At 43.1% G+C, this 144179-nt stretch overlaps 2 protein-coding genes across 2 annotated transcripts in view; both read right to left on the bottom strand.

Moving 5' to 3' along the window:
* The window catches only part of BLOC1S4 (biogenesis of lysosomal organelles complex 1 subunit 4), a 26378-nt gene extending 24122 nt beyond the window's left edge, over positions 1-2256 (bottom strand). Inside the window, exon 1 of the mRNA XM_073678876.1 lies at positions 1948-2256. Within this exon, the coding sequence (XP_073534977.1) occupies positions 1948-2187 (240 nt within the window). The 5' untranslated portion in view covers positions 2188-2256. The remainder of the gene's footprint in view (positions 1-1947) is intronic.
* Positions 2257-35206: 32950 nt separating this feature from the next.
* Positions 35207-126953, bottom strand: PARD6G (par-6 family cell polarity regulator gamma). The gene is given in 5 exon segments (XM_073678875.1): positions 35207-37526; positions 99617-99839; positions 126553-126627; positions 126629-126895; positions 126897-126953. Coding segments are annotated over 5 exon segments (1470 nt in total). The 5' UTR covers positions 126939-126953; the 3' UTR covers positions 35207-36663.
* Positions 126954-144179: the final 17226 nt, after the last annotated feature.

Below are 144179 nucleotides of genomic sequence, written 5' to 3'. Positions count from 1 at the left end.
GTATACGGAGTGGAAAGGCATGGTGTACAGCACAATGTAACTGTGTATAGAGGGTCATAATTTAGTAATGTTCTGGGGGATAGGTTTGTGTACAGGCGGCTGAGAGGAGTGATGTACTGTTGGATGGGTCTGTATAAAGGGGGCTGAGAGGAGTGATATACTGCAGGATGAGGCTGTATAAAGGGGGCTGAGAAGTGATGTACTGAAGGATGGGGCTGTATAAAGGGGGCTGAGAGAAGTGATGTAATGCAGGATGGGTGTGTATAAAGAGGGCTGAGAGGAGTGATGTACTGCAGGATGGGTGTGTATAAAGAGGGCTGAGAGGAGTGATGTACTGCAGCATGAGGCTGTGTATACGGAGTGGAAAGGCATGGTGTACTGCAAAATGGAACTGTGTATAGGGGGTCATAATTTAATAATGTTCTGGGGGATAGGTTTGTGTACAGGCGGCTGAGAGGAGCGATGTACTGCAGGATGGGGCTGTATATAGAGGGGCTAAGAGAAGTGATGTATGTGTAACTACACATTATTACTTCATCCCTACACAAGAAAAAAAACAGACTTTAGTGTTATCCAGTGAAAACAAGTTCTGGATCCTGGATGTCTGACTACTGGAACCTGCACTGATCGGCAGATTGGGGAACTTCTTGTCCCTGTTAGGCTATGTGCCCACGATGCAGAAATGCTCTGGATTTTTTCCTGAGCGTTTCTGCATCTCCCGGGCAGAAAAAAACGCATGCGGATTGTACATGTATTTTTCCTGCCAGGGACATGCGGATGTGAAGCGTTCTTCACATGCATTTCCGCATGCGGGTTGTCAAGTGCTTTCCAAGCGATTTTAGCATCACTTGGAAAGTGCTTGTCAACTTGGTCACACTATATAAATCCATGCAACGGGCATGGATTTATATAGTGTGACCGAAAGAATGGTAAAAAAATAAATCTATACTTACCTTCCGATGGCCCCCGGAGTCTTTATTCCATCCGTCTTGGCTTGCCGGCAGCTCGCGGTACACTGAAGGACCTGCCGACGTCAGTGGTCGCGTGACCCGTCACATGACTAGATGACGTCACCGCAGGTCCTTGAGTCCACCGCGATCTGCCGGCAAGCCAAGACAAGCACACCGGGGGCCATCAGAAGGTAAGTATAATATATATATTTTTTTACAGGTTCTATGGTTCCCGGGTTCGGAGGAGAGTCTCCTCTCCTCTAGAATTGGGTACCATCCGCACATTGAAACGCATGGAATGCGCATGTACAGATGCAGTGATGCGGATGTCATGCATTCCAATGCAAGTCAATGGCGGCGAAAACACAGCGCTTCTGCAAAATAATTGGTAGTGCTGCGGATTTTTCTGCAATGATAATCCGCAGCGGAAATTTCCGCAGCATGTGCACAGCACATGCGGATTATCATTGGGGGACGTGGCAGACCTTCTACCATGCGTTTTTTAAGCGTTTGAGGCGGAATTGCCGCTGCGGAAATGCTTAAAAAAACGCATAGTGGGCACACAGCCTTAGAGTGGATTGGTAGTGTGCATGCTCGACCACCGCTCCATCATTTTCTATGGGGCTGGAGGAAAAACTCGAGAGCTGCACTGAGCAGCCCCATAGAAAATTAATGGAGCAGCAGTGGCGCAAGCACACGGCCACTCCCTTCTAATGGCCATTAAATTGCTCCGTTCTTCCAATTGGTGCAGATCTCAGCGGCCTACAAGTGATCACTGGAGACCCTCTGTAATAACATCATTGTGGGCACATGATCATCGCAGCCTATACTGTAGTGAGGAGGCTGCAGCTGCTATGAGCAACTCCTGTAACCTCCTTCACTGTAGTCCTGTCAGTAACCAGCTGTGCGCACACAGGAGCCGCACACCGTACAAGGCCCTGTGCACACGGAGAAGTAGACTAAACCATCACATGACCGCTCTAGGCCCCGCCCTCACCTCGGAGCTGTGCAGCGCAGGGAGGAGGTGGCTGGACAGCTGAGCCGCTGTGGCGGTGAGGACGTCGTCACATGACTCTGTAGCGACCAGTTCCTCATCGTTCAGGAGCCCCACGGAGGCGCCACTGCAGACGCTCTGACTCTGGGAGACGTGGCCGCTGTCCCCGGGACTCCCGCGGGAGGTGCCGCCTCCCGCCTCTTCTATCGGTTCCCACTGTCCCACAGCAGCCGCCAACTCCATGCGACCTGCCTACAAATCTGTCAGCCTGAAACACGTGACCCTCTTTACAGGCGCCGAGTCAGGCCAATCTTGTGCGGGAAGCGTTTATCTCACAGCATAGGTCTATGTGACCATTGGCCTGGTGACCGTCCTGTGACGTGACCGCAGCGTCCTACAATAGCTACTTACTGTACAGACCTTGTAGAAGGGTCAGGGCCAGAAATAAGACCACGCCTCACTGTCTCCCCCTAAAGGTGAATGGCGAACAGTGCAGTATAACTATACTTGCTGGTAGCATATGTGCTCTGCCTTTGTACATGAGGAACAGCAAAAGGCTTAGGCCACGGCCCCGCTATCAGTATTTGGTCAGTATTCGGTCAGTATTTTTTCTCAGGAGTGGGAGACAAAACCAGGTGAGGAACAATCAGAGAAAAGGTATAATAGAAACAAGTCACCAATTCTGCATTTATCACCCACTCCTGGTTTTGGCTCCCACTCCTGAGAAAAAATACTGACCGGATACTGACCAAATACTGATAGTGGGGCCGTTGCCTTAGGCATATTAACACCAGAAAACCCGACCTCTCCAGAGCTGCACTTCCAATCAGATACAGAATGGGAGTGATTGTGCTTCATGACCACCAGGTACAAGAACGTTTACTCTTCAGTGAGGCCCAGTCCTGCTCTTCTGGCCGGTTCTTCTGGCCTCTTTAAAGTCCACTCTATTGGTGTACAAGCACTGGTTATAGGAAGTTTCGCCCCCAGTAATTTGCCCCCATCAGTTCGCCCCCGCACATTTCGCCCCTATCATTTTGCCTCCAGGAAGATTCGCCCCCGCACATTTCGCCCCCGCACGAAATGTGGGGCGATATGTGCGGGGGCAAAACATCCTGGGGGCCAAATGCTGTGGGCGAAATGTACCCGGGGGCGAATTGCTGGGGGCGAAACATCCAATTCCCACAGGCACTAGCAGGCGCAGTTTCATCCCTTCACATCTGTTAGCACCTGCCTGATCATCACCTCAGGGGGCTTCTGCCTGAAGAACCAAACAATAGTATCCAGATATCCCCCAATATGTCCAGTTAGTACATACAATTTTGGTCTCAGATTGATATTCTTCCTGGCACTGCCCATCTTTCTAGACACAATATAATACCTAGTCCTTGTGTGTCCGCCAGGCCAGAAAAGAAGGAGTCCAAAGTTTTACATTTTAACCGAATAGCGACATCAGGGTAACATTTCCCTATTGGGTTTTTGCTATTAACCCCTTCATAACCAGGCAACTTTCCATTTTTGTGCTTTTCCCTCTCCTTCTTGGAGCCATAACTTTTTATTATTTTTGGGGTAACACAGCCACATGATGGCTTGTTTTTTTGTGGGACGAGTTGTACTTTTGCATACCTTCATTCATTTTACCATTCAATGTACCTAAAATGGGAAAAAAAAATATAAGTGGGAGGTCCTAAATTCCAAGGGCTGATCTTCACAGGAGTACCAAGTTGGCAGGGACGGGGCCTTCAGTAGATTCCCAGCTGCCATGGCAGTACATTGGCACCTCTCGATTGCGTCACAGGGTGTGTGGCGACGGGTGTGTGGAAAGGCCTGCCCTGTCACCACTGGACTGTGTGCTCGCCATGATGCTGTCAGAGATTGATAGTGGCATATAATGTGTATTTATCTTTCACAAGAAAACAATTATAGTGCAGAAATCTGCAGTATAGCCGTTTTTCTAAATTACTCTATTAGCAATTTTTGCAGTTAACTCTCAGTACGGACCACCCTGGGTAGCATCCTACTTCTGGCTCTTAGTTACTGTCTCTGGTTTGGGATGAGTACTAAGATCCTATTACTCTTGTTCCTGCACTGAAGACAGGAGCCCAGCAGCAGGAGAAGGCCATGTATAGTTAATGCAGGTGAGGAATGAGGGTCAGGTACACCTTGTCAGAATTAGGATCACCGCACAGAGACGTCCTGGTCCGGGACATTCAACCAATGAGGAAAAAAGGAAAGATTTTCCAGAGATGACTGTATGAATAAAACTTTACATTTATTAATCCTTTATAAACACTAACATACTGGCCTACCGCTGAGTGCCCATGGAACAAACCAATGCGTTTCAGCTCCGTTCCATGGGTACTCAGTGGTATGCCAGAATGTTAGTGTTTATAAAGGATTAATAAATGTAAAGTTTTATTCATACAGTCATCGCTGAAGAATCTCTTTCCTTTTTCCTAGTTTAGTGTAGCCCACAGCACAAACTTTTGGAGGTCTGTGTTGTTGGTGATCATCAAAAGGCACTTATAGAGTGATTAGAAAAACAATTATACTGCAGAGTCCTGTACTATAATCAGTTAGTGTGAAAGTGGAGTTATGCTTTAGGGAGATAGCAGCGGGCAGAGCTTGTTCAATGACTATTAGATGCAGATGATGGCTGTTTTCATCATTTTTAAGTTTGAAGGTAGACATTAGTCTATCAAGTTTAACCTATAGCCTAATATATTTGATCCAGAGGAAGGCAAAAACCCCATGTTGGTAGAAAAATTCCTTCCCGGCTCCACATATGGAAATCAGACTGGTCTCTGGATCAACATCCCATTACAGAATTTTAGCCTCCATAACCTGTAATATATTTATCATGAAAGGCTCCCAGGTCTTCTTGCTACTTGCTCAGTTCCATCCAAGTCGCATGTGACTTGGCTGCGATTTGGATGTTTTTTTTACAGCAAAATGGAGCTCCAAAATATTTGTGTGGCAGCAAGTTAAACGGATTGTCCACTACTAAGACTACCACTTCTCATCACCCACGCTGGGCCCCGATAAAATAAAAAGCTTATACTCTTCTCCTGTTCAATTCGACAGGAGGTGGGGACAGTGACATCAGCGCTGATTGGGCACCGGGGTTACGTGTCATGACATCGCATGAAAGCCCCGGGAAGAGCGAGTGCCAACAACGGGAACGGCGCCAGCACGGGTGGTGAGTATAAACCTTTTTATTTTATTGGGGTCAAGCTTGGGGGATGAGAAGGGGTTGTCCAAATAGTGGACAACCCCTTTAAAGACAAATGTTTCTGTTCACGCAACACATGACACCATGTAGCTCCATGCTTACTCACTGTTTTACTCACTTATATAGAGCCATTCATTTCCAGAGCTCTTTACAGATATCATCATGATGACTATGTCACACAGTTATAATGAAGCAGATGACAGATCGGCCTCCCTGACTGTATACATAAAATCTTATGTAGGAAAATATTGAGGTAAGGACAATTACATTGTCATCACAGCAGACCGAGATGGTGTTGGCTTTTGTTACCCATGTGATGCAGTACTGATACATCATGGAATTTAGAGCAAAGCGTACAGGCAAAAAATGCAGGATGAAATCTGGGAACCAAGATGGAGGTGGAAGAGTGGCAAAGAGGAGGCTGAGCTGCCTAAATGTAAGTACATAATTTATAAAAGAAATGCAAAGTGAGGGGCAATCAGGTGGGGGGTGCATGGATTGAAAAAAATATTTTGTTGGAACTGCTTCTTTAAAGGGAGTCTCAGCACAGAATGTTCAAACCAAGTACAGGCACTCGGTGCACACTTGGCATGGCCAGACATTTGAAGGGGTTGTCTACTGCTAGGACTACCCCTTCTTGATCTAAATGTTTGGCCCGATAAAATCAAAAAGCTTATACTCACCTCCCGTTCCTGAGCCATTTCAGAGGTGTCAGCACTCGCAGTCCCGGGGCTCTCGTGTGGTTGTTATGACACATGACCCCGACGCCCAATCAGCACTGGTGTCACTGTCTCCGCCTTCGTACAAATTGAACATGAAGAGGAAGTCAGATCAGCCGCAACCCAGACTTCCTCTTCATGTTCAATTCGTACGAAGGCGGGGCCAGTGACCAGTGCTGATTGGGCGTCGGGGTCATGTGTCATAACAACCGCACAAGAGCCCTGGGACTGCGAGTGCTGGCACCACTGGAACGGAGCCGCCACGGGAGGGGAGTATAAGCTTTTTGATTTTATCGGAGGCCACACATTTAGATCTAGAAGGGGTTGTCCTACTAGTGGACAACCCCTTTAAATGCATTTTGCTACAGTGCCGGCAAAAAAAATCTTTACAAGTTCAATGAAACCACAAAATCTTAATATTCAAGTGGATTCAAGTGTTTTATTGTGGATATTTTATTACAATTAGTATTTTGTCATGTCACCCTTACATTTTATCACCATCTGCAGTCGTTTAGGCATGGACTCAGCAAGGCTGGCTAAGTAGGTGGAGTCCATGTTTACCCACAGTGTCTTCAGCACCTCCTTTAGATTGTTGATGTTGCTGGGTCGTGTCTCTTGAACCTTGTTTTTCATTAAATTCCAGGCATTTTCTATGGGGTTAAGGTCAGGGGAATTACTTGGCCACTCTAAAATGTTAATGTTATGGTCACTGAGAAACTTTCTCACGGCCTTGGCTTTGTGGACAGGGGCTCCATCATGCATAAAGTAATCACACTGATGTATGACCCAAAAAGTAAGCATGTGTTCTTCCAAAACAGTAATATAATTGCTTGCTTTCATAGTTATAATCTTGGGAAGGAAGTACAAACCTGCCCTGCCCATGCTTCCACTAAATGCACCCCACACCATCACACTGTCAGGGTGTTTAACAGTCTTAACTGTATATTTTGGGTCATAACGTGACACTGTACTCGGACGACGCACAACCTTTGAGCCTCCCCTGACCAGCCTGAAAGTGCTCTCATCACTAAACATCACTTTCTTCCACTCTTCAGATGTCCAATCTTGATATTTCTTACAAAAGGCCAGCCTTTTCTTCTTCATTGCTGCTGTGAGCAGGGGCTTCTTTGCGGCACGGCAACTTGGTAGACCCAGGTCCTTTTGCAGGCGGTGACGAATTGTCCTAGTTGCGATGTTCTGGAGGAGTATAGGGTACTTTTTTTTTATTTCAACAGCAGTTATAGAAGGATGTGACATCACTTCATGCTTCAGAAGCTTATCAGTCCTTGGTGAAGTCTTCTTAGGTGCGCCAGAGCCTGACTTCCTCTGCGGTACCATCCCAGGACGCAATGATGCCGCCAACCGCTTCAGTTGAAAATTGCTTCTCTTGACACTCCCAGATCTCTAGCTTCAGCAATCACCGAATCCCCCTTCTCGAGCAGAGTCAAGGCACGGGATTGCTCTTCCATTTTAAGCTTCTTTCGACCCATTGTGGGAGATAATATAAAACTGAGGGAAATAATAAAAGACTGCCTAATAGCAAAACTGGCTGAGCTGCACATAACAACCAATCAGAGTGCAGCTTTCGCTTGAACAGAGAAGTGAAAACTGAGCATTGATTGGTTGATATTTGCAACAAAGCCAGCTTTAATATTAGACAGTTTTTTATTATCTCCCCCATTGTGTACACTTTTAAAAAGTGAAATTATGATGTGGATTTTATATGTAAAGTTTTTTTTTGCCTGGCAAGTGTAAAGATTTTTTTTGCCGGCACTGTACCTACTTGTTTTCACTCTCGGGTTGTCTCTGCCTTTCTCTGGCTCTATAAAGCCAGAACTGTCAATCAAAGAGGGAGGTAAGAGAGAGGAAAAACAAGTAGGTGGTATGTTTGGCCACTCCAATGGATCAACATAACGATAAGTCCCATGTATTCGTTTGCAAAAATGAACAGGAGGAATTTATTGATATAGTAGCATTACATTTGTGTTGTTAATTGAGCTTGTATCTGTGGCGCCCTGCTGCGTATTGGTGCCACAGAACCCAGAAGGGTGCATGGGTGGACTTCTCCACAAGAGGCCCTCACACATTCACACACCTCCACCCTACCATCTCAGACCAGCAGAGGGAGCCCGCTAGGGATATATATAGGGAGGCAGCTCAGTTTAGTGTTTAGTCTGAAGTGAGTGCATTTAGTGTCAGTGTTCAGAGACAGAGAGGAACACAGCTCAGAGTTGAGCAGAGAGCGTGCTGACGCTCAGAGAGCAGTGAAGAGGCAGCGAGCTGGCTGCTGTGCTTAGGCGAGCCAAGGCCTACAGCACGTGTGAAGGTCTAGTGAGGGCCTTGAGTGGGCCGAAGGCGAGAGGAGAAGGAAGAAGTAGCAAGGTGGCAGAGGAGCATACCAGGCTCACCCCGATATATATACCGGACACCGGGTCCGCGCCTACAGGGACATTTATACTCAGTAGGAACCACCGGAACCCCTGGAGGACTACAGGTCCCAGGTTCACCAAACGCTAGCTACAGTACCAGGGCTAGGAGTCACGGAGGTCCCAGCGTCCAGGCAGAGTGATCTCCAAAGAGAAAGCCCCACCACCAGGTCAGCAGGTGCTAAGAGAGACAGTAACCAAGCTAGGCTTAGCTCCAGGCAGGTCAGAAGCTTAGAGAAGAAAGCAACGGATCAGGAGGCCCTATACCCGCTCAAAGGGGAGAGTCCAAACGTGCGCCCTTCACCTGGAGTACCCTGGACCGTGCCTGCAGCATCACCAGTAAAGGTACTGAAGCTTACCCCCGTGTGAGTGTCCGTCTTTCCTCCGGGACCGTCCTGCCGTCTCTCCCCTGCACCACCATCCATTACACCCCACGCTGCCCTGGAGCTAAGCTCTACCTGTGGAGAGCCACACCATCCCTGCTGCCGTAACACCAGCTCCAGAGGACTGCTCCGCAGCGGCGGCACCCCTTAGCCGCATTCCACAGGTGGCGTCACGAACTATCCAAATCCCCCATATCTATCCCCCTTTTCACTGACCACCCTGGGTCACGGACCGGGCCAGCCACTGTGATATCCCCCAGCAACCAGAGGCCCGGCTGCCGAGTACCCCACAGCCCAGGGGGCGTGTCATATCTTTCACCCTATAGGTTCCACCACATTTCTGAAGCATTTTTGGGCATAAAAGTATTTACATTGCGTTACAAATAAAAACCCAAATCTGATGACTTGCAAAAAAAAGTCATCACACGGTTTAAGTTTTTTTTGCAGTTGGCGCTGTAAAAGAACATAAAGAACTGTAAACATTCTGCCAATGATAAATTACCACCGCTATTTTTGGGCTAACACTGCGCCTCCCTCCAAGTTTCACTCTTCAAGGCAAATGTATACCTAACATAGCTGTGGCCTCCTTGTCACCGATCCAGTCACCATTCCACCGTTCTGATTCCCCTTTTCTTTTTCACACAATGGATCTGTTGATTCAGTATTAACCCTGTTGGTCACTAAATTAAAGTTTTTACTCTATTTTTATTCTTGCGGCTCCCCTGAGTTTTTTTTTTTTTTTTAAATCTGCCATATGGTTCTAAAGATACTGGCCTTTTTATTTAGTGCTAATTATTATGGTCTTTACCATTGAGGCGTGTCTTTAGGCTGCTCTGCATAATTACATACCAGTTCTACGATAATTAAATCATAGCAAACTATTAACGTGCTTTAATATTAAAAATGAATTCTTTATTAAATAACAGGTTTTATAATAATTATCTACAAAACAAGGTATTAAAAAGGTGCCTCCAATCCAACAAACGGGGAAGCCAACACAGAGAAAAATTCAAGACTTATTTAGAAAATGACAATCTGGATTTATACAAGGTATATTTTAAAGAAGAAACCACAAATTGAGTTTTCCTCCAATGCAAATCAATGGTGTAGATAGTTAACTGAGTCATATAGTAATATAATAAAATAAAATAATTCACAATTCAAATAACACTACAATCTGACAATATTAATATAATTAGCATACAGCCAATATATAACTGCGAATGATCAGAGCATGCAATTGTAAACCCACTAGAGGGTATATTTATATCAATTCTATATATATATTTGATTGAGTCAAAGTTATCTAATATTTAGTAGGATGTTGGGTATAGAAAATAATATAAACTGTGCAGTACCATTAATCTTTACATAGTGCTGCAAGAGAAACAAAACCAATAAGGCCAAAGTTGCCCACTACATTAAACCAATTAGTAGCATAAATCTGTGAAACGGTTAATCAGGCAAATGCCTATAATGTAACTCAATGCAGTTAGACTGGCTCACTAAATAATCAAACCCGCCGCATGTACTACTAGAACAAATTAATCAGGCATATGCCTTAGTGTGCCATACAGCTAACCTGGCTGTAGTACCAGAGATAATGGATACATAAAGGAGTTTACCTGTATAAAGAGACATAGACTGCGTGTGGATACTCTGTGCTGCCTCCCCTCACCCCGACGCGCTTTTCGCCTTGCTTCTTCCTGGGATTGTAGATAATTATTTTCAAACATGTTATTTAATAAAGACTTAATTTTTAACATTACAGCACTTTAATAGTTTTCTATGATTTAATTATCGCAGAACTGGTATGTTATATGTGAACTAGAAGTGTTGCACTCTCCCGCAGAGAGAGATGCAATTTGGGTAATATGATTCTTATGTGTAACACTGCCTTGTAAAGACTATAAAAACTGGCACTAAAGAAAAATGTCCATCCATATGTCTGGAACTGTATGGTAGAGTGGAGCAACCGGAAACCAGCAAAACCTATCCAGTTTTGGTATGGTGATAGGTTCTTTTACATCAGAAGTCTGCTGTGAAACCTCTGATGCCATGTACTGAAATTACCTACGTGTTTGTGGAATTCCTCATGTGATTCATGAATTGAGTACTTGTCCCTTCCTTCCACTTTTTCTTTCCTCACTTCACCTCTGCAGGTGGAGAGCTAACCAGGGGGATTGGAGATTGGGATTACATGTGCCTGATATTGCACAGTCGTATATACCTTATTATTATTATTCTATACGGACTTGGTCGTACGCTCTCACTCTATGGAGCTACTTGTTGTATTTTTATTCCTTGTAGATACTCATTTTTTTGACTTGGCTTTTTGGATATTATTTGTATTACTGTTGAATGATTTCCAGAATGACATTTCTATAAAGTATCATTTAAGGGGTTGGCGGGGTCTTTGGTGGGGGGGGGGGCGCCCAATCTGCCGACCATGTGCAGTGCTGGCTCTGCTACATAGATGATGTGCTTATTATCTGGCAGGGCACCGAGGCTCGGTATTTGGAATTCATGGCACAACTCAATGTAAATAGGTTTAATATCAAGTTAACCTGTTCATATAGCAAGACCGAGGTGAACTTCCTGGACATCAGGATAAGTGATTGCTGCAGACTGATGTCCATCGCAAGTTCACCTCGGTCAACTCATTTTTCCATACAAATTCAGGCCATCCCAATACTACCATCAGAGGCATACCGGTAGGGCAGTTTATAAGAATTAGACGTATCTGTTCCTTCGACTTGAGCTTTGAGACTCAATCCGAGGATTTAAGAGAGAGATTCCGGGCCAGGGAATATAGTAACAGATGTATCAAGAGGGGTTACACTAGGGCCAGAAGGAGTGAGAGGGATGGTCTATTGTGCCCCCACCCCAGCAAAACATATAGGATAAGACAACACATCACGTGTTCCACCACACAGGTAATCTATTACGCCGTATGTAGTTGCCCCAAAAATATATATTGGTCTAACATCACTCCAACTTAATATCTGTACATGTGAACACATACGTGATAATATCGGAGCTGAAACAGTCACGGATTCCTCACTGTTAAAAACAATACCTCGCCATTATAAAAAATTTCACCAATGTAATCCTAAGTCCTTCATGGTTCGAAGTATTGAACATATACAATGTGGCATCAGGGAAGGGAATATAAAACGTCTATTAGCACAGAAGGAATGCCGGTGGATTACCATATTGGCAACAATGGTGCCATATGGTCTGAATGAATCCCTCGGATTTGCTTCATACCTATGAATTAGATATGTCTCAGCCTACCTGATTTTCCCCCTTCATTGTGGATTTTTTAACTTTTATGTTGGTCTCAGTTTCTTCGTGATTGATCATGTTTTTTAACATTTTTTTAATTTACTATACTGCAACATTCTAATTACATCTATTTTAATTTCAAGATTATTCTTCACAAAATGGATGCTTATAATTACCATATGCAAGGGTTTGGGATGCATCGCATGCAGGGTGCTCTGTTCCACATCACGGTGACAACATTACGGATCTGATTTAAACCTGAAAAAGATGAAGCGAGATCTATATCATATTGAACTTATATCTTGAACTAATGTTATATCTATTATTTTGATACAGTGTTCTATATGATATAATGATGTGATAAGATTGGTGGGCTACTTTTGAAATGTTATATGGGTAGATACTGCTGTAACCTATGGGATCAATAATTTACTAATGATGTGGGTATTGATTTATTATAGGACATACAAGGAATGATTTTATGATATAGCACACCTGCACCTTATATCAGGGCTGTGTGACTCTGATATGCGGCCAAACAGCTTGCACAGTACCATCTAACATATATGTATTGCATGGCTTTGTGTGCATGCTGCGGCTTACTGCGTTCAGCCACTTGTCTACCTTGCCCGCGGCGCTCGGGTGGTTGCGGCCAGGCGTCGGCCGTGCTGTGTGACTTCTGCGGAGACGGACGGGGGGTTGGACGCCAGCAGCTGCGGTGAACAGGTGCGCATGCGCCACACACAGCAATGCAATTGGACAATTCTGACCATGTGATCGGAAGGTCCTGACACATATAATGGGACCTATGACACACAATGGCTACGCCCCCTGAGGAAGCAGAGAAGCGAAAGCTGGCGTTTGAGGTTCAAGGCTGGACACCTGCCACAGCCCCTTACTTTCTGAATAATCTTAATGGGAATTATAAATGCTTATACCTACTATGTGATTGATAGCTAGTTTAAGCTAAGATCTCCCCTCACTGTGCTGCTGGGCACTGACTGTATGGAGGTAGGTTGTCTATGCTGGGATGTGTAGTGCTCACAGTGGGCTTGAATTACAATTAGGTGCATCTGTCTCTCTCCCCTGTTGGCATTGACACCCACTTAGTGACACATGTGAGACACACTAGGCAAATACTATACCCTGTATTTCACTCCACCTTAGGGTGGATATTAGCTTTATTGGTGCTCTTTTGGCCTGTTGTCCATGCCTGTACACTGGGTTTCCTTACTGTTTAGCTTCACACTTTTGATATTATATGTATGTGATTAAGTATGTAATATTTTTAATTACTATGACATAAAATATTTATTTTTATGAAATTCCTAACTCATAGTTCTCCGTTTTTCAAATGTATAAACTGAGTTTTTTTTCTGGGTAAAATAAGGGCACAAGCCATTTAAATATAAACTAGGGATGATATTCTCGTATATCATTTAAGGGGTGTGCATGTTTTAGTGTTTTTGTATACATTTCATTTTGGGGTGCAGTGATCATGTTTTACAGTGGCACTTAATGAATTATCTGCCAGGACCTTTGTATAATAATGCAGGACGGCGTACAGTCTTGCTCCTGCACTGACAGCGCCCCTGAGAATATATAAAAAAAATGTTCACAATGGTGTGGAAACTGACAAATGCTCATGATGTATTTTATCCTGTCCCTCTCCCCAATTATGGGGGTAAAAATAAAGCAGTAGGTGGGGAATCTCTGACCCATGGGCCATTTACAACCTGTGTAGTCACTTGCTCCGGCCCACAGGCAGCTTATCAGTATGCCGCTCTGCTGGGGAAGCTGTCCCTTTAATTTTTGAGTGTGTGCATGCAGCGTTCAGTACTGAATGCCGGCGTGGCACACAATGCTGGATTAGGTCTTCACTTGGGCTAGTGCCAGGATGATGTTTATGAACAGAGTTAGCGCACGTTGCTCTCTTGCCTGCGATGTAGTGTTGCGGATTCTGCTGAAAGCAGGACTAGCCACTTACAGATTTACATCCGCTCAATCTAAATAAGACGGCATCCACATTTGACAAATATTTAACACGTTGAAGAATTGAAATCTAAATTATGTTAGTGATTAAAGTTTTTACATGAACCAAAAAAAAACATCTTAAAGCTTTATTGAAGCAAGTGCTAAAAACTCTTAACGACATGCTATATATACACAAATCTGCTTCTCACTAAATTAGAATATCAAAAAGTTAATTTATTTCAGTTCTTCAATACAAAAAGTGAAACTCATATTATATAGAGTCATTACAAAGAGAGTGATCTATTTCAAGTGTTTATTTCTGTTAATGTTGATGATTTTGGCTTACAGCCAATGAAAATGCAAAAGTCATTATCTCAATAAATTAGAATAATTAACAAAAAACACCTGCAAAGGCTTCCGATGTGTTTAAAAAGGTCCCTTAGTCTGTTTCAGTAGGCTCCACAATCATGGGGAAGACTGCTGACTCGACAGATGTCCAGAAGTGCAGTCATTGACACACTCCACAAGGAGGGTAAGCCACAAAAGGTCATTGTATTGAAGAACTGAAATAAATTAAGTTTTTGATGATATTCTAATTTAGTGAGAAGCACTTGTATGTCACAGATCGGGTGTGGGTATATAACGGGAGCCCACTCCATACATGGTGGGTTATACAGCCAGCTCCTACCTCAAACAGGTGATCAGAGCCAGCACAAATCACTAACGTTTAACCATTTAGTTATAAGCTATTACCAATCACTAACAGCGCAATTTGAATGGTTTGAAACTGTATGGGCATACATTGGCCCTCTCGCAACACAACCACGGAGTGATTGTGGGTTATCATGCCAGATGGGCTCCTATTGAATGTCCCAGTGCTACCATCTTGGTACTCCTACGAAGCCCAGCCGTAGTTTTATACTTTTCAGCATTGCATAATATAGCACAAGCAATCATACCATGTCAGGATGAAGTCCCAAAGAAGGACTAAAAGGGATGTAAAAAGTGGTTTTACACACTTCTTGACTATACAGATAGACATATACACACACACTCACACAGTGAAGGAAATAATTATTTGATCCCTTGCTGTTTTTGTAAGTTTGCTCACTGACAAAAACATGAACAGTCTATAATTAAGGGTAAGTTAATTATAACATTGAGAGATAGAAAATGCAAAAAAAAATCAAGAAAATCACATTGTATAAATTAGATAAATTTATTTGCATTTTGCAGTGAGAAATAAGTATTTAATCCCCTACAAACCATTGAGTTCTGGTTCCTACAGACCAGTTAGACGCTCCTAATCAACTCGTTACCTGCATTAAAGACATCTGTCTTACATAGTCACCTGTATAAAAGACTCCTGTCCACAGATTCAATTAATCAGTCAGACTCTAACCTCTACAACATGGGCAAGACCAAAGAGCTTTCTAAGGATGTCATGGACAAGATCATAGACCTGCACAAAGCTGGAATGGGCTACAAAACCATAAGTAAGACGCTGGGTGAGAAGGAGACAACTGTTGGTGCAATAGTAAGAAAATGGAAGAAAGACAAAATGACTGTCAATCGACATCGATCTGGGGCACCATGTAAAATCTCTCCTTGTGGGGTATCCTTGATCATGAGGAAGGTGAGAGATCAGCCTAAAACAGGGGGAACTTGTTAATGATCTCCAGGCAGCTGGGACCACAATCCCCAAGAAAACTATTGGTAACACATTACGCCTTAAAGGTTTAAAATCCTGCAGTGCCCACAAGGTCCCCCTGCTCAAGAAGGCACATGTGCACGCCCGTCTGAAGTTTGCCAATGAACACCTGGGTGATTCTGTGAGTTATTGGGAGAAGGTACTGTGGTCAGATGAGACAAAAAATTGAGCTCTTTGGCATTAACTCAAATCGCCATGTTTAAAGTGTTATGCACACGCCCGGACTGACTGGCGTGTGCGTGTTTATGTAGTGATTCCACTGTGCCATGAACCGGAGAGTGCCTGGAGGGGCGTAACTAAGTATCTGCCCGATCCGACCAAGGTCGCACGACGGCATACGACGCCAGTGCACCAGGGAGGAACCGAGCAGAGGAACCAGGGTCTACTCCAGGTCAGACTCCGGACACGGCTGTTGACCCACACCGGGGAATACAGGAACAGGCAGACCAGAGCACAAGCTGGGTAGGGTCCAGTACAGACTGGGAGACAAATTCGAAACCGCACACGCGGTGGACAGAGCTGAGCAAAGCGAAAACCGCAGACGCGGTGGACAGAGCTGAGCAAAGCGAAAACCGCAGACGCGGTGGACAGAGCTGAGCAAAGCGAAAACCGCAGACGCGGTGGACAGAGCTGAGCAAAGCGAAAACCGCAGACGCGGTGGACAGAGCTGAGCAAAGCGAAAACCGCAGACGCGGTGGACAGAGCCGAGCAAAGCGAAAACCGCAGACGCGGTGGACAGAGCCGAGCAAAGCGAAAACCGCAGACGCGGCGGACAGAGCCGAGCAAAGCGAAAACCGCAGACGCGGCGGACAGAGCCGAGCAAAGCGAAAACCGCAGACGCGGCGGACAGAGCCGAGCAAAGCGAAAACCGCAGACGCGGCGGACAGAGCCGAGCAAAGCGAAAACCGCAGACGCGGCGGACAGAGCCGAGCAAAGCGAAAACCGCAGACGCGGCGGACAGAGCCGAGCAAAGCGAAAACCGCAGACGCGGCGGACAGAGCCGAGCAAAGCGAAAACCGCAGACGCGGCGGACAGAGCCGAGCAAAGCGAAAACCGCAGACGCGGCGGACAGAGCCGAGCAAAGCGAAAACCGCAGACGCGGCGGACAGAGCCGAGCAAAGCGAAAACCGCAGACGCGGCGGACAGAGCCGAGCAAAGCGAAAACCGCAGACGCGGAAGGAACAGGGCTCTGTTCACACGGAACAGACTAGAAGGGAAAGGCAGAACCAGATACCCACAGGGTACTTGCAGAGAAGTAGCGAGTGGACCACAAACTCACAAACGGAAGTACAGTGACAACGAGCAGAAGTAGGTACGAGTTCAGACTCTGCAGAAAAAGGAATGGAACGGACATAGAGAAAAAACAGGTAAAAGATAGGAGAGAGTTCAGACTGGAACTGAGTGTACGGAGGAGACCGACACTGCAGCGGGATACAGGAGCGGGTCTGGGAATACGGCCCCCAGAGAGGCAGGATGAACAGGCAAGGAGCGTGTTCAGACTGGCCTGGAAATACAGCCTCCAGGAGGGCGGAACGAACAGGCAAGGAACGAGTACAGACTGCAGGTTAAGGTACACAGATAGGACACAGTACAGACATGGGAACAGATACTGCAAGACAGGTAACATAAACAGGACCTGGCATGTCAGAGACAAAAGCCAACTGACAGGGCAAGATGCTCAGGCATCAGTTAATTGGGGCAGCTGATTTAAATACCAGGTGATAGACAGCAATAGGCTGAGGACGCACAAGGGGTGTGCCTGCAGCAGGTACAAAAAGCAGGAAGTGATCGGGCGCCGCCCTTAAGCAGCAGAAACAGACACAAACAGACAGCATGGAGGGAAGCCAGAGAGACACCCTGGACTGGAGATCAAGTGCGCGCTCCTGCACAGTGGGAGATGGACCACTATGCAAGGACGCCGCCAGGTATGTTACAGTACCCCCCCCCTTACGCCCCCTCTTCTTCAGGCCTGCCAGAATCTTCCGCAGGGAACTCGAGGGCCAATCCTTTACTTCAAGGAGATCACTTCCACTGTCCACTGGAGAAACTGGTCTCATCTGGGTAGCTAGGATGCTACCTCCTATCCAGCCATCCTCAGCAACAGACGAAACAGGTGGAGTACCAGGAACAGCACACAGGGAAGTCTCTCTCCACTTATTATCAGGTAGCACCCCAGAGGGTTCAGGAGACAACTGGAAGTCCTCCGCCGGGTTGAAGGAGTGCAGAGACTCGGGGGTAACCTCTGCTTCGGGGTACATCTTGTCAAACTCACAGGATGAAATAGGCGAGGTATCAGGTACAAGATGTAGAAAAGTCCCTGTTACCTTGTTATCTGGTGGTACCCAGGAGGATTCAGAAAACAACTGGGGGTCCTCCGCCGGGTCGGAGTAGTGCAGAGACTCGGGGGTAACCTCTGCTTCGGAGTACACTAGGTCGGACTCGCTGGATGAAGCGGGCGAGGTATCAGGTACCGAATATAGAAGAGTACCTGTCCATTCGTTATCAGGTAGCACCCCGAAGGGTTCAGGAGACAACTGGAGGTCCTCCGCCTGGTCGGAGGGGTGTAGAGACTCGGGGATAACCTCTGCTTCGAGGTACATCTTGTCAAATTCACAGGAATAAATAGACGGGTTATCAGGTACAGGGTGAGAAAAAGTCACTGTCTCTTTGTTATCTGGTGGTACCCCGGAGGAGTCAGGAAATAACTGGAGGTCCTCTGCCGGGTCAGAAGAGTGCAGAGGCTCGGGGAAAACATCTGCTTCAGAGTACACTAGGTCGGACTCACTGGACGAAGCAGGCGAGGTATCGGGTACAGAGTATTGGAAAGTCTCTGTCCATTCACCACCAGGTGGCACCCCGAAGGGTTCTGGAGACAACTGGAGGTCCTCCGCCTCGTCAGAGGGGTGTAGAGACTCATGGGTAACCTCTGCTTCAGAGTACACTAGGTCGGACTCACTGGACGAAGCAAGCGAGGTATCAGATCCAGGATATAGGAAAGTCTCTGTCCATTCACCACCAGGTGGCACCCCGAAGGGTTCTGGAGACAACTGGAGGTCCTCTGCCTGGTCGGAGGGGTGTAGAGACTCGGGAGTGACCTCTGCTTCGGAGTACATTAGGTTGGACTCACTAGACGAAGCGAGCGAGGAATCAGGTACAGAGTATAGGAGAGTCTCTGTCCTTTCGCTACCAGGTAGCACCCCGTAGGGTTCTGGAGACGACTGGAGGTCCTCCGCCTGGTCGGAGGGGTGTAGAGACTCGAGAGTAACCTCTGCTTCAGAGTACACTAGGTTGGACTCACTGGACGAAGCGAGCGAGGTATCAGGTACAAAGTGTAGAGAAGTCTCTCTCCATTTGTCATCGAGTGGTATCCCGGAGGATTCAGGAGGCAACAGGGGGTCCTCCGCCAGGTAGTAGAGGTGCACAGACTCTGAGGTAACCACAGCTTTGGAGCATCCTTGAACATGCACACCGGTTAAAGTGGGTGAAGCATCTGATGCCGGGTGCAGGAAGTTCTCCTGTGTGGAGTCTGGATGGGCAGAAGTCTCTTCGGGCAGGAGAACCGGTGCACTACCCACGCACATTACCCGTTGGGGCTTCTCCGGGATACAGGGAGATGAAGCTTCAGTAGGGACTTCAAGGTTGGGGTCAGGAGGTCTCAGGGAGGACAGACCCTGGCGTGACGGCTTGCCTCTACGTCTAGCACGTCTGGACTGCCTCTTGAGGTTGGGAGAAGTATTCCGGAAAGCGTAATCACCCTGTGAGGATTCTGGGTGGGCAGTAGTCTCATTGGGCTGGAGGACTATTGCGCTACCCACACACATTACCCATCGGGGTTGCTCCGGGATATTGGGAAGTGAAGCTTCAGCAGGAGCCTCCGGGTTAGGATCATCAAAGACCATTAGAAAGGCCACCAGGAAGGCCATTAGGTCCAGGAGGATCGGATCCTATGTTTCATATAGGGGGTTGATCCATTCCAAGGCATCACCCGCCAGGTAAGACATAATGAATGCCACCTTAACCCGATCGGTGGTAAAACATAGAGGGTAGAACTTGAAGTGTAGCATGCATTGCTCCACAAATGCACGACTTTGTCTTGGATCCCCATAGTAACGTAGCGGATCCGCAGGAACGAGAGCAGATAGATCCATCTGGACGGGTGCGTAATTCGCCTGGAACTCAGCTAAGAAAAAAAAAAAAAATTTTTTTTATTTATTTATTTTAATGCATGTATTCGCTGGAAAACTTCTCAGAGAGCGAAGGCCGTGGGGCTCAACGGGAACCATGGCCTGAGCATGCTGTTATGCACACGCCCGGACTGACTGGCGTGTGCGTGTTTATGTAGTGATTCCACTGTGCCATGAACCGGAGAGTGCCTGGAGGGGCGTAACTAAGTATCTGCCCGATCCGACCAAGGTCGCACGACGGCATACGACGCCAGTGCACCAGGGAGGAACCGAGCAGAGGAACCAGGGTCTACTCCAGGTCAGACTCCGGACACGGCTGTTGACCCACACCGGGGAATACAGGAACAGGCAGACCAGAGCACAAGCTGGGTAGGGTCCAGTACAGACTGGGAGACAAATTCGAAACTGCACACGCGGTGGACAGAGGTGAGCAAAGCGAAAACCGCAGACGCGGTGGACAGAGGTGAGCAAAGCGAAAACCGCAGACGCGGTGGACAGAGGTGAGCAAAGCGAAAACCGCAGACGCGGTGGACAGAGCTGAGCAAAGCGAAAACCGCAGACGCGGTGGACAGAGCTGAGCAAAGCGAAAACCGCAGACGCGGTGGACAGAGCCGAGCAAAGCGAAAACCGCAGACGCGGCGGACAGAGCCGAGCAAAGCGAAAACCGCAGACGCGGCGGACAGAGCCGAGCAAAGCGAAAACCGCAGACGCGGCGGACAGAGCCGAGCAAAGCGAAAACCGCAGACGCGGCGGACAGAGCCGAGCAAAGCGAAAACCGCAGACGCGGCGGACAGAGCCGAGCAAAGCGAAAACCGCAGACGCGGCGGACAGAGCCGAGCAAAGCGAAAACCGCAGACGCGGCGGACAGAGCCGAGCAAAGCGAAAACCGCAGACGCGGCGGACAGAGCCGAGCAAAGCGAAAACCGCAGACGCGGCGGACAGAGCCGAGCAAAGCGAAAACCGCAGACGCGGCGGACAGAGCCGAGCAAAGCGAAAACCGCAGACGCGGCGGACAGAGCCGAGCAAAGCGAAAACCGCAGACGCGGCGGACAGAGCCGAGCAAAGCGAAAACCGCAGACGCGGAAGGAACAGGGCTCTGTTCACACGGAACAGACTAGACGGGAAAGGCAGAACCAGATACCCACAGGGTACTTGCAGAGAAGTAGCGAGTGGACCACAAACTCACAAACGGAAGTACAGTGACAACGAGCAGGAGTAGGTACGAGTTCAGACTCTGCAGAAAAAGGAATGGAACGGACATAGAGAAAAAACAGGTAAAAGATAGGAGAGAGTTCAGACTGGAACTGAGTGTACGGAGGAGACCGACACTGCAGCGGGATACAGGAGCGGGTCTGGGAATACGGCCCCCAGAGAGGCAGGATGAACAGGCAAGGAGCGTGTTCAGACTGGCCTGGAAATACAGCCTCCAGGAGGGCGGAACGAACAGGCAAGGAACGAGTACAGACTGCAGGTTAAGGTACACAGATAGGACACAGTACAGACATGGGAACAGATACTGCAAGACAGGTAACATAAACAGGACCTGGCATGTCAGAGACAAAAGCCAACTGACAGGGCAAGATGCTCAGGCATCAGTTAATTGGGGCAGCTGATTTAAATACCAGGTGATAGACAGCAATAGGCTGAGGACGCACAAGGGGTGTGCCTGCAGCAGGTACAAAAAGCAGGAAGTGATCGGGCGCCGCCCTTAAGCAGCAGAAACAGACACAAACAGACAGCATGGAGGGAAGCCAGAGAGACACCCTGGACTGGAGATCAAGTGCGCGCTCCTGCACAGTGGGAGATGGACCACTATGCAAGGACGCCGCCAGGTATGTTACATAAAGGAAGAGAAATGCTGCCTATGACCCGAAGAACACAGTCCCCACTGTCAAGCATGAAGGTGGAAACATTATGTTTTGGGGGTGTTTCTCTGCTAAATGCACAGGACTACTTAATTGCATCAATGGAAGAATGGATGGAGCCATATACCGTAAAATCCTGAGTGACAACCTCCTTCCCTCAGCCAGGACATTAAAAATTGGTCGTGGCTGGGTCTTCCAGAAAGACTATGACCCAAAACATACAGCCAAGGCAACAAAGGAGTGGCTCAAAAAGAAGCACATTAAGATCATGGAGTGGCCTATCCAGTCTCCAGACCTTAATCCGATAGAAAACTTATGGAGGGAATTGAAGCTTCGAGTTGCCAAGCGACAGCCTCAAAATCTGAATGATTTAGAGATGATCTGCAAAGAGGAATGGACCAAAATTTCTCCTGACATGTGCGCAACCCTTATCATCAACTACAAAAAACGTCTGACTGCTGTGCTTACCAACAAGGGTTTTGCCACCAAGTATTAAGTGTTGTTTGCCAGAGGAATCAAATACTTATTTCTTACTGCAAAATGCAAATAAATTTATGCAACGTGATTTTCTTGATTTTTTTTTTTGGGGGGATATTCTCTAAATGTTAAAATTAATCTACCCTTAAAATTATAGACTGTTCATGTCTTTGATCCCTTGCTGTTTTTGTAAGTTTGCCCACTGACATACTTATTTCCTTCACTAAATGAATATATATTTATTAAATAGGTCAACAGTTAAAAATATTTTTATATAAAATTTTTATTGCCGAAAAAAGTATGAAGGTCAAGATACATCTACCAGTGAAGTTATAGAATAGGAGAGTTGTATAGGATATACACTTTGGCAAAAGTATCTACATATTTTACTGATAATTAAAAATGACCACACGGCATTATTGTAGCTAGATACAACACCACAAATTCTGGCCAGGAATCTATACTGCCCAAAAAATAAAGGGAACACTTAAACGACACAATGTAACTCCAAGTCAATAACACTTCTGTGAAATCTACCTGTCCAGTTATGAAGCAACGTTGATTGTGAATCAATTTCTCCTGCTGTTGTGCAAATGGAACAAACAACTGGTAGAAATGATAGGCAATTAGCAAGATACCCCCTATAAAGGAGTGGTTCTGCAGGTGGTGACCACAGACCATTTCTCTGTTCTCATCCTTTTTGGCTGTTGTTTTGGTCACTTTTTCATTTTGCCATTGCTCTCACCCCTAGAGGTACAGTAGCATGAGGCGGTGTCTACAGTACAACCCACAGAAGTTGCTCAGGTAGTGCAGTTCATCCAGGATGGCACATCAGTGCGAGCTGTGGCAAGAAGGGTAGCTGTGTCTGTCAGCACAGTGTCCAGAGCATGGAGCAGATACCAGGAGATGTGGAGGGAGCCACAGGAGGGCAACAACCCAGCAGCAGGACCGTTACCTCCTCCTTTGTGCAAGGAGGAACAGGAGGAGCACTGCCAGAGCCCTGCAAAATGACCTCCAGCAGGCCACAAATGTGCATGTGTCTGCACAAACTGTTAGAAACCGACTCCATGAGGGTGGTATGAGGGCCCGATGTCCACAGATGGGGGTGGTGCTTAAAGTCCAACACCGTGCAGGACACTTGACATTTGCCACAGAACACCAGGATTGGCAAAGTCGCCACTGGCGCCCTATGCTCTTCACAGATGAAAGCAGGTTCACACTGAGCACATGTGACAGACGTGAAAGAGTCTGGAGACGCCATGGAGAGCGATCTGCTGCCTGCAACATCCTTCAGCATGACCGGTTTGGCAGTGGGTCAGTAATGGTGTGGGGTGGCATTTCTTTGGAGGGCCGCACAGCCCTCCATGTGCTCGCCAGAGGTAGCCTGACTGCCATTAGGTACCGAGATGAGATCATATGCTGGTGCAGTGGGCCCTGGGTTCCTCCTAATGCAGGACAATGCCAGACCTCATGTGGCTGGAGTGTGTCAGCAGTTCCTACAAGATGAAGGCATTGAAACTATGGACTGGCCCGCCCGTTCCCCAGACCTGAATCTGATTGAGCACATCTGGGACATCATGTCTCGCTCCATCCACCAACGTCACATTGCACTACAGACTGTCCAGGAGTTGGCGGATGCTTTAGTCCAGGTATGGGAGGAGATCCCACAGGAGACCATCCGCAACCTCATCAGTAGCATGCCCAGGCATTGTAGGGAGGTCATACAGGCACTTGGAGGCCACACACAATACTGAGCCTCATTTTGACTTGTTTTAAGGATCAGCCTGTAGTGTGTTTTTTCACTTTAATTTTGGGGGTGACTCCAAATCCAGGCCTCCATTGGTTAATAAATTTGATTTCCATTGATGATTTTTGTGTGATTTTGTTGTCAGCACATTCAACTTTGTACAGAACAAAGTATTCAATGAGAATATTTCATTCATTCAGATCTAGGATGTGTTATTTGAGTGTTCCCTTTATTTTTTTGAGCAGTGTATATGGATATCGTACATGGTTCTGTACACAAAAAACTTTTATCTTATGGAAAATAGTGTAAGTCAGAACAAACAAAAATAGAAAGAATAGAAAAACACCAGTAGACAGTTATATTACTTGCTTAAGCTAATCTTTATTGTAACAATATACAAAAGAGATAAAAACATAAATCATAAAAAATAGCTAACCACTAGGTGGCACTACAGCCCACTGTGTACTATTTCATACTCAGTCATCAATAATGAATCACAGAGGTTCACAGGTAAATTGTCACTGTATTATGATAAAAAATTTTTATAAAAAAGGTAGAGCACTAGGATTATGTATCCCAGAGATGCAATGCTGAACAACAGCCTAAATATCTTGAACCATTGTTAAACCCACTGCATGAGAATAGCATCTAATCAAACCATGCTGCGTATAGAGACCAAGAACATTACCTGACAGGGAGCTGGGTGTTACCAAAGGACCCAACGCATGTTTTGGTTTCTTACAGCCATCTTCTTCAGCATGATCCTAGTGCTGTACCTTTAGGATTTTTTCATCATAACAGAGTGACAATTTACCTGTGAACCTCTGTGATTCATTATTGACGACGGAGTACGATATACTGTAGTTACACAGTGGGCTGTGGTGCCACCTAGTGGTTTCCCATTTTTTATGATTTGTTTTTATTTGTTACAATAAAGATTAGTTTAAGCAAGTAATATACTTGTCTCCTGGTGTTTTTCTATTCTTTCTATTTTTGCTTGTTCTGACATTTTTATCGTATGGAAAATAATGTTATAGATTACTGAAAAAGTATTTTTCAAGTCAGATAGAGGAATGGTGCATAGGTGAGAAGGGATTTCTAAGGAATAATACACTGCTTGGCAGAATGGGGGCGGTCTTGTGCACCCTTTTTCGCAGTACTCCAGTAACAAGCTCGACTTGATTAACTCGTTACTGGACTACTGCAAAAGAAGGTGCACAAGACCGCCCCCATTCTGCCAAGCAGTGTATTATTCCTTAGAAATCCCTTCTCACCTATGCACCATTCCTCTATCTGACTTGAAAAATACCCATCAGTAATCGCACACCAACACGTCTGTGACCTCAGGTTTAGGGGCCACAAGAATGGTATTTCAGGCCACATGTTGCCCCCTGGGGAGAGGGTTGAACACCCTTGATCTAAATAGTAGCAATTCTTTTCCTCAAACTTTAGTATACGCCATTTCTAGTAAAGAATCTTGATTTACTGAGCAGACTGACATTTCCTTAAGTCTTTGCCTCTATGTATATTCAAAGCCTTATTCTTCATAAATGTTGTTTTGGCCTTGCTCTTTTTTTTTTTTTAATCCACTCTAAATATGTTATCATATGTGTCCCCTAAAACGAGACTTACCCTAGTCGTGTCTCCTCCATGTAAAATTGAATATGTTTCTGGAAAATAGTTAGCCGAAAGAGGTTGACTGGTTTCCAGCCAAATAAAGTCGCTGTAGCAGGTGAGACCTAAAGAATCCAATGTAAACTATTAATCCTGTCCTGAAGGAACATCTGGAGGAATAATCAGGAACACACATATGACACTGTCTATCTATATAATTGTCTTATCCCATCTGTCTGTCTGTCTAGGAAATCCCGGGTCGCTGATTGGTCCGGCCGCGGCCAATCAGCGACGCGGCATTTCAGAAAAACATGGCGGCCATTAGCGGCTCATGTGCGGCACGGAGGTCAGCGGCGATGCAGCCGGCTGCTCGCAGCATAAGTCCCCCGACCGCAGGCGCCGCTGACCTACATGCAGCTATCGTCGGAAGATCGGCTATGGCCGCTTATCTCCTGAGGACAAGTGTGACGCCCCTCCCCTCTCCTCCCGTCCCTCCCCCCACTCGATCAGGACCCCGGCACCCGGCGTCATACTTACCCCTCCCCATGCCTGCGCAGCAGCTCCTGTGTCTTCCGCTGAAGCTCTGTCACGTCTCAGGTCAGAGGGCGCGGTGACGTCTTTACACCGCTCTCTCTCCTGAGCGGTCACAGCGCACAGCGGGAAGATGCCGGCTACGCTGGAGTCCAGAGAAGCAGTGAGGTGAGTATTGGATTTTTTTTTTTTTGTATGGGGCCATAGGGGACCTGCATGGGGCACTATGTGGGGATGTGACATCCTGCATGGGGTATTATATAGGGGGGGATGTGACAGCCTGCATGGGGCACTATGGAGAGATGTGACATCCTGCATGGGGTATTATATAGGGGGGATGTGACATCCTGCATGGGGCACTATGGAGAGATGTGACAGCCTGCATGGGGCACTATGGAGAGATGTGACAGCTTGCATGGGGCACTATGGAGAGATGTGACATCTTGCATGGGGTATTATATAGGGGGGATGTGACTTCCTGCATGGGGCACTATGGAGAGATGTGACATCTTGCATGGGGTATTATATAGGGGGGATGTGACTTCCTGCATGGGGCATTATATAGGGGGCATGTGACTTCCTGCATGGGGTATTATATACGGGGGATGTGACAGCCTGCATGGGGCACTATGGAGAGATGTGACATCCTGCATGGGGCACTATAGGGGGATGTGACATCCTGCATGGGGTATTATATAGGGGGGATGTGACTTCCTGCATGGGGCATTATATAGAGGGGATGTGACATCCTGCATGGGGTATAATATACGGGGGATGTGACATCCTGCATGGGGTATTATATACGGGGGATGTGACATCCTGCATGGGGTATTACAGTATATAGGGGGGATGTGACTTCCTGCATGGGGCATTATAAGGGAGGGGGGGTGTGACATCCTGCATGGGGCATTATAAAGGAGGGTCGGGAGACATATGCTAGAATACCCGATGCGTTAGAATCGGGCCACCATCTAGTTTATTTTATATTCATCCTTACTCTACGAGACACTGTATACATGTGTTACATCAGTTCATGTAATAGTCGGCACATGACATTTAAGAAGCGTAAAACATGTATTGTTATTATAAAATCTAATGGTTGACGCATCTCTTTCCGTGTTTGGCATCTGTGAAGGGTGTTGGTGACACAAAATGCCACTATGGGAAATTAAAGGGCTCTTTGCTGTGATGGGAAAAATTTTACCTTAACAGGTTCCTCTGGCATTTCGCATTTCCACATCAGGGAGGTGAGCATCACTAACGACATTATGGTAACAGGTAAATGCAAGAAAGCTATTCTCCATGCACCAGTCTTGGGATGCATGAAGAACAGGCAGGCACCAGTCATTGTGGCTCCGGACCAAGCCCCTAAAGGGGTTTGCCCAATACTTTAATGTTTATGACCTATCCTGCCGGCACTCATATGTAAATGATGTACAGCGCAGAACTGATCAGCTCCATACAAGTTTATCTGCAGCAACCACTAAACCGTTTTAAGAGCTGCGGAGTCCTGCTCTGTACACCGCTTACATCCGGCCTCCGAGGGAGGCGATGATGATAGTTGATCAGTTGGGGTGCAGGTTGTGGAATACCACAGGCTCTTATATTGCTGTAACCCTTGAATCTGCTCTGTCCTTCAATCCCCACATCCAAGCTCTCACCACCTCCAGCTCAAAAATATTTCCAGAATCCATCCTTTCCTCAACCCTCAATCTACTAAACTGCTTGTGCATGCCCTCATCAGCTCCTGCTTCAACTACTACAACACCCTCCTCTGTGGCCGACCTGCTAACACTCTCGCACCCTTCCAGTCCATCCTTAACTCTACTGCGCGACTAGTTCATCTCTCGCCTTGCTACTCCTCTGCTACCCACCTTTGCAAATCCCTTCACTGGCTACCAGTTGCCCAGCGTATCCAGTTCAAACTATTAACACTGACCTACAAAGCCATCCATAACCTTTCTCCTCCGTACATCTCTGAACTAATCGCCCGATATATTTCCGCACGTAATCTCAGGTCCTCCCAAGACCTCCTTCTCTCCTCCACACTTATTTGTTCCTCACCCAATCGCCTCCAAGACTTTTCCCGAACATCCCCCATCCTCAGGAATTCTGTGCCCCAACACGTCCGACTATCCACCCTCGGATCCTTCAGACAGAACATGAAAACCCATCTCTTCAAGAAAGTCTACAGCCTGCCATGACCCCACTGCCTCCTCAACAGCACTGGAGCTGTTGCCTTACCAACACCAGAGCAGCTGCAACCCTCCCCCCTCCCATCTACTGTCTCCTTCCCCCATCATCCTGTAGAATGTAAGCCCACAAGGTGAGGGTCCTCTACCCTCTGTACCAGTCTATCATTGTTTGTTGCTGTAAGGCTGTGTGCCCACAATGTTTTTTTAAGCATTTCCACAGTGGCAATTCCGCTTAAAAAACGCTTGGTAGAAGGTCTGTTGTGTTCCCCAATGATAATCCGCATGGGCTGTGCACATGCTACGGAAATTTCCGCTGCGAATTATCATTGCGGAAAAATCTGCAGCACTACAAATTATTTTGCGTAATCGCGGCGTTTTCGCCGCCACTGACTTGCATTGAATCGCTTAATATCCGCATGACTACATGTGCACATGCGGATATTAAGCAATTCAAAGTGCGGATGGTGCCCAGGTCTGGAGAAGAGGAGACTCTCCTCCAAACCCGGGTACCATAGTACCTGTTAAAAAAAAGAAAAGAATTTAAAATAAAAAAAATACATTATACTGGCCCCCGGTCTCCATAGTGATGCGTCCTGGCTTCCCAGCGGCTCGCGATGGTCTAAAAGGACCTTCCATGACATCATTTAGTCATGTGACAGGTCACGCGACCGTCGGCGGTAGTGTGACACGTCACATGACTAAATGACGTCATGGAAGGTCCTTTAAGACCACCACAAGCCGCCCAACATACCGGACAAGGAGACCATCGGAAGGTGAGTATAATGTTTATTTTTTACCATTCTTTTACTATAACTTGTCATGTGACTGGTCACGCGACGCTGACGTCGGCAGGTCCTTCAGTGTACTGCTGTGGACAGCCAGGACGGAGGGAAGCAGGACACCAGGGGGCATCAGAGGGTAAGTATATATTTATTTTTTTATTTTTTGACATTCTTTGGGGTCACACTATATAAATCCATGCCGTTTGCATGGATTTATATAGTGTGACCAAGTTGTCAAGCACTTTCCAAGTGATGCTAAAATCGCTTGGAAAGCACTTGTCAACCCACATGCGGAAATGCATGTGAAAAACGCTTCACTTGTCCCTGGCAGGAAAAATGCATGTAAAATTTGTTTTTTTTCTGCCAGGGAGATGCAGAAACGCTCATGAAAAATCCAGAGCATTTCTGCATCGTGGGCACTTAGCCTATGTGATATCTTTATTTTGTATGTAACGACTTCTCATGTACAGCACCATGGAATCAATGGCGCTATATAAATAAATAATAATAGATAACAGTCACCCAGAGACATCATATATGTATTGCTGTATGGTTATGGATATATGGTATAAGTTCAAGGTATATCAATGACCTACAAACAAGTGCTCCAGTATATTGCAATAGGTCCCAATGAGGCAGTCTAGCTGTGTGGGCACAATATGGGTACAGATCTATTCCCTAGTAATGATGGATACCATGCATATCACTTGCACTACCATATATACAGTACAGACCAAAAGTTTGGACACACGTTCTCATTTAAAGATTTTTTTCTGTATTTTCATGACTTTGAAAATTGTACATTCACACTGAAGGCATCAAAACTATGAATTAACACATGTGGAATTATATACTTAACAAAAAAGTGTGAAACAACTGAAAATATGTCTTATATTCTAGGTTCTTCAAAGTAGCCACCTTTTGCTTTGATGACTGCTTTGCACACTCTTGCCATTCTCTTGATGAGCTTCAAGAGGTAGTCACCGGAAATAATTTTCACTTCACAGGTGTGCCCTGTCAGGTTTAATAAGTGGGATTTCTTGCCTTATAAATGGGGCTGGGACCATCAGTTGTGTTGTGCAGAAGTCTGGTGGATACACAGCCGATAGTCCTACTGCATAGACTGTTAGAATTTGTATTATGGCAAGAAAAAAAGCAGCTAAGTAAAGAAAAACAAGTGGCCATCATTACTTTAAGAAATGAAGGGAAAACTTTGAAAGTGTCCCCAAGTGCAGTTTGCAAAAACCATCAAGCGCTACAAAGAAACTGGCTCACATGAGGACTGCCCCAGGAAAAGAAGACCAAGAGTCACCTCTGCTTCTGAGGATAAGTTTATCCGAGTCACCAGCCTCAGAAATCGCAGGTTAACAGCAGCTCAGATTAGAGACCAGGTCAATGCCACACAGAGTTCTAGCAGCAGATACATCTCTACAACAACTGTTAAGAGGAGACTTTGTGCAGCAGGCCTTCATGGCAAAATAGCTGCTAGGAAACCACTACTAAGGACAGGCAACAAGCAGAAGAGACTTATTTGGGCTAAAGAACACAAGGAATGGACATTAAGACCAGTGGAAATCTGTGCTTTGGCCTGATGAGTCCAAATTTGAGATCTTTGGTTCCAACCACCGTGTCTTTGTGCGACGCAGAAAAGGTGAACGGATGGACTCTACATGCCTGGTTCCCACCGTGAAGCATGGAGGAGGAGGTGTGATGGTGCATTGCTGGTGACACTGTTGGGGATTTATTCAAAATTGAAGGCATACTGAACCAGCATGGCTACCACAGCATCTTGCAGCGGCATGCTATTCCATCCGGTTTGTGTTTAGTTGGACCATCATTTATTTTTCAACAGGACAATGACCCCAAACACACCTCCAGGCTGTGTAAGGGCTATTTGATCAAGAGGGAGAATGATGGGGTGCTACGCCAGATAACCTGGCCTCCACAGTCACCAGACCTGAACCCAATCGAGATGGTTTGGGGTGATCTGGACCTCAGAGTGAAGGCAAAAGGGCCAACAAGTGCTAAGCATCTCTGGGAACTCCTTCAAGATTATTGGAAGACCATTTCCGGTGATTACCTCTTGAAGCTCATTAAGAGAATGCAAAGAGTGTGCAAAGCAGTCATCAAAGCAAAAGGTGGCTACTTTGAAGAATCTAGAATATAAGACATATTTTCAGTTGTTTCACACTTTTTTGTTAAGTATATAATTCCACATGTGTTAATTCATAGTTTTGATGCCTTCAGTGTGAATGTACAATTTTCATAGTCATGAAAATACAGAAAAATCTTTAAATGAGGTGGTGTGTCCAAACTTTTGGTCTGTACTGTATGTCTATCCCTATTTCCATCCATAGGCTGTTTATTTTTATCATTAGGAGCATCAGGAGACACTTATAATAATCTGTGATACTCTGGATTACTATATCCCTATATCTATCAATTCTAATATGCTACCATTCTCTATTTATAGATAATAAATATTTACTATTAAAATATACTGCAGCACTCCCACCTTATGTTTGTAGTTCATTGATATACAGTGGTATGAAAAAGTGATTTCCCCCTTCCTGAGACAGCACCAATATACCATATATCCATAACCACACAGCAATAGAAACGTTCAAGGTACAGTGGTGTATAAGAAAGGGGCAAACGCTTTTTCACTTTTGCATGTTTGTCACACTTAAATGTGTCAGATCACAAAACAAATTTAAATATTCCATTTGTGGATAATGACTCTCACTGTGGGTCACTGGAGTCCTACAGCTTTAGAAATGGCTTTATAACCTTTTCCAGACTGATGGATCTCAATTACTTGGTTTCTCATGCGTTCCTGAATTTATTTGGATAGCGGCATGATGTCTAGCTTTTGATGATCTTTTGGTCTTCTTCACTTTGTCAGGCACATCCCATTTAAAGAAGTTGCCCACTACTTTCACATTGATGCCCGCACCCGGCACCCCCACCGATCAGCTGTTATAGGTGCCGGCGACCACTGGAAGTGCTTACCCGCGGTGCTTGGCCGTCCATTTGTAGTGGCCGCCGCGGGGTACTGCATATCCGCCTCCTATTGAATTGGAGGCGGATGTGCAGGAACAAGCACGGGCCACTGCAACTTGACGGCCAAGCACCGCAGGTAAGCACTTCCAGCCGACTGCACCGATAACAGCTGATCCTACGGATAAGGCATCAATGTGAAAGTAGTGGACAACCCCCTTTAAGTGATTTCTTGATTGAAAAACAGGTGTGGCAATGGAAAATTAAACTCAGCTTCCCAAAGATGTGTTAACCACAGTTAAAAGATAAATTAAGCGGAGGTGGGGTGGCAATCACTTTCACACAGGGCCCTGTAGGTTTGGATTTCTTTTTCTCTTAATAAAGACCTTCATTTAAAAACTGCATTTTGTGTTTACTTGTGTTATCTTTGTCTAATATTTGTGTGAAGGCACACTGAGCGGTCATAAGAGCATACAGATAAATATGTAAGCAGAGCACCAGATAGAGCGCCCCCCACAGCACGAGCATATCATTATCTCCAAACTGAAAGTAAAGATTACACAAGAACCACAGGACGGATTTAATCAACAAATGTATCATTTTTATGAGTGTAATGTCACCCACCTGACAGTGTATGTAGTTTACTGAGCACAATCTTGCTGACAGGTGCGCTTTAAAACTCATACTTACTGTTCTTTCAGGTAGAGTTTTCAGCAATGGGTTCTTATCCCACCCTTTCTTCAAGAGCCATAACTTATTTTTCCGCCAACAGACATGGCATTCCTGTCATTGTACTAACCTGGAAAACCAAAGTGTCAAAAAAAAAAAAAAAAAAAGTGAAAACATCCGGTTTTCACTTTGAGAGGGGTGGTTTTTTTTTTTTTTTGTGGCCCGAGCTGACGTTTTTATGTATACCACTTTGGGGCAAAGGTGAAGCTTTGGTTGTTTTTTTGCATTTTTCTGGTGAAGTTGCAGCAACCGAAAAATTGCAATCATGCCGTTTCATTTTTTTTCTTTGCCGGTTAACACCAAAATGAAATTAATTAAAATTTTGATAATTCAGACTTTTATGGATGCAGCAATACCACATCATTTTTTTTTGTAAGGGGGTAAACAGGCTGGCATTTGTAGGCGTACCATCATGGCAGGTACAGGAGTTTTCAGAAGACCCCTGGCTCCCATAGAGACTCATCGGCACGCCAAAGTTGTGGTGGGGGATGGGCTTCAGCTCCACTCTATGCTGTTCGAGGCAGATGACTGTTGAATAACAGCCATCATTAGTCAGGAATGGGGCAGGCTCAGCTCCATACACTCACTCCTGATGAGTGCCGTACATGTATAGCGCTTGTCGCCAAGGGTTAACTAAGCAAAAAAGATAATGAATTCAGTACAATAAATTCCATGTATAAAGACGCAGTCTAGATTTTGTTTCCCACCATTGCTTCCCCCATATTCTGTACATTTAGATGGTGTACTTGCTTCCATGCAGTTCAGCTTCATGTTTGCTTCCCTTCAGACAAACATCTTGATTCCTAGATATCATACTGCGTTTTCGTCCTCTATGCTCGGCCATCAATCTCATGATGCAACAGCACAGCATCACATGTGTAGATAAGAAACACCATCATCTCCGCCTCCGGTGGTAACACATTTTTTTTTTAGTTTAAAGGAAATATAGAGGGATGTATAATCTGTGTATAGAGTCAGAGGCTGAAAAGGTAAGCCATTTAATAATCATCTATAACAGTGATAGAATGTTGACACCCCCCTGTGTAGAAATTCAGTAGTACAGTCCATAACGTCCGTCCGTCCAATCCTGCGTCGCTGATTGGTCCGGCCGCGGCCAATCAGCGACGCGGGATTTCAGAAAAAGATGGCGGCCGTTAGCGGCTCATCTGCCGGACGGCGGTCAGCGGCGATGCAGCAGGGAGATGACCGGCGCTAGCCGCTCATCTCCCCGCTGCTGGCAGCACAAGTACCCCGACACATCCATGCGGCGCCGCTCACCTCCATGCAGCCAACGTCAGGAGATCAGTGGCTTGGCCCGCTGATCTCCGGAGGGCAAGTGTGAACGGAGGACCGGGGAGCGGTGCCGCCGGTCGGGATGCTTCTGCTGAGAGTAGCCGCTCATCTCCTGGCTTCTCGCAGCAGAAGTAGCAGCACAAGCAGCGCCGCTCCCGGTCCTCACTAATACGACGCCCGCGACCAATCATCGATATGGGCGGAAAATTTAAACGCTGCTCTGCTGATTGGTTGCGGCCACCGCAACCAATCAGCATAGCGTTGTTTAAATTTGGCGCCAAGCTCGCTGATTGGTCGCTAATGGCGGCCGCGACCAATCAGCGATATTGGCGCCCAATTTAAACACCCCTCTGCTGATTGGTCGCGGCCGGCAACCGCGACCAATCAGCGATTTTGGAGGCAAATTTAAACAACGTTCTGCTGATTGCGCCTGGTCGGCCGCATACATATTCTAGAATACCCGATGCGTTAGAATCGGGCCACCATCTAGTAAAAAGCATAGTCTTTCCCAAAGAGTTACCATGGCCTAAATGAAGAATAGGCATTCATAAAATTTTCATATAGAAAGGACCATTCCAAAATTAATTCTAGCTGCATTATACACATTGCAAGACTAGCAACAGGATGAACAAAAACAAACCCTAGAGGGCTACTCCAAGACACTAGGCAGATGAAGAATAATCATAATATCCTGAATAGTTAACAAGTGACTTTAGAAATATCAGGATTAAATAATTATATAGTAAGTACACCATCCTTATCAGGTGTAAGATCTATTTCATGAATTTAGTTTGTATTGTGAGATCTGGTTACAGATGCACAAACATGACCAGATTACGAATGCAAGTCCCTAGACTGACCCCACTGAATAATGATGGGGACCTATGAAGCCATCAGTCCTGGTCCGGAATAGCATTGATCTGAAACTGGTCCATAAAGCTACTCTCACCAAAAAATCTCAGATCCTAAAACTAGAAGAAGAGGAGGACATTTCTATTTATAAAATGTACAACTTTTTTTTTTTTCAAGAAACCCGACAATTATGTAATTAACATTTATTTTAAAACAGACAGCACATGTAGATTTATATACATAGAAACACAAATCATGACCGATAAAAGTTAACGTTCTGACTTTATTTTACATCTTTTAAAATACAAAATGTATAAAAACACTGGTTGCTCTCCATTTATACATTTAAATTTGAGGCCTTAAATTAAAAGAAAAAAAAAACAAACCGGAATGTATTGTATATGTTTAGTCCTTGTTTTCTACCCACAGAATTTATTTATTTTTTAAAGGCAAAATTCTCCGGGTTATGGTAATGACACAGTGTAAAAAATAAAATGTAACTTTGTTATTTAGTGGTATATTAAATCTAACAACCAGAAAATAAAAAAAAACACATCTAAAAAGATGACTGTACCATTGCGGCTTGTTTCCTATAAAGTGAATCGCACACATTAATTTTTCATTAGAACTGAGAAAGAGAAATCATTTTACTAAATTGTAACATGGTTTAAAAATTTCATTTCTGGGAATCTTCGAGTTCAGTCTCTTTTTCAGACACAGATTTTGGCCTTTTTCTGAATCCCACAGTGTAACAATATGGCATGTATATTTATTGTATATGAAAACACATTGTAAAATAGTGGAAGCACAAGAGTCGATCCATCATTTCAGGAATGGTGTTAAGACTAAGACCAGATCTGATGTAGGCAGTACAACATGATGATTCGCAAACCACAATAGTCACAGAAAGAAAGGTAAAAAGGCATGAACACTCATGGTGCATGGAACAGTTTGTGTATTGTAGCTCAAACATGATTTTGTTTTCTAAGAGTTACCACGGTTGACCAGCAAGTGGCGCTGTTGAGCCAAGTAACCAGGATGCAGTTTGTACTTCTTCCTAATTGAAGACATCATAGACCAGGGATCAGAAATCTTTGGCACACTAGCTGCTCTGAAACTACATCTCCCAACATGCCCCGACAGCCTGTGGTTGTCAGGCAATGCTGGGAGTTGTAGTTTCCCCAACAGCTGGAGTTTAGAAGTTTAGGTTGCCGCTTTCTGTCCCAAGACTGAAAAAAATGTATTGTTAGAAACCTGAATCTGGAGGGAAACCTAAATGTTATATATTTTCTGTAACTCGAGCATTATAGGAAAGTTACAGACCACCACATGATGAACGTACCACAGAAACACGGAGTGGCTTCAGATTGGTAAAAGCTGATTCTTCTTTCTGTTTGACAGCACAAAGCCATGCCATTATTAAACATAGAATGAGCTGGGTCTTCTACTTGTGTAGATTCACTATGAAAAAAGAAGCTATGGTAATGTGCCCCGTGAAGACGCTGAGGCTGGCAGAAAGGTGGCTTCACACAGGTACAAAACAGCATCCAAGCAAATCACTTTCCAGTATTAGCATGAAACGCAAAAATATACCTAGGAAACAATGTACCATCGAGCTGCTCCACATCAGTCACAGGCAAAGTCAGCTCCAAACAGTTCTCCTTTAAGACATGTACCCTACTGCCAATGAGCACATTGACTGACTGATACCAGTCATTGTTTAAAGTGTAATCACAGTGCCATCCTCCTCGACACCACCCTTGGGTATCACTAAGCTATTCCTTGGGTCAGCCTTTAAACTGCTCAGAATTTTGTGGATGCTTCCATTACTCTCCCGGCCTGAATGGTTAAGAGCCAAGTCTCTTTCCAATCGGTGGCTAAGGCTGCTGCCATTGATTCGAGAAAGGCTGCCGGAAGGTAGGCTGTGAGATTTGGGAATGTTGCGAGGCTCAAGGCTACCTTCAATGACTATGTCAGCATCATCGTCACTCTCCATGTCATCAGGGTTAAAATTCTGTAATAGGTGAGCAGATGGTAAGCTGTGGTGGCTAGCTGTGCTGTCTGTCGATTGCCCAGAGCTGCCAGACATCCGGCTACTCCGGATTACATTGTTTCTTTGGTTTGCAGGTTTAACAGTAATAATTAGATTGTGACTATTGGCAATCATCATATCTGTCACCTGGTCAAGAGTTTTTCCAGCTACCTCGATGCCATTGACTTCTAGAACCTCATCATTCACAGCTAGTAGCCCGGTGCTCTCTGCCAATCCACCTGGAACCATCCTAGAAATGAATATCCCTGGCACCTTCTCCAAACCATGAGGAGTAACTCGGACACTAGTGCCGTCACGAATGTAGAATCCCAGAGGTTTTTCACATCCATGCCTGTATAATCTCACACGTCTATGTGTTTCCGGAAGTATGTCCACATCAATGATGGAGGAGACTGGCCTAAAGTCATGAGGCATGCTAATGTTGATATGTGGTTTCTTATGGCGAAGGCTGTCATTCCGTAATGCCACCAAAGCATTTTTCTTCTTTCTGTTCAATGTTGCAGACCCGAAGGTGTTGTAGTCAACTTCTTCTACAAAAGATGAGACAAAACAATAGAATGAATACACATTTGTAATATAGACTATCAATCAGGTCTTACTGCTAAGGGTCTCAAGATGGAATAGAATTAGGGGGTGATCCCAAGTGTGCTGTAAACCTAATATTCTTCCCAAATACAGGAGTGATACATGTACCATTTTTCACTTCTCACCCACTTATGAACCCCATGCCAGTTCTGAGTTTACCCTTCGTTGCTACTGGACACATCCTCTTGTAATTCATTGCTTACATCGCATATACAGAGTTTCTTCCCCTTTTATCTGTGCGGGCTAACCACGCACACAGGGTTTCCATGCTTAGTGCATAAATAACTGCATTAACCCATTGCAAGTAACTTGCAGAGAGACCTTTAGAGACTTTGCAGGCATTGGCCAGTCTGTGCCAAGCGCTGCCAACCTTTTAGTTATGGGAGATGCAGGGAACTTTGGGAGATCAATTTCCAGCTATAATGGGAGGTCACATTGTAGGAATAACCAGACTGCCCATTTTGCTCTCAAGAGGGAGAGGTGGGTTTCTCTACAGGGTGGCTACTATTCATAAGTCGATTGTCACACTTATCCCTTTTGCCAATTCCAAGTCGCCCCTCTGTACAATGGCCTGGTTTCTCGGCCAGACTTATCTCTTCCCACGGATCGTTGCACCAACACGTTGACTCCACAGGAAGAGAGAAGACAGGTAGGCAATGAAGACAGCATCACACTGTATTGTGTGTTTATTTTTACACCACCCCCTTAAAGGATTGCTGAGGTTCTGAGATGCACCATCATTTTAAAATCATTAATATACTTAGAGGACCTGTCTTTTCCTATAACCAGGGCTGTGGAATTGGAGTCTGTGTCCATTTTGGTGGAGTCGGAATCGGTATAAAATGGACCAACTCCAACTCCTAAAATATATAATAAATAAAAAAAAAAAACACAAGGTGCCCAATTCATCAAGACTGGTGTGAACAACATCTGTCATTATGAGGGGCATGTTGGGAGTCAGACGCTCCAGATTAATGAGGCGCACGGCTCTTAATGAATCTGGTGGATCTGAAAAGTGGCGCGTGCCTCGCCACAAATCTTACTCCAGTAATAGACTGGCATAATGCATGCCAAAGCTGCTCAGAAATTAAGCTGTGGTGACAAGCCCCTGTTCTGCTCTAGCTCAGTCTATTTTGGCAGAGCTAAGTGAAAATGACAGAAAAATGCCAAAAGTTGCTAAAATTTTTGAGCAACCTCAAGTTGCACAAAAAAATGAGACTTATCAAAAGTGTTTTACACCAGATTTTTGGGGAAACAGTGTTTCGATACCTAAATTTATATACAGGGAAGAAGAGGCCATGTTAGGACGGGAGCAGCACAGGGGCATAAGGAAAACAGCGACATTTACACCAGGGAAAAATTACACATTTATGAAGTGACAGGTTCTCTTTAAAAGTAAATAGACATAACCAGGAGACCATAATGATATTGTAAACCATTAAAAACAAAGTAAAACTCTAAAAAAAAAAACAAAACAAGAAACTTAAGAAAACACACCACAAGAGGTGGGAAAACAGTTTACAAAGGTTAATAGAACAGAGTAGAATGTCATTGTTAGGAGAGATTTTATCAGTTCATCTGTCAGGTCCAGTCATGTCACTAGTACAAAGAGACCACAGCACGGATTAGCAAATCCACACAGGCATGCCAGCACATTAATATAGGGAATGAAACAAGCATAGGAGCTGGAAAAGGGGACGTATATATAGAAGTTTGCCTCTTTTCTTCATGGGCTCCTTACCAATATTCAGGTCTTTAATAAACAGACACACCGCATTAAAAAAAAAAATAAAAGAAGATGCAAGGTCTCGTGAGGCAACTCGTACATGTTGGTGTATGAAACGTTTCATACACCATTATAAAACCAGCGGTCTGCAAGGTCTAACAGGGAACACATTCATATCAACTCTAAGGCCCCCGACTCCTCAAGGTGTTTATAACAGAAATCTGGCATAAAACACTGAACAATCTCAATATTTTACACAATGCGGTGTTGCACAGAAAATTAGCGACTTTTGGCGTGTATCAGTTTTGTCCAGCTCTGACAAATTGAGAGGAACTGGGGCAGGACAGGGTGTGGCGACGCCCGCTTGTCTAATTTGTGACGAGTTGTAGCATACCTTAAGCCATAAATCTGGAGGGGCAATAGACTTAAGTTGCGCCTGAGACAGTAAGAGGCATCTGCCTCTTAATAAGTCAGGTGTCACCGACTCCTGCCCATCTCCTAATCAAGACTGGCATGAAAAACACTAACCTGGACATCTAGCCCAGTATTTTTGCACAAAAAAAATGCTTCAAATCTGTACACAAAATACATAGAAAAAAGTTGGAAAACGCATACAAAGACAATTAGGCTGTGTGCCCACTATGCGTTTAAGCGTTTCCGCAGCAGCAATTCCGCCGCGAAAACGCTTAAAAAAAAACGCTTGGTAGAAGGCCTGCAATGTTCCCCAATGATAATCCGAATGTGCTGTGCACATGAAATTTCATCATTGCGGAAAAATCCGCAGCACCACCATTAATTTTGCGGAATCGCGGCATTTTTTTTTAGCCGACATTGATTTGCATTGAATCGCTTAATATCCGCATGACTACATGTGCACATGCGGATACTAAATCGCATGTGCAAAACGCATGACAAATGCTTGTCCCAGGCTGAAAAAAAAGCATGTAAAATAGCCTAAGGCTAAGTGCCCACAATGCAGAAATGCTCCGGAATTTTTCCTGAGCGTTTCTGCATCTCCCTGGCAGAAAAAACGCATGCGGATTGTACATGCGGATTGTACATGCGTTTTTCCTGCCAGGGACAAGCGGAAGGGAAGCGTTCTTCACATGCATTTCCGCATGCGGGTTGTCAAGCTCTTTCCAGGCGATTTTAGAATCATACACAACTGGTATCACCTCATCTGTCACAACCTAAACTATACATTATTTTATCCTACACAGTGAGTGCCATAAATATAAAGCCTAAGGCAGAGGCTACATTGCAACTTTTTCTAGCATTGATTAATTTTAAAGGGGGTGGTCAAAAGGCCAAAGTCATTTTCCTCTTCTACACCTATTTAGTGCCATAATCCAAACTATTTTCTAATATACTTGGATTAAAAAATCCCTATCCTTCCAGTTAACTACATTAACTGCTTTTCTATATATTCTACTTCATTTGAAAATCTCAGTGCATGCTGGGATACTCAAACAAAGCGTCATCAGGGGGCAAAGGCTTAGGTCAGTCATTGCTGCAGCTTATACTCCCACCTGAAATGATGAGTCAGTCATGCGAGTTTCAGGGGTGGGGCTAGTCCCTGCATGGTGTAGTGTGGACAGCACTCTGTTGCCAGCTCAGATCAGCAGTGTCAGAATACCCAGCATGCAGAGACCAGTGACGTCACTTGAAGGGGTGGCGCTGGTCGCAGTACGCGGGGTATTTTTACACCAGGCTATGTGGTCAGCTCGCTAATACTGATCTAAGAGGACAACAAAGAGTGCGCTGCATACAAGGACTAGCCCAGCCCGGAAATGAGCGTCCTTGACGCTTCGTTTCAGGGAGGGGGCAGGGCTGCTGCAGTGACCGCAGCCTCTGCCTATTTATATAGTGTCATTGATTCCATGGTGCTGTACATAAGGAGGGGTTGCATACCAAATACAGATATCACTTACAGTAAACTAACAGTGATCGACAGGTACAGAGGGAAGAGGACCCTGCCCTTGCAGGCTTACATTCTACAGCGTTTTGTTTGAGTATCCCAGCATGTATTGGGATTCAGTCACAAGCATAGAATAACCTCTGCCACCAGAATCAGGAGAGCACGTCGGCTCCCTCGCCTTGCTAACTTCTGTGGGTTCAATACAAACAGCATGACCCGACCAGCAGATTAAGCATCTCTCTGGCCGTGCACGGGCAGTTACACAGGGCACCATCATGAGTTTTAAAAAGCAGTTGCAGTGCCGACAAACAAGTCCAATTTTGAAAGTGCTTAATTTTAATGATTAAGCAGCGTCCCGATGTACATAAGGGAAAAATTTGTGCTACGCGCCGCTATCTGTTTTCCATCTACAGATGAGCACCTGTGTGTTACTTACATGACCTATCACATCATCTATCAAAAGTAATCATGTGACATGTCATGTGATGCATAAGGTACCTTGGGGGCCCACACCTTCTAAATGCCTGGGGCCCTGGCTACTCTTATTCGACCCCTCGTTTAGTACATCAAGTACCATGCACTAGAATCCTAATCATTTATTGACAACTTTAGTATATGATTTACGATATACAAGTAGAAGCACTGTTTAAATGCGAGAGCAGCTGGCATTTCACATGGCATACATAAATCACTGTTGTAAACATGAACCAGCTCCCATCAGCGCAAGCTAAGCGATTATCGTGAACCCATAAATTATGACAGTCTGGGGCCTGCTGAAGGTCGCCATAACTGCCATCTTGGTCCTCCTGTGAAGCCCAGCCTTGGATAGTAGATGCTAGTTGTTCCAGCGGGGTGGCTCTCCCCCTTCCGTCTACATAGAATCTCACCAGTAGCAACTCCCATCTCCCATCTCAGTAATGTAACAAACTATCTTCACTGAATACAGATTTTACACAGGAATTGAGAATTTTGAGAAGGATCAGTCCTGGTGGAAAAAGAATCAGATTTTTCTTATAAGAAACTTTGTAATGCATCATATTTTCACTAAATTAATTAAATGAGAATTAAAAACAATGGTGAAAAAAAAAAATTACCAAATTTTTTTTAAAGCATTTCACAATCTAGATTATAAATTAAAATGTGAAATCTGGTAATTTTCCCACTGGTCGCTGAGGCTTTTGTAGACTTTGTTCTTTCAGGAAATTCACATGTACATTAGCAGCAATAGACAGACTGACCTCATCTGAAACATTTAATAAGCATATCAGGGTCAGCAGTGACATCTCCTATAGTGAATGCTGGATTTAGTTGTCTAGAGAGGCGTTACATGTCATTGTAATACTGCCTCTGATGATAATGAGCCTGCTGAAAGGACAAGAAATGGGAGTCTAAAATAGCAAAGTGACTGGTATGAAAATGGAAAGATTATCAACTTTGTATTTTAATTACAGATCAGATTATATAAAAAAAAAAAAACTCCCAAAATTTGGAAAACAGACATGGAATATAAGAATCCGATTTAAACAATGGGTCATTTTTTGATGACACATTCCTTTAAAGGTAAAGTTGACATAGTAAATAGCAATGATCTGCTGGATTAGTTTCTATAAACATTCTTCCACAGAATGTCAGGTTCTTAGAATGACACCACACACTAGTTTTTATGGACTTTCCTTAGGGAACCAAAACACTAATTGACAGTTTTGGAATACACTTCAAAGACATGATTGCTTCCAAAGAAAATCTCTTCAGATAGCTTAGGAGTTAGGCCAATACAGATGTGTCATCCTTTTAAACTACAAATGACTGGGCAGTGTCAAGATTAGACAGAGCTTTTCCCCATAGTCATTTTAAACCATGTACGATTTAGACCATCAGGAACTATCAGCACCTTACACAGACAGTCTAACAGAAGCAATTAATAAGCCAAACCCTTTAATGTTTAAATCCTCATGTCAGATCTTTGATTTCTACAGTTCAGGGGAGGCATAATTATATACTGCATTTACCTAAAAGCTTATGACTTATCCTGTTCTGCTTGCATGATAAATTAAGCACGGGTATGTATGTATGTACAGTTAAATGAAAAAGTTTGGGCACCCCTATTAATCTTAAGCTTATTGTTTTATAAAAATTGGTGTTTTTGCAACAGCTATTTCAGTTTGATATATGTAATAACTGTTGGACACAGTAATGCTTCTGCCTTGAAATGAGGTTTATTGTACTAACAGAAAATGTGCAATCTGCATTCAAACAAAATTTGACAGGTGCATAAGTATGGGCACCCTTATCATTTTCTTGTTTTAAATTCTCCTACCTACTTTTTACTGACTTACTAAAGCACTTTTTTGGGTTTTGTAACCTCATTGAGCTTTGGACTTCATAGCCAGGTGTATGCAATCATGAGAAAAGCTACTTAAAGTGGCCACTTGCAAGTTGTTCTCCTGTTTGAATCTCCTCTGAAGAGTGGCATCATGGGCTCCTCAAAACAACTGTCAAATGATCTGAAAACAAAGGATTATTCAACATAGTTGTTCAGGGGAAGGATACAAAAAGCTGTCTCAGAGATTTAACCTGTCAGTTTCCACTGTGAGGAACATAGTAAGGAAATGGAAGAACACAGGGACAATTCTGGTTAAGGCCAGAAGTGGCAGGCCAAGAAAAACATCAGAAAGGCAGAGAAGAAGAATGGTGAGATCAGTCAAGGACAATCCTCAGACCACCTCCAGAGAGCTGCAGCATCAACTTGCTGCAGATGGTGTCACTGTGCATTGGTCAACTATACAACGCACTTTGCACAAGGAGAAGCTGTATGGGAGAGTGATGCGAAAGAAGCCGTTTCTGCAAGCACGCCACAAACAGAGTTGGCTGAGGTATGCAAAAGCACATTTGGAGAAGCCAATTTCTTTTTGGAAGAATGTCCTGTGGACTGATGAAACCAAGATTGAGTTATTTGGTCATACAAAAAGGCGTTATGCATGGCGGCAAAAAAACACAGCATTCCAAGAAAAACACTTGCTACCCACAGTAAAATTTGGTGGAGGTTCCATCATGCTTTGGGGCTGTGTGGTCAATGCCGGCACTGGGAATCTTGTTAAAGTTGAGGGACGCATGGATTCCACTGAGTATCAGCAGATTCTTGACAATAATGTTCAAGAATCAGTGATAAAGTTGAAGTTATGCAGGGGATGGATCTTTCAGCAAGACAATGATCCAAAACACCGCTCCAAATCTACTCAGGCATTCATGCAGAGGAACAATTACAATGTTCTGGAATGGCCATCCCAGTCCCCAGACCTGAATATCATTGAACATCTGTGGGATCATTTGAAGAGGGCTGTCCATGCTCAGCGACCATCAAACTTAACTGAACTGCAATTGTTTTGTAAAGAGGAATGGTCAAAAATACCTTCATCCAGGATCCAGGAACTCATTAAAAGCTACAGGAAGCGACTAGAGGCTGTTATTTTTGCAAAAGGAGGATCTACTAAATATTAATGTCACTTTTCTGGTGAGGTGCCCATACTTATGCACCTGTCAAATTTTGTTTGAATGCAGATTGCACATTTTCTGTTAGTACAATAAACCTCATTTCAAGGCAGAAACATTACTGTGTCCAACAGTTATTACATATATCAAACTGAAATAGCTGTTGCAAAAACACCAATTTTTATAAAACAATAAGCTTAAGATTAATAGGGGTGCCCAAACTTTTTCATATGTATGTATGCATGCATGCATGCATGCATGCATGCATGCATGTATGTATGTATGTATGCACACACAAATGTGGCGCCCCTGGGGGGGTTTGATCGCCACAGGGATGCTGCACCTCTTTAATGGGGTGTGGCATCTATCCTTCGAGGTAAGAATGGTGCAATTGTCAGGACTCCACCTCTACATCCAACACCACACTTCTCCCACCTTTAGGGGGGGGCTAATAGGCACCAGTGTGCTGCCCCAGCTGGGATAAAGGGAGATTGGGGAACCAAAGGCTTAGGGGAACCATGTAGTGGGTGAGGGTAGAGGACGCACATGTAGGTTACACTTAATTCATATTTAAGGGCTGTGAGCGTCACAATAATAATATATATATTAATTATTATTATTTCTTAAAAAACAGTCCTTTAATCCATTTTACAGGACATAAGTGCATGCGTTGTGCAGGGGGAGCAGGAAGAGTGAAGGACGTAGGCCAATTCGAGTTGGAACAACATTTCTACGGGTCCAGGTAGGCCTGGACACATAGAAGGACCTGTAGAAGTGTTGTTGAAAAGCGAAACTGCCTACGTCCTTCACGCTCCCTGCAAACCGCTTCTATGTTACATAAAAGGACTATTTTCAGAAAATGGCGAGTGCCGCTTTTCTTTCACGTGGTATGAATTATAAATTGCTCTAAAAAGACGAAGCACCACCAGGATCCCTTGTTTCACAGAGTATACTCACAGAAGGGTGTGATCTGCAAATTGCAAAGTTGATTGGTGCCGAACTAATTTTTACTATTATACACATGTCCCGTAAAATGGATTAAAAGGACCATTTCTTTGGAGGGCCGCACAGCCCTCCATGTGCTCGCCAGAGGTAGCCTGACTGCCATAAGGTACCGAGATGAGATCCTCAGACCCCTTGTGAGACGATATGCTGGTGCGGTTGGCCCTGGGTTCTTCCTAATGCAGGACAATGCCAAATGCCAGACCTCATGTGGCTGGAGTGTGTCAGCAGTTCCTGCAAGATGAAGGCACTTAAGGTATGGACTGACCCGCCCGTTCCCCAGACCTGAATCCGATTGAGCACATCTGGGACATCATGTCTCGCTCCATCCACCAACGTCACATTGCACCACAGACTGTCCAGGAGTTGGCGGATGCTTTAGTCCAGGTCTGGGAGGAGATCCCACAGGAGACCATCCGCAACCTCATCATCAGGAGCATGCCCAGGCGTTGTAGAGAGGTCATACAGGCACGTGGAGGCCACACACAATACTGAGCCTCATTTTGACTTGTTTTAAAGACATTACATCAAAGTTGGATCAGCCTGTAGTGTGTTTTTCCACTTTAATTTTGGGGGTGACTCCAAATCCAGGCCTCCATTGGTTAATAAATTTGATTTCCGTTGATGATTTTTGTGTGATTTTGTTGTCAGCACATTCAACTTTGTACAGAACAAAGTATTCAATGAGAATATTTCATTCATTCAGATCTAGGATGTGTTATTTGAGGAGTGTATATATCCCATACACATGGAAAAAAAAAAAAAAAAAAAACACCACATACTTCCCTCGCTCCCTTTCCCCTGACGCACTGCTCCTGTCTCCTATGCACAGTCTCAGCAGCAGCGCGATAACATCATTTTAACACATTGATTGGTGGAAGATGGGGCAAGTGGCCCCTCCTTCACCAATATATTCACCGCTGTCTGCACACTGAGGATGCAGATAGCAGTGACAGCAGGCGGTGGTAGATGGACATGGTGCGGCCCGTGAGCCACTGTTTCAGCCCTGGGTTCGTGGGCTGGACTGGAACATCCATAGTGCCAAATGTGGCTCGCGGGCCACACAGTTTGCCCAGGTTTGATCCAACTCATACATCTTTGGATTCAGGGTTGCTTTGCTACATCGTGCTGCTCTCAGGTGAGGTAGCAAAAACCTGCTGACAGATTCCCTTTAATAGTTTGAACTTTGTTAACTGGTGAAAAAGCGAATGAACAAAAGAAATTAAATCAAATGAATATTTGCTGTGATTTGCTTTATGTTCATTCTCTTTCTTTTCAAATTAAAGGGGTAGTCCGGTCTTCTAATGAAAAGCTGCAGTCACTTTGCGTGTGCACACCGTAACGATACAGAAGTCTGGAGTCAGTGTCAGGATACTCTGATGTTGCTGGCGGGCGCGGGCAGACACAGGACCTCAAGTATTTGATTTGTATACATGCAGTTATGTGCTGACTAGACATACAGGTGAATTGAGCGTGGCCAAATGCATCTAGTCAGCATGTGGCCAAAGTATGCAAATCGCGTACTTGTGGTTACGTTAGTGCCGACTCTTGCCGGTGACACCGGAGAATACAGACAGCATTTGGTATATACGCTGTAAGGATTCAGAAGTCTGTAGCCACATATGCTGATAGTCTGCAGATATCCATACACATTGATGTTCCATATACCTCAATACAACAGTATTGTGGAAATTCGTGAAAATAAGGATCTCCATATGAAGTCCAAGAATACCAAAATGATGGCCATAGCGGGACCTCCAGCAACTCAACGGCACTCTGAGATCATGTTGTGGGGATCCGATGAGCTATCAGTATGGCACAGCCCAGGGATCACATGGCTTAAAAGCACCACTCCAGCATTTTTTTTTATTGCACCACTGGAGAGGTGCTTTAAATGCAAGTACCATACACCCCGGAAGAAGGCACAGCGCAGAAACGCGCGTAGGGGGCGATTGCACCATAGACTGATACCTATAAGTGAGTATTGTGAGGTTACTTACATGTTGTTTAGATGCAGGATTGTTTCCTTTCTTATTACTATATGTATTATTGCACTGTGCATGTTATAATACCTCATATGGATCAGACAATTTAGCTATACAAGGTTTCCTTTTTTGAATAAGGTCCATTATTGGGTCTATTTTTGTCTGACCTGTATCATTGTAGTCTATGCTCATTTTGGTATCTGTTTTGGTGCTTTCCTATTTTCTTGGCTCATTATTGATACTTTTTGGATTTTTTAATAATGATTAATAAAATTTTGCACTTTTTGGATATTGTTCGGTTTACGTCTTTTTTCTTTTTGTTTGATATACCATACACCCTGTCTGATACTCACCTTCCGCTGTCTTCATCGGTTTCTCTGCCTCTTTGGCCCGTCTCCTGTGAAAAGTGACCCGTCGGTAGCTCCAGTGTTTCATGGAGATGCATGGAGGTCACTTTTCAATGCAAGTCTATGAGAACCTCGTTCTGGCCCTCAGACTTGTATTGAGAGCTTGTGAGCTGAGCTTCTCTGACTTCCGGTTGTCGGAAGCTACCGTCACAAGATGGCACGGAGGGACCGAAGCGGTGCTGAAAACCAGAGAAGACACTGGAGGGTGAGTATATCACTGGGGATAGGGGGCTTACACTTAAAAGCGCCACTCCAGTGCTGGAGTGGTTTAAATGCCACTGGCACAAATTGACAGGTGCATTTATGGTGTTGAAAAACAGCCAAAGACTGCTAACTACACCCATACCCCCATGCAAGGGATTAAAGCATGACCAGTCCTTGTAAGTTTACATGTGTTATATGGAACAATTATAATAAAGCTCTCAATGGGCAGCACGGTGGCTCAGTGGATAGCACTGTTGCTTTCAGCGCTGAGGTCCTGGGTTCAAAGCCCACCAAGGACAACATCTGCAAGGAGTTTCCTCCGGTTTCCCCCCACACTCCAAACACACACTGATAAGGAATCTAGATAGTCCCAATGGGGACAGTGATAATCATGTCTGTAAAAGCACTGTGGAATGTGATGGCGCCATATAAGAAACGCATAATAATGACAAGGCAGATGGGTGCAAATACTCTGATTGAAACGTGGACTCCCTCATGTATTTTACATGAGTTGTTGAATAGTGTTTGTATATATACACACATTTCTATTACAGTCACCGTATACTAACACCGGCGTATTAATTTACTACTATCGGTACTGCTGGCCAATTTCTAGACAGTTGTGCACTAGGGGGTGCGACTGTCTCCAAGATCCATGAACCCCATGACCCATCTTTTAAGTATAACTTGCAGCTGTTTATTCATTTAATGCTACAGGTAGTTCCGGACGTTTTCTAGTTGTTCCTGCATTGGTGGATTACAATCCCGCTGTGACAGGCGAGTATCCCACCTCTCTGCCCTTTATAGTGTGTCAGTATCAGGAGTGACGTGGGGCCATTATCAGATTGGAGAACATAGACTTCATGAATAATGCCCATCTTATACCTACCCGACTGGTTTCCCTAGCTACACAATAAAAGAGGATTAGCTGCTTCTCTCCCACGCACACTTTCATATTTCTTTACAAAAACTAACAACCCAGTGATAATGCAATTTTAAAGAAGCTCAGGTAAATAATTTATTGGCTTGCAATTCTGAGAGCTGACTAATAGAATGATCTGTCCATTATTCTATCTGCTGGGCATTCTAATTTAGGCAAAAGCCACTATAATTGCTTCTTCAGTTGTACAAAACGTTATTTAGATCAGGGACAATAAATTTCTACTATACAGTAAAAAGTGCGGCCAATTCTCTAGATTACTCAACAGGATTCTGAAACAAACTGACTAATCTCTTACAATGACGTGATGGGAGAAAAGAGGTCCCTTGTTAGTTTAATGTTCTGATATTGTTACTTATTATGCTTGCTTCTATAGCGCCATCCAGGGGCGGACACACAGAAGAGGGCCCCTGTGCAAGAACATGTGGCCCATCATAATGCCCCTGGTGTCAGACAGAAGCATCTTGCAGCTTTGTGACTGTACAGGATGGTGTCCGTTCTTAGCGCCATCATATTCCACAGCGCTTTACAGACCTCAATCACTGTCATTGCAGCTCAAACTAAATTCCCCATCAGTAGGTGTTGAGTGAGAGGAAAGTGGAGTACCCGGAAGAAAATCCATGCAAATATGGAGAGGGGTCCTAGGTTCAAATCCCAAGGACAACATCTGCAAGGAGTCTGTATGTTTTCCCCGGTGTCCCCCTACACTCCAAAGACAATGATAGGGAATTTAGATTCTGAGCCCCAATGGAGAAAGCAATGCTGATGTCAAAAGAGTTGTGGAATTAATGGTTATAAATGCTGTGAAGACCCACCATAGCTGCACATACATTTGTCACCAGGGCTGTGGAGGAGTCAGAGTCGTGGAGTTTGAGTCGGTGTCCATTTTGGTGGAATCAGAGTCGTCGGTATAAAATGGACCGACTCCAACTCCTAAAATATATAATAAATTCAATGCAGTTTGTGAGGAATATTTTTTTTCATAAGAATTTGGGAAAGTTATGAAATGTCCTATTCCTGATCTAAGGCTTTTAGCTGAGATGAATCTGTGCTACAGTAAATTTATCACTTAAACATGAGCCATGTATGAGGGAGTCGTGGAGTCGGTGTCATGGAAATTGAGGAGTCGGAGGTTTAGCTTACAGACTCCACAGCCCTGCTTGTCACTTTTCCAAAAATGTCCATTTCTATAAAAGAAAAAGTTAAATTCCTATTCTACGACATTACCTTTTTGTGCCATAAACATTAATCACAGGACAGATGATACATTTATGATTACTATGGTTATTGCTGCCGAGTCTCCCACCAGTCCCAATAAGAGGAGCCCCAAAGTCCCCCCGAGTAAATAGAGTGGTAAAGTCTATTTGCCACCAGTCCTATACACAGGGAACAGATGTAGTCGTACATTCTCCCTACTACTCCATTCATATAGGGGGAATTTGGCAATCTTGTTCTTGGTTTACAACGTACATGCCCCTGATTGAGCACATGATGTGAGGAATTGCATTTCTCTTACATCATGCCAGCCTTGGCATCCATGACCTTTTTGTCTTGACCAACTTGCACCCCCCCCCCCCATCCCCACTGTGCGGGAATGACAACATGTTTGTGGTTTATTATAAGCGGATTCTATGAAGAGCTGGATGGAGGATGGGAACGTCTACTGTAACAGTATTCCACTCCGGTTATTGGATGCACTATGGTTACTAGGTTGTAATTCTGGAAGATTCGGGAGGGGGAAGAGGGCTATCCTCGATGGCAGGAATTTGAAGAGAATTTACATAAGAAAGTTTTCTACCCAGAGAAAGAGGACTAGAACTCTAGCGCCATCTATTGGAAGCAGCAATCCTAAAACTCTATATTGACTCTTTAACGAGCCTTGCAATAGGACTTGGGATAAAAACCAAACCAGAATCTCAATTTGCAGACACTGTTTCAGGGTGTTGCCCCTCATCATTGCGAGGTATGCAATCTGATTTGGCTGGGTGAGAGGCTCTGGACTGGGGTTTAAGAGGTAACAGTTCTCCTTGTGGAGATATCCATTTAGGATTGATACTTCCAACAGGAGGTTCTAGAGTTTTAATCCTCTTCCTCTCTCTGAAGAGAAGTTATTCATAATCCTATGGGAAATTAAATACACTGCTCAAAAAAATAAAGGTAACACTCAAATAACACATCCTAGATCTGAATGAATGAAATATTCTCATTCAATACTTTGTTCTGTACATAGTTGAATGTGCGGACAACAAAAATCACACAAAAATCATCAATGGAAATCAAATTCATTAACCAATGGAGGCCTGGATTTGGAGTCACCCCCAAAGTTAAAAAGTGGAACACACTACAGGCTGATGTAACTTTGATGTAATGTCTTTAAAACAAGTCAAAATGAGGCTCAGTATTGGGTGTGGCCTTCATGTGCCTGGGCATGCTCCTGATGAGGTTGCGGATGGTCTCCTGTGGGATCTCCTCCCAGACCTGGACAAAAGCATCCGCCAACTCCTGGACAGTCTGTGGTGCAACGTGACGTTGGTGGATGGAGCAAGACATGAAGTCTCAGATGTGCTCAATCGGATTCAGGTCTGGGGAACGGGCAGGCCAGTCCATAGCTTCAATGCCTTCATCTTGCAGGAACTGCTGACACACTCCAGCCACATGAGGTCTGGCATTGTCCTGCATTAGGAAGAACCCAGGGCCAACCGCACAAGCATATGGTCTCACAAGGGGTCTGAGGATCTCATCTCGGTACCTAATGGCAGTCAGGCTCTCTCTGGCGAGCACATGGAGGGCTGTGCAGCCCTCCAAAGAAATGCCACCCCACACCATTACTGACCCACTGCATAACCGGTCATGCTGAAGGATGTTGCAGGCAGCAGATCGCTCTCCATGGCGTCTCCAGACTGTCACGTCTGTCACATGTGTTCAGTGTGAACCTGCTTTCATCTATGAGGAGCACAGAGCGCCAGTGGAGACTTTACCAATCCTGGTGTTCTGTGGCAAATGCCAAGCGTCCTGCACGGTGTTGGGCTGTGAGCAGAACCCTCATCTGTGGACGTCGGGCCCTCATACCACCCTCATGGAGTCGGCTTCTAGCCGTTTGTGCAGACACATGCACATTTGTGGCCTGCTGCAGGTCATTTTGCAGGGCTCTGGCAGTGCTCCTCCTGTTCCTCCTTGCACAAAGGCGGAGGTAGCGGTCCTGCTGCTGGGTTGCTGCCCTCCTACGGCCCCCTCCACGTCTCCTGGTGTACTGGCCTGTCTCCTGGTAGCGCCTCCAGCCTCTGGACACTACGCTGACAGACACAGCAAACCTTCTTGCCACAGCTCGCATTGATGTGCCCTCCAGGATGAGCTGCACTACCTGAGCAACTTCTGTGGGTTGTAGAGTCCATCTCATGCTACCATGAGTGTGAAAGCACAACCAACATTCAAAAGTGACCAAAACATCAGCCAGAAAGCATTGGTACTGAGATGTGGTCTGTGGCCCCACCTGCAGAACCACTCCTTTATTGAGGGTGTCTTTATAATTGCCAATAATTTCCATCTATTGTCTATTCCATTTGCACAACAGCATGTGAAATTGATTGTCAATCAGTGTTGCTTCCTAAGTGGACAGTTTGATTTCACAGAAGTTTGATCTACTTGGAGTTATATTCTGTTTAAGTGTTCCCTTTATTTTTTTGAGCAGTGTATATTAGGTCTCCTCACTCTGACATGCCAGGCTTGGCACTCTCCATAGGAGAGACATTACCCCTTAGAAACTTTCTTGGAATATATTGGTTTCTGATATGTGATGACATTTGGATATTTTATATCAATACGCAGTTAGTGACCCTTTTTTCCCAGATGGATATAACCAGTACCTTTTCCCTACCACCCACAGTAGTAAGATACCACAGATTTTCTATCTGCGACATAACCAAATGGTCAAGGACAAGCCCTGACGGGTTAGGTTAACAAATTTTTTCAGCATTTTTTCTGCATGAAAAATGCAAGCTATGGCCATAAAACTTCAGCAGAAATTACACGTGTATTGATTCATTTTTTAGGATTTTATTGGTGCTAAACCATTTTGATCTCAATGGGGGTAAAAATTGCAGTTAAAAAGCATCAGAAAGAGAAGATGCATCAGAAAAATTCTACTTCTGAAGCCTTATGAAGGGACCTTGCTTCATGTACTGTAAGGCTGTGTGCCCACGATGTGTTTTTGGTGCAGATTTGCAGCGCGTAAACGCTCCTGAAACGCATTGCATACCTTATCCCATGACATTCTGCAAGTTCTGTGCACATGGTCAGGATTTTTTCTGCGCGGATTTTACCAGCAGAAACCATACGGATATGACCAATTCTTGTGCGTTTCTGCATGCGTATTTGCCTGTACAATGCATTGGAAAAACGCATGGCAAATATGCATGCAAAAACCGCATGTGTTTTTCTGTCAAGGAGATGCAGAAACGCTCAGGAAAATTTCTGCTTCATTTCTGCATCGTCGGCACTAAGCCTAAGATGCAGTCCAAATTTTTTTTTTTTTTTTTTTTTTTTTTTTTTAGAACTGTAGATTTTTCAGCTTTGACCAAGCATCATATATGAAAAAAAAATATTTTAAAATTGTTTGAATCGTACGTGTGAACAAGTCCTATCACTTTTGTGCGGAAAAGGTAGCGTTTTACATTAACAGCAGAAGGAATGAAATTTCTAAAGTTAACTTTCTAAAGTGCATTTTTATGCTGCATGTCAATTCTTTTCACTGCATTTTTTCCCATTGAGATAAAAAGATCTCAGCACCAAAAATGCATAAAACAAAACAAACAACAACAAACCCCAAAAAAGGTGGGCAATTTCCAAAGTGGTTTTGTAGACATGGTTAGGTCTTTCATGTCGAAAAATCGACATAATAAAATCTGTGTGTGACACGATACACTAAACTCACGTTTGTGGAACAGATTACTGCAGACTGGTTAGAACCATCTAAAATAACAGAGTAGCTCAGATTTCCGGTTTTGCTTTTTTCTTTCCCTCCTTTTCTCTCATTTCGAAAAAAACAAAAGTCAGTGGAGAAAGCTTTGGAAAAACGACACAATGTTGTGAGCCAGAGCAGAAGGGTTCCCACACTCCGCAGCACAGCACCTGCCCAATGGAATGAGTTGCTTGAGGCAGGTTTCCAGCTGGCTTTCCGCACAACTGGAATTCCATGCAGCCTCCAGCAGCACAGGAGCCTGGTGACCAGCGGTCAGCAATGTATCACTGGTATGAGGAACCCATCAGGGACCCGCTAACGGTTATGCACAAAAGAAGCCATTCTACTGCTGGTCTACAAATACTATGAGAGGAAAAATAACAGACTTCCTAATGACCATCGGCAATAACCGTCAGATTCTAACCGCTATTCTAGCAATACAGCCGATAAGTCCTTGTACAAGAGTTCACTGGGCGATTGGATCTTTTAAGCAAGCATATAAATCATTATCGGTAGCACATTACCAGTATGAAGGTGGATGTGATGCTACATGATGCTGTATGGGGACAGAATGATGGAACTAACAATCTTCCCCATACTGTTTTTGTCAACCACTTGTATATAGTCAGTCATAAATGGGCTGAAAACAACCCGTGTAGATGGAATGATACCATAGGGTATCAAGGGATGATCAACCAGCGAAGCAGTGATTTGCGTCAGTAAGGAAAACTAGCTTACATTTAGATTTTGCATCGGAAGCAGAATAAATACTCGGAATCTGACAAACATATATGCGATCACTGAGTCTCCTTGCTGCATTCATACAGCAGCTTATCTGTCTGGCAGCAGCCAAAAGTTTTGAATTCATTTATATATTTTAGTACAAAAAAAAGGTTTTCAAAAATTCTCTAAAAATACAAAAGCAATTTAGTGATGATTTCCTTTAAACCTTACCCATAAAGTTACACTTTAGTGAAAACTGATGCACTGTACGATGTACATGTCCTAAGGCAGCGGAGCCTGATAACGGGATTCTCACGGTGAACCACAGCGCGCCCTCTCAGGCCCTGCACAATGTAGGATATACTGTTTAAGTTTTGCCAAGTATGTTCTTTTAAAGAAGTTTTACTCTGGTGGTCTTGGCAGTGAGACCTTCATGATCAGTAGGTGACAGCATATTCTAGCAATATACCATCCCTCTGCTCCCTTGATGGGAAATCCTCCTTAAAAAGGGGTTGTTATCCCATGGATATGGGCTGACTTCCAAACTTGCTACACCCTCTTTGAGAATGCTGTAAAATAAAAGTGTAATTACCTTACCATTACCCCCACCACTCTTTACACTATATAATTTTTCAGGCATTTTTTCAGTGCGGACCAGCTCCAAAAAAGACTCATCAAAAAACTGTGCACATAGCCTTACAATCCTTTGTGCAAAAAATGCAAGTCCTCTAATGCCCCCTATAGGTTGCTCTAGAAGTAGAGGAAAACCAATTAGCATTAAAGAAGCACTATTTTTTATTTTTTTTATTTATTATTAAAATGTGTGCATGTAGAATAGTGGGTATTAATATACTCTCCTACAGCTGCTCTCCTCTTCGGAGTGATGTGAATTGTATATAGCAGGCTCACTCTACGCCCTGCCGGAGCACAAGCTGGAAGTCCTTTACAATGATGGAGCCTTGTTCTGACACGCTGTAGCCTTCCATTGTAAAAGTCACTTCCGGGTCACGCAGAGCGCAGTAGGACCTCGACATTTTGCCTAGAGGTCATGTCACTGTAGAGAAGAACGGCGCTGTACACCAAAGTAAACAGCGGTAGGTGAGTATATTAAAGAAGTTGTCCACTACTTGGACAACCCCTTCTCATACTCCACACTTGGCCCCGATAAAATAATAAAAGCTTGTACTCCCCTCCCGTGCCGGCACCGTTTCAGCGGTGTCACACTCGCATTCCCGGGACTCTCGTGTGATTATTAGGACACATGAGCCAGGCACCCAAATCAGAGCTGGGGTCACTGTCTCCGTCTTTGGACAAATAGATCATCAAGAGGAAGTCAGGGCTGTGGCTGTTCTCACTTCCTCTTGATGTTAGATTTGTCCGAAGGCAGAGACAGTGACTCAAGCTCCGATTTGGGCGCAGGGCTCACATGTCATAATAATCACACGAGACTACCCGGGAACGTGGGTGCAAACACCGCTGGAAGGGCGCCAGCACAGGATGAGAGTATAAGATTTAATATATAGGCGCCAAACCTTTAAATCAAGAAGGGGTTGCCCTAGTAGTGGACAACCCTTTTATGTGCATGTAATGTGTGCATTACAGTGGCATGCAAAAGTTTGGGCACCCCTGGTCAAAATTACTGTTATTGTGAAAAGTTAAGCAAGTTGAAGATGAAATGATCTCGAAAAGGCTTAAAGTTAAAGATTACACATTTCCTTTGTATTTTAGGCACAAATATATATATATAAAATTTTCATGTTTTACATTTTAAAACCATACAAAAAAGGAAAGTTGAGACTATGCAAAAGTTTGGGCACCCGGCATGATTAGTTCCTAGTAGCACCCCCTTTTGAAAGAATCACAGCTTGTAAAACGCTTTTTGTAGCCATTATTCCTTGGAAAATTCTTCCAGTTCTGTGCGATTCCTGGGTCGTCTTGCATGCGCTGCCATTTTGAGGTCTAGCCACAGATTTTCAATGATGTTCAGATCAGGGGACTGAGTGCCATTGTAAAACCTTCAGCTTGCGCCTTTTGAAGTAATCTATTGTGGATATTGACATGTGCTTAGGATCATTATCCATCTGTAGAAGCCATCCTCTTTTCAGCTTTTTTATAGATTGTGTTATGTTTGCGTCAAGAATTTGTTGAAATGTCATTGAATCCATTCTTCCCTCTACCCATGAAATGTTCCCCAAGCCATTGGCTGCAACACAATCCCAAAGCATGATTGATCCACCTCCATGCTTAATGGTTGACTAGATGTTTTTCCTGAAATTCTGTGCCCTTTTTTTCTCCACACATACCTTTGATTATTGTGGCCAAAGAGTTCTATTTTAACCTCATCTGTCCACAGGACTCGTTTCCTAAAATGCATCAGGCTTGTTTAGATGTTCTTATGCATACTTCTTACGCTGAATTTTATGGTGAGGAAGCAGGAAAAGTTTTCTTCTGATGACTCTTCCATGAATCCATATTTGTGCAGGTGTCTCTGAACAGTAGAACAATGTACCGCAACTAAAGAGTCTGCTAAATCTTTCTGAAGGTCTTTTGCAGTCAAGCGGGGGTTCTGATTTGCCCCTCTAGCAATCCTACAAGCAGCTCTCACTGAAATTTCTCTTGGTCTTCCAGGCCTTATCTTGACCTCCACTGTTCCTGTTAACTGCTATTTCTTAATTACATTTCAAACTGGGGAAAGGGCAACTTAATGGCTTTCTATCTTCTTATAGCCTTCTCCCGCTTTATGGGCCTCCACCATTTTCAGAGTGCTAGGCAGCTGCTTAGAAGAACCGATGGCTGCTGTATCTTGGCACAAGGTTAGAGGAGGCTGGGTTTTTATAAAGCTGAGAAATCTGCATCACCTGGCCTTTCCTAACGATGATATGGCTTTTTCACTAACAGGCCAATTAAGGTCTGAAACCGTGGACAAAGTTATCTGAGCACACAAATCTCTAAGGGTATGTGCCCATGATCTGGAGCCGCCTGCAGCCCCGAAGCTGCGGGATAGCTGCACAGCTCCCGCCGTCACTTTATGCAAATGAGTGGCGCGATTTTTTTTTTTATTTTTATTTTTTTTAATTTTACATGCGGACTTTCCTTATTGATGTTAGTCTATGGGGAAAGCCTGCATGTGGAGCCGCAAGAGAAGTTTATATGCTGCGGGTCTAAAAGACGCACCGCATGTCAGTTCTGCGTGTGATCCGCAGGTGCCCAGAGACGCATAGTGGACATGGGATTTCTAGAAACCCATCCACTATGCTGTGAAATCTGGCCACTGCAGGTTTGCCGCTGCATAGACATGCAGCTTCAAACCCGTAGCGGCTTCTGTGTATGCACATGCAAAAGTTTGGGCACCCTTAGGGTATCGGCATATTTTCTTTTTTGTAATTTTTAAAATGTAAAAACAACTTCTTTTTTTTTTTTTTTTTTTTTTTACCTAAAATACGAAGAAAATGTGCCATCTTTAACTTTAAGCCTTTTAGAAATCATTTCATCTTCTACTTGCCTAACTTCACAATAACAGTAATTTTGACCAGGGGTGTCCAAACTTTCACATGCCACTGTAACCACACATTTAATGAATATAACACCTAGTGGGAGTGCTTCTTTAACAAAAACCGATCATCATATCAAAGAAATGTACAAGCCTTTCATATAGTATTTTACTGCCTGCAACTTCTATTTTTGTAAAACTCATGCCCCCATATAATTCACGAGGCACCAACAGGATTGTCATGTTTACAGCAGAGACTTAAAAATTTTCTGTTTTGGATGTGGATAGTTTTAATTGCAATGTATTTAACTCAACCCCACAGTGCTTGATGTACATACTTGTAGGACATAGGCAGCACGCTACAAGCCTATACAAGAAACACCTCTTCTTCAAGAGAAAAGTGCAGAGGCAGCCCACACAGCTGTAAACCTCACAGCCCTGCCCTCCAGACACAACCAGCCTGGCTGCAGATGAGATGCATCTAGGGCATGCTTAGCATAAAACTTACAACACAAAGCTTCATGGCCCCAGAGGTAGACATTGTTACCATGTTCAATTAGGTCAAGAACATCTTAAAAGTGTAGATTTTGATTCAAATACTTTGCAAATGCACCAAAGCGGTGTATGAGCTGAGGTGCAATCATAAACAAAGTGTAGCGCTGCAAGATGGAGACCTGTCCGTCTGTGGGTTTCTCTATTTAAGAACTACAAGTTTAATTTTTGAAAACAAGAATACCCTTAAGAGGGGTTCTCAGGCTTCCAATATTGCTCAACTATCCTTAGGTGAGGGTCTAACTCCTGGCATCCCCAACCGATCTGATATTGATGACCCATCAGCGGCTACCAGCTTGGCGACAGCCAGATGTAAACTGAACAGGCCAAACAGCACAGCTCCATTCACTGTGTAGTGGCCATTCCATTCACTACAATAGTAGCAGCGCAGACCTCTTTATGAATCAGGACCGTCAGACAGGTGTGTACTACACCACAAATCTTACTCCGGAAGGATTTATGGCAGGGCAAACGCCATCATTCGTCATGAATGTGACGAGCGGCAGCCACCACACACCTGTCCTGCCCCCAGCGACACCCATTTCAATCGGAGTTGGGCAAAACTGGAGTGAGAAAGCCAAAAGCTGAAAAATTTTTGGGCAGCGCCAACATTTTGCGACTTTTCAAAGCTTTTTACATCAAAATACTTGTGTAAAAGCTCTGAATCTGGCCCAGAGTCCTAAGGTTGTTACGAAAAAAATATGAATACCTTGAACAGAGTGGGGAAGAGCTACAAAAAGCATTTCTTCTGGAGGACCTATCCTGTTTTACACGGACAATCCAAGGATTAGAATGTGTAAAGCGCAATTACCCTATGGTGGGGCTCAAGAGAAATTGAACCATTTAGGTGACAACTTTTTCCACACAACTTTTTTTTTTTTTTTTTTTTTTCCAGCTTATCCCAATTTTGCAATCCCAATTCTTTTGATCTCCTCGAGAGTATCGGTTGCCAGAGATGTCTGGCAGCGGCTCTCAGCGAGCTCAGGAACACTTTGCTGAGCAAGCGCTTCTGTGTATGGGAGAAATGGCAGAACGATCATCTAAAACTGCATTCAACCAATAGAATAAAGGTGTATGGGGGGGCCTAAGGCTGGGGCTACCCAAATGCTCCGACTGCTTGACAGCAATTCTCAGAAAAGTCAGTGAAAAAACGTTTGCGCTACTTGCCTTACATGACTATTGAGAGCAGTGTCAGGAAGCATGCGAACAGTACTTCCATTAAAGCGTTTGAGGGCAAAGTGCAAACAGGGTTGGAACTTTTGCTATGGTCGTGTCACAGTTGAGGTTGCAGGGTGTCTGCACAGACAATCATATGCGACGTTACAATGTGATAATTATATTCATGTCGCTGTGTAACTCTAGTCAGAGAGTCACAATAGGGGGAAACTTTATGATAAGCTGATTTTCAGAGTGTCTGCCTTGGACAAAGAAACTAAGTCCCCTGCATTCTTGTGGAAGGTCAAGAGGAGGAAATGTGCATAGTGAAATATGCATGAGGGGCTTGTGCTAAAGGGGAACACTAGTACACATGTTCCCTATACTTTCATGACCGAGTCAGGCAAAACGATTGTCTAATGGTCAATACAGTCAGGACAACTCAAGTCTTTTGGAAATTACACAATCACCTTCTTTAAGATATTTCACCTGTGGAGTTCAATGTTTTAAGAACCTGGAGAACAGGATCAACTAAATGAAATCCAAGATGAGGGATGAGTCAGGGTGTGGTAAGCGTTTGTCGCCCTTAAAGCACATCCTCTAGAAGATATTAGTAAGAACTGTTTTGAAGACCAAGGCTAAGCTTTGAGTTTTTAGCTAGCCTTACACATTAGACAGCTGAGCAGCAAACAAAAGTCCCCTCCTGAATCCCAGATTGGTTTTATTTTTTGTTGTGTTCTTGAATGATCCTTCTTCTACACAATATCTCACTAGATAGGAGCAGCAGCTCTGGAGCACACACGGCTGGCCTATCATAACTAGGACGAGAACATTACAAGTGTATTCAGCCATTTTGGTGTTCTGTTGTGGAGCGGTTTGTCCCCCATCACCTCTCAGTACATATCTGCAGACAGATACTTGTTTTCTCCTCTCTTTCTTTGCCAGTCAGTCATAGCAGGTATGAAGTGACCATAACCACTGTGGCCCCTGGAAAAGACCACTCTGGGACTAAGGCACCATCAGTTTATATAAAAACTTAAATGGTGCTCAAAAAAACCTCTCTCCATGTTTTAGAGACATGCCATTTATAGGTATGCAACTGTTGGTATTAAGTACAGATTTATCCCCGTCATCTTAGCCCTCAAACACTCAGACTGGGCATATACATTTGGATTAACCCTAGTTTCTCTCACGATTGCCCCATACACATGCAGGCCCCTATACACATTAGACGTTCTTAACACCTTAGACCCTGTTAGCTATGCAATGGACTCAAGGATAAAAAGTGACTGCAGCTCACAATAGATATATTTCATTTATTATTAAAAGATACAATCATTAAAAAACAGGAATGAAAAGAAAGAAGGGGGAGACATATATTCACCTTTTCCCTGGTATATACAACAAGAGGTGCCAGCAATGTATAGAATCAGAGAATGCATCATGTCTATGCACTTCACATATACGGATATCTAAGAATTGCCAAGTCACGAATACATGCTATATATAGTATCAAGGAGAGCTCAATATTGCCTGAATGCCTCTGTATAAAGAAAATCTATTTATATTTCATATATTAGCAGGGTCCTGAGTCAATAAAGACCTCACCAAATTGATCCACTATAAGCCATCAGAATTCATTCAAAAAGTGCACAGTGCAAAAGACTACCGACGCCGTTTCCCTCCCAGAAGAAGCGACTGCAAATGGCGTCGGGGCAAGGGAGACGCGGTAACCTTACCACACGTCCCCAATTCAGTGGTTGTCCTGCATCAAGGTAATACATTTCCATGTCCGAAGCCAATCTTGGTATCATTGTTTGACCAAAATTCCCACATGCAAATCGGTGCTTTATGACCCATATACTTTGGTACAAAGTACATCTCCACTCTGGAGAATATCAAGCAGCTCTTTGGTGATGAGCACAGCTCAAGGTGGTCAGCCTGAATTTGTTCTGGACAACTTAATAAAAAGAAAAAACAAAACCACGCACAACAGCAACACACAGACAGCTAAAGATAACGCATGCATCGCTTTTATTCATCAACACAGGAAAAAAGGAATTTAAAAGCATACAAAAAAAAAAAAAGAGAAAGGCAGAAAATACTTGACAGGGTTAAAAAAAAAAAAAATAATGAGAAAAAGGTCAGATCATTCAAAAATGAAGGTATTTTTGCTGGGAGGCATAATTTGCTTTCTAGAACTATGGCTTTTCCCACCAAAATGTTTCATGAACTATTAGATCAAAGAGCTAGCTTATCAATAGATCCAAGAGGCTGGTTTTAATCCTATTTACTGGGGAAGAATAATACCACCCGGCTATCGGATTATGCATCACCAGTTATAAAAACCTGTTAGGCTATGTGCCCACAATGCAGAAATGCTCAGGATTTTTTCCTGAGCGTTTCGGCATCTCCCTGGCAGAAAAAAACGCATTTGGATTGTACATGCGGATTGTACATGCGTTTTTCCTGCCAGGGACAAGTGGATGTGAAGCGTTCTTCACATGCATTTCCGCATGCGGGTTGACAAGCGCTTTCCAAGAGATTTTAGCATCACTTGGAAAGTGATTGACAACTTGGTCACACTATATAAATCCATGCAAATGGCATGGATTTATATACTGTGACCGAAAGAATGGTAAAAATATATTTTATATATATATATATATATATATATATATATATATATATATATATATATATATATATATATATATATATATATATATATATATATATATATATATATATATATATATATATATATATATATATATATATATATATATATATATATATATATATATATATATATATATATATATATATATATATATATATATATATATATATATCCTCTGATGGCCCCCGGTGTCCTGCTTCCCTCCCTTCTCCCTTGCCAGCAGCGGTACACTGAAGGACCTGCCGACGTCAGCGTCGCGTGACCAGTCACATAACTATGACGTCAGCGCAGGTCCTTCAGTCCATCGCGAACTGCTGGCATGCGAGGAGGAACACACCGGGGGGCCGCCAGAAGGTAAGTATATATTTTTTTATTTAATTTTTTTTACAGTTTTCTATGGTACCCAGGTCCAGAGGAGAGTCTCCTCTCCTCTAGACCTGGGTACCATCCGCACATTGGAACGCATGGAATGCACATCTACAGATACAGTGATGCGTAATCCATGCGATCTAATGCAAGTCAATGGCGGCGAAAACGCAGCGCTTCCGCAAAATAATTGGTAGTGCTGCGTTTTTTTCCGCAATGATAATCCGCAGCGGAAATTTCCACAGCATGTGCGCAGCACATGCGGATTATCATTGGGGAACATGGCAGGCCTTCTACCATGCGTTTTTTTTTTTAAGCGTTTCTGTAGCGTTTTTGCCGCTGCGGAAACGCTTAAAAAACGCATCGAGGGCACACAGCCTTACAGTTTTTATATATTACTTAAAAGGAGTAATCACATTCAGATCAGACAAGTTATCTTATACTGAAAAAAATCTTCATTAATTCCCATTTTACATAATGCATCTAGTAGTGTCGGGGCTAGGTAAAATAGGAGGCAGGTCAGTAAAGGCACAATGAGCTGTCATAAGAGCATACAGACGAATATGTAATCAGAGCACCAGAGAGCGCCCCCACAGGCCGCCCAGAGCACGAGCATATCATCATCTCCAAACTGAAAGTAAAGATTACACAAGAACCACAGGACGGATTTCATCAACAAAGGTATAAAATTTTTATCAGTGTAATGTCACCCACCTGACAGTGTATGTGGTTTACTGAACACAATCTTGCTGACAGGTGCGCTTTAACTACAATGAAGATTTTTTTCAGTAGAAGATAACTTGTCTGATCTCAATGTGATGACTCCTTTTAAGCAATATATAAAAACTAACAGGTTTTTACAGGACGGACTTCATCAACCCAGGTATATTAAATCAGTGTAATGTCGCCCACCTGATGTGGTTTACTGAGCAAAATCCTGCTGACAGGTGTGCTTTGAAAAGGGGTGGTCAACGCCAAGGAGATTTTCGACCAGACCTGTAGATGGCATGACCTTAATTATATGTAATGTAGACACGACTAGAATTCAGCTACACTTGCCGGTTTAAGTGGTCATCACGTGCCTACTAGAGTCTCCACAGCGTCTCAATAAAAGAAAAAAGGTTGAGACTCTAATCTGCAAGTGACTGCAACTATCCAAAATCGCATTTCTGAGGTCACGTTACTGACCGCTGGAAAGTGGAGTAAACTCTTAACCGTGTACATTACACACTACTACGATTTGGCCAGCAGTCGTGCTTGCCATAAATCTTGTCAGGTGTGGATCACCCCTTTAACTGCAAAAATCAATTGAGAAATTTTAAATTCCAATATAAATCATCTGATTTGAGTGTGTCATCTAAATGGGACAACTAACCAAGACGTACATGTTCTGGTCACTACTGCCAAGCACTGATGCTAAAGCACAAAATGAAGATATCTTTTGGCTAGGTCCTGTACATAGAGAACTTGAGCAACTTGTAATAGTCTTGTAGCACATTGTACAGCAGCCCAATGCAGAAGACTGTCCAATTGGCCTCCGTCAGGATGAATACATTTGGTGCATTCACTAAGAGTTTTTCCCGGCTTATATGCCAAACATAAGCTCTTCACATGACGATAACCATGCCTAAAAGATTAATTTTTCACCCACAACCTCTCAACACAAAATACAGACTCCAAATGGGCAACTTGAGAGGTGGCAGTTTTATTATTGCATATTCTGATTTCACAATACATTTACCTTTACTTACAGTACTTGATCACTCGTTTTTTGGCAGGTTATTTTTTGTTCGTGCATCCTGCAGCAGCCGAGCGCTGATCAGTGACGCAAATCACTAATCAACATCTGTGCTCGCTGTTTTCCAGGACTTTAGCTCTTGTTTATCCTCCACCCCGCTTTGCACCACCTCCATACGCGAGTCCTACAGCTTCTGAGGCGCTCGCTTTTGGCCAGGTTTTTTTTCCCCCTGGTCTATTTTTTATCCCTTTTGCACCACATCAGTGTGTGCGTCCTACAGACGTCGAGCGCTGGTCGGTGACACAAATCAGGGACAGTAAAAATATACTCTAGTAAAATCGGCGACTACTACAGTATTTTTTACTGAATATAGTAAGTGTTAGTGTCAGATAGCGTCCGCAACTCCGTAATTATTTTTTACGGACGTCTGTTTAGTAAGTTTATTTTTTTATATTCTATTTTTTTTTATATATTTATCTTTCTAGATATATATATTTTTTTTATTTAGGGAAAAAAAAAAAAAAAAAAAAAGTTTTACACCAAAGACCTCACACAACCCTGAATAAAATTTGGCACACACACACACACACACACACACACACACACACACACACACACACACGTCCCAATCACGATATTCAACCAGTGGAGGGGGCATACGACTTCCTTGCCTCCGATAATCAGGGAGAGCATCCCACCTTTATCCCCCCCCCCGACTCCTCCTCTTCAAGTGATCCTGAACTGCCACGCAGGCATCCTAAGACAGAAAATTAACCAGCGCCTACCGTTAGTGAGCCCCTATGGACCTCTCAGCCCAAAAATTATGAGCCACAGATTCCTGATCTTGTGGCGCAATCAGGAATCAAATTTGACACTGCCAGCCTCACAGAAATTGACTTTTTCAAAGTCCCAGGTGTCCCAGATAAATTTGTACACAATTTTTATCCCAAAATCTCACTTCATCATTTGCCAACTGGACCCCTGTAGACGCCTTAGAAGTGATGTTTATGGCCTTGTTCTTCACATGGGGATAGTGAAGCAGCTAGAAGTTCAGCAATATTGGAGTGTTGACGTTTGGTATAACACTCCACTGTTCCGCATGGTTATGCTTTGAGGCCATCCACAAATTTTTGCATTACAGTGATAATGCACAATGTCCTCCCCGATATGGCCCCAACTTTGACCCACTTTTCTAAGTTCGGCCAGTCATTGATCACTTCTGCAACAAGTTTGCTGAGGTGTACGTTCCCCAAAGGGACAACTGCGTGGATGAGTCCCTAATACATTTCAAAGGGAGGCTCAAATTCTGGCAATACCCGCCCAGTAAGATGGCCAGGTACGGAAATAAGCTCTACAAACTGAGTACCTCAGCATACACCCACAGGTTTAGGGTTTATGAAGGGAAGATCACACAGATTCAACCCATTGAATGTCCCCTTGTCCTGGGAGTGAGTGGGAAAGTTATGTGGAAGTTGGTGCACCCACTGCTGGATCAAGGTTATCACCTCTAGTTTGTTGATCACTTTATACCAGCATCCCACTCCTCAAGTCCCTCTGTGTGAGCTACTGCAGCATGCGGTACTGTCCGCAAAAGTCAGAGAGGCCTCCCTAGGAGGCCAATTGGGCAGCTGTTCAGAAAGGGTGAGAGCAGAGCCCAATGTAGCAACAACATGCTGGTGGTCAAGTACAAGAGGGATGTCCTTTTCTTGACCACCATACATGGTGATGGCAGCACCCCAACCGCTGTACGAGGTACCTCTACATAGGTCCACAAACCACATTGTGTACTGAGGGAGTTGATCTCTCTGATCAAGTCCTCCAGCCATACAGTGCCATGAGGAAGGCCAAAGGTGTGGTTCAAGAAGCTGGCCGTGCATAGCATACAGATGTATGGACAACTTTTTCGTGCCATCACGATGTGCAGGCCAGACTGGAACCTTACTTCAGTTCCAGGAGATAGTGATCAAGGCCATAATATTTGGCAGTCAGGAAGGAGCGGGCCCCTGTACTTCCGGAACTGGTGGACGTGTTGTACCAGAGCAACGTTTCCCTGGGAGGTCCCTCAAACTGTAAAGAGTGGAAGGTTGCAAAAAAAAAGGTGAAAAGTGTGTTACAGAAGGGAGATACAAAAGGGACACCATTTATCAGTGGTGCCTTGACAAACCTGGTCTGTGTATGAAAGACTGTTTCAGAGTCTACCACACATCCATGGACTTCTACATTTATTTCTGACTTCCACAACTCACATTATGCCAATCTAATGCACTCTACACCACTCACGTATGCCACCACATTAAAAAGGTCACATACCAGGAAAACACTAGCTCAAATCCAGTATAGGGTTCACTAGTGGGGGGTTTCCACTTCTAAGGCACATCAGGGGCTCTACAAATGAGACATGATGCAGGCAGATCATTTCATCAAAGTCTGCATTCCAAATGTCACTCCTTCCTTTCCGAGCCCTGCCGTGTGCCCAAACAGTAGATTTCCCCCCACATATGGGATATCCGTGTACTCATGAGAAAATGAACCCCAAAATTTGTTGTACAATTTCCCCTGAGTACACAGATAAACACATAAGGGAAAACTGTTTGGGTGCACGGCAGGGATCGGAAGGGAAGGAGCACCATTTGACTTTTAAAACGTAAAATTGGCTGGAATAGAGAGTGGACGCCAAGTCGCGTTTTTGAAGATCCCCTGATGTACCTAAACAATGGAAACCTCTCACATGTGACCCCATTTTGAAAACTAGACCCCTCAAGGAATTCTACCTAGATTTGTGTTGAACACCTTGAACTCCCAGGTGCTTCACAGAAATGTATAAAATGAGCTGTGAACGTTTATATAAAAAAAAAAAAAAAAAAAAGTTTTGTAACTTTTGTTGAAAAAATGAGAAAATCATTGGCTTCAGCGCAATTTTTGAAACCAAATTTTTTTTTTTTGTTAAGATGTAAAGTAGACATGTGGGAAATGTTATTTATTAACCATTGTGTGACATAACTGATTTAAAGGGCATAAAAAGTAATAAAGTTTAAAAATTTTGAAAATTCTTGCCAAATTTCCGATTTTTTCCACAAATAAAACACAAGTCATATTGGACAAATTTTACCACCATAATCAAGTTCAATATGTCACGAGAAAACAATCTCGGACAGAATCCGTGGGATCCGTTGAAGTGTTCCAGAATTACCACCTCATACAGGGACGCTGGTCAGAATTGTAAAAGTTGGCCTGGTCGTGAAAGGTGAAAACAGGATTGGGGGTGAAGGGGTCAAACCATAAGATTCGTCATAGTGATTGTATAATGTTCAGTTTTTAAGCAACGATTAGTAACAAATACATTACAGACCAAAAGTTTGGATACACCTCACTTAAAGATTTTTCTGTATTTTCATGACTATGAAAATTGTACATTCACATTGAAGGCATCAAAACTATGAATTAACACATGTGGAATTATATACTTAACAAAAAAGTGTGAAACAACTGAAAATATGTCTTATATTCTAGGTTCTTCAAAGTAGCCACCTTTTGCTTTGATGACTGCTTTGCATACTCTTGGCATTCTCTTGATGAGCTTCAAGAGGTAGTCACCAGAAATGGTCTTCAAACAATCTTGAAGGAGTTCCCAGAGATGCTTAGCACTTGTTGGCCCTTTTGCCTTCACTCTGCGGTTCAGCTCACCCCAAACCATCTCGATTGGGTTCAGGTCTGGTGACTGTGGAGGCCAGGTCATCTGGCGTAGCACCCCATCACTCTCCCTCTTGGTCAAATAGCCCTTACACAGCCTGGTGGTGTGTTTGTGGTCATTGTCCTGTTGAAAAATAAATGACTGTCCAACTTAATGCAAACCGGATGGAATAGCTTGCCGCTGCAAGATGCTGTGGTAGCCATGCTGGTTCAGTATGCCTTCAATTTTGAATAAATCCCCAATAGTGTCAAAGCACCCCCACACCATCACACCTCCTCCTCCATGCTTCACGGTGGGAACCAGGCATGTAGAGTTCATCTGTTCACCTTTTCTGCGTCGCACAAAGACACGGTGGTTGGAACCAAAGATCTCAAATTTGGACTCATCAGGCCAAAGCACAGATTTCCACTGGTCTTAATGTCCATTCCTTGTGTTATTTAGCCCAAACTTGTTTCTTCTGCTTGTTGCCCGTCCTTAGCAGTGGTTTCCTAGCAGCTATTTTACCATGAAGGCCTGCTGCACAAAGTCTCCTCTTAACAGTTGTTGTAGAGATGTGTCTGCTGCTAGAACTCTGTGGCATTGACCTGGTCTCTAATCTGAGCTGCTGTTAACCTGCGATTTCTGAGGCTGGTGACTCGGATAAACTTATCCTCAGAAGCAGAGGTGACTCTTGGTCTTCCTTTCCTGGGGCGGTCCTCATGTGAGCCAGTTTCTTTGTAGAACTTGATGGTTTTTGCAACTGCACTTGGGGACACTTTCAAAGTTTTCACAATTTTTCGCACTGACTGACCTTCATTTCTTAAAGTAATGATGGCCACTCGTTTTTCTTTACTTAGCTGCTTTTTTCTTGCCATAATACAAATTACAACAGTCTATTCAGTAGGACTATCAGCTGTGTATCCACCTGATTTCTGCACAACACAACTGATGGTCCCAACCCCATTTATAAGGAAAGAAATCCCACTTATTAAACCTAACAGGGTACACCTGTGAAGTGAAAACCATTTCCGGTGACTACCTCTTGAAGCTCATCAAGGGAATGCCAAGAGTGTGCAAAGCAGTCATCAAAGCAAAAGGTGGCTACTTTGAAGAACCTAGAATATAAGACATATTTTCAGTTGTTTCACACTTTTTTGTTAAGTATATAATTCCACATGTGTTAATTCATAGTTTTGATGCCTTCAGTGTGAATGTACAATTTTCATAGTCATGAACATACAGAAAAATCTTTAAATGAGGTGTGTCCAAACTTTTGGTTTGTACTGTATATCTGAAATAGCCAAACCAAATAATTAGAAGGGCTACCAACCTTTCTAACATATACTCATGTAGTGGTGTATAGTCTAAGGCTGTGTGCCCACGATGCGGATTAGGCTATGTGCCCATGAGCATTTCTGAATCAGGATTTTTCCTGAGCGTTTCTGCATCTCCCTGGCAGAAAAAAACGCATGTGCATTGTACATGCGTTTTTCCTGCCAGGTACATGCGGATGTGAAGCATTCTTCATATGCATTTCTGCATGCGGGTTGACAAGCGCTTTCCAAGCGATTTTAGCATCACTTGGAAAGTGCTTGGGAACTTGGTCACACTATATAAATCCATGCAACCATGTGAACGTAAAGAATGGTAAAAAAAAAAAAAAAAAAAATCTATACTTACCTTCCGATGGCCCCCGATGTCTTTATTCGCTCCGTCCTGGCTGCCGACAAGCGCAGCGGTGGCCATCAGAAGGTAAATATAATATTTAGTTTTTTTTTTTTTTTTTTTTTTTTTTTTTTTTTTTTTACACAGGTTTTATGGTATCTGGGTCTGGTGGAGAGTCTCCTCTCCTCCACACCCGGGTACCATCCGCACATTGAAAATGCATGGATTCCGCATGTACAGATGCAGTGATGCGTAATCCATGCGTTCCAATGAAAGTCAATGGCGGCGAAAACACCGCGCTTCCGCAAAATAATTGGTAGTGCTGCGTTTTTTTTCCGCAATGATAACCCGCAGTGGAAATTCCCGCAGCATGAGCGCAGCACATGCAGATTACCATTGGGGAACATGGCAGGCCTTCTACCATGCGTTTAAGCATTTCTGCAGCGTTTTTGCCGCTGCGGAAACGCTTAAAAAAACGCATCGTGGGCACACAGCCTTAATGCTTTTCCGCAGCGCCATTTCCGCCACGAAAACGTATTAAAAATGCATATTAAGTTGTCTGCCATGTTTCCCAATGATTGCGGAAAAATCCGCAGCACAACCATTTTTTGTGTGTAAACGCGGCGACTTGCATTGAACCGCATAACATCCACATGTATACATGCGGATGTTATGCGGTTCAAGGCTCGGATGGTACCCGGGTCTGGAGAACAGGAGACTCTCCTCCAGACCCGGGTACCATTGGTAAAAAAAAAAAAAAAAAAAAAAGGAATTCAAACGTAAAATATATATAATACACTTACCTCTCCAGTGGCCCCCGGTCTCCTCCTCCGGTGGCATCCTCTGTCCTCGGCGTCCCGCGATGTTCTGAAAGGACCTGCACCGACATCATTTAGTCATGTCATGGTCAGGCGACCGCTGGCGTCAGCTATGTGCCCACGGTACAGAAACGCTGCATATTTTTTCCGCTTCTTCCTGGCAGGAATAACGCATGCAGATTTTACATGCGCTTTTCCTGCCAGGTAGAAGCGTTTGTCAAGCATTTCTGCATGCGGGTTATCAAACGCTTTTCCAAGCAATTTTAGCATCACTTGGAAAGTGCTTGACAACTTGTTCACACTATATAAATCCATGCAACCGGCATGGATTTATAGTAGTGTGACCAAGTTAGTTAAAAATAAATAAATAAAAAAAGATTATACTTACCTTCCAATGTCCTCCCGGTGTTTTCTCTGCTGCGTCCGATGTCGTGAAGGACCTGCCATGACGTCATTCAGTCATGTGACCGCGACCCATACACCAGACCAGACGGAGGGGAGAAAACACCGGGAGGACATCGGAAGGCAAATATAATCTTTTTTTATTTTAATTTTTTTTTTTTATTATTATTATTTTTCACAGTTTCTATGGTACCCAGGTCTGGATGAGAGTCTCCTCTCCTCCAGACCTGGATACCATCCGCACATTGAACCGTGCGATATCCGCTTGTGCAGATGCAGTGATGCGGATGTCACGCGGTCCAATGCAAGTCAATGGTGGCGATTACGCTAGGTGTCCGCAAAATTAATGGACATGCTGCATATTTCTCCGCAATTATAATCTGCAGCGGAAATTTCCACAGCATGTGCACAGCACATGCTGATTATCATTGGGGGCCATGAGGCACATATTACCAAGCATTTAAGCGTTTTTGCTGCGTAAATTCCGCGGCAAAAACGCTTGAAAAACGCATAGTGGGCACGCAGCCTTAATGCATGCCAGTTGCATGGATTTACACTGTGTGACCAACTTGTCAAGCACTTTTCCAAGTGATGCTCAAAATCACTTGGAAAAGAGCTTGAAAAAAACGCATGCGGAAATTCATGAAAAAACGCTTAAAAAAAAAAAAAAAAAAAAAAAAAAGAGTTCATACTTTCAAACGTTTCAATCCTAAAAAGTATGAAAGCATTTCTATTAACCATCAATGATCAGGAAAAACAAAAAAAAAAAAAGTCCTATACTGTAAAATATCTCAGCAGCATCACTTGTCAACAAACCCCGTCTTCGTGACCAGGTGTTCCCAAGCAAAGGAGGTATGACTGTCCCTGGAATGCCGAATGCTGCAAGGGATCAGACTAAAGTCTGAAATAACACACATTTAAAAACACATTTATTGCCAAACAAGATGAAAAGTAATAAAGTGAAAACAAGAATGTGATCTGAGGCCCCAAACCCTTACAAGAATGTGGAGGATTACATACAAGATGTACTTCAGTAGCCACAGCCCTACTCTCATAGGAAAATGGTTGTTTATGTAAGACTTCAATTATCCTAAAATAAACCAGCGTAGGAAAGCAGTTAGTGCTCAGGCATAATGATAAACCATAAAATCTTACATGGAATGCAACTGTCTTTATGAAACATTCCTGCAACCATACAGTATATTGTTGCAAATTTGGGCTTTAAAGCAGAATCATGGAAGATTAGAGCAACCATTATCTGCATCATCACAATAAGGAGGATTACAGGAAGAGAACTGACAAACTAAAGTACTCACACATTACAGTACTACTTCCGGACCGACTATACACAAACCATACAGGCTGTGCATACATACATGTGCATCTCACATCAAAAAGTTCATTTCAGTTCTTCAATACAAAAGTGAAACTTATTATATAGAGTCATTACAAACAGAGCAATCTATTTCAAGTGTTTATTTCTGTTAATGTTGATTATTATCGCTTACAGCCAATGAAAACACAAAAGTCATTATCTCAGTAAATTGGAATAATTAACAAAAAAACACCAAAGGCTTCCCAAGCGTTTAAAAAGATCCCTTAGTCTGTTTCAGTAGGCTCCACAATCATGAGGAAGACTGCTGACTTGACAGATGTCCAGAAGGCAGTCATTGACACTAGGTTAATGCAAAGTTAATTTTGCATTTCATTTGGAAATCAAGGTCCCAGAGTCTGGAGGAAGAGTGGAGAGGCCACAATCCAAGCTGCTTGAGGTCTAGTGTGAAGTTTCCACAATCAGTGATGGTTTGGGGAGCCATGTCATCTCCTGGTGTAGGTCCACTGTGATTCATCAAGACCAAAGTCAGAGCAGCCATTTACCAGGGAATTTAAGAGCACTTCATACTTCCCTCTGCTGACAAGCTTTTTGTAGATGGAAGTTTCATTCTCCAGCAGGACTTGGCACCTGTCCACACTGCCAACAGTACCAATAACTGGTTTACAAACAACAGTATCACTGTGCTTGATTGGCCAGAAAACTCGCCTGACCTTAACCCATAGAGAATCTATGGGGTATTGTCAAGAAGATGAGAGACACCAGACCCAACAATGCAGACGAGCTGATGGCTGCTATCAAAGCAACCTGGGCTTCCATAACACCTCAGCAGTGCCACAGGCTGATTGCCTCCATGCCACGCCGCATTGATGCAGTAATTGATGCAAAAGGAGCCCCGACCAAGTATTGAGTGCATTTACTGAACATACATTTCAGTAGACCAACATCTCGGATTTTAAAAACATTTTTTCAAGCTGTTATAAAGTATTCTAATTTACTGAGATAATGACTTTTGTGTTTTCATTGGCTGTAAGCCATAATCATCAACATTAACAGAAATAAACACCTGAAATAGATCACTCTGTTTGTAATGACTCTATATAATATATGAGTTTCACTTTTTGTATTGAAGAACTGAAATAAATTGACTTTTGATGATATTCTAATTTAGTGAGATGCGTGTGTGCGTACGTAAGTATCTCTGCGATGAGGTTCTAAAATATCATTGGAGCAGCTTCACAGGATCATACAGCTGCAGGAGCAGAGAGCCGGCTGTCATACACAGTCTCCCCACACAGAAGGCAGAGATGGCTTATTACCATATCAGTCTGTGCTTGCTGTGTACACAGCACTGAGCAAGCAGTGTATAAACAATATAGGAGATATCTTAGAAGACCTAAAATACAACCTGGGTCAACTTCTTATTAGTAATGGATGTTAAAAGGTGTAGATTTAACTGGTTAATGTGGGATCCTTCCCATCTTGTATCATATTTTTGGTGATTGCTTTTATGTTGCTTTATGGGGTTTTGGTTTTTTCTTCTGCCACACGTTCATTTACTGGATATTATTTGTTGATGTTATATATTTTCTAGTCAGTTTTCTTACTAGCTGTTGACTGTTTCTTTTGAGTATGTTGATTGTAATAGTTCGTAAAATTTCCAATAAAAAAGATTAAATAATATAGAAAGGGCTAACAGTGCTTCCTCCTCCAGACCCAGATCAGCTCTCAGGTGCGGCCATAAGGCTGAATTTGCCTTATACCTGGTGCAAATGTGTCAGCCCCAGTTGCAGGGGAAATCAGATATTTGCCTGCAATTGCATGATTATACTTACCTTCTGCCCTGCTATGGGCATTGGCTTCATTGTTCTCCTGCCCAGGCGAGTCACTGCAGATATAGGTCTTACAGGTATGAATTTAACCATTCTATTACCTGTATGCCCATATTAATAGATAAAAACATCCCAGAGGAGACAGATTCCCTTTAATAAGGTTGAAATGTGTCCCAAATCCTTTTATGACCTTATGAGGGGTGCACAATTAAAGAAAAAAAAAAAAAACACTGCCAGTCCGAATCACTATTTCTAAACCTGACGGAAAGAGAAAAAAAAAAAAAACGACTATGCGTTTGATATATAGAAAAATAATTGTTGTTACGGAAAGGGAGCAAAATGTTATCGCACTCAAAATACATTTTTAAAAATGTAAAGATTATTTGAATGAGTAAAGGTTGTTTTTTTTAGCGCCATAAAATGCACCTGGTCAGGAATGGGGTAAAATGCCCAGGTCTTGAACTGGTTAAACACCAACAGTTAAAGAGGTAGTCCCATGTCGAAGATCCTACCCAAATATGCAGTAGGTGTAATAATACTAATATTAGCAAATACTTCCAATTAGAAATGTGTGATGAAAGCCGGCCGGTGGGTGCAGCTCTCTGGCGCCCCCTTACCTCTCAGGTCAGTCAAGGTACTGCACCTAGAGAAAGTAGTGCCAGGAAGCTGCAACCAGCGCAGGGAACACGGTAGTGTGTTATCCCTTCAACGTCACTAAACCGTAACGTCACTACACAGCACAACTCGCTAGCGCCCTCTTAGCCTCAGGTCAGTCAAGGAACTGCACCTAGGATAAGCGGTCGCCAGGGAGACTGTCCTGTAACCTACTGGGTATCGGGGCCCTCTGTAGTGAGGGCGGTATATATATCTTCCTTGGCCGCGCCAGGAATATATATATCTGAACCTCCGACCGTCACTACCAGCCTTCCCCAATCCCCAGTTGGTATGCTGCCACCAGTCCCTATTTTAGATATACGCCCAGTCCGTGAATGGGCCTATATCGGGTCAGGAACCAACCCTGGGTAGCGTTTTTGGCTTGAGCCGAGCTCACACGGACGTGCGTTCGTTATGCAGAATAAAAGGCAGGCCCACAATTACTTGAGGTAATTGATTATAATAATACACTAGATACACGATATACAACTAAATATACACAGGTATAAGGTCAGGCTAAACTATACAACAATGGAATACAACACACAGAATCACCACAGCATATCAGTTACCGGTTTCTTGATTTTCTTGTGACGCAGGGAGAGGATTCTGCGGTCGCAGGCACGGTTCTTTGTTACAGGCTGAGGCCTACCACCGCATGGTCAAACTGCTCCTCCCCTTGGTGGCCTCAGCTGGTGCTCAGATGTTCAGCACACCACTCTTGGGTCAAAAACTGACTTGTCTCTTGTCTGTCCTGCTATCTTACCTGCCCCGTCCCGCCCACTGCTGGTGAGGTCAGCTGGCTCAGTCTCCACCCTCAGGTCTAACTTCGATCAGAAGCCCAAATTCTATGGAACCCAATAACTTCTTCTGGGATGGTCTCATGATACCCCCAGGGGTTCCCATGGATTCGGGCCGCCGTAACCGACCTTTTGATATCAATTATGATACCATACGGTCCTCAGGAATGGCTCCGCGCTATATCTTGGCTTCCAGAGCACGTACAAACGTCTACCGCGGAGGCTTGTGTGCGCAATGGCTCCGGGACGCCGTGATATTTTTTTATTGGCCCATCCCACGCAACATGCGTGTACTATTCATGTTTCTATATCTTATGCCTCCATGCTTGTGACAGACAAAGAAACTAGTCCTATGGGACAAATGGTCAGGTACAGATAGACGAAGCACCCCCCCCTGCTGGCTGTGTTTCCTCTCGAAGTCTTTGAAGCTCCTAGCATTCAAGTGTTAAGTAGGCTTCTTATCTTACAGGAGCCTGGATGGGGGGAAACTATCTAGTTGACGTTTTAACAGAAGGTCCCAAGGGTGGGGGCTGCTGAAGTGTGGCCATCCCTGGATATGATTTATCATTACCAAGATGGCGGCTACAGGTTCATCACAAAATGTAGCATAGTTTTTCTGATTCGCTATGTCTCTTTCCTCACGTGCAGGCATTGCAGGACCTTAGGAATCTATGGTTACGACCACTGATATAGTGACAGCTAGCTGAGAGTGGTCGTAACCATGGATACCTAAGGTATCCTGCACCTGAGGCAAGCGACATAGCGAATCAGAAGAAATATACTACATTTCTAATTGGAAGCATTTGCTAATATTATTACACCTACTACATATTGGGATAGGATCTGGGAGAAAAGAATACACCTTTAACATGGCACTAACTGCTGTCTGCTAAAAATAATCCCTCTACAACATAAACCTGCAGCTGTTGTATACTCCAACAATTATAACCTAGATGAAAAGACTAACCTCCAATGCTTCAAAATAGAACATAAGTCAGTCACCATTACATAAAGGTAAGCCTTTGGATCTATTTTGTAGTATACCAACCTAGCTACCAAGGATTTACAACATTTCCCATCCTGCAACCTAGCCATCATAGTATAATCACACAAAACAAATCTTCAGGTTTCTTTCCATCTTGATCTTATGTCTCCACACTATTATAAATCAAACATTTATGATCAGTCTATTCAATGTGTCATAGCTGTGCACACATCCTCAGTCGGAAGACCCTTTGTATGTGCAATTATTGTGGAAATTTCATGTTACTGTTACATGTAAGTAAACACGTTTTTTTCTGATAACTGGAAAAGTCACATCTCAAGAAATAGAGAAGAAAAATGAAAAGAATTCATAAATATTAGATTCTTTCTCAATATACTCCACTAAATAAGAGGGTATGGCTTCTCTGTCATTACATCTGATCTGCACAGTCTACACCAGGGGTCCCCAACCTGTGACTCCGGCTCATGTCTGTCTAGTAAACCGCTATAAAAAGAGAAGGTCTCCAGATGTGACTTGTTAGTGGCCCAGCACAGAAGAGCAAATCTGAGTGCGCATATACTGGCTGTGAGTGTGGACAGATAAATATGCTATGGTAGGAGGATACTGCCAGGTTTGCTTCAAGCTGCCTGCAATATTGTGGTGGGAGTGCTTGGGGAGAGAATACAGAAGGGAGGCAAGGTGGGAACAGCCAGATGTTAGTATACTGCCTAGAAGCGAAGGGGCAAAAGGTCTCCGATTTCTGTGGGTAAGCTTTGGCTGTCATCATACTGGTAATGAGGGGTTCTGGGTGTCACTTGTGGAGGGTATGGAAAGCCTGCATGTCACTACCCTGGGGTTAGAGAGTGGGGTTCTCTGGATTTGTATCACAATCATCTCAGAGCCAAATGTGGCTCTTAAAAAGGTAAGAATCGTTGGGGACCAGTGTTCTACACTAATCACTGTGCTAGATTGACATTTGGCCTTTTACACCTTTTGCCACCCTGTCTTTGAATCCAAGGGAATTATTAGGTTTCGAGTTCTACTAAGGACCTAAGTGACCTAGTCTGAGCGGCTGTTTGTCAACCATACATATTTATTTCAAGGCATACCTATATGGGCTCGTGCACATGGCTGAATTTTCAGTCCAAGTGCGATTCAACATAACATTGGATCGCACTTGGACCCATGTTATTTTATGGGGCCATGCACGTCACATTACCCCCCCCCCCCCAAACTGGTCTAAGGAGGGGATGGAATTGCTGCATGCCCCAGTTTGATCCGATATTAGGATTGCACTTGACCATGCAAGTCAATGAGTCCATGGAAACCACCGGACTGCACTTGGATGACATCTGAGTGCAGTCTGATTTCTATGGACTGACAGAATGGAGAAGATGGTTATTTTTTTTCTAGATCTCCTCATCAGAGGTAATCGGATCACACTAAGCAAATCACACTCTGATCAGAGTGAGCATAATCAACCCGATTCTCTTGTTTGGGATAATACAAGGTCGTCTGCACCTAGCCTATAACAGAATAATTACTCCATTGTCATTACACACAATTAGGCTACGTTCACACTTTTTTAGCCTCTAGTCAGAGGCTCTGACAAGGCTCAAGTCTGGAGACATGGAAAACGAGATCTGGACGTACACGCCGATGGGGCAATTAACTGTAATGATGCAGACTGAGGCACACTGTGCTGTCGGACATAATTTTCGGCAGTATCCCTCTATTTGAGGCAGGCACAAAAACAGTTAGTCAATGGCCCTGCTATGATATACAGCTGAATCAAGTTTTCCAGCGCTCCAGAAGTAAACCCCGACAGAGCCACTGAAAGTAGGATAAAATGCAAAGTGAACCTGGCCCAAGTTTCTCCTTTGGTATTCAGCAATGGTATATAGAACCATTTCATTCATTAAACTAATATTTTATGTATCCTGTTAAAACGAAGTTAAAAATCAGGATTAACATAGACCGGAAGAATGGGCATCACATAGAGAGGGGGAGATAAAATAGAGGAAAGTGGCTGTCTAGTTACAGTACAGAGAAAAGTAAAGTCCTGTATTCCTTTGTGATTGCATTGAAAGGAATATTTGTCCCCAATCTTCCTCCACCTACATTATCTGCCGTGGGGATGAATTGGGTGCCCTCATACAGAGTACAGACTTATTTCATGGTCGATGCAGTCTGTATTGTGCACTCTGATGACAGATCTGCTTTAAAATGGTAATTATAATTATCTTTTAAACACTTCCTGCTCCTCAGCCACAGTCTTTTACGCCTTCTAAATGGATTGTACCAAGATGGCAAGTCATCACCTATCCAGTGGTGATCCCACTGCCGAAACAGCATTCAGCCATCTACGGCAGTCCATAAACAATGAACGGAGGAGTGGTATGCATGCTCAGCCAGCACTCCAATCAAAGAGGCGGCTCCAGAGCCCCATTTTGGAATTGGTTGGGGTCCTAAGGCGGGTCCCCAACTTCTATAAAGGAAAAAGGGTAAAAAATAAAAATTTGGCAAGCGCAATCAGTTAATACAAAGACAGGAGCAGCTGCCTAAGGCGCCCGGTCAGAGATTCTCGCTCATTATACGAAGGCCTCGTTCAGATGGACGCATTTTAGGATAGTGTGCAGGGGTGTTACTGAGCAAGTGTACACAGGAAATTTTGCAAGTGAACTACTGGAAAAATTTGTAACATGCAGTCTGGTTCATGCAATAGACGCTAGCGCTAGAACCCATCCTAAATGCTGATACGCGCCCAGAGCCCCTCACATCCAACAACCCAAAAGCTTGGACCACTGTTGGAATTCAGCCTAAAGCAGAAAAGAAGATGAAAGGAATTTCATGACTGAATTGTGAAGGGCGCCCAGTCTTCTTTTTGACCCATTTTACATAAAAAAAAAAAAAAAAAAAAAAAAAAAAAAAAAAAAACTCTTATTGCATTCTGTGCAATTTAAGGGTGTGGCATCCCCTTTGTTGAGCTGACTGGTATATATGTAGCTTACCACGGGCCTGGGTGGTCTGGAGTTGGGACCCGGTCCTATTTGTCTACCCTTTTATATGCATTATTTCAACTTTGATATACAGTAAGGTTTTTAATATAGGCAGTATAGGTACCGTCCCAATTTAGGGTCACCTTGCCGCTGGTGGGACGGCTTGTATACTTTTTTTGATCAAAAATAGTTCACTAAGTACCCTATATTTATTATGCAACTTTGCTTTACATTTATATATAATGATGGTAGGGTATGAGATATATTTTTGTCTTTTGTCTTTTGTAGGTTTTGTTTCTTTTTGCTAGTGTGAACATGCTCCTATTTCTTGCATGTCTACCATCTTAGACCTCAGTTCACATTGCTTGGTCTCTTATTGCATTTAGTCTGTGCAATCTAAGTGAATTACGCGACATTAATTATTATGGTTCCTACTTAGTAGCCATTATCGCCATGAATTTGCACTTCACTTCATTGTTCCATACATGTTACATCCATTTTTAAAAGGACATTGTTAAGAGTCGATGGATGAAAAAAAAACAAAAACCACAGCTTACTTGGTTAGTAGAGAAAAAACAAAACCAAAACCATGGTGGGTATGCAATTGGGTAAGAAAGGTTGAACTTTATGGACCTAGGTCTTTATTCAATCTACGTTACTATGTCTCTTTTGCATGGTAAAGGCTCATACACATTAGATGGCTGACGGCAGTCCCTCCCATACACAAGAGGGCTTGTTCAGCTGAGCACTTCTTTGTGCTCTATGGGAAAGTTGATAGCCGACATGTTAGCAGGCAGCTTATTTCTGGAGCCCAATGAGATTGGTAGTCCTCGATCGGACATGCTCGATCAACATATCCCCTAACAGCCAGCCGGGATCCCCGACAAACACTAGGCTGTTGTCCGAACCCATCTATAAATCGGCGGCTTCGGCCAACATTAGTCTAATGTATATGGGGGCCTTAACACTCACAACAGATGTGAGAATCTAGCTTTATGCCATTTAACTTTGCCCTCGTAGGTGCCAGTTGTCTGGTGAAAAACGCTCATGTCCAAACCAAGCTCTCCTAATGTTCCACTGCAAAGATATCTAATCCATGCACGGTGGCTCAGTGGGTAGTACTGCAGCCTTGCAGTGCTGGGGTCCTGGGTTCAAATCCCACCAAGGACAACATCTGCAAGGAGTTTGTATGTTCTACCTGTGTTTGTGTGGATCTCCTCCGGGTTCTCCAGTTTCCTCCCACTCTCCGACGACATACTGATAGCGAATCTAGATTGTGAGCCCCAATGGGGACAGTGCCCATAATGTCTGTAAAGCCCTGTGGACTTAATGGCGCTATATAAGCAAGTAAAATAAATAAAAATACACTGCTGCTATTTAAATGAATACTCATAGAAAGGGGTCAGAGAGGTCATGACCAGGTGTAAGCAAAATGATTTATTTTTTTATTTTTTTCCTAAAACTACCCCCTTAAAGTTCCAACTCTATCCTGACAAATACATCCTGTAACTATAAGGAAAACATGCCACAGTTGAAAAGTTGGTTTCAACGCCAAGTATGCAGAATATCACTTATTCCATCCCCTCTAGAAAACAATTTCATGTGACCTGAACGCTATGAAACCTCATGCCATCCATTACTGAAACCATTAGAGTCACATGTACATTATTTCATACTGACCAGACAAGACCCCGAGCTATGCTACACTTATTCCTTCCCTACCAGATACCACATATAAAGAAAACAAGAAATAAATAACTACAGGAACATTGTTTCTCAGCCGCACTCAGAAGTGAGAGACGTCAGCACCCACCGTGGTTAGAAAACCAGCACCATCATCGAAACAACTCCAAGTTCACAGGTACCATAAGCAACAATACATCTGTTCTATAAAGGTCAGATCACATGGATAGTCACACAAGAAAACATTTATGCTTCCACCACCGTTTACAACATTTGCTATCAAGTTATGCAGTCCGTATGTCAAACCCTGGCTTCAAAGAATGTAACACAGCCGCAAATACAATATGTATGCAAAGAATGTGCACTCCAGCTGTTCTGCTGCCGCCGCCGTTATGTGTCATCAGCCCTACTAGTAGGACAAGGAAAGCACCGAGACATGGAAGACCCCGAGCACGTCACTGTGCGAGACTCGCTTTCTGATACATCTGGAGTGTCCGCTGTCAAAGGTACAGAAGAATCTGAAAAATGAATTGATTGTTACAGCAAAAAAACATTCAGCGTACATCCTGAGATGCAGACAGGGTGTTGACGCCGAGCTACGTCTTCTACCACCTGGAGAAATTGGAGGCATTTTACAGACTTGAGAACTTCTTAAGATTGATATTCTGGCAACAAAGGGTTGTATATTAAAAGTTGTATTTGCTCCATGTGTGAAAGGAATTCTAAACCTTCATTTTTATAGTGTCGAAGAAGCACATTCTGGGCAAGACACAAAAGCACAGTTTTTCTCATAGCGAGCAACTGTACCCCATCCCAATTCTGCACTCTAGTCCCAAAGGGCCTGTTCTGGTTTCCTCTTTTCATGCAGGCCTCTCTCTATAGCACTCAGGGCAGATCTAAGGGGAGTTTGTATCATACACAATATATAACGTAGACAACAAGGCAACACATGATAATAGACATCACAAGACTAGCAAGCTCCGTGATTGTCTGCAGCGGTGATGCACTGTAGACATGACATCGCTGTAGCTTTGTCAAAGACTGGAGGCAGCAGTGGAGAGGCAGGAAGTACTTACGGTTTATTTTCTTATTTTTAGGTATAGCTAGCCGGTGAAAAACAAAAAAAGGAAAAAAAAAAATATATAAGCCTGGAAAGCCCCTTTAATGAAAAATTCAGAAAAAGAAAATAAATCAAAAGTATCTTACAGCTGAAAATAGTAAACACTTCCTCTATGGGGAGAAAAGGTTGTTCTTGGATGGCAAAATTGTTTTTCCTTGTGACATATTTGCTGCAGCAGCACTTTTGCTCAGCTCAGCTTTCCAAAACTCCTCCATTGGAAACTATTCAAACACTCATCTACTTCTTCACTAGAGGAGCTTTCGCATTCGGCCTCGAGTCACCAGTTTTATAACAAAAGACATCTAGTCTGGATGTGGCACATTGGATTTCCAAAGCGCTCGTTGGGCTTCATAAAAAAAAAAAAAAAAACACAACCCTAAAAAGTCCAAGCCAAGAGTGAAGAAAAAGCCAAAAAATAAATAAAGACATTGACTCACCTGTTAAATACCTGGTGTTTCAGGGATTGACTGCAGTGGTCATATGGGTAGTTGGGGAAACAGTAAACATAGGCCTATTCGGGATCCTATCCCTTCTTCACTCTATGAGGCCTTTGGGCACAGAGGGGCCAGTCATGAGGGCTAGGTTCCATCAATGGTTATATTGGTCTGTTAATGGCCACAGTGTGAATGAATGGCCCATGTTTTCAGTTTTGCTCTAGTTCTTTGTACATTTGGGGGTGTGAACAGGAACATAACTCACAGACCTTAAAGTACCTTTATATAAAAAGTCAACAAATGCTTAAGACACGTCTAATAAGAAATGACAAAGGCAAATATTGAAAGCCAGACCATAAGAAAACGATCTATAATCTCACTCTGTAGGTATAGGAGAGAAGGGGCTTCATTTCTCTAGACAAATACACGTGCCATCATGAGTGCACCAACGATCCCAGCACGCTGCACCACTACAGCTTCTAATGGAGGGCGAGCAAAAAATATATACGAGAGAAACAACTTGAAACATTCCCACAGTAAGGCTACGTGCACACGTTTGGTTTTTGGGGCAGAAAAATCTGCAAATACTAGAGAGTGTTGGCAAGAAAAATGCATAATACACACTTGTTGTGTGAATCTTGGAGTTTCTTTCCCATTCATATGAATGGGTGAAAAATGCTGAAAGAATTGGCATGCTGCAGGTTTGAAAAAAAACCAAACATTTGAAGGTGTAAATCTTTAAAAGGAAAAACTAGCTGAGTGAATGAGATTCCAGAAATCTATAGTACCAGCAGAGTAAATGAGAATACCGCTTTTTTCCGTGACAAAAATGCAATGTGTGAACAAGCTCTGAAATGGTAAGCCATCACTGCATAGAAGTTTATCACGATCTAACATTTACCTACTAGGTAGACTAGGCTTCCTCCACCCTCACCATGAAACAGCTTCAAGGCTGCCAGTTTGGCAGCGGTATATCTAACTTTCAGATTCATTTTTCTTTAAACACAACTGGATTGCATTATAGAGCAAATATTAAAATTAGACTGGCATCATGGCTTTCATTATTACAGCAGTCCTGACAAACCTGTTCTGGAATGGATTCTGAGCAAACAGTCAGGTTCACTTATTTTTTACTGGAAAGAAGAAGCCAACAAAAACAGCAAGATCCTCATGGAAACAAAAATAATTCCCAGGTATATGACAGCTTGGGGTGCTGGTCATTTAAGAGCTCGCAGATATTTAACCCCTTCACGACCTTGGGATTTTCAGTTTTTTGTGTTTTCTTTTTTGCGCCCCTTCTTCCCAGAGCTATAACTTTATTTTGCCGTTAATATGGCCGTATGAGGGCTCGTTTTTTTGTGGGACGAAATATACTCTTGAACATCACCATTGATTTTACCACAGTGCATTGGAAAATGGGGGGGAGGGGGGGGATCCACATGCTCTGAAATTGCAAGAAAAAAAAAAAAGAAAAAGCAATTCCACAGTTCTTTTTATTTACCATGTTTATTATATATGTTAAAACTGACCTGCCATTACAAGTGCGCAGATACCAAACACGTATAGGTTCTTTTTTTTATCTAAATAGTGAGGAAAAAAAAATGCCGCCATTTTCTGAGACCTGTAGCGTCTCCATTTTTTGGGATCTGGGGCCTGGTGAGGTCTTTTATTTTGCGTGCTGAGCTGTCGTTTTTATTGATACCATTTTGGGGTAGATACAATGTTTAGATCGTCCGTTATTGCATTTTATTGCAATGTTGCGGCAAAGTAATTCTGGCGTTTTGACTTGTTTCTCTTCTTACACAGTTAACCAATATTTTGATAGATCGGGCGTTTCTGAACCCAGCAATACCAAATGTGTATTTTTTATGGTTTTATCTTGGATGAGGCAACAGGGGTTGATTTGAACTTTTTTTTTTTTTTTTTTTAAATAAATGTTCTCTACATTTTTCTTGCTACAATAGTCCCCTTAGGAGACTTAAAGCTGCAATCTTCCGATCCTTTGTGCTACACATAGAAGGCTGCAGCCGGCATTCATAGGAGATCTGCAATGACAAGCATGGAGGTCTGATGCAGAACCCCAGTTGTTATACCAACCCATCAGCACCCCATGATCATGTGACAGGGGGCCGATGGTCAGGGTTTGTGATGCCCTTCCTCTAAGCAAGAGTTAAAGGCCGCTCGTAGAAATGGACAGTGAGATTTAAAATGCAACAGCCGCGAGTAGCTGGAGATTCAACCCACGGCTGTTAGCGGCACATGATAGCTGATAACATCTAAAGAGTGAAATATCTCTGAACTAATGGAAAACAAACTTTAAAACTCAGCTGAAAATTTTACAAACTCTAGACTGAAGATGCTCCTCACACTCATGAAGCATTATTCAGCATGATTGATAGTTTTTGGAAACTCACTAATGGGACACCTGGTCACAAGCCTCAGGGTATGCTCCACTCACCCTACATGAGAAATGCAATACAGTGAATAGGTACGGATGATAATACAGGTGAAATATAGCCTTTTTTCTGCATAGGCCTGTTTGACCTCAGCCTTAAAAGGGGGTTATCCAGGACCCCTTTATTTTTCCCCTCTCCCCCCCCTATTGTGCTAAGAACTTGCTGGCACGCACTTGCTAAATACCTGCCTGTTCTGCCCGCTGACTCTTCCAGCTCAGCTTCCGGCCAGCCATGTTCTGTCAACAGAGCAGTTCCTGGTCTTTCGCTCTGCTCAGTTGACCGGGCATCCCGAAGACGACATGCTGATTGACAGCTGGCTTCCCACGGCCCAAATGCGGGGATTTGGCTGTCAATCGGCATGAGGTTGGCAGGGACCACATGTCAGAGCAACTTTCTTTCGCTCTCCTCTGACAGGGGGTCAAAGGAAGCAGCAGAATAGCCCCGCGAGATTGTTGTAGGACAGCACAGCCAGCTAGTTAGCAACTACCTGCCAATATGTTCTTAGCCCCATAGAACAAAAGTAATGGAAAACCCCTTTAAGAAATGCATATGGAGGTGTTTCGCTCAAATCGGGACGAAAAAAAAAAAACAAAAACCCACAGGAGCATGCCAAGGAAGAAGGAGGAAAAAAAAAATCGTAGAGTGTAAGGATGAGCATTAGAAAATGCTCAGTCAGTCATCTCGCATTATCTTAACCATAGTAATACTCAGCTAAAGGAAACATTCAGGGCATAAAATGTTAGGAAAACACACATTCTATTTTTAATATAAGAAAGTTATGTCAGCATTGTATTTCAAAGGTCACCAACAAGCCATGTGTTTTTCTGCCGTTGCAGAAACATGTGCACTAGTGACCTGCTATCAGCAAGGGACTTTACATAAGATTATTAAGAGGCAGAGTCTGACCTCGGGGTCCCTGCATGGTCTCGTACTCTCACCACCATTAACTTTAAAGAGGTTAACATAACAAACCATATCCAGCAAACAGCTCCGTGTTCAGAGGTGCTGCCACCACAGAATGATTTTTTACTTACACTTGTATTGTGTAGTATGTGGAAACCAATGAACTGATATGGCGCCACTCATGGCTTATCAGAAAACATTACTAAATCTCCTTCATTAACAGTATTTCCTTTAAAGGACCTGCAATTAAACCATTCCTTCATGCTCATTTAGGAATGGTTTAGGGACACAGGGCAATTTGCTTCTTACTGTCACTATAGGCCAATAACACAACAGTTTCTTTGGTTTGTAGATAGTCAACCATATACAGTGATTGATCTGGTTAGTAGATTGAGTCCTAATACGCAGACTTTCTGATATCATAAATTAACAACTTGTGAAAAACTTAAGTAACTGGGCATTACCAGAGATTCTTACCTCTGGGGGGGTGAGTACTTTGGCTGCTATAATGCAGAGGGCAATCATAAGCAGGGATCAGCCCAGATTGCAGATGTGTTTGTAATCACACAACTCTTCTGTATTATCCCCCCCCCACACTGACTGCCTTGAGAAGAAATCTGGAAGTGTTTATAATCACACTCTGCTCTATTCTACACATTAGCTGCACCCATCAGGGCTGACAGAAGGGAGTGTTCTTTTTTTCCACCCCGCTTGACATCTCCTGCTGATGACTGGTCACTGTCAGTGGATAAAGTACATGACTCCAGAGAAAAATATCTGGTAACACCTAGTTGGTCTTATAAATTATAGCCTAAACTTTAAACTTTGCAAGCTAATAAGTTTGCAACAATGAAAAATGGAAGGGGGGGGGGGGGGTGGCTACATTTTAATCAGCTCTTAAACCATTTTTTCATGTATGAGAAACATTACTGGCATGAGTGAGCCCTTAATTTGTGGGTTATTAGCACAAAAAGAAAAAAAGTGTTCTATTGGTACAGACAAACTTTGAAAAATGCAGCCACAATTTAAAGAAGCACTCCTATCAAAATTTGTATCCTCTTAATATATGGCAATCATATTATACAGCACTTTGTACTTACAATTTCTCATTTTGCCCTTCTACCCAGCTAATTGTTCTCTTTTCCATTAGGTCGATCACATCAGGTGATTAAAAACTGACTAGCTGAATCCTTCTAAGCTCTATGTAGAAGCAGGAGGTCTGTTTTCCCTGTATGAGTCATAAGTCACTGCAGAAGTCCCTGGCAGGGGGGGGAGGGAGCAGCCGGGTCAGGAGTTGAAGAGGAAGATGATAAATCCAGGGAAAAGACACTTCCTGTTTCTACATAAAGCAGAGAAAAGTGAAGAATTAAAGGGAATCTGTTTGCTACTTCATCTGACAGCTGCATGATGTGGGCAAAGAGAAGCGGAATCCATCAATGTATCACTTAGTTTACTGTGTGCAGCCATTCTGGCACAGTTTTTTTTAGATTTAGAAATGCAGCAGAGCTGAGAAAGCTAATCCCACCCCACCAGGCTCTCCCTGTACACAGAATATAGACAGTGATGTGATTAAAGTTTTAGTCTGGGGCCTTGCTACCACTTAACGGTTAAAAATAAATAAAAATCGGTGCCATTCTTATCCAGGAGAGTGGCAGGATTCCTTCTCACTTGTCATCCGTGTGCTGTCCGTATACAATCCATTTTTTTTACTCAGCAGTTATTAATCTTTTACAGGACCATTTACAGTTTCCTAAGCTACACAATTGCAATGTATCCGTAAAATGTGCACAGCATGCTGCGATTTTTTTCTCAGGCCAAATACAGCTGAGAAAAAAAAAAAAAAAATAGAGTTAAAAAACACCAAAGTTAAAAACACCACTCAGCTCTATGGAGTTCAGTGTTTTAACCCCTACTTCATGCGATCCTCAGTTTACATAGCAAAAACCTGACAGATTTCCTTTATCTGGGTAGAAAGGCAAAGTGAGCAATTGTAAGTACACAGTGCTATATAATATGAGGATTGCAATAGATTAAGAGGATAAAATCTTTGATGGGAGGAGGAGTGCTTCTATAAGAATTTTTAATGTTTCCAATATGTTTATGTATATGTTGATAGTCTACATGGGGGGCTTATGTCGGAGTTTCCACCACTATTGATGGTAAGAATAGCACAGCACGTGGTACTGTACTAGCACCAGGTACTATACTAGCACCACTCATGTGACATACACACCTATGCCGACATGATGCGTAGAGGAGTCTTCTAATTGAGTAGGTTCTGCACAAAATGCTTCTCAATAGATGAGCAACCCAAACAGTCTAATAGGAAGTAAAAAAAACAATCACGCTATTCTCCATCAGATGGTGTATTATGTAAAAATGCTTCTAATAGAGAATTGCTTTAACATGGTAATGTATGGAGGGCTCTGCGTCCCTGTATAAGGAAAGGGACAAGAACTCTGGTCAGTAATATAGTCCTTGTGCATTTGGCTTGGTTGCACACGAGTCCTAGACAAGTATGTTATACAGAAAGGCTTTGTAAACCAACAGCATAGCCCAAGCCATTTATTGGAAAAAATGGAAAAAGTGCTGTGACTTTCTGGATTGCTCTGTAAACACTTTAATGTCTTGGTTCTAACATCATTACAAGCCTTAAAAATGGATTTATTTGCATATGGTAAAATTACACAACCTGCACATCCAGTCTGATTTGCTATGGAAGGGGAGATCATGATTGCCAAGTAATGTGATAAACTAGATTTATTTCTCCTGTGTGAGGAAGGAAAAAGGTAAAGCTGCTCAATGACCTGTCATTGTTGTGAAAGGGATTCCAAAAAGAAAGAAAAAAAAACATCCCACGTGACACCAGAGAAAAAAAGTCTATTCTGTGCAAATACACTTCACATTTTATTTCCACTTCTGTCTAAAGAGTATGGGAAAGTCAGCAGCGAGAAGAAGAGTACCGCAGACAGAAAACTGCCTTCATTGGTACTTGGAGGAGGTAGTAAATTCACGTTTATTCGTAATAAAATCCAAGCAACATGGAGAAAGCCTGAAATCAGTCAGTCAGACATGCCATTCCTACTAAATCACACTGATCTAAAAAAGCACAACGACAAAATGTAAGAGCCGTCCTGATGGTTCACAATATAAAGCCAAAATTAGGAGCCGATGGACAAGATCTCACCCCTCCTGATGCCACTGGTTTCCAGTGCCCAAACTCAAGTGGATTTAAATGGACAAATTCAACCATTATGAACACTCATCCGATGAAATTTAACAATGAACAATAGTTTTAGCTGACTGATCACAGACTGTCATCACAAAGTCAAATTAAATAGATCTTTCTTACAAAAATTGTCTTTTTTAAAGAATATTTCCAGAAAGATTATTCATGTCTTGCCCAGTATCACTGAACATGTATGGCCAGGTTGAAGGACCAGTGTTATAATGGTCAATGAGGACTAAAATATTGCTGCGTTGATGTCACAACCAGATGCGGATTCATTCAATGGTTTCTCAACCATCAAACTACTTTTCCCTAATGTGTATGACCATGACCACCTTAAATTCTATGTTCATGTATGAGGGTGCAGCCTTATGCATCAGCAGGAGGGGATGCAGGCAATAGAGAAGTACAGCAGCAAGAAAAATCACAATTCCAGGAGCTTTTCTGATGTCACCACCTGAAAACATTCAATTATATCAAAAGCCACCGCATCAGTTTCTGGGAAGTTTCCACTTACAGAAAGGACATTCGTGTTTTGCTGATGGCACTGGGACAGCAGACAAAGAATTTTATTTCCCAGACCTCAAAGTACAAAGCTTTCTTAAACCCAGAAACAGATGCATTTTTTTTTTTTTTTTTTTTTTTAAATCAGGCTAAAAAAATTATACGACATTACTTTTACATAGTCCATGACTTTAAAAAAGCAGCCCCGAAGATCTTATAAAAGGGTTGTGAGGCCTCTCAAAGATTACTGCACTACTAAAATAATGAATAAAGGAACGCTCGGTAGTGTACGTTGCAGGTTTGGGATATTAAAAAGGAAATATAACCCTAATCCTACTTTACAAATGTATTCATCATTTCTTTTACTAAACTGACACCTGTGTTCAGATGATAGACAACCACAGCCAGTAAATTTTATATTTAAGCCAAGGTGTGGTCAGACATCAGTTCAAGGCTTAGGAGGGAGTTAAGATCACTAATAAAGCCCTACAAACACACGCCTTACAATATCAGATGCACATCAAATAAGACAAATACTGTCCTAACAGAGCGACTATAGAGGTTCTGTAAGCACCAAAATGCCCATCTGACCATCTAGATCCCTGCTACCACAAGGACAACCAGGAGAGATTTTTCAAATATCATTTAAAAAGTTAACAGGTTATCATGAAAGCCATATGGCATATTCATAATATATGACACATCTGATGGGAACTGCCCCTCTCTCCAGAAAGAGCTTCTTCTGATCCAGTCTTCTCACTCCCATACGACCAGTGAGAAGAAGAAGAAGTGGCGAAGAATGCACCAGCTTTGTCTATACATTGAAATAGAAGTTCCAAATACATCCAAAAGTATACGAACCCCCATAGCAATGTATAGTCAAGAGCCAGCATATACACCGCAACACTCCAATCAATGGAGGTTGGACGCCAGCCAGAATGGGGAATCCTTGTTTTGGAGATAGGTGCAGCATATCTGATAGTAATGCCATATTTGTCTCTTATGAGATAACCCTTGTAATGGACAGGCACAACAAAAACACAACAAAAACACAACAAAAACACAACGCCTCTTCTGGATGGGGTCAGAAAATTATGTTATGAGTATAAGAAAATCCTAGGACCACATGGTTTAGTACAGAGTGAATAACACTGCTGTATTTCTGTATTTTTGACTAGAGAAACTCAATGTATTAAAAGCAGCAAAGTATCAGATTATATAAAATCTCATACACACTGGGAAAATCTCTTTGTATATTGTTATGCGGTGCAGACTATAAAATTAGCATATACATTTGTTTGCTACAAATTTCACTAGTGATAAAATCCACATGAAAAGCAACAATTTTTCCAGCGAGAGTGGAAGAACCCAGATACTTAGAACAGGCAGCCCGCAGGAACTTGCGTGTGCTCATGAAAAGACCATATGTAGCGGGCTGGCGTCGGCGTCTGCTATTTCTAGTACAGCATGTGTGTTTTCAGAGAAACGGAGGCCAGAAGATTCCCACGAAATGTTAATATTTACTAAGGAAAGACACTTAGATGATGCAGTCTTCTGTACAATACATGATACAGTTACTGGCCTCCTGCCTTCTGTAGTCATGGCTGAATAAAAGGAAGGAGAACTTTACAAGTTGTTACACAAACCGAAAACTACAACCAACAATCGCTAAGAAGAGCACGAAAGTTTCAAGAACTAGTTCACAGCATACTCCAGCTAAAGCTCAAATATTAGATTTCTTTCCTTAAGACAATCCCAGTGACATAAAAGCATTTATTCACTGCCAACACAAGCTCCATGCAGCATATAAGCCAGGGTCAGTGTACCTCAAACACCCGTCCCATTAGCTATCTGCTGTTATTATAAAAGTGATATATAGAGATGGTCATTCCTCATATCAGTCCCTAGAAACCGTCCCAGAAAAAAATAGATCAGGAGTCATGCATCCTGGGGTCAATTTATTAAGAGGTCAATTAGAGTGGTAGTCAGATACCTATAAAGCCCTTTATAAACCCCTATCTTTAAGCCACATTTGTAAGTTGCTTTATTATGAAATATAATCTGTCACCAGTTTTTTGTTATGTAATCTGAGAGCAGCATAATGTAGGAGCAAAAACACTGATTCCAGGGATGTGTCACTTATTGGGCTGTGTCGTCGTCATCCTCCTCCTCCATCATCTGACTAGAGGACAACTGGCTTCCAGCATCCTAGTCCAACCAATCCCCAACACTGATTGTATAGTGACAGAGCTGCCAATGTACAAAGAAAGCTTTGGTGTAGTCGGGGTTACACAGCTCAACATCTGAGCTCTGCTGCATCTGCAACAAAGCAAACCGACACCATCATAACCGCTTCACCCAGTAAACTAAGGGATACATCGCTGGAATCAAGGTCTCTTTCCCAACTTCATGGTACTGTCAGATTGCATAACAAATACCTGCTGACAGATTCCCTTCACTTCTCTTAATCATGCTATTTCCTATGTGTTTTTTTCTCTACTTTAAGTGACGTTCATTTGAGAGGAGTTTCAAACAGGACGTCACAGGTGGCTGGGGATGCACTCCCTTGCAGTGTCCATCACCCTTCCTGAAACAGGACGTTAGGACGATATCCTGATTCAGTAAAGGAGATCCAGAAGTGGCCACAACTTCAATTGCTACCGCTGTCACAGTCACTGTTTCTATCACTGCAGTCTCTTACTCTGAAATGAAAAGTCTTCAGGGGGCAGTGATCCAAGCAGTGGGAGTGACACCAGTGCTGCCTTCTGATGATTATTCATTTGAGGGTGGTGATAGAAGCAGGGTAAGTGGCAGCAGCGACGTCCCACAGCCTTTATCAAGGCCTTCAAATAAATAGTAATCTGGAGGCGGCACTGGTGTTACTCACACTGCTTCTATCACCGCCCCCTGATGACGATCAGTTTCAGGGAAAGAGACTGGAGTATTAGAAGCAGTAACTAACAGCAACAGTGGCCACTTTTTGAGCACCTCTACTAAACCAAGAAGTCAGAGGACGATGATGACAGTAGGTGTGGTAAGTGACTGCAGCACCACCCCTAATGATGTCCTGTTTCAAGAGGGGTGATAGACACTGCAGAGAAGTGAGTGCAGCCCCAGCCTCCTGTGAAGACTCGTTTGAGACTTAAAACTTCACAGGAAGTAAAAAGCAAAAACACATTTAGAAAAAAAAAAAAATAAAATCACAGGATAGGGAGAAGTGTAGGCAATTTAATAAAAAAAGGCCAATTACAAGAGATGTTGGGACATAAAGATAGGTATTTATCAAGGTATTGGATCACATCTCATCTTTTCAGAAACATGAATTTTTACTGTATCCTACTTTAGAGGAAATTCAGCTTATTACTGTTTCCTATACTGTAGTTGTGATTATTTTAATACAGTATGGTATACTGGCCTGGTGTATATGACAATAGGACACTTTTTTTCTGGTTACAGAGCATTGAGAATACATTGATTGCATGTACCAGAAGGTTTCAGTATACCAGCTCAACTATTCACCTGTTACCTACGTGTTATCAGCGCATAACCTGTTAGAATTGGTCACTGATCAATCCATTACTTTTAGCTAGGTGAATATAAGAGCCTGTGAAATCCCACAACCTGCACCCCAACTGATCAACTATCATCACCTCCCTCGGAGGCCGGATGTAAGCGGTGTACAGAGCAGGACTCCGCAGCTCCTAACACGGTTTAGTGGTTGGTGCAGATCAACTTGTATGGAGCTGATCAGTTCTGCGCTGTACATTATTTACATATGAGTGCAGGCAGGACAGGTCATAAACATTAAAGTACTGGGCAAACCCCTTTAGAGGCTTGGTCCAGAGCCACAATGACTGGTGCCTGCCTGTTCTTCACGCATCCCAAGACTGGTGCATGGAGGAAAACGGCCTTCTTGCATTTACCTTTTGCCATAACGTCATTAGTGATGCTCACCTCCCTGATGTAGAAATGCGAAAATGCCAGAGGAACCCGTTAAGAAGGCCATGATTTGCATGTACAAAGACAAGTCATAGGTAAAAATTTTTCCCATCATAGCAAAGAGCCCTTTAATTTCCCATAGTGGCATTTTGTGTCACCAACACCCTTCACAGATGCCAAACAAGGAAAGACGCGTCAACCGTTAGATATTATACTAACAATAATACACGTTTTACGCTTCTTAAATGTCATGTGCCGACTATTACATGAACTGATGTAACACGTGTACAGTATCTCGTAGAGTAAGGAGGAATATAAAATACAGTGTCACACGTGTGTTCCTGATTATTCCTCCAGATGTTCCTTCAGGACAGGATTAATAGTTTACATTGGATTCTTTAGGTCTCACCTGCTACAGCGACTTTATTTGGCTGGAAACCAGTCAACCTCTTTCGGCTAACTATTTTCCAGAAACATATTCCATGTCACATGGAGGAGACCCGACTAGGGTAAGTCTCGTTTTAGGGGACACATATGATAACATATTTAGAGTGGATTTAAAAAAAAAAAAGCAAGGCCAAACAACATTTATCAAGAATAAGGCTTTGAATATACATAGAGGCAAAGACTTAAGGAAATGTCAGTCTGCTCAGTAAATCAAGATTCTTTACTAGAAATGGCGTATACTAAAGTTTGAGGAAAAGAATTGCTACTATTTAGATCAACGGTGTTCAACCCTCTCCCCAGGGGGCAACATGTTGCCTGAAATACCATTCTTGTGGCCCCTAAACCTGAGGTCACAGACGTGTTGGTGAGCGATTACTGACAAGTATTTTTCAAGTCAGATAGAAGAGCAGTGGTGCATAGGTGAGAAGGGATTTCTAAGTAATAATACACGGTCTGGCAGAATGGGGGCGGTCTTGTGCACCTTCTTTTGCAGTAACCCAGTAACGAGTTGATCAAGTAGAGAGTTTACCATGTGTGTTGATCCTCACTGTAAAACTACTCAGGGTTTCAGCAGCTTCCATATACTGTCAGCAAGTCATAAAGGTCTTAGATTCCCTTTTAAATTGTTATTGCCATCTGGCACCAGGTTTTTGCCACCTAATCTGAAAGCATGACGTAGAGGCAGAGACCATGATTCCATTGATGTGTCACTTACTGGGATGCTTGCTATAGTTTTGATAATCTCCTACTTATGACCGTGATTTTATCTACTGAACCTGCTACCATGTAGGAGTTCGGTGTAACCCTGCTCCACCTCTGATCGGCAGCTTTCTGTCTATGCAGTGTGTACTCAGAAAGCTGCCAATCAATGGTGAGGATGGGGATATACACAGCTCAGCATTCAGAGATCTGGTACATCTGCAAAAGAGAAAATAGAATTTACTTCAGCAACAAGTAAAGTAACATCGCTGGAATCAGGGTCTCTGCACCTAGGTCATGCTGCCCTCAGATAGGGTAGCAAAAACTTGCCGATAGATTCTAATTAAAGCACATTTTCACTGGCCAATAATTCAATATTAATGACCCATTATTTATGATGATATTTGAGTATAGTGAATGGGTTTGAGTGACAGAACAATCTGCCCAAAAATGCTCATTCATCATGCATGAAAGTTTGAGTGAAAAAATTCTCATTAATCTTGCCTTTAGGCTGCTCTGCATTATTATTTTTTGAGCAATGCCCCCTTGATAAAGACCATTAAAATTAGCACTAAAGAGGAAAAAATATATATATAAAAAAAAAATATAAAAAAAATCACATCTCTAGAACCACATGGCAGATGTTGAAAAAACAAACAAAAAAACAACTATTGTATTCAGGTGAGCAGTGTGAATACTAGACGACCAAAAGCTTCCCAATCTTAACCTGGGGCCAGGTTCTCTTTACACATGGGAAAACATCTGAATAAGTACAAATGTGTAAGAGGAGACGTTACCCCTTAGACCCCAGTCAGAGGCCTCTCATACAAGCCAAGTTAAATTCCATGCTTTGCACTGAGGAGGGGCAAGACCCCAAAACACGTGTCTGCTAAGAGATTCTGGTTGGACTTGTCCTACATCATATGGGAAGGCTCATTAAAAGGGTCGATACGGACTTTTAGGATTTCTAATTCCAATAGGTGGCACTAGAGTCTCCCTCTTCCTCTCTGAAAAAGCAATTTGCATTTTTAATTTCCCAGAGGAGCACTGCATGGCCTATAAGTCTCTTTACACTACCATGTCACGCTCTACAATGAGTGATGTTACCCCTTAGGCCTGAATAAAGTTTACTCAATTAAACCAAAATATGCTATATCACACATCTTAGGTTAGTGTAGCATTAGTTGATGCAATAATGGCATTTCAGAGTGATCCTCAGTTAATGACATGAATGTCACTAACCTATTAATTATGATAGATCATATGGCACTGAAGGCTATGGCCATTCGATGCCAGGACACATTAATGTAACCTTACTCCAATAAGTCTTAAATCAAAGCATTATTTTCAGTGTCATATTTATTGCTAGGTGTTCTCTTTGGTAGACTTCCAATTTTCCAGGATTCCTAATAAACCTAAATGCCATTTCATGGCTTTTGTAGCACATTATAGGTCAGCTTTATTACTTGTGTTCCTTGTAAAGGGGCCAGTAAAGGTCACTCTGAAAGGGCTTCTAGGAGAAACATCAGGGGATCGGTCCAACACTGCCACACAAGAAGTGATAAGACTACAGAAGTCTTGTAAACTACTAGTAAATCCATGAACCCTTCAGCACAGTACAATGTAAAATGAACCAGAGCTTTACAAAGTTAGCTGCTCGGTTTCAATATACCAGAGGTTAATATTACCCTCAAACAAATTTTGCTCAGCACCCTTAAAAAAAAAATAACACTAATGGCAAGGTCTTCTTGCCCGTCCAAATGTCACGTCCAATTAAACAGAAAGTTGTCAGCGGGTAAACCAAGCCTGCAATGGCCTCAAGTGATTAAGATTGAAATCTAGATTACTAAAGTATATGAAGCTGCAGAATATGAAATCTAATCTTCATTTCTACGCACTTCCCATAGTACAATTATAGGGGAAAAAAACAATGCACCTTTTGGAATAATCTGGATTTCTCAAGACCCTTTAAAAATAAGAAAAATTTTATCCAGGTAATAAACAAGCAAATATTACCCAGCACCATGGGTGTAATACATAGAACATCATAAGTAAAAACAATAATAAAAAAAAAAAGCACAGAGGATAAAAACAGCTGATCGCTGTCATTTTTCCATTAGCCAAGAATCTGCTGAATGAACACTGCTGCCGTGTTTACAGAGGACGGTGAGCGGTAAAATCAGCGAACACACTTGCAAAAGACTATTTGATGGCTGATTGACTTTTAGGGCCACATAACAAATGCAGACATCGGTTTTTCCTGTAGGAGTGATATTCATAATTTTAATAACATCCAATTTTTTCCTTAGGCTGAGCGATCCACACTAAAGCATGGAGACTTATCGGATATTGATCAGATTGTTGGATCAAACATGCCAAAATAAATCTATGGATCCATAAGAAAAAATAAAATATAAATATTGTACAGCACTGATGCCATTTGTGTGCTGTCCATTTTTCACAGTGTTTGATAGGGGGAGCTTGAAAAACCTGCAATTTGTTTTATTTTATTCTGATAAAACCTGATGAAATTCTGATCAACTCTGATGGTAAACCGTGACACACTGACCAAACTGATGACACTGATCATGAAACCCAGACCGTTTTTTTGCATGCAATAAAATATTACTCATGTTTGAAGGAACCCTTAAGAATCATCATCATCCTCATCCAGTTTTGCTTTTGGGCAGGAAATCTGCTCGTGTAAAACAGCTCTTCAACAGGGGTCAACATTTTTGTATTGCACAGACCCCTTTTGTGGTCTACTGTTGACTATCAATTAAAAAAGAAGAAGGGCTGAAGTTGGGGAAAAAATATTATGTTAGAGGGAATATGTCAGTAGAATCAACCCTCCTGAGCCATCTATATGGGCATGTAAGGTTATAGGAAGCTGAATGTAATGTTACCTGGTTATCTGCCATCCGATGTCTTATTCCAAAGAGATCCATGTTTTTCTTCTATGAAAATGAGCTGTTAAGATCTATAAACTGGACATGTATCTCCCAGAGAATCTGCCTCCAGAGCGGATTTTAAATTAAAGGGGGCATTAGCAGTGTGAGACATGTAATGACTGAGTGCTCTGCAGTGAGACTAGGAGAGCAGACTGTGTAGGATAAATAACAGTACAGCAGAGGTGAACTTTATCCCATTACTAACACATCTGTAGTGCTCTTCTCACAATGCTGTTAGCTCAGCTGTACTACCCTCCCCCCCACATTGACTTCCTTTGAGATAGAAGATGAAGCACTGAGAAAACAGCTGCAAATGTATTTGAAATGAAACAAAAGTTCAGCTCTGCTGTGCCGAGTTAGTAATCATACACAGTTCTGCAGTAAGATCCAGAGAGATAAGTGTCAGTCCTTACATGTCTCACACTGGTAACTTACCCTTTTATTTAAATTAGCTCTGGAGGCAGATACTCAGGGAGAGCTATGTCAGGCCCATAGATCTTAACAGCGCATTTACATATTCCAGAGAAATTCACTTTTTTCTTAAGACATCAGATCACAAATATCAAGGTATCATTTTATTTCAGCCTGCTATGACCTAAATGCCCATATAGACCGTTTAGGAGGGTTGATCCTACCCAGATTAGTAATAAATGACAATTTCATAGATTTCTGTATGTTCTATTGGTAACATGTTCTACTAAATTCTATAGTAGCTAGTGGACTATGATCAAATCTACGCATATCAATACAATACTGCAATAAAAAGAAAAAAATATATATTTATATATGGCAAGGTATACATTAAAACCATGAACCATGGCATTAAGTTGATAACATATTCAACTGTATGTTGCACATAGGTTTGGCATGTAGGACCCTGAGCCACCAAGACTAGCTTCCAAGATCATACACTTTACGAGTAAGATTCTAGGGAGGTTATAACGTATTTCACTGTTAATTTATATGCTATAAAAAAATAAAATCTTGGTTTGCATCTGTCTAATTATTTTGAAACACCACCACTGAGATATATAGGTATAAATATAGCACACTATACACTAGCACTTAACATTACATCAAGATGAAGAAGCTGCTTTGACTCTAATAATGGGAACTAAATCCTAGAAATCTGAATATTGTACTTCCGCAACAAGAAAAATAGGGATGGCCATCTTACCTTGCTTTTGTATGAATACCCTGAGCAGCGGGTTGGCACTTGAAACAGCTTTGCAGAAATTATCATCATTGTTAATTGGAAGAAGATCACCATGGACATCGGCATAGCCAAGCATAACATCTACATTGGAGATATTGTGGATCTGAAGGAGAAGGTTGTAGAATTCCTCAAACGTCCCCGGCTTATATCGATTCAAGGAGAATCTTCGAAACTCTGCTCCATACTGAAAGCAAAAACACACCAAGTCCGTTACAACATGTTGATCAGTTTTGCATCTTCTAAATCTAAAAGCTGAACTTGTGGAAACTGCATCAGTTTTATATTTATTTTAACACTGAAGTCTATGGCAAACTGATCATAAAGGATGGTCATCTCATGTTGTATGTGAACGGATCCATTGTCTAACCACGGCACAAGTCCAGAACACTAGAACTGTTCAGAGTCGCCTCTTGTAAAAATAGATTTGTTGAAAGCTGATTTATATTTTGTATTAGTTTTCACCCCCCAAGTGTGCATTTGTAGAGGATTCAGTTTTTAATATTTAATTACCGTATATTCCGGCGTATAAGACGACTTTTGAAGACTGAAAAATCTTCTGTCTAGTCTGGGGTCGTCTTATACGCCGGTAATGCTTTTGAACTTTCAGAAATTGACATGCGGGGATACTCTGGGGGTGTTAATAAGCTGCCGTGGCCGTATCCCTGCCATGTCGGAGTTAATATAAGGTGGAGGGAGTTAAAATACGGCGGCGGTAGGTCCAGACAGTCAGCGCTTCTTTGCTGAAACTGACACATCGCTGCGTATTCCCAGCTCCGGACACAGCGCAGGACTTCTGTGCCGACAGCTTTCACTTGTCACAGAAGCGCTGCGCTGTGTCCGGAGCTGGGAAGTTCGCATCGCTTCTGTGACAATATATGAAAAGCCGGCAATTCAGCAGCGGCATAAGCCGGCATCCGACAATTTAGAATAGAAAGAATAGAGCTTCACACATAGATTAGATAGATAGAAACATGTCAGTCACATATATATGAAGTACAGTGACAGTATTGCTTACTGTACTTGTCATCTAGTGTTAAAATAAAGGATTTATTTAAAAAAAAATTGGCATGGGGTTCCCCTTAATTTTAGGCTCTAGCGGAGGTTAAGCAGACAGCTGGGGCAGATGTTTGAAGCCTGGGAAGGGGGTAATACCCACGGAGCTTCCCAGGCTACTAATATCAGCCCCCAGCTGAATACCTAGCCTTTACTAGCTATTAAAATGGGGGATCCCAAAAAAATGACGTGGGGTCCCCCCTATTTTAATAGCTAGCAAAGGCTAGGCAGACAGCTGGGGGCTGATATTAATAGCCCAGGAAGGGAGCCATGAATATTGGCCCCCTCCCAGGCTAGAAACACCAGCCGTCAGCCGTCCCAGAAATGGCGCATCCATAGAATGCGCCAATTCTGGCACTTAGCCTCGCTCTTCCCACTGCCCTGTAGCGGTGGCAGTGGGGTAATAGGGCTGGGGTTGATGTCAGCTTATAATGCCAGCTGACATCAAGCCCAGGTTAGTAATGGAGAGGCGTCTATAAGACACCCCCATTACTAACCCCATAGTCAAAGTTAAAAAAAACAAACACCCAGAATAAAGTCCTTTAATTGAAATAAAGACACAAATCTTTATTGTTCTAAATTAAACCATACTTACCATCACGCCCATTCCAGCTGAAGCCAACGATCTCCTGTAATAAAAATAAAATAATAAAGCAACCTCATCCTTACCTTTCCATGGTTCCCAGGACGGGTCCAGCTCTGCTACATCGAGATGACAGGCTGGACCGCAGCAGAACGCTGCCATCCAGCCTGTCAACCCGCAGACACTGAGAAGCGCAGGCATGCTTGCGCTCCTCAGTGTCTGACTGTGACGGCATCCAGATGAGCCGACAATGAACTCGGCTCACCTCCTGGACGTCCGTCACTGACAGCGTGGGAAACTTCTACTGCGCATGCGGGGAGCAGGAGAATTTTCCCACGCTGTCAGTGACGTGCATGAGGTGAGCCGAGTTCATTGGACATGATCTCGGCTCATCTGGATGCCGTCACAGTCAGACACTGAGGAGCACAAGCATGCCTACTCTTCTCAGTGTCTGCCGCATGGCAAGCTGAACGGCAGCGTTCTGCTGCGGTCCAGCCTGTCATGTGAATGTAGCAGAGCTGGACCGGTCCTGGGAACCATGGAAAGGTAAGGATGAGGTTGCTTTATTATTTTTCTTTTATTGCAGGAGATCGTTGGCTTCAGCTGGAATGGGCGTGATGGAAAGTATGGTTTAATTTAGAACATTAAAAAATTCTGTCTTTATTTCAATTAAAGGACTTTATTCTGGGTGTTGTGTTTTTTTTAATTACTTTACTAGAAATTCATGGTGGTCATGTCTAATATTGGCGTGACCCCATGAATTTCGGGCTTAGGGCCAGCTGATAATGCCAAGCTGGCCCTAACCCCTTTATTACCCAGTGAGCCACCGCACCAGGGCCCTGGATGAGTTGGGTACAGCGCCAGAAGATGGCGCTTCTATGAACGCGCCATTTTCCGGGGTGGCTGCGGACTGCAATTTGCAGCGGGGGGGGGGGCCCAGAAAGCTTGGGCCTCCCTGCGCTGCGGATTCCAGCCCCCAGCTGCCTAGTTGTACCTGGCTGGACAGAAAAATAGGGCGAAGCCCCACGTATTTTTTTTTTAAATTATTTCATGAAATAATTTTAAAAAAAAGAGCTTCCCTATATTGTTGTGTCCGGCCAGGTACAAATAGGCAGCTGGTGGTTGGGGGCAGCCCGTTCCTGCCTGCTGTACCTGGCTGGACACAAAAATATGGCGAAGCCCCACGTCAACATTTTTGGGAAAAATTAATTACAAAATTAATAATTTAGGGACTGCATCTTTATTAACCCCTCAATTGTCATTTAGTGTTAAAATAAAGGATTTTTTAAAAAGAAAATTGGCGTGGGATCCACCATCATTATAGTCTCTAGCGGAGGTTAAGCAGACGGCTGGGGCAGATGTTTGAAGTCTGGGAAGAGGGTAATACCCACGGAGCTTCCCAGGCTACTAATATCAGCCCCCAGCTGAATACCTAGCCTTTACTAGCTATTAGAATGGGGGACCCCCCCAAAAAATGACGTGGGGTCCCCCCTATTTTAATATGTTTATGAGTGACAGTTTTCCTGCTATATACCTGCATGTCATAAGAATTTAAATTAAAAAAAGGACAATGTTAAATTCAAATCTGTTTTTTTTTTATTTTTACCGGTGTTTGGTATGCGTTGGAAAAGGGGTAGTCTTATACGGTGAATATATCCTAAACTCGATATTTTAACAGGAAAGTAGGGGGGTCGTCTTATACACCAGGTCGTCTTATACGCCGGAATATACGGTACCAACAGATATGTGAACAAAGCCTCAGCTGGCACTCATTAGGGCACCCTTGTGGTGCTGCGAATAGAGGTTATTGGGATGTGACCTGTATTTGCAGGTAGATTTCACATAGACAAACATTTCCATGGAACAAAATCATGCCAAATCTCACCGCTCCATGAAAATGAGTGGTTTACATATGAAGGGTTAATATCCAGGAGCACATACAGCATGTGCGCTCTATCCCAGACCTACATATTGATTAATCACACATTGCAGAAGGTCGGCAGCCAAGCTCCATTAATGACCCAACCTAGAACTAAAAACCGAAAAAAAAAGTCCCTGTAAATATTTCAGTAGATGCAACACAACAGACGTTCACAAGCTTTGTTGTATTTGTCCTGATGAGTATGAGCAGAAAAGAGTGTACAAAGAACCCTAGAAATTATATAATGGACTCAATTAGAGTGACCATATATATGGAAATCATCACAATGAGGCTCCTCACTTCTTTGCAACAAACATTATCAGAGCAGAATAGGAAGCACAGGAGGCAAGAATATAGAAAAGCCGATAAACTAGGATGATCTCGTACCTGCATTTAGATGGTTTACAAAATGTACAAGGCAGGCTGTATGAACCCGCAGGGAACAGAACTTGGTTTTCTCCCCCCACCTGGAATCCCCCTGAAAAAGTAGCGCAAGAAAGAAGAAGTGTCCCAGAAACTGAACATAATGCTGTGCAGTGTCCCTATGGCAAGTCGTAACCGTTCCGTGGTTCGGAAACCCTGAAGCGATTAAAATAAGTGACCTGTCCAGTCTATATACTGGAAGGTATAGGAGTAAGAGCCGATGGCACAAAAATGCCTGAAAAGATGGCAGCAAAGTCGCTGCAGGATAAAGACCACCGTCATGTTCCAGAAACAACTTTACCTTAAAAAGCCCAACGGTGCGCCGACATCTAAAAGACCACGTGTGCAAAAAAGGTTACAACCACTTAGAAAGACCCAATGTACTAGACAACTACAGGCAGATAAGATGCCCTTGTTCTATCCCTGTCCCCTCCGATGTTCACTGCCTAAAATATTAAAACCATAGAAGATTCTAGCAAGAAAACATAAGGAACAAAAAAAAACAAAAAACACCACGTTAAATAATTTAAATATAGTATGGGCAGGCTTGTGCAAGAATACAGCTCTGAAGCTTTGGAAAAAAAAAAACAAAACACTGTACAACTAATCAGGCATATTGAGTAATACAAGTAGAGTTCATCTTGCTACACTCATCTCCTCATCTCGAGATATCTTGAGCCAAGAGGTAGGGAAGGACACATCTGTATATTTCATATGGACAATCATCTAATACACAGTTGTCTTTAGGCAGGAAGTTTGCACTAATGTTACCATTCCAGAGTACAATGAGCTTTGTGTATTCCCATTAGTAAGCACATACAATATCCTGACATAAGCAGAATCCAATTGTTTAGCAGATTATTTTACCATCTTGTAACATCACAAATACAGGGTAGATAGACTACATATACCGTGTATGGGTAATGAAAACTATACAATATACAGTAAAGGGCACAAGGACATTGCTATATGCATTAGTGATTTCATTTTGCCATAATAGGAATTTAAATGTATTTTTTCCCCAATTAATATAAATGAGTTGAAAATACAAAGTGCTTGAAAAACAAATTATGGTAACTTCACAATTTACCCCTTATTAAAAATACTCTGTTCTCAAAAACAGATATATACTGCACTGGTGACTGGTAACCAGGCCAAGGAGCAGTAAATCAAGAGGTGGCTAGTTTATTAAACAAGGAGCGCGCGCTTGCAATCTCGCTGCTATAAAACGTGGCTGGATCCAGCCAGCTCAGTGCCTCGCTGCTGTTCAGATGTTGCAGAGGTAACGTTGCCTCTGCTTCCAGTACAGGAGCGCGCACAGTTCAGGGCAGCAGTGCAAGCATTTGGCAGTCTCAAACTGAAAAGCAGGAAGGTGGGTAGCAGCATTGCCTAAACAGCCATCATGAAAATCACCCTTTTAGGCCAGGTTCTCATGATGAGAATTTGGTGCATATATTTTTCTAGTGGGTATTTTCATGCACAAAAGACAGTGAATTAAAGTTCCAGCAAATTGGATGAGACTTATGTAAATCTCATGTCCACTGTGTGGTTTGTTTTGTTTTGTTTTTACCGCTGCAGTAATTGACATGCTGTGGACTAAGAAAAAAAAAGAAAAATGCACAACAGGTCAATCTCACTTGCAGTAAATGTTTGATTTGGAAATTTTCTCCATAGGCTTTGATATGGAAAATCTGCATTTGTATTTCTAGTACATTTCTATAGAGAAAATAGTCATGTGTAGATTACAAGCAATTTTCCTCTATCAAAGTTTTATCAGAGCTAAGAAACAGCAAATATCCAAAACAAAGTAGAGATTTAAAATGTTAGATATTATACAAAACAAAAAACCTTACGTAAAAATACAAATAGCCTAAATTACTGTAGCCAGCTAGAGCATTGATGCCGCAGAAAATCAAACACCAAATACTCATCGTGGGAACTGATCCTATAAGACTCAGGTTAACTGTATTCAGGTTTCTTGAATAATATGGAACAATCAAAAAGGATACAATGCCTTTCTTAGCTACAAAGTAAAAAAAAAGTACAGGACAAGGAGCTTACGTTTCCCCCTGTATTGCCTTCAGATACATTTTTATTTATCAAAACAGAATTATGGACAGAAAAAACATCAATGATAAAAGTTAAAGGTTAAAATTTACGACTAAATGGCTTATAATAATTTAAAGGGTACTTCTACTTGTAAAGATCATTTTATAGTTTATAGATAATGTACGGCAAGTGAAGTGTTGAGCAGTCTGCTCCATGCTTTACTTCTCTTATTCAATTCATCCTATCAACCAATGAAGACTACATTTTGCAGAATTGAGTGAACTATAAAAACACTGGGTGGTGGGTCGCTGGCAGATGAGGTCAGCAGCTTGAGGAACAGAAAGACTAGTCCTATACAAAATAAGTAGAGCCATGTGAAAAGTAAGGCAGTATTCTGTATAACTAGACACTGGAGGTAAGAAAATACCATAAAGGCGTATTCCCAAAAGAGAAAATTGTCCCCTACTTTCCGCTCCATTCCATGCAGAGAGAAGGCTTTGCAGATCCTAGTGCTCAGTATTAAAAGCCCCATTCCTGGGCCTCTGCAGTTGGACCCCCCCATAATCAGTAACTTCTGGGGATAAAACTTTACACCGTTTCAAATTATTATGCAAATAATATTTTCTCAGATTTTCCCAAATTACCTATATAAAATTGCAGTCATTGTAATTTTCCAGTCAAATAATGTTATGTGCAGCATGAGACGGGGCATTATCATAACACATCTGCATCTCTGCCTGATATGGGCATAAAAGGGGACAACTTATGGTGTGGCACCCATGCTCCCCTGACCTCAACCCCATTGAGAACCTCTGGAGCATCATCAAAAAGAGTGTCTATGATGGCGGGAGGCAGTTCACATCTAAGCAACAGCTCTGGGAGGGTATTCTGTTCTCATGCAAAACAATTGAAGCAGAAACCATCCAAAGCCTGACAAATCCAATGGACGAGAGGGTTCAGAAGCTCCTTTCGAACAAGGGGTCCTATGTGCAAATGTAACATCACCTAGAATAAAGTTTTGAGGTGAAAACTGTTTGATTTCAGTTTGTAATAACCTGCTAATGCTTATTTCAAAAATGACCATTTTTTTGTTCTTTATTAAAATGAAAAGGTTGAAAACTCTGCTGTGCATAATAATTTGGAACATGCATTTTGAGTGCAGTTTGAGTTTTTTATTTTTTTTTTAAATATACTGTTATCATAGGCAGTTTGTACAAAAACCTTTCAATTGTACTCTAATAGTTATTTGACTGGAAAATTACAATGACTGCAATTCATATAGGTAATTTGGGAAAATCTGAGAAAATATTATTTGCATAATAATTTGGAACACAGTGTAAAGGGGTACAGTAAAACTTAAAATGGGGTAGTCTAATGAAGACAACAACCAGTAATATGCTTTGGTACACACAAGCTGTCCCATGTATTAGAAGGACAACTATTCATCTGAATGGGCACCATGTAATACTATTTTTCATCTGCAGGAGCTACTGCAGTGGAAATTCCTAGTTGGTCCCAGCTGCTCCAATAACAGGAACAATCCTCTAGTCTGTCAAGTCCATTTCCGGAAGGAGCCGTCTCATTATGAGCCATCCTTAAAGAGAAAAAAAAACAAAACCCGCAACCACCAAACACACACACACTGAACCTGGCTATAAATGTTGAGCACTTTACAGAAGAAAGCACCTATGCTTCTCTACTCCTGAATTACCCCTTTACAATAAATCATATGGCATTGCTTATATACAGTTATTTGCATACATAGGCAATTTCATACATTTCGATGCTAATTCTTTGTTACATACAAATATTTAAGAGGACGCCACAGCAAACATAGAAGATCGCAATGTAATTGTGCAATTAAAAACAGTAAAGTGAATTTAATTAACTTTTTCAAAACAGCTCATTAAGATCAAGTGCAGACTAATTGAGATGCATCTTAAATCTTGCTGAGCTGAAGAAATGAAGTCTCAGAATGTGTTCAGAGCCTCAAAAAAATAAAAAAATTAAAAATCAGGCAAGTCTGCCTTTTGCTGCATTCAATTTCACTTAGGTTTAATTATCTCTTCATCGGCAAGTTACATTGAATGCTGTTCCCTAAAGACAAGATCACCACAGGGCTGAAAGCGAACAATGAATCAGTGTTTCATGCTTGGTAAATGGTGATAAGAGTGGGGGGGCGGGGACAAAAAAATAAATACATAAAGTTATTAGCCAAAATAAATCAAATGTAAGTGTTGACGGGTGGTGGAGGGGTCCCTATCTGCAGCATGGTTGCTCAGCTCTTGGCACTGTAGGCATGCAGCTGGGGTCCTTGGTTCAAATCCCCATGTTTGCGTGGGTTTCCTCCGGATTCCTCCCACACTCCAAAGACATACTGATAGGGAATGTAGATTGTGAGCCCCAATGGGGACATTGATGATTAGGTCTGTAAAGCGCTGTGGAATTAAAGGGAACCTGTCAGCTCATACATACATGCTACCTATGGGTTGTGCACTATCAGCTCCTGGTGGCTTCTCCTGGCCCACTGACAGTGACTGGCAAGCCTCTGCATGTACGCGCACGGAGGCACTGTCAGGCAGGAAGAAGCTGCTGGGGACCCGCCTGTACGACTATAGCGTGGCTTGGTCCCCGGCGGTGATTAAAACTGTTTTTCTCTGAAACGCCACAGCATTTCAGAGTAAGACATACATGGCTGTGATCACACATGCCACGGTTTGGGCAGCATGCATCAACCAACAGGTTCCCTTTAATGGCGCTATATAAGTAAGCATAATAAATAAGATCTATAAATCTGGCCCTTTTTTGGGTCTACTAATGCGTAGAGTTAATACTTTATAACTACATTATCTAGAGGGAATAAGTTACTTTGAGAACCTTTGTTTTACTAGCTCTTCTAAACGCCATTAATATGGACCGACAGTGGCACGATAAGACCACCGATCAGAAAACTTAGCAGTGATCGTTTGGCTGCCTGGTCCCGATTACACAGGATGGTAATCATTCTCGGTGTATCTTTTTTTATGCTGCCCAAAAGATATTTTACCCAATGAATGAGCTTTTGCTTGTTCATCGATGGCAAGATAATCTTGAAATGAGCTTTAACACCCGTTCCCGATTAACTTTCAGTGTAAATGCCCCTTAAGGGTATATTCAGACTAACTTAATTTTGTCCATATTGAAAAAGGATAGCACACAGATCCAATGTTAGCCTATGTGCTAGGTCACATGAGCCTCTTTTGGACTCGGACCTCATTCTAGTCTAATTTACAGGCCAGACTAAAGCATGTAAACAGCAGGTAGCCCCTGCAGCCACACATGTAGTAATTTGAAGACATGTCCAGTCCGATAAATTAAGCGGATAATGTGAACGTCGCCTTAAACATGAACATTCAATCTCAGGTGAATTTTTTTTTTTTTTTTAAAAGGGAGAGTGGAGAAAGCTGCAGCTAGTTATCCTTTGTAGCAAGTTCTCTCTATAATAAACTTAATTTTAACAAAGATGTCAAAGCCTCTTCTCATGGCCCCCCATGCAAATTAGATTGTTGGCCTATTCCACCGGTATTTGTTGGTTCAGACGAGTTTAGTCTTAGGGAACATTAGTGTCTGACCCAAAACGCACTAAGTTTAGCCTATTACGGTAATTTAATTTACTACAAGAGTTGTCTGTTTTATACCATCTCCTTCATATATACCGTTCAGGACATCGGGGGTGGGGGTGGTTCTTCCTGCTCAGCAATAATGAAAAGCAGCTAGAACAGTCCCTCTCCCATTGGGTAGGGGGCTGGGTTTGAGTAGGTTCTCCTGGAATACTTCACTTCTTTTCTTAGCGATAACAGTCAAACTGGAAATCCTTATTGGAAATAAATAAATGGCCGCTCAAGTATTCTCAAGTTTTATCCCTACCTATCCCTTCTGAAATACAGAATTTAGCAACTTCCACTACGTATTGATAGATAATGGTTCATCAAATAGGCCTCACATTCAAAGCTGAAGGACAGGTTTTTTTTCTATTCACATTTACTATCTAAACAAGTGTACAAGGTATACCTTCCAGGATCATTCACACCTAACATTTCCTGAAAAGACAAAAAAAAAAAAAAAAAAAAAAATCTGTTGGATTATTCAAGGGAAAAATGCACAAAACTTGATATAAGCCAACAAAAATGGCAATAGCTGCTCTTAAAATGTAGGGAGACGAGGGGGCCTCAAGGCACACTTGTTCAGAATGACCTAATGGTATTGTGCAAGGCATAGATCAAGGGCTTTCTGTATTACAGGCATGGATCTGGGATATCAATTTGTTCTGTAGTGTATGCCTATTACTGCCCTTTCAAGTTTGAAGATTTCAGTAAGTAGCCATGAAGGCAAACCTGACCCTGGGAAGAGGTCTACAACGCATCTAAATCATTGAAGGAATGTATGAAAACTATAGATCTAAGAAATAAAATTAAAAATCACTTTAGAGCGCAGCAATATGAATTTACTTTTAGATCTTCCATCATTATACAACTAACGTAAATCAAAAATGTTGTATATGTGTATTTGATATGTTCTTTATTAACCTAGGATAAATCAATTTTTTCGATAACCAACTGCTGAATAGCAAGGGACAAAAATCAAGTTGGAAAGACTTAAAATTCCATCTTCTGGAAGCATACGAGACCTGCGAGAGGTCATCTGTTAGGAATATGCTTGTTGGGCTGATGGCTCACACAATGGCTTGTACATGGCGTAAGTGTGTTATACTTTACAAAGTAATGCTAAGTACTAATATTCTGTCCAAACCAGTTAGACTTTTGATGGTCGAACTCTCCACAAATCCTGGCTAATGATAATATCCTCCACACAACCTGAAGCCGCCAATTATCTAATGTAGTGTAAGATTTGTTCTTGGTTCACAAGCAAGTTAGTGGAAAGAGCATCCACTGACAGTGACCCCCGGCACCAGAGGGAACAGGGGTGGGCAGGGGCCTTCAGAGACAGGTGTGGCTCCAACCTGTGAGAGACAAGTATCAAACACGTATGGCATATTCTGTGGAGTCTTAAAATGAGAACACCCCTTGAACCATTGAAAATGCATTCACAACTTAGACAATTATGGCATATCTGTTAGTCATGCACTAGATGAGACATAGGTCACTGACACCCAATTCTGGGGACAAGAGCAACACCCGAAGTGGGCCCGCATCTATCACATATTTATGGTATATAGAGAAGGGTATGCTATATAGGAGCATGTCCAAGAAGGGACTACTCCTTTAATGGTCACGTATATCCTTTTATACCAAGATTACGTAAAACCACTATATTGTCTTCATCAATTGGTTACAAAACAAGACAAAAAAGAAAGATGAGAATCGATTCATGGCAAAAATTCAACACAAATTTTGGTTTAAGAATTTGCTGAACTTCACAAATTCGATCAATTTGCTATTCGCATTGCACAGATCTCCTAATTGCCATTTTACATATTGCACCAGCCAAAGAAGATCACATGACCTTGGGCAGGCATCCCCATAATGCCTTGCTCTTATCCACATGGTATAGCACAGCCAATCAGGTGAGACTATCAGTCTGTATAAAAGCAGAAGCAGGAAATGCACCAGTGAATCTTGATGGCAACTTGCGGTCACAGCTCAGGCTATCCATGGAAGTAGAGAAAGAAAGCTATAAAACTAGTAAAAAATAGTAAAGCTGCAGTCGCAAGTGGAGGCTTCGTTTTTTTTCCTCCTTCAAAAACGCTGTATTTTGCTTTTTCATTTCAAAATTATGTCAAACATTGCAGTTTTACCAAGATCTCGGCAATAACATTTCTAGCAGCTGCAAAATGTGAATGCAGCCTTAAAATAGTGAAGCTTAGAGTGTGAGGAAAAGGGAATAGCACTATACATGTGTTTTTTTAGAGCAATTGGACTCTACAAAATACTTTTATTCATCACAAATTGAAAGTTTTGAACTTGTCATATTTACCAATGTTAAAAAAAAAAGACGACGATTTTCTCATCTCTAGAAAGTAATTTATAAGTAATACAATGCTAGTGTACAAAGCAGCAGCATAGACTTTAGTAGCCAAAAAAAAAAAAAGAATCCACACAAAATGAGATCGAGATAGATGGATAGATAGATTATACACACACATGCATAGTAATGTTCAATTTCTTGAACTTTGAATATTCCAAACTCCTTTTAAAGAGCCACTCCAGTGTTTTGTTCTTTATTTCAGCGCTGGAGTGGTGCTACTAATCCAGGTTCCCTGACCCTAGTATTAGGATTTTCCAGCCGCTGTCTACAGCTCTTCCCAGTGCCGCCCCGGTCCTGTGGCGCCATATTGTGACCGGAACTTCTGATTGAATGGAAGTCAGTGGTATTGGACACAAGCTTTCAATTAAAGTCTATGAGAGACTGGTTCTGGCTCTAATAGATTTACATGGAGTTGTGACTTCTGGATCACCCAACACACATTATAGTGGTCCAGGCCGGTCACAAACTGCAGAAGAAAACCGGAGCGCCACTGATTTCAATATACCCAACATCTGTATAGGAGGTATTGAGGATAGAAAACATTCATTTTCCACTACCATCTCTCCATAGTTTACACAATGATCACGCAGTTCCCCACAAGTAGATTAGTCACCACTGTATATATACTGCAATACGGGTCTTGAAGTCCTCCCTGCCTCTCATACGTAGCTCCTGCTCCTTCTGATGCAGACCAGCTTCCTGACCTCTATTTTAAAAGAGCAATCGGTTTAAAAATCAAAAAGGTAACTAATGACAGGGGCACGTTTATGAGTGATGCTGGCGACAGATGGGCAGATCATTGAAATGTAGCTCCTCAAGTCACTGAGGGCAGGGTGATGTCAAGATTAAGCAGTAGATAAGTCTATAATTTGGAGGTTGTTGAAACAAACATTTCTGTTAGAACTAGCAGATAAAGAACCCAGTGCATCTAATAGGATGGTACACGTGCTAGAGGAAGGGGACGCTTTTTCTAGCCTAAACAATCTCTCTTTGTGCAGACCCTTAGCCTACAAACTGCAACTCGTCTGACCTGCAAGAAGCCGACAACCTCAGAACAAGTCTCACAAGGATATTACTTCTGTGGTCTTTTCAATTGTCCCAAAATACAGGCAGAGGTAAGCACTTTTGGTCAATAGCATTGTGAACATGCATCCATTTTCTTACCGCATAAAAAAGCTGCAGTAGTTTTAAGGCCATGTTCAAACATGTTTTTTTTCAGCGGTTTTTTTTTTTTTTTAAGGCAAATTTCAGCTGCGTTTTACAGTGCCAGCAGAGTCTATGAGATTCCAGAAATCTCATGCACACGTTTTTTTTTTGTTCAGGTTTTTGTGCTTTGCATGTTTTATTGCAAAAATAGAGCATGTCACTTCTTTCAGCGTTTTCCAACCATTGGAAGTAATGGGTGGTGAAAAAAAACAAAACAAAAAAAAAAACAAACACCAAAAACGAAGGTGTCAAGTTTTCAGCTTTTTTTGTGCCCAAACCAAAATTAGATTTTTTTTTCACTGAACTTTATGTACACGCATAACAGACAAAAAAGGAGAGTGAAAAAAAAAAAAAAAAAAAAAAAAAAAAAAAAAACACACACCAAAAGAAAAGAAAAAACAGCAACAAAAAATCTGAACAACCTCCTGGTAAGAGATCATGTTTTGCTGCAGAAAAAAAAAAAAAAAAATCATGATGTGTGAACATAGCCCAATAACCGCGACATTCACAGTTGTGGATTTTCATAGCAGAATTCATTCAGCGCCATAACTGAAATCCGTAGCTCAACACATACTAAAAGCATGGAGGTTGACCAACATGCATTTAAAACAAACCAAAAAAAAAACTGCAATAGTGTTGACAGCAGCAATAAAGCATAGTGATCACATGCTGGACACATGTAACAAAAATGGACACTACTGAACAATCAGCTGGAGACAATAGGCTTTTATTTTTATTACAGCGCCACCTGTTCTTTACTTGGGTAACCCCCTTTAACAAAAATCAGCGCTTAAGAGATTTAATAGCAGATAGTGGTGCAGGTTCTGGGGTAAAAATGTTACATGTTGGGCGAAAGCAGCCTTATGCGATGCATGGATTAGCAGTCAATAGGTATCCGATATGCAAAATATACCCCATCTTCTCGCTGGCAAGATGACCGCTCAATGAAGCATGAAATTAATTGCTAAACAGATTGGATTGAAAACAAACTATTAGAAGGAAATCCAGTTTCAGTTCATAAATTCTTCAGATTGGTAGGAGAAAATAGAATATCACCTCGGAGGACCAGTTCCAGCTGCTCATTCCAGCGTCATTATGCCTTGTGCTCACTCATAGATAGCGCCAGCATAATTCTGCAGCACTTCACAGACACTGGCATTACTCTGTCTCCATTGGGGCTCACAATCCAAAATGGTAAATTTAGAGAGAGTGAAAGGACATTGAAGTGTCTGGAGGAAACCCCAGCAAACACAGGGAGAACATACAAACTCCATACAGATGTTGCTCTGGTTGGATTTAAATCCTGCAAGGTGACAATGTAAACCACCTTGTCATCCAGACGTCCTACATTCAGTATTTTCAATTATTTCACAGTGACTACAAGAAAAAGCTGCTACACTATTAGGCTGTGTGCACACTTCAGGATTTGTAACAAATCTGCACTGCAAAACTGAAGGGTTTCTGAATGCCAAAGTGAATGAGAATCCTGAAGTCGCATGCACATGTTGCTTATTTGTCACTTGCAGATTTAAGTCGGCCACATGTCAATTCTTTCAGCGTTTTTTGCTGCAGATTTCACCCATATTAATGACTAGGGAAAATGCACATTTTTCCTACCAAGAGATGCAGAAATGGTGCAGAAATTTCTGCACATACCCCAAATATTTAAGGGGTTATTGACCTTTCTATAGTGGAAGGTCATCAATATGAGATCAGTGGGGATCTGACACCCAACACCCTTATTGATCAGCTACACCTTGAATGTAGCTGCCTCCTGTAGCGCCATTACATGAGTTTACATCCGACCGACCCCGTAGCATATAAAAGCAGATTGGTGGTGGTGCCAGGTGTCAGACCCCCCACCAATCTTATACAGAATACCTATCCAGTGGTTAGGTCATCAATAAACGTGACCAGACAACCCATTTAACCTAGTGTCATTTTATGGAATGTGGTTTATTCATGGTATGAATACAATTAACAGTGTTTAATGTTACTCAGTAATAGTATATCCCAATGATTTTTGTATTAATTTAGAGAATAGGATTTCTAAAACTAGCTAGTTCATCAATTCGATGATGTTCAGTTAAAGGTGTTATCTGGGACTTCCCGTAATTTTTTTTTACTATGAGGCCAAGAATCTGTCGGCTCAGAGAGGTCACAGACCACTCCTGCGGCTTCTCCTGATGCCATGTCGACACAGTAGCGTATTCTGTACTGATCGGTTGGCGGGGCATCTCCACTGATGTCATGCTGATTGACAGCTGGCACCCAGCTACCTGGCAAAAAGACATCCAGCAACCACAATGGAAAACACTATAAAAACATTATCAGTAACTATGATGCTCAAAACGCGTAGGCATAGCATGTTTTTTTTTTTGTTTGTTTCCCTTTTGAAATGTTAATAGTTACTAATAATGTTTTTATAGTTTTTAGAGTTCTTTCCATTGCGGTTGCTTCTACCTGATCATTTTCACTCAGGAGCTGGCCACTGATCTCTGTCCATGCATCGCATCCTTATTACACTGAACACCACCTGGACAGGGTGAGCGGATGTGATATTTTTCTTTGCCTTGTTCTCCCAGGTACCAAACTGCGGGGAGCCGACTGTCAATCAGCACTGAAGCCCCATCGACAGAGTGGAAGAGAAGGTGCTCTGCTTGATTAGCAACTATGTGACATAACTCAACGTCAACCCAGAGAACGCGACTGCCGAAACCACTGGTACGGTGCCCGCAGGGGAGGCGAGTATAAGTGTTTTTATTTTAACGGGGCCAAACGCTCAGATTGAGAAGAGGTTGTCCTAGTAGTGGACAATACCTTTAAAAGAAGAAAAATACAAAACTACATTGCTTCTAAAAGATCTAGAAAAGTCATAACTAAAGTGACACAAGCCGTGCTAATTCTTGGTACAAAACTTTATAGGGCATATAACAAGTATGGTAACCAGCTGCTCCACCCCCAGTCTGATTAGTTTTGAGATACGAAAGACTGGATGAAGACCGTGGTAGACTGGTGCTGCAAGGATGGAGACATAGATCAATGTAAGTTTCTAAAAAAAAAGAAGGTTTCTTCATTCAAGGATGCTACACGTCATCACTGTACAGGCATCTTTAGCACCTGTACAAAGCAAAAAAAAAAGAAAGTAGCTACTGATAAATGAAGAAACGTTTATTTTTCAAGAATCTGACTTCACAGATGTCTTCATGCTGGTAGCTCTTAGATAATCCTTCTCTTCTTCCAGTCTTTAGCTTTGTGGCAATTTAAGAAAACCTTGAAAAAAAATGTTGTTTTCATGCATCTCCTATGCAAGGGATTTGATTTTTTTTTTCGAGGGGCGAGTGACTTCTAGATCTTTATTTTTTCCCCTCTCCATTATTTTAAAACTTTTGCGGCAGTTTTTTTTTTTTCAAAAGGTTGGAAGACATTTTGTTTTATGGGTAAAAGGAAAACAGTCACTGCCAGACACCTCTGGCAGCAGCTCATCGCCTGAGGGATCAAAATGGTCAGATGTGTTAAAAATTTTAAATGCCGGACCCTTTCATATGTATATAATGGCAGTGCTCGGTTAAACAATGTACAAAGCCATATTTAGTGTCAGATAAATGACTTCTTTAGTATGGCAAAAAAAAACAAAAAAAACAAAAAGAAGACCACAGACTTCAAGTTTACAAAACTCCAGATAAGAGAAGTTTCGTGAAGCATCTTCTGCTTTATTATTGGCCACTGGAAAAATATGCATTGTGAACATACCGCTAAGATTGCCTGAACGTTAAGCAGAAACATTGGCAGCTGATGTCTTTTCCAAGTATTTTCTAGACTGTACCTTTCTGAATTATCTTATTAAAAAAGCCCTACATTTCTATTAGATCTGACTGCAAATGTCACATTTAGTCTGGTTTCGAGTGAAGCACTGCTCTATATTATTAAATTATGAGGCAAAGAACATTAATTCAGCAGACTACATGAGGTCTTCCTGACGCCCATAGCGCTTTATTTATATGCCAATATCCTGCTGGACTTTTCCACTGTTTTGCTACAATTTGCCTCAAAGTCATTTGAAATATCTCCAAGTCTACCTCTGACAATAGATCAAAAACCCTCAGATTTTAACATTTCTTTGTTCACTCAAACATTCAGCTATGAAAGGGCATGAAATAAAAGTCTGTACATTGTGGCCTACCGAGAAGAAATAAAGCTGTAGTCCTTAGTTCATGAGCCCTTGTTGTTAAAGAGGAACTCCGGATATCCTAGCTCAGACAAAAAAAACCTTATAGCAGTTTAACCTATACACAACATGGCCACAGGTCAGAAAACACCCCTACTAATTAGAGGGCTCAGGCATTTTCTGCACAATTATCCATATAAAAAAGCTGTAGAAACAAGTCACAAATCAAGTTTCTGTAGTCAACTAATTCTACTTTAAGAGCTTTTACTAAATGGTGGCAATGTCTCGGAGCGACAAAGGCTCAGCTGTATGCCAACTCAAGGTCACAGAACGTGAAAGTCAAGTGTTGAGGTCTACAGCCAGTAAAAAGTTATTCATTTTTGGTTGCAACACTTCTTATCGAGTAGTCCATAACCTCCTGCAGCAGAACTATCCATTAAAGGCATCACCGACTCAATTTCCAAACCAGAACAGATATCAAGGACACCATAAAAATGCAAATTATCGACTAGAATGGTCTAAAGGGAATGAACCACTGCACTTTGTAGATACGGAAAGTTTCTGGAATCACGCTTCAACTCCTGGCAGACTGATTGATAAATCTGTGTACAAGACATGATTGGAGAAACCCTTTGTAGCAACTGCACAATACCAACTGTTGAGTTTAATGGGGTAAAACTAAAGCAATAGTCTCAAGCTGCTGACTGGTTTGATCTAGGACCATTAGGTGCAGTCAAGAAAAATCTGAACAACAGAACATAAAATGTTGGCAAAAGAACTGAGAAACCAACGTGAGAAGTTTGGAAACCCTCGTGGCAAAACCCCAGGGAGTAACTTGTTCTCAAACTATAAGCCAGGCCTTATCCCTCAGCCTCAATGGCCGAAGTCACTAAGGCTAGTGGATATTATAGACGCAATTCCCTGCTGCCACGCTTCAAAATGCAGAGGAAAGAGACTTTCTGCAATAATGGAAGTAGCTATAGGTGGGGAAGAGTGGACTTTCTACACATAAATGCACTTGGTTTTTAAATCCGATATTTACCGATAATAAGCACAAGGAATATGAGGTTCAGGCACGTAGTGTAGAAAGGTTAGTTAAAAGCCTCAATATATGTCACAATTAGGTCTAACGTATATTGAGGCCTCCCAAATCTTGTTCTTCTAAAAATGGCTGGAATTTCCCTTTCAGCAACCTCTGACATGGCTCCTGTGCAGGTATACCATGGCTATCACGTTGTTGTTTCATGGCTGTTGTATTTACAGGTTTCCATTTAAAGAAGCACTCCTCCTGCTCCCATCAAAGTTTATCCTCTAATATATTGCAATCATATTATATAGCACTGTGTACTTACAATTGCTCATTTTGCCTTTCTATCCTGTTAATTCTTCTCTTTTCCATTAGGTCTGTAACATCACGTAATTAAAAACTGACTAGCCGAATCCTCCTAAACCAGGGATGTCAAACTCAAATCCACAGAGGGTCAAAATAAAAAACTTGGACAGTCGCGAGCCAACCAACCTAGACATCTATTAAAAAAATATATGTTTACAATTGAGGACGTTTTTCCTTATCAAATATAAACGATGAACCTTTTCATATGGAAACAAACTTAGGGTTTGTCCCATGTACATTTTAATTAATAGATTTTAAAATAAACACAATCACAGATGGGGCATACTGGAATAATATATGTAATGTAAAAGCATATGATCCAATGGCCAATTCAACTTCTAACAAATGGATAAAAAACCTTGAATTAATACAGATAAACGTAAAAATATGGAGCCAACAAAAGTGCCCCCCAAACACAGTAGGATACCCCCCCCCCCCCCCCAACAGTGAATTCTTCCACACGTACGCAATGATGAACATACTGTACCACCCCAGCAAAGTATGGTGACCTCCACATAGGATAATGGGCCACACACAGTCCTCCACACAGGATAATGGTGGGGGCCAGATTTGGCCCGCGGGACAGAGTTTGACATGTATGTTCTAAGCTCTATGTAGAAACCGGAAGTCTCTTCTTCCTGCATGAGTCATCACTGTAAGGGTATTGGCCCACAATGAGGAGCTGCTGCGGCCCTCGATGCTGCAGAGCAGCAGCGCGGCTTCCGCCCTCATTATGCAAAGGAGCGGCAGCAATCTTTTTTTATTTTCCTCCACATGCAGACTTTCCTTATTGATGCAAGTCTATGGGGAAAAGTCCACATGCGGACCCGCAAGAGAGATTGCGGTCCTGAAAGACACACTACAAGTCAGTTTCCACGGGTGATCTGCAGGTGTACAGAGAAGCATAGTGGACACAGGATTTCTAGTAATCCCATCCACTACGCTGTAACATCCAGCCGCTGCGGGTTTGAGGCTGCATAAACACAGCGTCAAACCCGCAGCATTTCCTGACCGTGGGCACCTAAAAGTCCCTGGCAGGGTAAGGAGGGAGAAGCTGGGTCAGGAGTTGAAGAGGGGAATGAATAGTGCAGGGAAAAGAGTTCTTGTTTCTACATAGAGAAAAGAGAGTTTACTGGGTAGAAAGTCAAAATGAGCAATTGTAAGTACACAGTGACATATGATGATTGCAATATATTCGGAGGATAAAAGCTTTGATGAGAGTGCTTCTTTACAAACACGAAAAAAATAAAAGTGCGTGTGAAGGCCTACAGAGGTTTTTACTATTCGGTGCATCGGCCTAAGGACTTATTCAGATGTACGTGTATCATGGTCCGAGTGTGGGCTGCTGTGCACAGACTGGCCTCAGATCTCCTGATCCGAACACAACAGGTTCATAGGCATACATGAGACAAGTTCGGGTCAGGAGACCTACAGAATATCATTGAACCAGGGGCTGTACTCATACTAGGACAGTGATACACAGATGTCTGAATGAGGCCTAAAGACTATATATAGTTGAGTGAGCCAATAAACAAAAAAAGTCCAGTTTTTCCCCTCAAACTTTTTTTTTTTTTTTTTTTTAAATCTCCTCTAATCCAAAATAAGCAGGTTTATTCCTTTTTTTTGTATGACAATTTTTTTTTTCTGCGTATACCTAGTCACACCAAACATTCACATTCTAACCTTCCTCCGCAGTAAATAATCAGCTCAGACATATCATTACTATCAGAGATTTATTACCTGCCTAAAAGCTGCAAAGAAGTGTTTGTCAGCATTCACAAGACTGGGAAAATACTCCACATTAGAAAGGATTGCTTCTCCCAGCTACTTCATTTCTCCTCCTGTGTTAGTTACTTGTCTCACACTGGTAGCTCATATATATATATATATATATTTTTTTTTTTTATTTTAAGCTGTGGAGGCAGCGTCTACCCATAGCCCATGTACAAGAAGCACATGGATTTCTCTGGAATAAGACATTGGATCGCAGATATCAAGGTATCATTTTATTCAGCTTCCTATGACCTGCATGTCCATATAGATGGCTCAGGAGGGTTGATCCTACTGACAGATTCCCTTTAAATGGTGTTCTCCCGCAAAAAAAAAAAAAAAAAAAAAAAAAAAAAATCATGAAAACAAGGAGGACCACAGGAACATCTGATCGGGATAAGCCATTTGTTTTCCTTTTTTTTCAAATGCTATATAACCTTTATGGCCTCTGAAAGGGAATCTGGAAATTGGTTTCAGGATTGCACATCTGGAAGATGTAAATTGGTTTGTAGATAAAAAGTAAATAAAAATTGTTGCAGTTTCAAAGCAGCAAAATGTGCAAATATTACAAGAACAGGTCCAGGCATGCAGTGAAAAAAAAAAAAAAACACAGATCTAGTGGTTTTAGGGACAGCAAACAGGGATACTTTCTAACTTGTTACAGTAACTTTAATAATGCACAAGTTCTGGCACAAGTTAATAAATGTGAACCTGCTCGATAATCTCTAAATGGAACAATATGGAGCATGTTTACACTATAAAGAAGATAATAATACTCCAGATTAGGGATGGGCAACCTCCAGCCTTTCTGCTGTTCTTCCGCCAGCTCAAGTAAATCCTTATTGTTACAAGAAAACACCACATGTGGGGATAGTTTTGAGGGTTCCTTTAAGAGAAAATGAACGCATTCAGCTGGTTTTTCTTCACTGTGAACTTTGTAGGACATTACTCATAAAGCACCTTGGAAAAGCTCTGGTGCTTGAGCAATGGTGTGGAGCGGAGGAGAAGTACAGAACATCGGTGAATGATCCAGCAAGAAGCAATCCATCCAGAATTGCACATTTTTTGGAAAATATTATAAGAGCAAGACCTTATGCACAAGGGGTGACTCGGGGTTATACGGGGCATCACACAGTGCCATGATGTGGAGGTATTTTCCCCTTGAAGCTATGCTTCTAGGGGAGTGCATATTCTTCATACAGCGTCACAATGTGAAGGTATTTTCCTCCAGAAGTCATGCTTCAAGTGGACTATATGTTTATCACACAGTATCTGATGAAGAATACTTTTTTTTCCCATATGAAATCAGAGACATACACAATCACAGCAGGATAGGATCCCACAGAAGCTTGTGGACTCGGTACAACGTGGAGGTTGGAAGGAACCATAAGGACAGGATCATAAATGGTGGTTTTCCCAGGAAGTAAATCCACATCATATTACAGTGCCAGCAAAGTGGATGAGATTTTAGCAAAATTTTGTCACAGATCAATTAAAGTTAAAGGCCCTGATTCATCAGTGTTTGCATATTTTTTTCTGGATCAAAAATGACTGACTTAATTATATGCATTATTCATCATTTTACTTGCACCTTTAAAAGTTTCCATTATTTGCTTTGATCTTTTTTTTGTCTAACAAATTTGGGCACTTTTTTGGCCATCCAGATGTTTTCGTTAATTCATCATATGCAACTTTCTAAATATTGCAAAACCCTAGTGGAGTACAAAATCTTTTCAACTTTATTGTTTGCACAGTTGAAGAATAACGTTCTTGAAGAGGTCTAGGCAATGCATTTACAAATTACATGTGTAGCATTACCATTATACTTGTCCAATTGGCTCTTGGATTTATCAATGTCAGGAGTAGTCACATGGTGATGATGATGGCACAGCTATTGAACAGCAACACATTTCCCTTTCCTATGACGATGCCTATAATTCATTGTACCATGTCATACTGACAAAAGTAGAGACAAACTAGAGTAATGCCTCATTTGCCAAAACTTTGCAAGTGTCATAAATAAGACATTCAGCTAGAAAACTGGCACAATTACATTGATCAATATGCCTCAATGTTCATTTACTGGTACTGTAATACGCAGAGGATCCGACCCGTGTGGAAGTACCCTACAGCTTTTGGAATTATTTTTCTGCCTCTAGACTTCCAGTGGTGAGATGCCACATGGGAGCACTGCAGTCAATCACAGACAGCAGCGGTCACATCTTTGGAAGCTCGGTGTACAGAGTCCCTAGGTGTCTTTTTTATTATTATTTATGCAATCTGCTGCAGCAAATGTATATGTTTCAACAAATCCAGTTTGTGTGAAACTAATAGGGTTTCAAAAGTGTTTTGAATGCATATCGCAACAGAGGTTAAAAGATGTGTCACATACTTGTGTACGTAAGAAATTATTAATTTATATAGTGCCAACATATTCCGCAGTACTTAAGTTTAGGTGAGGCACAAAACAAGTATTGACAATAAAATAATGAGAATATGAGAGTGTACAAAACAGTAGGGAAATCACCAAAGAATTCATAAACGGGCAACTGGGAAACTAAGACACCAAAGAGGAAACATTCTGGAAAAAGTACCTATAGAATTGCAAACCCGGCATCACAGAAGTCCAGGATCACCAGAGGGGTTGCTTTCTTCCAATAACAGAACCTGTCCACAGTAAAGAAGTATCGCAGCTCAGCTCCTCACTTCCCTGAAGTCGAGTTGCAATACCAGACACGACCAATGAACAGTTGTGGAGCTGTTTCTGAAAAAAAAGCTATGATTTTCCAATCCTCTGCAAGCCCTGTAAGGCTAGGTTCACACAGATAATTCTGCAAAAAAATCGACCGAGAATACGCTACAAAAAAATCCTCCCCACTAATGGAATTTTGGCGCAGATTCTAAGACATCTGAAGGTAAAGCTACATAGATAGATATATATATATATATACACACACACACACACACACACACACACACACACACACACACACACACACACACACGTACGTGACAGCTGCGGCCTGTGATTGGCTGCACTAGCCACATGCTGACATGATAAGTCGTTGTTGGAAGTCAGGGTAGAGCCCAGAGGAGGACCAGGCAAGCATAACCGCTAGGAGACAGCAAGCCATATTCCTAGGTAGAGGAAATACTGCATTGTCTCCTTTTTGTACAAAAAAACTGCTGCATTTATTTCTTCCAAGCAAAGTGGATGCGAATTCAAGAAAACTCATGCCCACTGTGTGTTTAAAGACACTGATGAACCACGTGTTTTTTTCAATATAGGATCTAATGTGGAGCCTGAAAGAAAAAAATAAAAATTTTCATGCATTTTTTTTAAATGCAGAATAAAAGCTCTTTTAAAACATATTAAAAAAAAAAAAGAAAAAAAAGAGGCTTCAAATCTGCAGCAAAAATGCATCTAACCAAAGGGGGAGAGCCACAGAAATGTATTCAAGAGAGGATTGTTATTGCGTTCTTTGGTGAAGACATGTGCAGAAAACATCCGGGGGAAAAAAGCAGCAGACAAAACGCACGGCCTAAGGCTATGTTCACACGTTGCAATTTTGCTGTGGCTTTTTATGCAATTTTTAAGCTGTGTTTTACAGTACCAGCAAAAGCTATGAGATTTCAGAAATCTCATGCACACACATTGGGTTTTTTTCCTGGATGATTTGGGAAAACTGCTGCGTTTTTGCAAACTGCAGCATGTTGCTTTTTGCAGCGTTTTTTTCACCCATAGAAAACAATGGGTAGTGCAAAAACACAACAAAAAATGCAGGCATCAGGTTTTGTTGCTAAAACCTTAGGGAAGTTGCATCATTTTTTTTGGGGGGGGGCACTTAACTTTATCAGCATGCACGAGAGACAATAAAAACGCAGCAAAAAAATGCAGCAAAAATGGCTTTTTTTAAGCTGCTTCTTTACTGCCAAGAGAGCAGGTTTTGCCTGCTTTGGTCCCCTTGGAAAATGCTGTCTGAAAATCTTCTGCAGCATGTGAATAAGAGCTGATAAAATCTCATCCGATTGCCTACTACATGTTCCAGTGTGACTTCTACCTGTACAAATGCACAGCTGGAAATCCGCAGCATTTCCTTCAGGTGTGAACCCGGCCTAATGTTTGCTCATTGTAGTGAGAAATTAAAACTGCAAACAATACTGTGAGCAGCATGGCGGGAAGTCATCGGAGAGCGTCCAAGGTGGGATTTGGAGGAACAATCAGGAAAGTCGGAGACTTTGCAGTCAGTGTCGGCACATGGCTGTGGAATATTCTGGTGCTATATAATATACCGAACAGCTATGGAAACAGTTTGACCTAATTCTGACAGGCAGGGGCACGGATAAGCTCCTCATGCTTCCTATTAACAGAATGCCTTATTTTTTTTTCACACAATTTTTTATCACATATGGTTGGCAGCACACAGCCATCTTTAGTGCGACACACGAGCCATAGAACATTTCTACAAGAATGCAGGACTTCCAGCGCATTTCATGCCGGGTCGGATGGCACAAGTCCACTTCATATGTCTTTTGGTAAGACGTAGAGGACGTTACTTCTGGTTTTACACTGGAGAGGCTCTATCCATCAATGACAGGAAAACACATCATGCCTAGTATGATTTGTTATGCATGATGTCACGCCTGTCCTATCACGCACACTGATTTAATGATGGGAAACATCACTCTGCCTTACTAATAAAGAAAGCAAGAGCCTAGAAAACTGCTCCGAGCTCCAGCTGCAAGTTCCAACAGGACAGGAGATGAAAGCTGAAGTGATGAGTATACCCTGAACCTGCCCTGACTCACCGAGGTGTGGGCCGCTCTCCTGAAAATCACACTTTATGATCGGAGGCAACTCACATTAATGGTTTTACAGTCACAAAGAAAGATAAAATGTGTATAGTGGAGTATGGGTAACAGACTGCGCCCTCTCCTCGCACAGAAGCCATAGAAGAGCTGGTATAGGGGCCCAGCAGTGCTGCACAGAGGCCTTCCCCGAGCACCGGCCAGCCTATAGCATACATCTCCACACCACAACATGTGCAGGCTGTTAACGCCAGGCATTCCCACACAAGAACACCATCCTACAGGCAGTTCTCAGAATTAAATGACAATTTCTGCTCTGGAAATACTGTACACTCCAATAACTACATTATGGCCGTGTCACGGGGGCTGTGCGGCTCCAAAGACAGTCTCTGGTGCAAGATTGGGGAGATTTTCTGCACATCACTTGACATTATTAAATTAAAACTTTCCTAAAAGACTTTTTGTAGCACAACTGATTCATTTTAACCACGTAGTGACAGCTGTGGTCCACAAGCCTCTATACAACTCAGTGTTTATTTGGACTGCAGCACAATAGTTAAAATCAACCAGTAGCCATAGAAAAAGTGGCAGCCCCAGCCGTGAATCCGCCAAACACTGGCGAGGCTTTTTGGTTACACACATCAAGGTAATGTATCAATGCAAGTAATAACCTAGGCATCATCTACATTCACAATACACTGCACAACTTAGATAGTGACACTACTATGGAAGCACATTGTCCTGAGCATGTACAGAATAGTGACTAAAATCTCCAAACTGCACAGAGCAAAACAAACCCAATGTATTAGCACTCCAAACACCACTAAAGCTTCAATTCTACCCACATCTGGAGATACGGCTCATTTACATAAGTCTTAAGTGTCAAGTCCTGAGCTCAGCATGTATACACTGGACACAGATCATACATGGTGGGGTCATACATTGGATCATTACATGTGGATTATACACTAGACACATAGGGATCATACATGACAAGCATACACTGGATAGTTCCATATAGATCATACATATGGGTCACACGCTAGATAGTTCCATATAGATCATACATATGGGTCACACGCTAGATAGTTCCGTATAGATCATACATATGGGTCACACGCTGGATAGTTCCGTATAGATCATACATATGGGTCACACGCTGGATAGTTCCGTATAGATCATACATATGGGTCACACGCTGGATAGTTCCGTATAGATCATACATATGGGTCACACACTGGATAGTTCCGTATAGATCATACATATGGGTCACACACTGGATAGTTCCGTATAGATCATACATATGGGTTATACACGAGGGTCCCCGCACTCTCCAGCATGAATTTTTCACATTCCCCAAGTGAGCGCCAGACAAGAGACAAAAGAGCGGAGTGCGGGCACAGGACGGCTCCCATCCCTCCATTCATTGCCGGACAATGCCGGACAGCGGGAGGGTGCGGGGAGGACCAGCTCGGGCACACGGGCGGCGCAGCCTCACCTTGCTCTTCACCTCCACGGCGCTGCTCGCCACATAGCGCAGAGTCTGGGACTTGCTAAAACTTCGATTCATCTTCACTGCTCGCCCCCCCCTCCCCGACACCACCCAGCCAAGTTATCCCCAGACTGCAGTGCGGGGGGCGCAGGTCCCGACCTCCCCGGATCTCCCTCCGCAGCGCACAGCGGCTCGGTGTCCCTCCAGCTGATGTATTGTCTCCACTCCCAGCGTTCCGCTCCCGCAGCCCCGCACTTCTCCAGTCACAAGCGCCTGCTCTGGTAACAGCGCCGCCGCCGCTCCTGTGTGGGATAAGCACTGCGCGGTGCCGACCACTAGAGGCCGAGCAGTCCCGCAGCGCTCTGTCTCCGGCACTGGAGCTGCAGCGCCATCTTGGCGGCTATAGATGCTGCAGGCAAATGCTAATAGCACTCATAAATCACAGGGCTGAGCCTGAGAGGACGGCTAATCACACTGATGGAATTACCCTACGAATCAGATTACGGGGCTGCAGTGCTGTATCATCATCCTCACAGCCCGCACTCCACAGCCAGAGCTGGAGATGAGCCACATACACACTAACAGAATGGTTTCTCCTCATAACAGATGCTGGATTACACTGACCCAGCTGCACCAGCACCCACACTGTCTTCAGAGGCATAAGCCAACTCTGAGAGACGGGGAAATGGACTCGTGTTGCACCACGGCTATTTTTTATGCTCTGCTGCTCCCCTGACCTTGCCAAGACCTTTATGTGTGCCCACAGAGAAATGGTGCCCCAAGCAAAGCTGCCTAGTGTTCCTACAATGTGATGCCCCTTGCATGGCCCCAACCAGGGGCGGACACAGACTGTAGTGGGCCCCTGTGCAAGAAATTTTGGGGGGCCCCCCCTGCCCTTCATAAGGCAACAAAGTTATGTAAACATAACCCCCCATGTGCATCTCTCACCCCCCCATGTGCAGCTCTCATCCCACCCATGTGCAGCTCTCACCCCCCGTGCATCTCTCATCCCCCCCATGTGCATCTCTCATCCCCCCCATGTGCATCTCTCATTCCCCCCATGTGCATCTCTCATTCCCCCATGTGCATCTCTCATCCCCCCCATGTGCATCTCTCATCCCCCCCATGTGCATCTCTCACCCCCCCATGTGCATCTCTCACCCCCCCATGTGCATCTCTCACCCCCCCCATGTGCATCTCTCACCCCCCCATGTGCATCTCTCACCCCCCCATGTGCATCTCTCACCCCCCCATGTGCATCTCTCACCCCCCATGTGCATCTCTCACCCCCCCATGTGCATCTCTCACCCCCCCATGTGCTTCTCTCACCCCATGTGCTTCTCTCACCCCCCCATGTGCATCTCTCATCCCCCTGTGCATCTCTGATTCCCCCCACTCCTAGTTAATTAATTGTATTTAAAAAAAATAAAACTTGTTATACTTACCCCCATGCAATCCCTGCAGAATCCTGGCGCTCGTCCACATCGCTGCCACCAGGTTCTCCTGATGTTCTGCCATGTGACGGCGCCACATACATAGCCATCAGCTTTTGTTTTGGCCAAAAGATTTTTAAAGCCGCCACCACGATAAGGTAGACTCTTCTGGGCGGGCCCTACTCTAACCTATTAAAATTTTCTTAAAATATCCAATACTCTTTTTAGATATATTTTTATTTAGTTTTCTTTAAGGGAATGTGTCATATACATTTTTTTTTTAAATGACCAATAATACCACATACAGGGAATACCGCCACACCATGACCAGACCACATATTACCACAACATAGTGACCGAATAATACCACACAGAAGGGAGAAAAACTGCCACACCATGACCAGACCACATATTACCACTACATTACTAATATTACCACCACATTACTAATATTACCATAAGTGTCATTATACACGGGAGCTCTATACATGGTATGTATAACGTAAGTGTCCAGGTAATATAGTGATCACCAGTGACATTATACACAGGAGCTCTGTATATAGTGTCAGTGTACAGGTAATACAGTGATCATCAGTGACATTATACACAGGAGCTCTGTATATAGTGTCAGTGTACAGGTAATACAGGGATCACCAGTGACATTATACACAGGAGCTCTGTATATAGTGTCAGTGTACAGGTAATACAGTGATCACCAGTGAAATTATACACAGGAGCTCTGTATATAGTGTCAGTGTACAGGTAATACAGTGATCACCAGTGACATTATACACAGGAGCTCTGTATATAGTGTCAGTGTACAGGTAATACAGTGATCACCAGTGACATTATACACAGTGTACATGTAATAGACTGACTCACTGGTGACGTCTCTAGGTGAAGTCCTTCATCTTCGCTTTTCTCCTTCATCCAGCACAGACCGCCATCACGTCTTCCAGCCAGGACTCGTCTCTGCATAAAATAACACAGTTATCTAGAGCACATTCCCCAACTTCTACATTACGCAGCTGAATACAGACGTGCATCCACCATCAATATATGGTTAGTTATTATGCAACCTACCATTCCAAATATAAATTGTAATCCACCACTATGCCCCCATTAACTGTAAATAGGCACTTAATATATAATTTAATTAGAACCTCTACTCTTTCCGCCAATTTGTTACCAGTCACACTCCTGCATCCGCAACGCCCCCTACTCTATACTTCCTGCTCCCCGCATTCAATATTTACATGCACCCCCTGCCCCAATTCATTATATCATGTCCGTGCTCTCCCCACCCCATCATCATTTATCATTTACTCTCCCCCACCCCACATTCGTTATGTGCAGCTCATTATCCCCCTACTCCCAATTCCCCCATGTGCAGCTCTCAAACCCCCCCATGTGCAGCTCTCATCCCCCCCATGTGCACATCTCTCACCCCCTCCCCCACATGTGCCCCTCTCGTCCCCCTCCCCCACATGTGCCCCTCTCTCATCCCCCTCCCCCACATGTGCCCCTCTCTCATCCCCCTCCACCACATGTGCACCTCTCTCACCCCCCCACATGTGCATCTCCCATCTCCCCCCCCCACACATGTGCATCTCCCATCTCCCCCCCCCACCACATGTGCATCTCCCATCCCCCCCCCACACATGTGCATCTCCCATCTCCCCCCCCACACATGTGCATCTCCCATCTCCCCCCCCCACACATGTGCATCTCCCATCTCCCCCCACACACACATGTGCATCTCCCATCTCCCCCCCACACACATGTGCATCTCACATCTCCCCCCCCATACACATGTGCATCTCCCATCTCCCCCCCCCACACACATGTGCATCTCCCATCTCCCCCCCCCACACACACACATGTGCATCTCCCATCTCCCCCCCACACACACACACACGTGCATCTCCCATCTCTCCACTCCTAGTTAATTGTATTTAAAAAAAAATAAAACTTGTTATACTTACCCCCATGCGATCCCTGCAGAATCCTGGCGCTTGTCCAAATCGCTGACAGCAGGTTCTCCTGACTTCCGGCCATGTGACGGCACCGTCACATGACCGGAAGTCAGGGGAATCATGAAGGCGCTGCTGCAACAGCGCAGCTCAGCGCTGAAATGTCCCGGACCCGGCGCATAGCATGCGGCCGGGGGCCCCATGAGGAGAGAGACGCACAAGAGGGGGGCCCCCGAGGGGGCCCCTACCGGCCGGACCCCATACTGGAGTCAGGGCAGTCATGCCCTGATGGCGGCCCTGCTGGAGGCTGGAGGGGCCCCCTCTCCCTCGGGGCCCCCGTTCAATGAACCGGCTGCACGGGCGGTAGTTCCGCCCCTGGCCCCAACACAGTATGATCCCCCGACAGTGTCCCCCTTAAATGCACAATATGATCCCCCACAGTGCTCCCACCCTCACCAACACAGTATGATCCCCCCCACAGTGCCCCCCCTTACACACACACACAATATGACCCCCACACACAGTATGATCTCTCAACAGTATCCCCACCCAGGCACCCACATACACATTATGATCCCCACAGTGACCCCCACACACAGTATAATGCCACCCACAGTGTCCCCCCTTACACACACAATATGATCCCCCACAGTACTCCCACCCTCACGCACAGATACCCCACAGTGCCCCTCTCACCCCACACACAGTATAATCCTCCCACAGTGCCCCCACTCTTCCACCCATACATACTCAATATGATGCCACCCACAGTGCCCCACCCCTACACATAGCATGATCCCCCACAGTGTCCCCACACACAGTATGATCTCTCCACGGTACCCCCACCCACATACACATTATGATCCCTCACAGTGATCCCCCAACACTATATGATCCCCCCACAGTGCCCCCAGTCTTCCACCCATACATACTCAATATCATGCCACCCACAGTGCCCCACCCCTACACATAGCATGATCCCCCACAGTGTCCCCACACACAGTATGATCTCTCCACGGAACCCCCACCCACATTATCCCTCACAGTGACCCCCCAACACTATATGATCCCCCCACAGTGCCCACACACACAGTATGATCCCTCCACACACAGAATAATGTCCACGTAGTGCACCCAATGGAATCACAGTATAATATTACCACAGTGCATTGCCCACACACATACAGTATGATGCTCTGATGCACAAAGAATGGTGCCCACTCAGTGCCCCCACCCAAACACAGAAGTGATGCCCACTCAGCATGCCACTCCATTGCATTGCACCCACACACAGTATGATGTTCCCTCACACACGCAGAATAATGCCTCCACAGTGCTACTCACATTCCCACCATGAGTGGAATAGACCTGTGCTCTGTGTGGATCAGCGCAGTAATTGTTACCTAGTAACATCATTGCATGTGATAGAACAGAGAGCTGACTGCTCCCTGCTCCACCATTGAATTTAAGTATATTTGACTTCTGAAGATACAGATTCAGTTGAAATTGGACGTGTGCCAATTCCCCAGGACAACTACATCTGCCCCTCATAAGTATTAGCCACAAAGCACCCTTTACAATGCACCAGCCACAGATTCCAACATTTGACAACCACAGAGATGCCAGACACAGATGTCATCATAAGTTCCTTCTACAGATGCCCCACTAGGGCAGCTGAAAGCAATGAGATGTGTGTTGACCCCTTACAATCCAGCACCTAATTTGCAAATTTCTATATACCCACCTATGACCTGATCCATTTTAAACACTTCTTCTAGTAAAATAAAATGTATGCTCCCTGTAGATGGGGACGATGAGGAAATCTGTGTTGTACAAAAGTTGTCTCCTTGGTGTAGGAAGGGGTCACTGTTGTAAGCCTTCCATAAAATTCTGGAGTATTGATGTAGCTAAGGTGTTTCATATTTGTTCTTTGCCTTATAGAAGTATTTTGATAGTGATCTATGGTTTCCCAATGTGTCCGTGAGTTTTGAATAAGTAGTCCTGTAAAAAATAAATTATCAGGTTGACAACCATGGTGGTGGGTATTCCAAGCTGTCCTGTGGTAGAAGAATTTTTTAATTTTACATTGTACAGTGATCAGAAGGATATACTGATGTTACATGAAGCTACAATTTGGAGCAGCTCGGTGGTTCAGTAGTCAGTACTGGGGTCCTGGGTTCAAATCCCACCAAGAATAACATCTGCAAAGAGATTGCATGTTCTCATGTTTCCGTAGGTTTTCTACCACACTCTCCGGTCTCCTCCAGGCCGCGTCTTCTCTCTTCAGCGTCCCGCAGTGTACTGTCAGGACCTGCGGTGACGTCATTTAGTCAGCTGATGGTCACGCGGCCATCACCTGACCGCCTACGTCAGCGGTCTTGTGCCCATTAGATGACTAAATGACATCACCGCAGATCCTGACAGTACACTGCGGGACGCTGAAGAGAGAAGACGCGGCCGTTAGCAGACCGGAGGAGACCAGAGAGCAGACCGGGGGCCACCGGAGAGGTAAATATACAGGTTTTGTTTATTTTTAACTTTTTATTTCTTTTCTTCACCGCGTGGTAGCCGGGATGAAGAGGAGTTGTAGTCTCCTCTTCATCCCGGGTACCACACGCACTGCGATTACGCTGCAAATTGGCGGCCATTGAATTGAATTGAAACGCAGCAAATCCACATATACCTGCGGGTTTGCTACGTTTCAATGTTCCTCAATGGCCGCAAATTTGCAGCGTAATCGCGGTAGAAATGGTCATGCTGCGTTTTGCAACGCAATGCGAATTCAGCGCGCAAATTAGCGCATCATGGGCACAGCACATCCGAATTCACATTGCTTTGCATGGCAGACTGTTTTACAAGTGTTTTCGCGGCCGTAAAAATGCCGCAAAAACGCTACAAAAACGCTACGTGGGCACATGGGCACATAGCCTTACATTGAGTTTCAGCTCCCTCCAAAGATTTTCTATTGGTTTCAGGTCTGGAGACTGGCCAGGCCAATCCAGGACCTTGAAATGCTTCTAATGAAGCCACTCCTTAGTTGCTCTGCCTGTGTGGTTTGGGTCATTGTCATGCTGGAAGACCCAGCCAGTACCCATCTTCAATGCTTTTACTGAGGGAAGGAGGTTGTTGGCCAAAATGTTGCGATATATGACCCCCTCCATCTTTCCTTCAATATGATGCAGTCGTCCTTTGCCCTTTGCAGAAAAGCACCCCCAAAGTATGATGTTTCCCCTGCCATGCTTCACGGTTGGGACGGTGTTTTTGGGGTATACATCCTTCTTCTTCCTCCAAACACAGTGAGTGGAGTTGATACCAAGAAGTTTTATTTTGGTCTCATCTGACCACATGACCTTCTCCCATGCCTCCTTTGGATCATTCAGATGGTCATTGGCGAACTTCAAACAGGCCCAGACATGTGCTGACGTGAGCCAGGGGACCTTGCAAGCAATGCGGGATTTTAATCCATGACGGCATTGTGGGTTACTAAAGGTAATATTTGAGACTGTGGTCCCAGCTCTCTTCAGGTTATTGAGCAGGTCCTCCCGTGTAGTTCCGGGCTAATTCCTGACCTTTCTCAGAATCATCCTTACCCCATGAGGCGAGATCTTGCATGGAGCCCCAGACCGAGGAAGCTGCTTGCCTATTGTCCTGTTTCCCTTCCCAGGCTTGTGCAGGTCTACAATTTTGTCCCTGGTGTCTTTAGACAGCTCTTTGGTCTTGGTCATGGTGGAAAGGTTGGAGTGTGATTGATTGACTGTGTGGACAGGTGTCTTTTATACAGGTAATGAGTTCATACAGGTGCAATTAATACAAGTAATGAGTGCAGAGTAGGAGGGCTTCTTAAAGAAAAACTAGCAGGTTTGTGAGAGCCAGAATTCTTGCTGCTTGGTAGGTGATCAAATACTTATTTCATGCAATAAAATGCAATTTAATTATTTAAAAATCATACCATGTGATTTTCTGTTTTTTTTTTATTTTTAGATTCTAGATCTAAAAATAAATTTTTAGTACCAGTTTTCATTTGGCCATATCACGGTGAAATTCTATAATGCTGAGTTAGACCGCCTCTTGCATTTGTTAGCCTCTTCTTGTATTAGATACTGACTGAGAGTAGATAATATAGGAAAAATGTTTAAATTGCGCTAGATTTCCACTCTCGTGTAGAATTCTGTTTTTCTGTTCCGTCATAGGAAAAGTGAACCTAGCTTTAGTCTTGTCATGTTTGAGAAATATTGTCTTTTCCTCTTCAATATTCCGTCTAGTTACAGATCTATGCAGACACTTATATGTTATTATTATTATTTTTATTATTATTATTTATTATTATAGCGCCATTTATTCCATGGCGCTTTACATGTGATAGGGATATACATAACAAAAGCATTTACATAATCTTAACAAAACGAGTCAGCGACTGGTACAGGAGGAGCGAGGACCCTGCCCGCGAGGGCTCACAGTCTACGAGGGATGGGTGAGGATACAGTAGGTGAGGGTAGAGCTGGTCGTGCAGTGGTGTTTACTGCAGGTTGTAGGCTTGTCGGAAGAGGTGGGTCTTCAGGTTCCTTTTGAAGGTTTCCACGGTCGGCGAGAGTCTGATATGTTGGGGTAGAGAGTTCCAGAGTAGGGGGGAAGCACGGGAGAAATCTTGTATACGAGTGTGGGAGGAGGAGATAAGAGGGGAGTAGAGCAGGAGATCTTGTGAGGATCGGAGGTTGCGTGCAGGTAAGTACCGGGAGACTAGGTCACAGATGTATGGGGGAGACAGGTTGTGGATGGCTTTGTATGCCATGGTTAGAGTTTTGAACTGAATTCTCTGGGCAATAGGGAGCCAGTGAAGGGATTGACAGAGAGGAGAGGCCGGGGAATAGCGGGGGGACAGGTGGATTAGTCGAGCAGCAGAGTTTAGGATAGATTGGAGAGGTGCAAGAGTGTTGGAAGGGATGCCACGGAGCAGGAGGTTGCAGTAGTCGAGGCGGGATATGATGAGGGCATGCACTAGTGTTTTTGCAGAGTGTTTTGTTTTTGGATTGAATAGCAATGTCATCCATAATGACAATATAAACAGAACGATTATAAACAACGTTTTTTATCCTATTCTACTGTCCAAAATGACTAATCTGTGCCCAGCTTTAGGTGCTGCGGAGCTATTGAGTTTGCTGGCTGCAAGCAGTTCTATTCCTATGCAACTGAAAGGAAGTTAAATGTTATCATCCAGTTACACAGCACAGGAAATCAGTGCAGGAAGAAGAAAGGAGATTCTGCCTGTCAAAGAAGAGCTCCCGCCGCATCTGTTTTACATCCACCCTTGTAAAGTTGTGAACCTGCTCAGATCTAGTAATAAGTAAGTGGTGGATGTTGGGCACATTAAAAAAAAAAGTGGCATAAAATGAAAGGAGCTTCCACGTACTGAAAAATATAAATAGTTCCTGAGCACTGTGAGAAAGTGAGATACTATTCCAAGTTCAGTGACTCATGGTGCGACCATGAAAAGTTGGTCGGTGTACTGATGAGTCACAAACTTTCCAGTCAATGGATGTACATTAATATAGGAAATAGCAAAAGAAACACCTAAGAACATTGGTGCCCATGTTTAAGCACATCATTGTATAGGGTAACCCCTATTGAAATGTTAATAATGGTAAACATTGCTATGGCCCCATTATTTCCCTGTATTAGGGCTTGTTCAGAACGTATTATATGGACATGTGCTATCCAAGTAATAATCGGACGTCACACTTACTTACTAATGTAATTCAATAGGGCTGTTTAGATGACATGTTTACATGGACCAAAAGAAAAAAATTGCAGCATGCACTATTCTCTTCTGTATTTCAAATGAGACTTGCACGTCAAAGTCTATTGGTCCGCAAAAAAAATCACATCCCATTCAGATCATCTGTATATCATCCAATTTTTATAGATACATTGCCATTATTAACCTGGTAAACTGTGTTTGATCAGCTGCTACATGTATGTCACACGGAAGGAAAATACAGACAGACGGATGGTACACGGATGACATAAAAAGTTAAAAATTGTCCAAGTTTTCGCGATGAAAATCAGATGTTTTTCATAAACTCGTCTGACTCTGACCTTAGCCTTTAGTGATGTCTGTTTTTACTTCTAAGTTTATTCCAAATTGTGGAATGATTTAGGCAAATTTAAAAGTTAAGTAAAGTAAATCTGTGCAAGAAAGTCTCCATACACATCAGAGAATCAGGAAGAAAAGCTTGTTGTCACGTGACCGTAAGTATGAAAATCATATATGAGTATGCGGCCATGTGATGACTGCTGTAATCAGCAAGCAGAGCTGAATCCTGACAGTGAGTATATTACATGCTGTTAGTTTTGGCATACTACAGGACTTAATTTTATAATTTTATAATTAAAGGGCTTGTCCAGGTTTGAGATGAAAGTCTGCAGTCACTCTATGTGACTGCAGGCTTCTGAATTCTTGCAGTGCATGCACTGCACACTTTTAGGATTCTCCCTTGCCGGTGCCAAGAGTGGACGGTCATGTAAGCACAAGTATGTGATTTTTATACTTCTGGCCACATTTCAACCAGACATGTCCGGCCTTGCTCAATTCATTTTCATTGATTGAGGCCACGCATGTCTAGTCATCATATGACCACATGTATGACAATCGCCAGCACCAGAGAATCCTGACAGTGTGCAGTGCGCACTGTGAGAATTCATAAGTCTGCAGTCACATAAAATGACTGCAGACTCATCACAAACTTCGACAACCCCTTTAATGCTCCTAACATAAATAAAAATATGAGAATTAGTCAGTATCACAAAAAATATTTACATCCAGGTTTCTTAAAAATGACATTGTCTCTGAATGGAGTCGTTCTCTTTCTTTTCTTCATCTCCATACTCCATGATGAGTTTTCACAGTCGCAGCTCGTCTCTGCAGAATTTCATCTTCTCTGGTCTTCTGCAGCGCATCCTCACATGATGCCCTTAAAAATAGTCGGGTCATTATAATGCTCCTGAATAAAAATATCTGCCCTACGCTGAACCCTTGAATAAATAATTTTCCCTCACTATATTCCCTGCACAAAATATGACCCCCACACTGTCCCTCTTATGGTACATGCCCTCCACGCTGCCCTCTCCTTTTCATACTGGGCCCCTTTTTCACATTATCCTCTTACACTGTGTCCCCCCTATAGGGCCTAGTCCCTATACTGTGCCCCCCTCATCACACTCCCCGTTCCTGGCTTACTATCTCCTCCTGACTGTGCCCTTACACTGTCCCCCCATGCTATGCTACCCCCCACACTACTCAGTCTCCATTCTGTACCCACTCACACTTTTCTCTCCCCATACTATCTCCTCACATTATTCCCCTCAATAGTCTCTTCACATGTTTCCCCCTCCCTCCTCATACTGCCTCCTCTCACATCCCCCCTGATAACCATACTGTCTCCTCATATATTTACCACCTCACTCTCCATACTGCCTCCTCACACATCACCCTTATTCCCCATACTGGGTCCGCACACATCTCATCACCCTCGCTCCCAATACTGTGTCCGCATACATTTTTACCCTCGCTACTCATACTGTATCCGCACCCTTCCCCCACTTGCTCCCCATACATTCCCCCTTCACTCCTCATACTGCGTTCACACTCATCCTCCCCATTCTGTGTTTGCACTAATCCTCCCACTCACCATACTGTGTCTGCACCAATCCCCCCTCATACATTCCCCCTTTGCCCCTCATACTGTTCTGCGCCCATCCCCCACTCATCATACTGTATCCGCAACCATCCCCCCCACTCACCATACTGTGTCTGCACCCATCTTGCCCACTCATCATACTGTGTCCACACCCATCCCCCACTCACCATACTGTGTCTGCACCCATCTCCCCCACTTACCATACTGTGTCTGCACCCATACTTCCATACTATTTCCTCATACATGCCCCCCATCCCCTCCCTTGTTCCTCATAAGGTGTCTTCAAATTTCTCCCGCTCCCCATATTGTGTCTGCACCTGTCCCTTCCTTGCTCACCAAACTTGTTTCCTCAAATCTTCCCCACCCCATTATCTCTCCCATCCCCCCACACTAAATCTCACCCCCCTTCCCCCCACAATCTCCCCCCACCCCCACACTAAATCTCCTCCCACACTAAATCTTCCCCTATTGCACTAAATCTTCGGTGTCTTTAGCCCTGACCCAGAGGTCAGAGCTTCAATTGCACTCACGTCTGAAAGATGCGAGTACAACTGTTCACTGGGAGCTGGCGCGCTGCATCTTCTGTCCCCCCTGTTCACTGGGAGCCGGCTGTCACCTTGACAGGTGCATTAGGCAGCCCGACGGTGCCCCCCTGTCAGCTGTTCCCGCCTGCTTCCCCTAGATACGCCTCTGACTGCAGGAAGAGAGGGTGCCCCGGGCTCAGAGGGACCCACCCAGAGCTACCCTACTATTGTCTGTTAAGCATTGCAGTAGAGCAAGGAGACACGGTCTCCCTGCACTGCTGCTCTCTGTTCTGTAGACTGCAGGTTGCTTTAATGGCGGAGACACACGCGCGTTGGTCCACCCGAGCCTCGCTGGTGGAGTCCTCATGATTCTGGTTTAGGTGAGAATATGATGTTTTTTATTTTAATTAGAATAAAAAATCATAAATAATGGGGGACCCTGAAATAGTCTGGGGGCCTCATACATTTTCCTAAGTACTGTGGGGGGCCCTTATAAAGTGTGGGCCCTATTATTTAGTTTGGAGGCTATTGTGGAGCCCATTATACAGTATAGGAGCTAAAGTGGGGCCCATTATACAGTTTGGGAGCTAATGTGGGGCCATTATATAGCATGGAAGTTAATGTGGGGGCCATTATACAGTTTGGTGGTTAAAGAGAACCTGTCATCAGGGTTATACATATTAAACTAAAGGCATTGCCATAAGGGCGCTGGTATACTGATTTAATACATACTTTCAGTGAAGAAATCCGTAGCCTGGTATTTATAAAATCATCACTAGAAGTTTTGGTTTCCGGGGCGGGACTGTGGGTAGGATATTCGGCTCTGCCATGGCCCCTCTACTGTCTATCTTCTTCCTTATTTAAATACCATTCCTGTTCCTTCCTAGCCACAGGCGGGGCATACACAGATTGATCTTCTGGCAGTCTTTGGGAAAATGGCGCAGGTGGCGACTCATGCACAGATTGAGATTTCGGTTCGTCATTGAGCTGAGATTGCGCTTCCACCGGCACAATTTTCCTAAAGACTGCCAGAAGATCAATCTGCGCATGTGTAATTACTGCGCCATTTTATTGAAGCCCATCGAGAGATCAATCTGCATAAGCGTAGCCAGCGGCTAGGACAGCATCGGCGCAATATTTAAATAAGGAAGAAGGTAGACAGCAGAGGCAGCGGAGGGGCCATGGCAGAGCCGAAGACTCTATCCATAGTCCCACCCCACGGGCTCACCCCGATGCACGGAGACCAAAGCTTCTAATGATGGTTTTATAAAAATCAGGCTACATATTTCTTCACTGAAAGCATGTATTAAATCAGTATACCAGTGCCATTATGGTAATGCCTTTAGTTTAATATGTTAAACCCTGATGACAGGTTCTCTTTAATGCAGTGGCCATTATACAGTTTGGGGGCTAGTGAGGGAGCAATTATACAGTTTGGGGGCTAATGTGGGGGCAGTTATACAGTTTGGGGCTTACTGTGGGGGCCATAATACAGTGTGAGGGCTTCTGTGGGGGTCATTATACTGTGTTTTGGGATCAGTGGGGACATCATACTATGTATAGAGGAGCTGTGAAGGTTTCATACTGTGTATAGCGAAGCTGTGGGCCCATAATACTGTGTATAGGGGAGCTGTGGGCCTACCATACTGTGTATAAGGGAGCTGAGGGCCTACCATACTGTGTATAAGGGAGCTGTGGGGACATCATATTTTGTATCAAGAAACTGTGGGCCCACCATACTGTGCATAGAGAAGCTACATTGGGGGACTCAGTAGACATTCTTAAATGTTAAGTGGGCACTTAAGAAGCATTATTGTCATAGGGGCACTCGAGTATTGTGGCTATCAAAGGGGCAAAATGTGGACACTGTTTTCTAGGGCATTTACACAGGGCATTAATATTTTCTAGGGGGAAATTTTACCATCTAGAGGGCACAAAGGAGGCATTATTATTATGTAAGGGGCACAGTGGTGGGCATTAGTATGTGGGGCAGTGAGAGGAGCGCTGTTATTGTGCCACACAGCAGGTGCAGTAGTAGGGGCACATATGGCAGCAGTGGCTCGGTATTGGGGCATCAGCAGGATAAGGAGTTTGTTCAGGTTGGGAATAGATGGAAGACTGTGCTGGAAATGTGAGAAGTCAATTGTGACTTTGTTTAAATTTCTGCAGACAAGTCCTGGCTGGAAAAAGTTGCCATGTCAGTCTGGGCCAGATGGAAAAGATGGTAAAAGTGAATGAATCCATCAGAAAAGTACGTCAGCTGTAAATTACTATATGTAACTGTACTGTAATCACTTGTACGTTCTAAAGAACTGGTATCTACCACCATATGTTGGTAATATCTGTGCGCCACTATAGTTGTAATCAGTGTTACCGGTTAGGGGCCCACTCAGATCTTTCGCCCCCCCTGAGCTGAACCCCTAGCTACACCTCTGCTTTTATTCAAAGCGCATTCATTTATAATGCTTAATTTTCCTTGTGGTGGCACAGAAGGAAATTGAATAGGTTACCAGGCAGATTATAGCTTGGGAGCTCAGCGGGATAGCCTTTAATCAGCTTTTCACCAGGAGACTCTGCCAACAAAATGGCATCGTCCAAATACGACAACCCTTTTAAAAATATTTAGCTTTTTATGCTCAGTTCTTGACATGGAGATTGGATATTCGTATTGATTACAAAGCATAGGAAATGCAAACTGACTACCAATAATAATCCAGCTGGAATATTAGAACAAGATTGACAAGCTGGAAGACAACATGTATCATAGTGTGCCTATTTAATAAGCAGGTGTCATGACACGAGCCTGTCAACTAAAATATTTTTGGCTAGTTGTTGTATTGAAGGAACAGGCTGTGTGACATTCTAAACTAGATTTGCTCCACAAATATGATTGAAATTTCATTTCTGGAATGCATCAGACAAAATATATGACATATAGCATTACTCACAACATATCTATCAAGTATATTATCTGTCTACGTAAATGATGATGCTATAAAATGTGAAGATCGTGAAAAACAATGCAAGTGTTATTGTCACCACAGCAGATTTATATGTGTGATCCCTGGAGACAGATTCAAAGGCTCGACTCTGGCTTCCATGATGGCCACTTGTCTTTGTTGTTCTCTTTGAAGCTACGAACATGACTGAGATGCTGAATCAATATCTTGAGAAAGAACATCTTCTGTGCAACACTGTTGAATGATGGCTACTCCTTGTAATGTGGTGGAATCTTCTAGTCACTGTTATCCTGATCTTTGATCCTTAAAACAATAAGCCAGATTTTCATCTGGTTTTTCAATCCTGAGCTTGTGACTATCCTTATGCTATTCATGCACATTAGATTTTATGAATTAATTAATTAATTAATTAATTAATTAATAGATTGTAAGCTTGCGAGCAGGGCGCTCAATACTCCTGTAACTGATGAATTATGTGTTACTTTGTTAAAGAGGTGGTCCACTACATTGTATAATGCCCCCATTGATTTTAGCTAAGTATTTTTGTAACTATCTTCAGCTGCTATATGTGACTGTGAGCGGCGTAATCGCTGACCGCTCAGTCTGCATCACGTGACCCCAGTTTCAGTTGTTACGGACATCTGCTGATGTCACGTCAACTTCCGGATTTCCTGGATTCCCCCAGACATGACCCAGTCGCACGCACCCCCCTGATTGACTGGGCCGTGGTCGACATTTCACCGCACATCACAGCCAAGCATCCAGCTCGCGCTTCCCCTCTCTCCTCTGCTTTCATTGGCCACAAGAGCGCGCTGGATGCTGGGCTGTGATGTGTGGTGTAACGCCGCCCATAGCCCAGTCAATCAGGAGGGTCCTGGAATCCAGGAAATCCGGAAATTGACGTGACATCAGCGAATGTCAGTGGCAACTGCAGCCGGGGTCACGTGATGCGGACTGAGCGGTCAGCAATAGCGCCGCTCAAAGGCTCATATGGAAGCAGAAGGTATTTACAAAAATACTTAGTTAAAAGGTGTAAATCGATGGGCGCATTATACAATGTAGTGGACCACCTCTTTAAGGCTTTATTGTCTGTAAATGTCTCTGCTCAATTGTAAAAAGTTGCTGAATATATTGGGACTATATACAGTACAGACCAAAAGTTTGGACACACCTTCTCATTTAAAGATTTTTCTGTATTTTCATGACTATGAAAATTGTACATTCACACTGAAGGCATCAAAACTATGAATTAACACATGTGGAATTATATACTTAACAAAAAAGTGTGAAACAACTGAAAATATGTCTTATATTCTAGGTTCTTCAAAGTAGCCACCCTTTGCTTTGATGACTGCTTTGCACACTCTTGCCATTCTCTTGATGAGCTTCAAGAGGTAGTCACTGGAATTGGTTTTCAATTCACAGGTGTGCCCTGTCAGGTTTAATAAGTGGGATTTCTTGCCTTATAAATGGGGTTGGGACCATCAGTTGTGTTGTGCAGAAGTCAGGTGGATACACAGCTGATAGTCCTACTGAATAGACTGTTAGAATTTGTATTATGGCAAGAAAAAAGCAGCTAAGTAAAGAAAAACGAGTGACCATCATTACTTTAAGAAATGAAGGTCAGTCAGTGCGAAAAATTGGGAAAACTTTGAAAGTGTCCCCAAGTGCAGTTGCAAAAACCATCAAGCTCTACAAAGAAACTGGCTCACATGAGGACCGCCCCAGGAAAGGAAGACCAAGAGTCACCTCTGCTTCTGAGGATAAGTTTATCCGAGTCACCAGCCTCAGAAATCGCAGGTTAACAGCAGCTCAGATTAGAGACCAGGTCAATGGCTCACAGAGTTCTAGCAGCAGACACATCTCTATAACAACTGTTAAGAGGAGACTTTGTGCAGCAGGCCTTCATGGTAAAATAGCTGCTAGGAAACCACTGCTAAGGACAAGCAACAAGCAGAAGAGACTTTTTTGGGCTAAAGGATACAAGGAATGGCCATTAGACCAGTGGAAATCTGTGCTTTGGTCTGATGAGTCCAAATTTGAGATCTTTGGTTCCAACCACCGTGTCTTTGTGCGACGCAGAAAAAGTGAACGGATGGACCCTACATGCCTGGTTCCCACTGTGAAGCATGGAGGAGGAGGTGTGATGGTGTGGGGGTGCTTTGCTGGTGACACTGTTGGGGATTTATTCAAAATTGAAGGCATACTGAATCAGCATGGCTACCACAGCATCTTGCAGCGGCATGCTATTCCATCCGGTTTGCGTTTAGTTGGACCATCATTTATTTTTCAACAGGACAATGACCCCAAACACACCTCCAGGCTGTGTAAGGGCTCCAAGAAGGAGAGTGATGGGGTGCTACGCCAGATGACCTGGCCTCCACAGTCACCAGACCTGAACCCAATCGAGATGGTTTGGAGTGAGCTGGACCGCAGAGTGAAGGCAAAAGGGCCAACAAGTGCTAAGCATCTCTGGGAACTCCTTCAAGATTGTTGGAAGACCATTTCCGGTGACTACCTCTTGAAGCTCATCAAGAGAATGCCAAGAGTGTGCAAAGCAGTCATCAAAGCAAAAGGTGGCTACTTTGAAGAACCTAGAATATAAGACATATTTTCAGTTGTTTCACACTTTTTTGTTAAGTATATAATTCCACATGTGTTAATTTATAGTTTTGATGCCTTCAGTGTGAATGTACAATTTTCAAAGTCATGAAAGTACAGAAAAATCTTTAAATGAGAAGGTGTGTCCAAACTTTTGGTCTGTACTGTAGATAAAATTATTGTTATATTACAAATATGCACGCTTGGACAATGTTAATGTTCATGGTTAGAACATTTTGCTATTCCTTTTTCTAAAGTTTGCTGTTAAAGGGAATCTGTCAACAGGGTTTCACACCCCAAAATATTTATATGCACATGTAGCTCTTTCAAAGACAAGTCCAGCAATACCTTTACTTAGCCAGTTCTTCTGTTACTGAGAAATCAGTGTTTGAATTGATATGTAAATGAAGCTGTAGATTTGAAGCCTCTGTCACACCAGCTCTATTCC

The sequence above is a fragment of the Phyllobates terribilis genome, unplaced genomic scaffold (genome assembly GCF_046119375.1).
Source record: "Phyllobates terribilis strain yellow unplaced genomic scaffold, ASM4611937v1 Scaffold_4__5_contigs__length_816908805, whole genome shotgun sequence".
Taxonomy (NCBI): domain Eukaryota; kingdom Metazoa; phylum Chordata; class Amphibia; order Anura; family Dendrobatidae; genus Phyllobates; species Phyllobates terribilis.
This window is presented reverse-complemented; position numbering and strand designations above follow the sequence as displayed.